The 144,179-nt window shown below is 41.9% G+C and overlaps 1 protein-coding gene across 5 annotated transcripts; it reads right to left on the bottom strand.

The window, feature by feature from the left end:
- Positions 1 to 94,793: 94,793 nt before the first annotated feature.
- On the bottom strand, positions 94,794 to 143,242 carry AEBP2 (AE binding protein 2). Of its 5 annotated transcripts, none has more exons than XM_070947306.1 (10): positions 142,440 to 143,242; positions 128,404 to 128,611; positions 123,895 to 124,002; positions 121,458 to 121,644; positions 119,896 to 119,964; positions 111,893 to 112,017; positions 102,507 to 102,574; positions 99,992 to 100,105; positions 99,617 to 99,683; positions 94,794 to 96,961 (listed from the first exon to the last, which is right to left on the bottom strand). In XM_070947306.1, exons 1-9 carry the CDS (start codon positions 143,225 to 143,227, stop codon positions 99,629 to 99,631), a joined length of 1,722 nt encoding a protein of 573 aa, XP_070803407.1. In that variant the 5' UTR covers positions 143,228 to 143,242; the 3' UTR covers positions 94,794 to 96,961; positions 99,617 to 99,628. The 5 variants fall into 5 exon arrangements, with proteins under 5 accessions (XP_070803407.1, XP_070803404.1, XP_070803405.1 ...); XM_070947301.1 differs by having other exon boundaries at positions 96,959 to 97,035; positions 142,440 to 143,227; XM_070947303.1 differs by lacking the exon at positions 99,617 to 99,683 and having other exon boundaries at positions 142,440 to 143,217.
- Between the last annotated feature and the right edge of the window lie 937 nt (positions 143,243 to 144,179).

Below are 144,179 nucleotides of genomic sequence, written 5' to 3'. Positions count from 1 at the left end.
GTAAAAGACAGCTCAAGTTTGCTCTTTTCTCTTATCGGCAGAATTTGGTGGCTGAAGTCCATCAGGCTGCCACAGCATCAGGGTTGCCAAAGCAAAGCTTCGAATAAATAAAGATTTGAAGAAGAAGAAGAAGAAGAAAAAGCCAAAGTGGCGAACATCTACAAAGATCTTGTATGAGAATCAAAATCTTGCCAAATCTGTCTCTATCTATCTCATGAGAGTGGAAATATTCGTAAACAAAAAAATAATCTTTGAAAATTGGAAAGTCAATGGATGTCCTGTAGAATTGCCATGAACATCACACTATCTGTGATTGCTGGATTGTTCGCTTCTACTTTATTAATGTTAGATTTTGCAAAGTTGGGCTCAGAACTATTAAGAAACTAAAGGTGATATAGGTAATCTTTGACTCACAACTGTAGTGAAGCCTACGATTGAGTGCCAATAAATTGTGGCTGCTCCCAAAATGGCGGCCAGTTCCGGGATCATGTCACATGGCCCAGGGGTGGAGCAGCCTACTCTCATTCCTTAACATGAGCTCGGGAGATCTGGAATGGATGTTGGGTAGAGAGGGATGTGACAGGAAATAGCAGGAGGGTCTTTTGCATCCCCATGGTGAGTTGTAAGGGGAATGACCACAGGTGCTGCAGCCGCCATAACTTCAGAAGCGGATCCTAACTGGCTTTTGAGCCTCGGTGGCGCAGTGGTTAGAGTGCAGTACTGCAGGCTACTTCTGCTGCCTGCCGGCTGCCTGCAATTTGGCAGTTCGAATCTCACCAGGCTCAAGGTTGACTCAGCCTTCCATCCTTCCGAGGTGGGTAAAATGAGGACCCAGATTGTTGGGGGCAATAGGCTGGCTCTGTAAACCGCTTAGAGAGGGCTGGAAAGCACACCCAGCAACCTGGCAGAGAACCCCTTGCTAAAATTTTTGAAGCCCACCCCTGGTTTGGTTAGTCTACAGATAGGAGACCATGTGGAAATCCCAAGGCTGTAAATTAGATCAGAAGTCAAAAACACATCCCTAAAACAGGCAATGAAAAATCGCCTTCGTATCTTGCCAGGAAACTGACACGGACATCATCAGGTTGACTCAAAGGAGACGCAAGTCTGAAACATCTACATTTGCCAAGGTTCTCAGAAAGACATCAGTCCCACAGGGATCCAAAGGAATTTATTTTAGAAGCTTCGTTTTTTTCCCAGGGACCGAGCTTAAATTCCTTTCTGATTTCTACAGCATTCTGTTTGTTTGTGTACGGTTTAGAGCCCGTGATAGATTTCTCCAGCTTCCTGAAGGTTTGCAAAGAATACCAGGAAGTTCTCCGTAAAATTCCCTACAATGGCATTTTCAAAAAGATAGACCTGTTCAGAAACGTCAGCCTGACCTTAGCAGTTTCATGAATTGCGTCTCTGACCTTCGTTCTGTCCGCTGTTGGGTATACACTGAACCTGAGTTCCTTAAGCTGAATGACCTCTGAAAAGGCAGAGGTGCTAGTTGTGGCTTAAGAACATTTCAGCGTATTTTATTAGCATGGTTGAGATGGACAGGAAAATGGATGTACCGTAAGTTTTCCATAAACTGGAATTTGTTAATCGGTCTGGAAGCCCAAGGAGCCAGACTGGGCATTATTCAAATCTAGTGCAATTCTGCTAAGGTTTGAGAAAGTTTTGCAACCCTGTTCTAACTCAGCTCCCCAAACATGACAAATCCTTTGTAGTTGAAGCAATGATTCCTTTATTTGGAGCACCAGCAGCCCCGGCAAAAAGTTTCTTTTTCACCACAGGTTAACAAGTCTGTCTGGTAGGGGAAATCAGGGGTGGGTTCTAAATTTTTTTACTACCGGTTCTGTGGGCATGGCTTATTTTGTGGGTGTGGCTTGGAGATCATGTGACTAGGTACGCGTGGCTAGCTGGTCAGAGTCATTTCTGGAAGGTCCTCGCACTTACGACCAGTCCTCACACTTACGACCCGACTCATTTGTTTGCTTTTAACACTGATCAGCTGTAGGACGGCCCTTTGAAGGTCCAGGGCAAGAGTTTAAACAGTTTTTTTTTCCCTCTAGTGATTAGCTGGGACTCAGGAGGCAGCAATAGATTGGGGGTGGGACCAAATAAAAGGTAAGAATAACATGGGTAGGGGGGTGGGGGGGGTGGGAGGGCGAGGGGGGAGAACCGGTTCAGTGACGACATATCGTCACCGCTACCGGCTCAGCTGAACCGGACCGAACCGGGAGGAACCCACCACTGGGGGAAATGAATAGTTGTCTGCCATATCTATTCATCTCCGCCCCCTGCCTTTTATCCCCAGAGCTAGGGTGGGGCTTCGCTAGCAGTGGAGGCTCTTCCGTCCCAAGGTTTAGCCCACAGATTTCCACTGCTCTCCTCTCCTCTCCTCTGTCTTCTGTACATCAGCACGTCAGGCACTGGACCCAGCTGTTCCTCTTCATCAGCAACTTCCAGACCTGGGGGCTGTTGACTCTCCATCTGAGGGCTGACAGATGGCCCAGGCTCCGCCTCTGTCTCTCTCTCTCTCGCTCTCGGCCAGCTCCATTCCCTCTTTCCCCTCAGAGCTCTCAGGTTGTCTTGATGCTGACCCTGGCTCCCACGCCCCCTCCTCATCTGATTCAGCTGCTGCAGGGGCTGGCGGCTGACAGGCCACAACAAACCCTTTGAAAGGGTTTGAGAAACTATGCTGCAAAAATTCACCAAGTTACAACCATTCATTTAATGACAGTTCAAAGTTACGGCGACCTTTGAAAAGATGACTTACAACCTGCACTTGTACTTATGACCGTTGTAGTATTCCTATGGTCACATGATTGCAATTTAGAGGGTTTGGGGACCAGTTCACTTTTACAACTGGTTGTAGTGTCCTGTGGTCAGGTTGTTATGGAATGATGAGACCAAGCAACATTCCTGGTCAGCCAGAGACCGCTTATTGCGCAGTTTCAGAATCAGATTTGTATCTGCAATTCTGAACAAAGAAGAGCTCTGATACAACTGCTTTTATACATATCCAAGACAAAGGATTTTGTGAGCACAGCAGTTTTCCATATATGGTTAACATACATTTGTTACATGATAATTGATACTTTCTAAATTACTAAATTCCTACATTATTTTCTAGTTCATAAGATTATCTTAGCTAAACAACCTTCCTCAATTTTGTGATTGCTGATGCATAGATTCATGGCTGCTTTGGATAATAAGTAACTTTTGTTTCATATGGATGTCCTTGCATCTTTGACAACTAGGCCCTTCAGAAGATATATATTACCAAGAATGGAATTTAGCTGACTTAGTGTAATCTCTAAACAAGCACATTTCTTTCTTATAATAATGTGAATAAAGAGGGTCCTTCAGTGTTCATATAGCTGACCCTGTACTATTCCTACATCATTCACATTAAGGTGATCACAATTTGCAACTTTTTTGCTGATTTCCAGCAAAAATAAACAACATCATAAAGTGCCCATTGGGGAAGCTGGATTTGCTTAATGACTGTGCAACTTGCTTAATGACTGTGGCTATTTGCTTAACAACCATCATAAAACTTCTTGTGAAATTGGGTCCAACTCAACTTACTGTATGACTGCAATGACATATCATTGTTAGACATTTTTCATATTTCAATATTAACCAGAAATGTTTCAAATCTATTGCAGTAAGATGCTGAAGGAACATGGAAACCTTGCTAAAGAAAATTTAGTTGCAGGAATTATGTCTATTTTTATGAAAAGAAGGACTAAAGGAAACATGATAGCAATGCTCCAAGATCTAAGAGGCTGCCACAGAGAAGAAGGAGCCAACCTATTCTCCAAAGCACCAGAAGGCAAAACAAGAAGCAATGGATGGAAAGTAATCAAAGAGAAAACCAACCAAGACTTAAGGAGAATTTTCCTGACAGTGAGGACAATACATCAGTGGAATGGCTTGCCTCCAGAAGTTTTGGTAGCTCCATCACTGGAGGTTTTTAAGAAGAGATTGGACAACTATTTGACTGAAATGTTATATGGTCTCCTGCTTGATCAGGGGGTTGGACTAGAAGATCTCCAATGTCCCTTCCACTCTGTTATTCTGTAACATGGACATTATTGAAGGTGATTCCAATAGGTTTATCCACTTTTGTCCTCTGCAGTTATTCAGGTCAGATTGTTTTCCTCCAGGGTGGGAAAAAAATTAATGGAAAAATGCCAAGTCCGTATTTGCTGCTTTTGCCTCCAATTTGAGCTGAATTGCTCCGAAAAGAATTGATCGGGAATGCCAGATTAATCCAATGATGTCGAATCTCATTCCTTTTCGATTCTGACTTCCCCCGATACCGAAGAAATATATTTGCATCTTCTTGTCTGACTTTGAGCCTGACTTTTGAGTCTGCACGTACAGCTATCACTGGTCCCTAATCTTGTTTTGGCATTCTAATCAATCACATTGACGTTATCACCTACTCCAAGTGAGATAAAAACTTTCCCAGGGTATTGTGGCAATAAAGAATTAGAGAAATGATGTAGGCCAAGCGATAAATCCTGTCAGCAAACAACAATGTATACCCCCACCCCACACTTCACTTCACTATAGACTATCAGGGGAAAAAAATAATATGACACAAACAAGTATAACATTTTTTTTTTAACCAGGCTGCACATATTTTCAGGATTTGCTAGTATAGTCAAACAAGGGCACTGTAATATTTATGCCGTCGCTGAAGTCAAAGACTACTCTCAATTAGCAAACTACCAAAACTGTATAAAAGACTGATCGGAACAAGTTTAAATTGCCTGAATCAATCTCTTTCTTTGTATTATTTTAAGTAACAGGCAGAAGCAGGCCTGATGGATGGATACCAAGGTACTGCTTCAAAACTTCAAATCTTCAAAGGGTTGATTTTTCTTTTTAAAATTCTTACTGGATTGCTTTCTTTAAACAGGGGGTTTAGCTTCACATACTGGGCCGAACACCAAGCTAAGACAGCATTGCAAGTGTTTTGACAGACTTTTTCCTCTAAAATAAAAATTAAAAAACAGCAAAAAAAAAAAATAGCTCTCCTCTTTTGCGGCATGTTTCCCTTTGGACTCATAATATGTGCATGAATGGTGTTCCCTACACATCGCACGCTTGAAGGAAATCCATTATAAACTGAGGAGAACAAAAGTATTAAGATCTTCAAGATGTAATAGTGGAAGATTTAGATTTAAGTCAATTTAATCATGGCCATTTAGCCATTTAGGGTTGTTTTGGGGTTTTTTTTTAAATGGAGAAGTCAAAGTAGAATAACACAAAGGTAAAGGTAAAGGTTCCCCTCGCACATATGTGCTAGTCGCTCCCGACTCTAGGGGGCGGTGCTCATCTCCGTTTCAAAGCTGAAGAGCCAGCGCTGTCTGAAGACGTCTCCGTAGTCATGTGGGCTGGCATGACTAAACGCCAAAGGTGCACAGAACGCTGTTACCTTCCCACCAAAGGTGGTCCTATTTTTCTACTTGCATTTTTGCCTGCTTTTGAACTGCTAGGTGTTGTGACTCCGACCCCCGAGGCCAACTTATCGGAGGGAGAAGACTCCGAACATGAAGGAGAGGAGTTGGCCAGGCCTCCCTCTCCAGGATCCTCCTCTCTGGCAATGCCTCAGGTGTCTCCCGAAGGAGAAGAGATTGGCCAGGAGCCAGGTATCTCCTCGCAGTCGGACAGTGACGGAGATAAGTCTTGGCTGGATCCACGCCAGCGGCGGAGAGACAAGCACACGCAGCAGAAAAGGAGGCGTGCCAGAGATTAAGCTGAGACACTGGACCACACCCCACAGGGGATAAAAGGAGGTGAGGTGGCCATTCAGACTCTGTGACGGACAAAACTAACTACTAGCAAGTCACATTGTATCTTTGAAACAACGTTATCTGCCTTGGATTTAATACGGACTGGACTTGACAATTCTTGAACTGTGTGTATCTTGTTTGGGTTTATCTGTCGGAGGAACAACCCCTCCTCTATGAGTAAAGTTCTTGGCAAGCAGCTACTGGGTTGCTGCCAATCCTCTTATTGAAAGAATTTGTTGTCTGCCAGTTTTATTTAACCCCTGACTATCTGTTTGTGTGCATGTGAGAGACGGGGACAGAACACTAGGTTGGCAGAAGCTGGGACAAGTAACGGGAGCTCACCCCTTTACGCAGCACTAGGGATTTGAACCGCCGAACTGCCGACCTTTCGATCGACAAGCTCAGCGTCTTAGCCATTGAGCCACCGTGTCCCTACAACACAAAGATAGGGAAACATAAATAAAATATACAGCAACCCATCTAAAAATATTATCATGGATCTTCTGCTGATGTGTTCATGCTGCAACAATGTAGGTTGTATAGATTTTTTTTTATCTGACAGCAGACAATCAACAGAGAAACTCTCTTATTGTCTTGATTGTTACTACTAGAAGGAGGAAGTAAAGTTTTGACATAAGGTTGAGTATTTATTTATTTTATTTATTAAATTTATACATCTCACTGTCTGAGGCAATTCTGGGCTGCTTACAGTACAATAAAAAATAGAGATACAAAAAAATATGTATCTATTACCTGTCGAGGATTACCTCTAATTATAATTATAATGACAGGTAGTCCTCAACTTATGACCACAATTGAGCCCAACATTTCTGTTGCTAAGTGAGATGGTTGTTAAGTGAATTTTGCCCCATTTTACGACCTTCCTTGCTGCAGTTGTTAAGTGAAATCACTTCAGTTGTTGTAAGTTGAGGACTTTCTTCTGTTACAGTCTTTCCCAGAGAGCTGGGGTTTTTGTATAAAGTAAAAAAATCACAAATAGGATAATTTGAACCTGGTCATTTGTGCCTTGACTGAGAGCTCTGGGTTTATTTGACCAATTATCTGTTTGTTTATCTATCCATGACTTTCTCAGTAATCTTCGCCAACAGCAAAATTCAAAAGCGTCAGTACATTTCCTATCCTGCTTCTTTAAAGTCGAGGATTACATGACAGTGAGGTATAAAATATGTTTTTAATCTCCTCATACAATTTTGATTTACAAGAGAATTGCACAAGTTTTTGAAACGAAGAATACCACAGATGCTCAAAAGTCCAAGTCAATTCCTTTTCAGCAATGAGAAGATTGAAGAATATTTGATTGAAGCTTTTGCCTAATAAATATCTAGAAGAGAAATAGTAATTCCCCATGGCCCAAATTTTTTTCCCCCTTCTTTTTGATTGGCCCATACATTCCACCAAAACATAGTTACAAGCAGAAAGGCATAAAAATGTTGAATGAGATATGAAAACAGACTTTGGCAACAGAGGTGGTACTCAGCCAGTTCACACCGGTTCGCGCAAACCGTTGGCAGAAATTTGGCCAAGTTCGCCAAACGGTAGCGATGCCCGGCTGGCCATGCCCCCAAACCGGTCCCCTGGTTGCCACTCGCTTACCCCACCCGCCATGTATGTTTCCGCCATGTTCTTCGCACACACACATCCCATTGCCTTGCAAGACCAATGGGATGCACATGTGCGAAGAACATGGCGGCAACGGCACGGCAGCAGCTTTTTCCATGACCTCTGGTAGTTTTCGGCGGCCTGTGGCCAGCTGCCTCTTCTTTGAGAGCCGCTTTGCGTTCGTTCTCAAATTCATTCTCAAATTCAGAACGAATTTGAAAAGCCTTCTCCAAGAAATTGAGACATCTGCAATATCTGCCCCATCTCTCCAGAGTGTTGCTGGAAAAACAAAAAAAGAGAATGGGATGTTCCTTCCTCTTTTGGCTCTGGTCACATTCCTTGCTTGCTTTTTCCCATCTCTTTGTAGCCCACCCACAGAGAGAATGGGATTCTTAAAAAGGGAAGCTTTCTTCTAGCAAACGGTACAAGTCATAGTGATGTGCTGTAGTTTATTGCATTATGGGAAGCCCAGGAGTCGGTAGACCAATGGAATGATCCAGAGGTGGGTTTCACATTATGTTACTACCGGTTTGCCACACACACACTCACTTCATGCATATGTGCACCCAGTTTGTGCGTGCGCCTGCCTTCCACACATGCGCCCGGCCTTCCGCGCATGCGCCTGGCCTCAAAAACGTGCCTAAATAGGATGGCATAGAGCCAGGGCAGGTGGGCAGGCCCACCTGCGATTTCCGCTACTGGTTCGAGTGAACCAGTCTGAACCGGCTGAATACCACCTCTGGAATGATCCACCTCACAGATAGAGATGGAACGAACAAGAAGATACTCATACATTCACTTGTTGGATTCATTGAATTTTCTCCCCAGGACTCCCTCATCTTTTTTTTGTTCAGAAGAAGCAACCAAAGAATGAGACCAGAACTGAAAGAGATAGGATACCTTCCCCCTCTCTGTTTCTTTTTCCAGGACTAGCTGCAGTGGTGGGTTTCAAATTTTTTTACTATCGGTTCTGTAGGTGTGGCTTGTTGGGCGTGGCTGGGGAAGGATACTGCAAAATCCCCATTTCCTCCCTGATCAGCTGGGACTCGGGAGGCAGAGAATAGATGGGGGCGGGGCCAGTCAGAATTTTTACTACCGGTTCTCCGAACTACTCAAAATTTCCGCTATCGGTTCTCCAGAACTGGTCAGAACCTGCTGAAACCCACCTCTGACTAGCTGTTACAACTTTACATTAAAGGAGGAAAAATAAGGTTGTCTATTATCTGCAATCCCTCCTACTGGAAGCATTCCAGCTTTCTGGACTGAAATTGGAACACGAGGCCTTGAAAACTCAAGTGCACAAGGAAGCCCTAAAGAAAACGTCATTAAATTAGCAGGAAGACACTTATTGATAAGCAACTAGTGAATTATGCCATGTGAACAACTTCCTGCCTCTGAGTCTCATTTGATTCAAACCCAAAAGACTCATTTCCGGCTAATTAGGAACAATTCAATGGATCATCTGAAGACTATTTCTAGTGCAGGAAGCCCTTGTTTATGTGGTTAGACCACAAGCAATGATCTGAAGCCCTTTTAAGAACATGGATTGCTGGTTCCTTTGTTTCTCGCAGCTATACTTTCTTCGAATAGCAATAGCACTTAGACTTATATACTGCTTCACAGTGCTTTACAGCCCTCTCTAAGCAGTTTACAGAGTCAGCCTATTGCCCCCAACAATCTGGGTCCTCATTTTACCCACCTCGGAAAGATGGAAGGCTGAGTCAACCTTGAGCCTGGTGAAATTCGAACTGCCAAATTTGCAGTTGCATCAGAGTCAACCTGCCGAGCCCAGTTACAGCTCGACATACTTTCCGGAGGGAGAGGCATAGAGAGACGTCCTTCAAGTCCATGTTAGAGAGGGACGGCTACGCACTGATGGGATTAGAGGTGGTGGCGGGATATCGCTTCAGTGGTGGTGGTGGTGGTCGCTTTGGGCTGCGTTTAGGCTGCGGAACGGGACGATATGTCAGGGGAGCCACATCTACGAGGCTACGATGGAGAATGCGGAAATAGAGGGAGCAGCGTGATCCGAGAACCGCTGCAGCCTGCCGAAACCAGGATCAGCTGTTCTTTTTGCTGTAAGCCACCCAGAGTACCTTGGAAGTTGGGTGGCATAGAAATGAGATAAATTAAATTAAATTAAATTAAATCAGCTGAGAAGCACTGATAGGAGTGGGGTAGGGACACGGCCGATGCGGCTTGTTCAAAAGGCGCTGAGGAGCGGTAGCGCTAAGCGCTGACTTTGTGCAGTTCGTACTCGGTTTTTCCTGATGCCTGGATGTTGCAGATTAAAGTATGTTGACTCCCTTAGAACCGTTGTAGTTTGGTGATTCAGCATAATTCCGCCTAAACGTGGGTTAGAAGAGCCGAGACAACCTCTGCCCTGTGGTTCTGCTTCCCAGCCAGTGGGTCTTTACTCAAAAGTAAGATCCATCAACCTTTTTTCTAGATAGACTCTGAACAGCTGCCACATTGGGTCCTTGAGAATCCCAGCAATGGCCGATTATATTCAGGCATTCTTGTTACATCATATTGCATGAGTGAGCCGTGAGGCAGTTTGTGTTGTTGTTTTTGGGATGGTGTGTGAAAGGGGAAACTTGTCCCTATGGGAAACATATGGCCTTGGATACTGTTGGACTCAGAAGCACAACCCAACACTAGGAAAGGTTGCTGGGAATACAATTCAGGGACATCTGCAGAGCTGCAGATTTCCTGTCCTGGATTTAGCTAATGAGTTCTTTGCTTTATGCAATAGTGACATAGTGGCTTGGCAAATTAACAAAATCCATGTCTGTTAATGAACCAGCAAACCAATACTGTTTCCACTGTGTGATATATAACACATTTGGATGTAGTGGTTAGAAATTGGGAGTCTATATGTTTTGATCCTGCTTTAGGGTGGGTGACTTCGGGCCAGTTTCTCTCAGCCTGAAGAAGGAGGCAATGGCAAATGACTTCTGAAAAACTTGCAAGAATAAATACTACAGGGACTTGTCCAGGCAGTCACAAGGAGTCAACCCTGACTCAAAGGTGCACACACAGACACACACACAGGGAGGGAGAGCTGAGAAGGAGAGGGAGAGGGAGAGGGAGAAGAAAGAAAGAGAGAGGGGGGAGTGGGAGGGAGGGAGGGAGGGAGGGAGGGAGGGAGAGAGAGAGAGAGAGAGAGAGAGAGAGAGAGAGAGAGAGAGAGAGAGGGAGTTGAGTCCTACCGGAGCTCGCCATTGATGGGGGGGGTCTGGGAAGCCGAGACGCAGAGACAGACAGCGGCACACAAGCGGTTCCTGGTCGGCAACGTTTGATGCTGGCGATGTTTGATGATATCGGGATTCGCCGGACTCGCTGTCAACGAACCGCTCACAGCTGATTGGAATGGGGGGTCTATTGATTGTTGTCAAGTGTCGGATGCTTGTTTAAGGGCTGATTTTCTGTTAAATAGTGCTGTGCTGCAGTTGCGCACAGCACTGACTTTGAACCAAACAACCGACTTGTACTTTACTTTTGACTGCGAACGTGCAAACACCCGAAGTAAACTTTGAATCTCTATTCTGTTTATGGTGATTTATAACGGTCGCAGTTCAGGATGAACGATAAGCTGAGAGAGAGAGAGAGAGAGAGAGAGAGAGAGAGGGAGGGAGGGAGGGAGGGAGGGAGGGAGGGAGGGAGAGAGAGAGAGAGAGAATTAATGGTCATGGATGCCTCTTTAGAGATATAGTAGAAGAAATTGGTAAAATATTACCATGTCATCATTCAGTGCTGTGTTCCAGATTGCATGCAAATGTTGCATGTTTGGCTGGGCATGGAAATCACATCTGCCGCAGATGTTTCCATTCTACATACTGCAAACTTGACACTGGGGAAAAGAAGGTAGACTATGCTTTGGCTTTCATGTGCTCATTTTGGAAAGGGGTTGTAAACCCACCATGCTATCAGCCAGATCCCATAATGCTGTAGCAATGCCAGCTGGGAATGATCAAACTTGCAGTCCCTGGAAATTTAGAACGGGCTAGACTGGAAAGCCTTGGTTTTAACCTACTATATTTAATTTATATTCTTCTTTCAAGACTGACAATAATGGAGAGAAGAGTGCAGTTAAATAATAAAAGAAATTCTTCTCCACTACTTTTTCATTAAGTGGCAATAAGGCAAAGTAGGACCTGAATGAAAGGAAATCAATCTAAGTAGTTAGGTTCCTTCTATCTTCCCCATAATGACAATTGTATGAAAGGGAGGTTGGGTGGAGACCCAATGATTGGGCAAAGTCTCCAAGGAACTTCGGTGGCTGATTGCAGAATAAAACTTGGCTTTGTTTACTCCTAGTCCAAATCCTACTATGGATTCCATTGGTTAAAGAACTCTGACTATCGGGATCCAAAAGAAAAATTTTCTCTGTCACAGGGTCCTGGGTTTGGGCCCTATGAAATGTTAATGTAATAACAGAATGACAGAATAACAGAATTGGAAGGAACCTTGGAGGTGTTTTAGTCCAACTCCCTGCTCAAGCAGGAAACCCTCTACCATTTCAGACAAATGCTTGTCCAATCTCTTCTTAAAAACGTCCAGTGTTGGAGCACTGCAATGTCTGGAGGTAAGTTGTTCCACTGGTTAATTGTTCTCACTGTCAGGAAATTTCTCCTTAGTTCTAGGTTGATTCTCTCCTTGATTATTTTCCACCCATTGCTTCTTGTCCTGCCTGAAGGTGCTTCGGAAAATAGGTTGACCCCCTCTCTTCTTCGTGGCAGCCCCTCTTCAACTATTGGAATGTGTCACCCCTAGTCCTTTTCATCAACTCAACCAACATGGTCAGATGGGGGAAGAGATGTTGGCAGTTGAAGCCAATCATCTGGAGAACTGCATCCAATCCAAACAAATATAACATACATTCAAGGCCACCTAGATCAGGGGTCTCCAACCTTGGCAACTTTAAGCCTGGCAGACTTCAACTCCCAGAATTCCCCAGCCTTCTAACCATAACCCAGAGGTGAAATCTACTAACTTTCCTTACTGGTTTGGAAGCGCGCGTGCGTGTCACATGTGCGCAAAACCATCTGCACATGCACAGAAGGTAAAAAAACATTACTTCCTGGTTAAAACCAGGAAGTAATGACTCCCGGGCGGTGATCACTAGCAGATCGCCGAACCATAGTGGAAAATTGTTACTGGATCTGGGGATCTGGTCTGCTCCGGGAGCATTTCATCCCTGCCATAACCCTAACCCTAACCCTAACCCTAACCCTAACCCTAACCCTAACCCTAACCCTAACCCTAACCCTAACCCTAACCCCAATGGTGGGATTCAGCCAGTTCGCACCATTTCAGGAGAACCGGTTGTTAACTTTCTGAGCAGTTTGGTGAACTGGTTGTTGAAAGAAATCATTGGGGCAGAGAACCGGTTGTTAAATTATTTGAGTCCCACCACTGCCTAACCCTAACCCTAACCCTGACCCTAACCCTGACCTAGATGGTTGCTCTCTTAAATTCATCATGAGACTATATTGCAGGACCTCACTGATCCAGGGGAAGATCACTAGCTATGAAATGCTTTGGACCAGAAAGGCAGATGTGTTTGCAGCAGGAAAGAATGCAACAGAATGATTGTACATTTCCTGGATGAGAGTTTACTGCAACGTATGATGGATTTGTAGGTAGACATGAACGCTACATCTGATTGCCATATGTGTGATGTATTCGGCCATACAGGAAGAGAATGGTTAAGACAATGAATGTCTTCTAACTCCATTTGTTTTATTTCTGTTTCCTCTTCAGCCCTGCTGAGTGCTGACAAAGGTACAATAATATTTTCCACATTTCCAAGGATTTCTTTGAAATGGTTCAGCTGGTCCTGATTATTGCTTTTTATAACAGATCAGAAGAAGAAGGAAGAAGTAGGGAATCTTTTTAAAAATGCATTTATTGTAGATCTGGATGTTTGATTTTATTTTTTTTTCCAACTAGTTTGGAATTTTTTCCAACTAGTTTGGAATTCTAAGGACTTCCTCTGTATAACAACGGCAGCTACTGACTGGATCTCCAAACTCGACATTAAACTTTGAAATGTTATTTCTGTTTTCCTTTTAGGTTTTCTTACTGTTTTTTTTTTATTGTTTTAATTGTTTTTAACCTGTAAAAATGAAGTTTTAATACTGTGTGTGACAAGCCATACGCTAAATAAATAAATAAATTCCAACTAGTCCACTCAGATGGCTCAATAGTCAGTACACATACAAACACACACATACACACAAGCACACAATGATTTTTACTTAGAATATCAGCAGTGAAAATAACATTTTGTAGAGTTTTTAATTTGATAAGAATGGCAGAAGAGATCTGAGTTATGGTAATGTGAATGATGTAGGAATAGTACAGGGTCAGCTATATGAACACTGAAGGACCCTCTTTATTCACATTATTATAAGAAAGAAATGTGCTTGATTAGAGATTACACTAAGTCAGCTAAATTCCATTCTTGGTAATATATATCTTTTGAGGGGCCTAGCTGTCAAGGATGCAAGGACACCCATATGAAACAAAAAGTTACTTATTATCCAAAGCAGCCATGAATCTACGCCTCAGCAATCACAGGAAGGTTGTTTAGCTAAAATAATCTTATGAACTAGAAAATAATGAAGGAATTTAGCAATTAGAAAGTGTCAATTATAATGTAACAAATGTATGTTAACCATATATGGAAAACTGCTATGCTCACAAAATCCTTTGTCTTGGATATGTATAAAAGCAGTTGTATCAGAGCTCTTCTGGGTTCAGAATTGCAGATACAAATCTGATTCTGAAACTGCGCAATAAACTGTCTCTGGCTGACCAGGAATGTTGTTCAGTCTCATCATTCCATAACAATGGGATTAGTTGAGAAAGGATTGCTTGCCCACTGCTTCCACAGCCTGGTTCTAAATAGGCCGCAGCCCAGGGTTTGAAGACTCCTGCCATAATGGTCACCATTAAATGCCTCTCTCCTATAAAAATTCAGAGGAATTGTCCGCAAACATGGAAAAATAGAGACTGCTGCCTGTGCTAGACTCTGTACATAGTGGCCAAAATTGTGGAAACCTTTTGGGAAAAGTGTATTTTTGAGGTTTGATGGCTAATAACACTTTTTTTTTTCCTGGAATTTCAAGATAATCATATTCCACTGCTGGGATGGCCTAGGAATAGCCTCCCAATTGAAAATCTATGGAGCCGACTAAAGAAACTTGTTAGTAAGAAGTGACCCAGCAATAAAACCCAGTTAATAGAAGCAAGCATTCAATCTTGGTTTCACATTAGAACAGCTACCGAACTAAAAGACTTGGTTCACTCCATGGGAAGACATTGTAAGGCCATAATTCATGCTAAAGGTTCCCCAACTAAGTATTAACTGACATGGTGATAATTTTTGTATATTTTGTTTTTTCTACGTGTTTCACATTTCTTCTTTATCCTGTAACTGCTATTCTAATAGCAAATCCTTCATAAAAATTATTGCATTACATTCTTGATTAAATTATCTGTCCATTGATATATAATTTTATGGTACTACTCAGTGGTGGGATTCAAGTAATTTAACAACCGGTTCTCTGCCCTAATGATTTCTTCCAACAACCAGTTTGCCAAACTGCTCAGAAAGTTAACAACCGGTTCTCCCGAAGTGGTGCGAACTGGCTGAATTCCACCACTGGTACTACTCCAAAAAAAAAAAAAAGTGGTGTTATTAGCTAGTTTTAGAAAATACACTTCTCCCAAAAGGTTTCCATAATTCTGGGCACTACTGTATTATAAAGACTTGCTCTCCTGTAATGTCTTATCTCTTTATGCTAAGAAGAGCCAGATGTTAACAAGTGCATTTTTACAGTAAAAGAAAATAACAAATATAGCCAGAACCAAATATTATGAAAACATTCCAGTCTGTTCCTGTAATGTTTATCTGAAACAGGCCTTCCTTTTTTCCCTGTTGGGAAGTAAATATAGTCGTCCAATATCATCCTAAACTATGACAATCAGAATATGATTTAATCCAGAAATTAGAATGATGGTGTTGAATGACTGGACTAGATTTTCTCTAGGTAAAGAAGTTATCAAGAACCTGATTTATAAGACAACATCCAAGGGTGTCCAGGAGAGGAAGATGGTGGCCCAGGTAAGTGCAGGGAGGCCTACTAGGCCCAAAACGGGGCACCGGGGGGTGGTACATCACCCCTGTGACCCGGTTTTGCTCCCAGGAGGGTGCAGGAGGCTGAGTGCCATCTGTCACACCCCCTGGCCATGCCCACCATGGCCACGCCTACCCAGCCAGTCATTAGGGCAGAGAACCAGTTGTTAAATTATTTGAATCCCACCACTGAGTGGAACGCATAACACCACACAGGTCCCTGGAAAGCAAAAATCACAAAACTGGGTTTCACTTATTTTGGCCATGTCTTGCAGGAGAATTCCCTGGAGAAAGCAATTGTGTTTGGAAGAGTTAGTGGTAAAAGGAAATCAGGCTACCAAAGAACACAGTGGCCGGATACCATCAAAGCTGACACCAGCCTGGCATAGAGTAACTCACAAAAGTAGTGCAAGATCAAATGTGGAGAGACCTGGCCCATAGGATTGCCAAGTCGGCCATGACTGAATAGGTAACATCATCATCATCTGTTCTGCCCCAGATATGGATCTCCAAAGAATGCAGCACACACAAAGTCTGTACAAACCTTAGTTTACTAAATTAAATCAGTCATTTTCAAACAAAGGCTGTTAATTAACTTTCTTAACAGCCTACAAGAATCCAAAGAATAAATAATCGTAATCTTACTATGGTTGGCAGAAAGCCCAGAAGCAGTTTGCAGGAAACTGATAAGAGAACTAAGATCATGACGCGAAGAAGAGTGAATGAAGTTGTTCCCTGCAAATTGCTTCAGTCGTTGTTCTTCCTTAAATAGGCTAAGGGAGTGGCCAATTAGCCCCAAGCCTTACTCTCAAGGAGACCTCCTCCTGAGGAGCCACTCCTGCCTTTTGGCAGCTCTGCACGCCCGTGCATCGAGAAGAGGCTCCTCCTCTTCTTCCTCTTCACTTATGGGAGTTTCTGGAGGTTCTGAAGGCTCTGGCTGAATCCCCACCTCTGGCACCATATCTTCTCCAGCCTCCTCATTGTCTGACTCGAGTGCCAGCCTCCTCACTGTCAGAATCAGCTACTAGCTGCACAGGCCGCTGACGGGCCACAATGTCATCATTGCATAACATACAAAAAGACACGAGGGGCTTTGGTTGTGGGTTATGGACATTATCTTGATTTTTTTTTTTTGACACCCAACCTCAAGCAGACACTTGGCGACCATGTACTAGTACAAGATACTCCCTGATTTACAACCACAACTGAGTACCAAAATTTCTGTTGCTAAGTGAAACATTTGTTAAGTGAGTTTGCCCCATTTCGTGACCTTTCTTGCTACAGTTGTTACGTGAACCGGTGTCGTTGTTAAATTAAGTCAAACTGACGTGAAATGAATCTGGCTTCTCCATTGGCTTTGCTTGTCAGAAAGTCACAAAAGGGGATATCTTGACCCCAGGACACAGATATGAGCCAAGGTGGCGATATTGTTCTGTCCCCGTCCCCACACACACACAAACAGCCAGCCGGGGGTTAAAGAAGTACTCGGGACACACAAGATTCGTTATCAGGAAATTGGCAGCAATACGATAACCATCTCCCAAGTGCTTTACTACAAGAAGAGGGAGTGTTCCTCCACCAGATAACACCAACTAATACACACAGTTTTCAAAACAGTCCAGCTCAAACATGAAACCTTCAGCAGATTCAGGTGTTGTATAAAGTGACTAGCCAGGAGTTAGCTTTGTCCGTCACAGAGTCTAAATGGCCACCACACTCTCTTATATAGCCTGTGGGGTGTGGTCCAGTGACTCAGCTTAATCCCTGGCATGCCTCCTCATCTGCTGCAAACGTTTATCTCGCCTTCATTGGCGTGGATCCAGGAACGACTTATTCCCCTTATCGCTGACATCGGAGACACCTGGCTCCTGGTCAATCTCCTCTCCCTCGGCAGACACCTGAGGCATTGCCAGAGAGGAGGGGCCTGGAGAGGGAGGCCTGGCTAGCTCCTCTCCTTCATGTTCGGAGCCTTCTTCCTCCGATAAGATGGGCTCGGGGATCGGAGCCACAACAGATATGAGCCGAGGTGGCGCAGTGGTTAGAGTGCAGTACTGCAGCTACTTTAGCTGACTGCTAGTTCAGCAGATCAGCGGATCAAATGTCACCGGCTCAAGGTTGACTCAACCTTCCATCCTTCCGAGGTGGGTAAAATGAGGACCCAGATTGTTAGGGGGCAATATGCTATTTAGTAGACTGTCTTTGGTGTAAGCCGCCCAGAGTCCTCGGAGAGTGGACGGCATAGAAATATGACTAATAAAATAAATAAATAAATAAATAAAACTGTCATAAATGTGAGTCGATTGGCCAAGTGTCTGGAATTTTGATCACAAGCGGGGATGCTAAAATGGTTCTAAGTATGAAAACTGGTTCATAAGTCACTTTTTTCAGTGCCGTTGTAACTTCAAATGAACGGTTGTAAATTGAGATCTACCTGTATTGCCAGATTTTAAGCTTGCAGTTCTGGAAATCCTGGAATTTACGGAGAAAATCTCAAACCAAATGGGGGAAAGGTGTTTACCAGTGGTGAAATCCAATTTGTTTTACTACCGGTTCTGTGGGCATGGCTTGATGGGCATGGCTTGATGGGCATGGTGTGGCTTGGTGGGCGTGGCTTGGTGAGCGTGGCAGGGGAAGGATATTGCAAAATCTCCATTCCCACCCCACTCTGGAGCCAGCCAGAGGTGGCATTTGCCAGTTCTCCGAACTACTCAAAATTTCCGCTACCGGTTCTCCAGAACCTGTCAGAACCTGCTAGATTTCACCTCTGGTGTTTACCAGAAGCTCTGTGTCAGTGTACACCATCTGTACACCCTTCCAGTTTTGTAATTACATGGTTTTTTTTCTAATAAACACGCATATAATTCTTATTCAAAGTTCTTATCTTCTTGCCTGAAAGCGCCAGAAAATTTGATTCTACCAAATGCACAACCTGGCAAAGAAAATAGGAAGAGAGCGAGCAGGCGTCTCAATCTGGCCTTAATTTATTCCACTTTCTCAGAATTTCTCCCTGTGTATTTATCCTCTCAAGGCCATCTATAAACTCCAGCTTGCGTTAGTGTTTTGTAATTGCCGCACCAAAAAGCAATTGAAAGCTCAAGTGTAAAGCCCTCTCCAACCGGCCGAGGTTCTTGCAATCTGATATTAGGGTTATTTATTGCTTCCCTCAGAGTGAAATTTTACAGTTTATAGGCCTGACTGTGGCTTTGTTTGGCTACATTTTTCTCAAGCTCTCCTCTAGGAGCGTTTTTTTTTAAAATTGCATGAGTGAACTCATTTTGGGACACTCGGTTCAGGAGCCCACTACCAATTTGCAATTTAAACAAAACAAATACAGTATATCACAAAAGTGACTACACCTCTTCACATTTTGTAAACATTTACCCTGTTTCCCAGAAAATAAGACCTCCCCAGATATTAAGCCCAATCAGGCTTTTGAGCGCATGCACTAAAATAAGGCCCCCCTGAAAATAAGCCCTCTCCGAAAATATTAAAATACATGCGCAGCCAGTTCCCGCCATTTCCTCTGGTAAGGGTTAGGGACACAGAGCTGGAAATCAGATAAGACAGCAAGAGGAGCCCCATCTTTCTCCACAGCCCCCAAAATAATAAGACCTTCCCAAAAATAAGGCCAAGCACTTATTTCGGGGTTCAAAAAATATAAGACAGGGTCTTATTTTCTGGGAAACACGGTAAGTATATCTTTTCATGTGACAACACTGAAGAAATGACACTTGGCTACAATGTAAAGTAGTGAGCGTACAGCTTGTATAACTTTTGTTGCCACCAGTTTAGACATTAATGGATGTGTGTTGCATTATTTTGAGGGGACAGCACATCTACACTGTTATACAAGCTGTACGCTCACTACTTTACATTGTAGCCAAGTGTCATTTCTTCAGTGTTGTCACATGAAAAGATAAATATTTACAAAATGTGAGGGGGTGTACTCACTTCTGTGATATACTGTAGACCCAAGTAGTTTCTTGGAGATATGTTCTTGGTTCCTTCAGTTGGGTTACAGATGGACTCATACAGGCAGAGTACATAAAAGAATCTTCAGGTTATTTAAGTCTCATCCTTTGCTACAGCTACCCTGATAAGGTGGTTACCCAGTCTCTACTAGTAGAATTCTAATTTAGATTAATTTAGAGGAGAGGAGAGGAGAGGAGAGGAGAGGAGAGGAGAGGAGAGGAGAGAAGAGAAGAGAAGAGAAGAGAAGAGAAGAGAAGAGAAGAGAAGAGAAGAGAAGAGAAGAGAAGAGAAGAGAAGAGAAGAGAAGAGAAGAGAAGAGAAGAGAAGAGTTGGAAGGAACATTGGAGGTCTTCTAGTCCAACTCCCTGCTTAGGCAGGAAACCTTACACCACTTCAGACAAATGGTTATCCAACATCTTCTTAAAAACTTCCAGTGTTGGAGCATTCACAACTTCTGGAGGCAAGTGGTTCCACTGATTAATTGTCCTTACTGGTTTTTTTTTGTGAAACAGCTTGAACTCTTGGATTCTTCCTAACACAGGTAGTCTTTGACTTACAACCATTCATTTAGTGACTGTTCGAAGTTACCATGGCACTGAAAAAAGTGGTTTATGACTGGTCTTCACACTTATTTATTTTATTTTATTTTTATTTTATTTCGAATTTATATACCGCACCTTCTCCCTAAGGACTCAGGGCGGTATACAGCCAGATAAAAACATAAAATACAAACATTAAAAAACAATTAAAAGGATATATATTAATTTGGCCCCAATTTAAGATAACAAACCAATTAAAAATTAAAAATATGTTAAAAAAATATGTTAAGCCAGCCCGGCTTGCTTGCTGAAAAAAGAAAGTTTTAAGGGCACGGCGGAAGGCACCGAGGTCTTGGATTCTCCTTATCTCTGGGGGCAGCTGATTCCAGAGGGTAGGTGCCCCCACAGAGAAGGCCCTCCCCCTGGGGGTCACCAGCCTACATTGATTGGCTGATGACACCCCGAGGAGGCCCTCTCTGTGGGAGCGCACAGGTCGGTGGGAGGTCATTGGTAGCAGCAGGCGGTCTCAAAGATAACTAGGTCCTATGCCATGGAGCGCTTTAAAGGTAGTAACCAACATCTTGAAGCGCACCCGGAAGACCACTGGGAGCCAGTGCAGCTCACGCAGGAGTGATGTTATGTGGGAGCGCCAGGCGGCCCCCGTAATTACCCGCACGGCCGCATTCTGGACCAGTTGGAGCCTCCGGGTGCTCCTCAAGGGGAGCCCCATGTAGAGAGCGTTGCAGTAATCCAGGTGCGAGGTGACGAGGGCATGAGTGACTGTGCACAGGGAATCCCGATCAAGAAAGGGTCGCAACTGGCGAATCAGGCGAACCTGACAAAAGGTCCCCCTGGCTACAGCCGTCAGATGTTCCTCCAAGGACAGCTGCATATCCAGGAGGACTGCCAGATTGCGCGCCCTCTCCGCAGGGGCCAAAGACTCGCCCACGATAGTCAGTGATGGAGTCAGCTGACTATATTGGGATGCCGGGAGCCACAGCCACTCAGTCTTGGAAGGGTTGAGCTTGAGCCTGTTCCTCCCCATCCAGATCCGCACAGCCTCCAGGCACTGGGACATCACTTCAAGGGCATCGTTGGGGTGGCCTGGGGTGGAGATGTACAGCTGGGTGTCATCAGCGTACTTCACCCCAAAGCCACGGATGATCTCACCCAGCGGCTTCACATAAATGTTGAACATAAATTGAAAATTGAAGGGCTATTGCAGCAACCCCATGGCCACGTGATCCAAGTTTGGACGCTTGGCAACTGGCATGTACTTATGACAGTTGCGATGTCCTGGCATCATGTGATTACTATTTGTAACCTTCCCAGCTGGTTTTTGGCGAGCAAAAGCTATGGAGGAAAATCAGGTTTGCTTAATGACTGCATGGTTCACTTAACAACTGCAATGATCCGCATAACAACCATGGCAAAAAAAGTTGTAAAATGGGGCTAAACTCACTTAATAACTAGCTTACTTAATAACAGAAATTTAGGGCTCAACTGTGGTTGTAAGTTTACGAGTGTCCATATTTAATTGATACTCTATTCCTTGTCAATTAAACAGAGGGTCCTGGGTTTGGGCCAGAGGTGAGTTTCAGCAGGTTCTGACCAGTTCTGGAGAACCAATAGTGGAAATTTTGAGTAGTTCGGGGAACCGGTAAATACCACCTCTGACTGGCCCCACCCCCATCTATTCTCTGCCTCCTGAATCCCAGCTGATCAGGAGGAAATGGGGATTTTGCAGTAACCTTCCCCTGGAGTGGGGAGGGAATGGAGATTTTACAGTATCCTTCCCCTGCCACGCCCACCAAGCCATGCCCACCAAGCCAACCCACAGAACCAGTATAAAAAATTTTGAAGCCCACCACTGGTTTGGGCCCTATGAAATGTTAATGGAATAAGGGAATAACAGAGTTGGAAGGGACCTTGGAGGTCTTCTAGTTCAACCCCCAGGAAACCTTATACCTGTGATGGCGAACCTCTGGCACGCGTGCCACAGGTGCCACACGGAGCCATATCTGCGGGCACATGAGCTGTTTCCCTAGCTCAGCTCCAGCATTCATGTGCACACTGGCCACCTGATTTTCAGCTGGCCCCGCCCATGCAGCGCCTCGCCTCTCAGGAGTCTCCACACGGCCCGTTTTGGATGCCAGGTAAGTACAGGGCTCGCGCGGAGGCTCTGGGAGGGCGTTTTTGGACTCCAGAGGGCCTCCGGGGGTGTGTGTGTAGGAAGTCTGGAAACAGGTCTACCAAAAGTCTGGAAATGAGCCATTTCCAGCCTCCGGAGGCTTCAGGGAGGCCTTCTAGGCCCAAAATGGGGTGCAGGGGGCTGTGTGGAGCCTGAGTGGCATAGGAGGCTAATGCCTCCTACTAAGGCAGCATTTAACATCCAGCTGCCTGCAATTACTGCGAGTTCAATTCTCACCAGGCTCAAGGTCGACTCAGCCTTCCATCCTTTCTAAGGTGGGTAAATTGAGGACCCAGTTTGTGGGGGCAATAAGCTGACTTTGTATAAAATATACAAAAGTATGAAGGCTATTGCTTAATGCATTGTAAGCCACCCTGAGTCTCCGGAGAAGGGCGGCATATAAAACTAAATAAAAATAAAAAATAAATATGCAGGGGGGGCATGCGCGCATATGCGTGGGGGTTGTGCTTGCATGCATGGGGATCATGTGCACATGCGTGGGGGGATGGGGCACACGGGGCATTAAATTATGGGAGTGGGCATATGCACGCGCCACCCCCCCCCCCGTGCTCCGCCTGCTTTTGGCACACAACGGCAAAAAGGTTAGCCATCCCTGCCTTATACCATTTCAGACAAAGCGTTGTCCGATTTCTTTTTAAAAACTTCCAGTGTTGGAGCACCTACAACTTCTGAAGGCAAGCTATCCCATTGGTTGATTACTCTCACCGTTAGAAAATTCCTCCATAGTTCTAGGTTGCTTCTCTCCTTGATAAGTTTCCATCCATCGCTTCTTGTCCTGACCTTCTGGTGCTTGGGAAAATGGGTTGACCGCCCCGCCCCCTTCCTCTTCTTCGTGGTAGCCCCTGAAATATTGGAACCACCGATGTCTTATGTCACATTCATGGATCCTAAAAAGTGAATCACAGAGTTGTGAGATCAAGGCACCCCACCCCACCCAAAAAAATACACATCAATGCTTTAAAGACGCCGCTAGTATCTCTGAATCACTGAGCTGAGTCCTGTTGAGTCAGAAAATATTTTGTAAGAATGTCAGGCCCTGGGGGTCCATCTAACGCAGCTTTCTGTGTCACAGTGAGCAACCCGATGCACTGGGAAGTTCATAAACCTAGCATCTCCAGGAAGCTGCCCGTTTCCCCGTTTCCCCCACCCCTTTGAAAATCATCCTAATTGGCTGCTATTGCCACAACTAGTAGTGACCAATTCCTCAGTTCAACAGTGTTCTGTGTAAAAACGATTTCTTTCTGTTGATGCTATCGTCCCTTCTCTGCTGCGGCTATTAGGCTTCTTGGAACTATAGCTGAGGGTGAAATCATAGGAGAAAAAGAGCAAGGGGTAAGATCTCCATTTTTCCCATCCTCTAACATGGGGGGGGGAATGGTCCTAGAGGCAGGGGTGGGATGCTGGGGGCTCATAGGGGTTGAGAAGGACCTCTAGCTAAGATTCTGTGCAGTTCAGAGACCCCACAAATCCCACTCCTGGCTGGCTCCGCCCACCCTGCCCCTCCCAGGAGTCTCCACATGGCCCGTTTTGGATGCTGGTAAGTGCAGGGCAAACGCGGAGGCGTGGGGAGGCCGAAAAACTGGCCTACCAGAAGTTTGGGAAGGGCTCCGGAGCCTGGGGAGGCCATTTTCACCCTCCCGGAGGCTCAAGGAAAGCCTCCGAAGTCCGGGGAGGACAAAATCGCGCCTCCCCCCGCCATGCTGCAGGAGGCCGACTAGGCCACGCCCACCATGGCCACGCCCTCCCAGCAACCGGGCAGAGAACCCCTTGCTAAAATTTTTGAAGCCCATCCCTGTCTAGAAGGGTCTGAGGGCTGGATGTAGATGTTGGCCTAAGGATTGCCTCTTTTTGCTCTCAGCCTCATGATCGATACTAGGAAGAGCTGGAAGCCAAGAACAGCCAAATCAGAAGCCAAGGATCCCGTCCAAAGACTGAAAATGGGATGGGGAGAAAGGAAAACACAGAGTACATATTTGAACTGAAGGATGGGAAGATTGTAATTCAAACCAAGAGTCCAGTTTGACTTGGAGCTATTTTACAGCTGGGCTAAATTAAAAGGAAGGAATCCTGAGCTAGCGCCAATACACAGTAGTTGTTAATGGCGTTGGTCCTGGATGATGGAAACCCAAATTCAGCACCATTTATTGAATTACTTTGGCCAGTCACTGTCTTCCAATCTAAGAGGGGTTCTCCTTGAGGGGTAAAAATGAATGACCTGGCCAGTCACCCTGAGCGATCAAACAAGAGGGATTGGAATGCAATTAGTTAATGAATACCAGATGTGTAGGAAGTTCCCAATTTACAATTGATTTAACAACTATTCAACATTATGATTTTTTTTTGTCTTTTAATGACCCCATAATCCCATTACATCGGGGTGGAGTTGGGGCAACTGAATAGTGCAGTGGCCTAGAGGAGGAGCTCTCACCTCACAGTCAGGAGGCTGTGAGTTTGATCCTTGGCAGCAGCAGATATTTCTCTCTCTGGGCACAATGAGTAATTATCTGCTGAGAACTCTGCATTGGCGACAGGAAAGGCATCGGGCCAGTAAATACTCTGTCCCATTCAAAGTTACAATGGTGCCGAAAAAAGGGATTTACAACCAATTCTCATACTTACGACCATCACAACACCTTCATAGTCACATGGTCAAAATTTGGAGGCTTGGCAACCAGCATATACAGTATTTACCACAATCCCAGCATCCCAAGGTCACTTGATCACCAGGTATCTTGCCAGGGGGCTTCCGACCAGCAGAGTCAATGGGGAAGCGCCAGTGGTGGGTTCCTCTCGGTTCGGCCCAGTTCCGCCAAGCCGGTAACGGTGACAATATGACATCACCAAACTGGTTCTGCCGCCCCGCTGCCCCCCCCGTTATTCTTACCTTTTATTTAGCCCCACTACAATCTTTTGCTGCCTCCTGAGTCTCAGCTGATCGGCTAGAAGGAAAAATACTGTTTAAACTATTGCCGCGGGGCTTCAAAGGGCCGCCCTACAGCTGAACAGTGTTAAAAGGCAGTGTGGTGGTAGATCGGTGCCTCCAAAAACAAATGAGTAGACCAGTACAGCTCTGCAAGCAGTTAAAAGCCTGGTAGACCAGTACCTCTACTAAATCCTAAAGAATTGTCACATGACCATCAAGCCATGCCCACAAAATAAGCCACACCCACAGAACCAGTAGTAAAAAAATTTAGAACCCACCTCTGGGAAGCGGGGTTTATATAATGAGATGATTCGGTTAATGACTGCAGTAAAAAAAAGGCTGCCAAATTGAGCACTGCTCATTTAGCAACCATATTGCTGAGCAACGAAATTGGTCAATAGTCGAGGACTACTTACATTGGAGGACAATACTGCTTCCTTCTTCCTCTGCTCTTTGCTCATACCATATGCAGATAGTCCTCGACTTACAATGGTCATTTCGTGACCACCGTTCGAAGTTACAACAGCACTGAAAAAAAGTGACTTGTGATCGTTTCTCACACTTATGACCGTTGCAGCATCCCCACAGTCATCTGATTTACATTCGGATGCTTGACAACTGACTCACATTTATGACGACTGCAGTGTCCCAGAATCATTTGATCCGCTTTTGCGACCTTCGGATGAGCAAAGTCAAGGGGAAAACCAGATTCACTTAACAATTATGTTATTAATTGAACAACTGCAGTGATTCACTTAACAAATGTGGCAAGAAAATTCGTAAAATGGAGCAAAACTCATGTAACAAATTTCTCACTTAGCAATACAAATGTTGGGCTCAAAAGCGGTCGTAAGTTAAGGACTATCTGTATTGGCTGTTGCTGAGGTCAGACCCAATTTCTTGTCTTCCATTGCAACATTATCCTTCCTACTGTGGGAAGCCACCCCGCTCCTAGAAGAATGAAATATTTTGAGGAATATTAAAAAAGGCAGAATATTATGTTTTCCTAAAAGAGAAATGGAGAAATGTGGGTTTTTTTAGAAGCAGACTCACTTTTAATAGCTCCAGCAGACATCTTGTGCCCATTAAGAAAGACTGGGCCAGCCTATCTACAAAACTAAAGACCTTCAGCTCCAGGATGATGGGATTATCCTTCAGGACAAAGCCATTAAGCCACAATAGAATTGCTCAACACCCTTTCAGAACACAAGCCTCTTCATTGCATCAGCAGCCCAAACATCAACCAAACTTAGCTCAGACAAACACCAAGGATTTGTCCTTTGCCTATAGAGCCAGTTATGACCCCTACATAACCTCTACATGGCTTAATGGGAGTCTGACGACAACCAATAGAATATATGTTCTTGCACAGGAACAAGTACAAAGTTTAAGTACAAAGGAGCCTGAGTGGCGCAGCAGACTAATGCTACTGTTAAAGGTAGTATTTAGCTTCCAGCTGCCTGCAATTACTGCGAGTTCAATTCTCACCAGGCTCAAGGTTGACTCAGCCTTCCATCCTTTCTAAGGTGGGTTAAATGAGGACCCAGTTTGTGGGGGCAATAAGCTGACTTTGTATAAATATACAAAAGTATGAAGGCTATTGCTTAACGCCTTGTAAGCCGCCCTGAGTCTCTGGAGAAGGGCGGCATATAAATCAAAATAAATAAATAAAATAAAAATAAATAAATAAATAAAGAAGATATTAAAAACCCCTCACTCTCAACTCTATGTGGTCAGCTGCCCAGAACCCGTTCATCATTAAACCTTCTTTCCAATCAGCCTTCATGTTTCCAGTGTCTTTCTCCTGGATTGGAACTGAACCAGATTGTTGTGACCTAGGCTTACTGAGTCATTACAATAAACAATTAGTCCCAAACAAACCTATTTTATTGTAACAGCTGAGAATTACGTTCATTTCCAGCTAAGTCCCAATTAGTTGCAAAACAAATCCTTTGGAAGAAGTCCTTCAGGATAATCACCAACCTTTATTTTCTTTGACACCCTGCCAAAGGCCTTACTTGGCAAAGCCCCACAAAGTTCAGAAACAAACAAGAGATGCCGACTGGAAACAGAATTAGCAACGTTGCTTTCTTGCAAAAGGCCCAAGTGCCTTTGTTTCTCTTTTAAGCTTTAGGGGAGGAGCCAATCATCTCCTGGCCTTACTCCCGAGTCGTCCCTTTTGCTTTAGCTGCTCTTGCTTTCTGGTGGCTCTGCGCATGCGTGCACTAGGAACAGGCTCCTCCTGTTTCTCTGCCTCTCTACTGTCCGATTCTGGGGGCTCCGGAGTCCGTGCATCACTCCCAGATGGCCCTGGCCCCCTCTCTGCCTCCGACGCAGAGCCCTCGTCCAGGCCTTCCCCAGACTTCAGGACTGGCCCATGTTCCTCCCAGCCTCCTCACTGTCCGACTCCACTGCCAGCTCCGCAGGCTGCCACGACACAGATGGATATTTCTTCCCACACTACAAATGCGGCTCCTTTTAGTTACATGCTTGATCATGGCTTTATCATTTACCTAAACAGAATGGCTCACTTTGCTGGCAAGGATTGAGTTAACCAGGTATAATATATTAGTCAGGCAGAAAACATCCTCCCACACTAACTCCCTAAAGTACTTCAGCGCTATATGAATGAATTAGGCTCTGAGCATCACAGCTAAATCCCTTTGCACATCTATTATTGACGTGGTAAGGTGAGCGTGCACATTCATATATCTCCAAAAAGTTCTTTTATGGCAGTGTCAGCAGAGCTGCGTTTAAGCTGTGCTGGCAGAAAGGAGCAGGGAACCGACAAATGTTGGTTCATAATAAACACCCTCATTTTCTGTATCCAACAACTAGCATCTGTAGTTTCCCAAAAGTGCTTTTCTCCAGAACAGCAACTGGATTTTTCTTGATTTTTCCTGAAGAGGTTTCACTTCTCATCCAAGAAGCTTCTTCAGTTCTAACTAACTGGTGGAGAATGGAAAGGATTTAAACATCTTCAAGAAAAACCCAGAAGGTCCAATCACCGTTTGGAGAAAAGCACCGGGATGACCTAGTTGACTCAGAATCTTCATAGACATATTTCATTTCAATTTCTGGTTAAGAAAGTTAATTAACTATTCTTGCATGAGGTATCTTCAAACTTCCGCAGAGGTTCATCCATTCTTTTTTCTGCATTCTGCAACCTTCTGTATTTTTTTTAAAGAACCCTCTCAATATAATCTTCTAAATCTGTTGTTGTTGTTAGTTGCGAAGTCGTGTCTGACCCATCGCGACCCCATGGACAACGTTCTCCAGGCCTTCCTGTCCTCTACCATCCTCTGGAGTCCATTTAAGCTCATGCCAACTGCTTCAGTGACTCCATCCATCCACCTCATTCTCTGTCGTCCCCTTCTTCTTTTGTCCTCCATCTTTCCCAGAATTAGGCTCTTCTCCAGTGAGTCCTTCCTCCTCATTAGGTGGCCAAAGTTTCATCTTCAGGATCTGGCCTTCTAAAGAGCAGTCAGGATTGATCTCCTCTAGGACTGACCGGTTGAATTGCTTTGCAGTCCAAGGTACTCGCAGGAGTCTTCTCCAGCACCCTAGTTCAAAGACCTCAATTCTTTGGCACTCAGCCTTCCTTATGGTCCAACTTTCACAGCCATCCATTGCAACTGGGAAAATCAGAGCCTTGACTATACGCACTTTTGTTGGCAGGGTGATGTCTCTGCTTTTTAGTAAGCTGCCTAGATTTGCCATAGCTTTCCTTCCCAGAAGCAAGCATCTTTTAATTCTTTGGCTGCAGTGCCCATCTCCAGTGATCTTGGAGCCCAGGAAAATAAAATCTGTCACTACCTCCATTTCTTCCCCATCTATTTGCCAGGAATTGAGAGGGCCAGATGCCATGATCTTCGTTTTCTTAATGTTGAGTTTTAAGCCAACTTTTGCACTCTCATCCTTCATCCGTAAATCTGTAAAATGTAAATCTGTAGCAAAGTGGGCTGTCACCTTGTTAATAATAAGTGGTTCAGCCAAATACTCTCGCCATGCACTTCCGTGACACAAAGGGACCTTCTGAATCTTTGGAGCTCCGTTGGAACTGCCATGCTACATCACACTGCATGACTTCGCTGGCTTAAGATGGTCTTCTGTGCAAGTACCATACATGCCTACGCAGAAGACATTCAGTCCAAGAAAAGAGTTCAGAAGAACAAAATAATCTGCTGGGATGTTTTCAATTAGAAGCACTGAGACAAAATGATTAATTTTTGCAAGTTCCAATCTGGGTCGGTCACCAGGACCAGAGGTTTACAATTCTGAGCTTTCGGACATCTGCTGGAGCCCATCTTCAGGGAACTTCTCTCTGAAGATGGGCTCCAGCAGAAGTCCGAAAGCTCAGAAGAATAAACATCTGGTCCCAGTGACCGATCCAGATTGGATCCTGCAACATTATCCTGGGACAGGTATATTTGCCTTCATTCGTGATTGATTTTTGCACTCCGAGTAAATCTCTCTCCAGGTTTGGATCAGTATTTCCCACAATTGCCCCCCCCCCACACACACACACATTAATAGCATTTAAATACACATTACAAGCTTTCAAATGTGTGTTTCTTTTACGCTGCCCAAAGCGGTATCAGAGCATTGCAGAAGTACGAAATGAAGTGGACGGTCAGATTCTGATTTACCACTTAATCTAAAAGGACAGGGTGATATCAATTTACACACAGCATTTAGAAGGACTAAAACACTCAGACTGATTGTTTGATCAATTGTGTGATATGAAGTCAGGCTCAACTTTTATCAGCCAGAGCAACATTTTTTTCCCCAGGACACACTGGCCCAGGGATGAAATGCTCCCGTTTCGGACCAGATCACCCGATCTGGTAGCAATGGAGGCGGGTGGTTTGGAGAACTGGTAGCAAAAATCCCTCCCCCCCCCATTTCCCAGCTGAGCCACGCAATCATCAGAGGCTTTTTTTATTATTATTTTTAAAAGCATTTTTTCTACAACCTCTTTGGCCGAAAAAATGCTTTTAAAACTTAAAAAAAAAAGCCTCTGATGATCGTGCAGCTCAGCTGGGATCATCAGAGGCTTTTAAAAGCATTTTTTCTACAACCTCTTCGGCCAAAGAAGTTATAGAAAAAAATGTTTTTAAAAGGAAAAAAAGCCTCTGCCAATCAGGCAAGTCAGCTGGGATCATCAGAAGCTTTTAAAAGCATTTTTTCTACAACCTCTTCAGCCGAAGAGGTTGTAGAAAAAAATGATTTAAAAGTAAAAAAAAAAAAAAAAGTTGGCCACGCCCACTCAGTCATATTATCCCCCTCCCACCAAGCCACGCCCACAGAACTGGTAGTAACACATTTTACATTTCACCACTGCTCTGGCCCCAGAGTGGTTCTTCAAATCTTCCAGTGGTGCATCCATTACCACTGTGGTTAAGTCCATCTCCCTTGCAAAATTCTCAAAGGTGTCTAGATTGGGCTGGCTCAGGAATTCTGGGAGTTGAAGTCCATAGGTTATAACATTGCCATAGTTGCCCACCTTGCATTAGAAGCATCTGTGGAGGGAGGGGAATCCCAAAAAATCAAGTTGGCGATCACCCATGCAACCAAACCCCCATCCCTTGTTACATACAGTATGTTGCATGTGCAATATATATTAAAGACGTAGCTGTGATCAATGACTCTTCTAACCCACAGCAGAGACTCCGTTATGGATGCTCACTTTTTTTTTTTATTATTTGTCAAGAACGTCTTAGGTTATAAGTATAAACAAAGATTGGATACATAAAATAGATACAAATAGAGGGAACATTAGGACAGGGACGGTAGGCACGCTGGTGCTCTTACGCACGCCCCTTACAGACCTCTTAGGAATGGGGTGAGGTCAACAGTAGACAGTCTTGGGTTAAAATTTTGGGGGGTTTTGGGATGAGACCACAGAGTCAGGTAGTGCGTTCCAGGCATTGACCACTCTGTTGCTGAAGTAATATTTTCTGCAATCGAGTTTGGATCGGTTTACTTTAAGTTTGTATCTATTGTGTGCTTGTGTATTGTTGTGGTTGAAGCTGAAGTAGTCATTGACAGGTAGGACATTGTAGCAGATAATTTTATGACCCACGCTTAGGTCATACCGAAGGCAGCGTAGTTCTAAGTTTTCTAAGCCCAAAGTTTCAAGTCTGGTGGCATAAGGCATTTTGTTACGAGCAGAGGAGTGGAGGACTCTTCTTGTGAAATATTTCTGGACACGCTCAATTGTATTAATGTCCAATATGTTCTTGTTCTTCTGAACATGCCCATGCTCTAAGAAATCCAAACTTCCACCTAATTTAATTTTGCCAGGGAACAAATGTTTGGGTTTTCTTTATTTGAGAAGTACTTCACTTATCTGTTAGCTGGAATTATGATCGAGGATGAAGTGACTCTGCTCTTCTTAAGCGCTCAGTTCCATCATGGAATCCCCAGATGGAATTCGCAAGTTTGGAAGGAAGAACCGCAGTTTCAAAAAACAAAGTAAAAATTTGAATATGCTTAGCGAAGAACAAAGCCAATCAGTTAATGCTGGAAAGGAAGAATAATTGATAGAAGAGAATATTTGTAGATCAGGTTTCAACTGTGGGGTCCTTAGGATCTCTGAGCTTGGTTGTTTTTTTGTAGACGTTTCATTACCAAACAGTGTCCTGGGCACTGATGATGTTACCTTATTTGGTAATGAAACATCTGCAAGAAAACAACCAAGCTCAGAGAGCACCAAGGACCCCAGAGGGGGGGAGAATAACAGACCTACATAATAAGAATGGCACTCCGTGTTTCCAGTAAGGCTTTGGCTTAATTTTCAAGGGATGGGACCATAGCTGCATAACCCAACACGTCTGGGTTTATATCTTTGGCATTTCCAATGACATCACTTCCATGTACACAAAGGTCTGGAAACCAGCCCATGCATCCTATTGTTTCAATGATTCACACAGAAAGCAATTCTTTTATAGCAGGGGCAACAAACCTTTTTTGCAAAAAGAGGACTCAGATAGATTTCTGGCCTCAGATATGATTTGCCATCCTAGGAAGACGGTTTTGCTTTTCCAACATAGCCCTGTTAGAGCAGATGTACAAAACATCAGTTTGGTTTGCTCTTCTCCTGCAGATGTCAGGAAAATAACCACAATCTGCTTGGCTACAAAAATGTCAGCAGGACAAATGGAAGGATTCCCGGTGCCTCTGATTCCTGGTGAGGGGATCTATGTCACCCAAGAAGGCCTTCCCTTGGGCAAGATCATGGTTTGAGTTTTGAACGCTGAGTGCTTGTCTGAGCTCAGCTTGGTTGGGCACGAAAGTTGATGAAGTATAGATCAAGCCAATTTTGGGAGATCAAGCCAACTTTCAGGGCCACACAGAATATCTTGAAAAGGGCCCCCCAGGAGAAAAAGTCAAGGCACAAACACACAGAGAATGCCCTCTACTGCTCAAGGTAGTTCAAACTGTCCCCAAAAGAATCTTATTATATTTCTCCCCCTCTGGAAGAATCAGTAAAAACTGAGGAAATAAAATGTACGCCACTTCTAGTTTAGAGGTTCATCACATGAAACATCAGAAGTAGAGGTGATATTCAGCCGGTTCGGACCAATTCAGGTGAACTAGTAGCTCCGACAATCAGCTGGCTCCGCCCACCCACCCCTGCCCTATCCTGTCCTTTATTTCCTGCTTTCTAGCTCATCTCAATTGCACGGCATAGCTGATTCCCACCCCCCCTTCGCTGTTCTACTTACCGTTGCTGACTTGGAAGGTAAGCAGCTGAGCTTCTAAATGCTCCATTTTCAGCGCGAAATGCACACCCACCGACCCAGTTCAAAACTTTGAATCCCACCACTGATCAGAAGTTCATGAAGCAGTACCAGAAGTTCTTGAGAATAAGAAGCTGTCATTGGAGGAAGCTTGTCTACTATACCTAACATCCCATGGAAACATCCTTGATAAAATTCTGAGGATATTCTGGAATATAATTTGTAAACAACAGTTTTGAATAATTCAGATATCCAAGAACTTCTTAGCTTATGAGCAACCAGTCCTCATCAAAGGGACTACTTTCAATGTTAGGAATGCTTTTTCTTGAACTTTCCAGTAAATTTAATGAAAGCAAAACTTGATAAATAGTTTTATAATGATCTTTTCTCCCAGGTCTCTGTTTTTACAAAAAAACTCCTTTTTTTTTGTCATTCTCTCTGAAGACAACAGTAACCAAAAATTCCAGTGTTTTGGACATAATGGGAACATCGTCTCTGACGTCAAAAGCTCTTGACAAGATTTCCCAGAATTTCACTCAGCATGGCTAATGCATTTTATCTACTGTTGCTTGAAAATTTCATTTTTACCATCTTTCCTCAGCTGAGAAACAGACTGTTGGGAATAGAGAAGTCATTATCATGAGCAATGGTTCATGTTCTTAATATTTAAGCATGGTAAAAATTGCTATCTTACATCATCCAATGTAATTTTCTGCTTGTCTATTCTCAGTTCAGAGTTCAACTGGAGTTATGCTTATTTATGGGCAAAATACAATCTGGAATATAGTGTCACATGTCTAGGTGCATTTGACTGATGTTGGCTGACTTAAATGCTTCTTTTCAAAATACTTTTTTAAAAAAATCTTTATGACCTGGAGAGGTGTTTTGCAGAATATGATGAAAAAATGGTGGTCGTGACTGTACAATCGAAGATGGCAGCCACAGCCAAATAAAAAAATTGTTATGAGTCATCCAGAGTTGCTTAAGATGGGTGGCCATATAAAGCTTTTAAATAAATAAAAGCTTTGCACATAAAAAAAACCTGGACAATCTTTGATTGCACTATCCTGGCTGTCATTTTGACTGTTTTGACTATAACCAGTCCTATAAAGAAACCTGGTGGCGCAGCAGACTAAAGCACTGTTATTAACATCAGCTGCCTGCAATTACGGCAAATTCAAATCTCACCAGGCTCAAGGTTGACTCAGCCTTCCATCCTTTCTAAGGTAGGTAAAATGAGGACCCGGATTGTGGGGGCAATAAGCTGGCTTTGTATAAATATACAAAAGTATGAAGGCTATTGCTTAACGCATTGTAAGCCGCCCTGAGTCTCTGGAGAAGAGCGGCATATAAATCAAATAATTAAAAAAAAACCCAATGGATATTTCTGTATATGGAACTTAGCCCTTCCAATGGGGGTCTGGGAGCAAGATTTATCCTTATTTTCCATCCTGAAGATGAGTTGAACTACAATTCTATACCGCCCATGATCAGCAACTAAGAGTGAAATTGGTGTAACTAAATTAGATAGAGGATGGAGGATGGAGGATGGAGGATGGAGGATGGAGGATTGAGATAGATAGATAGAAAGATAGATAGATAGATAGATAGATAGATAGATAGATAGATAGATGGATGGATGATATAGATATATAGATATAGATAATAAATAGAGATAGAGACAGACAGACAGACAGACATAGATAGATAGATGACAGACAAATAGTTAGGCAATGCCTCTTGGAACTGATGGAAACAGAAATCCTATACATCCGAAAGCTATCTAGATCATGAATATAGAAAATGAATATAGATTCATATGACTCCTTCTTGTCCCTGAAGCTGCTTGGTTGTTTCTAGACTCAACAGCCTGATCCCAAAGAGATATATGTGGGTGCTAATCTCATTTCGTCACCGCCGCTGAAAGAGAAATCCAGACCCTTGATAAAGTCTGTCTTTCCCTCTCCTGCTCCTGTCTAAAGAAGAGAGAAAAGACAACATGGGAAACGAGAAATAGAGAAAACAAGGGTGTCAAAAAAAAAAGAGAGGGAGATGTTTCTGTTAAAGACAGACTGCCTCTCCAGACCCTCTTTTTGGTTATGGTCCCAGCTACAGTAGAACCTCTGGTCACAAACACTTCTGGCCACGACCAAATTGGGTTCTGACCAAAAAATTCACTTTTGTGTGTGTGTGTGTGGCCGATTTCCCCTTTGGCGCCATTTTTTTTGTAAGCGCCAAATTTCCAAAATTAGGTTCAGGGCATGACCAAATCGGTTTGCAACCAAAGTTATGGAACGAATTATGGTCGTGACCAGAGGTACTGTTTTTTTTTTCCTCCCTGCATTGTACCAAAGGCACTATGTGAATCAGTAGTAAAGGTAAGTAGAACCCACCCCTGGTATATAAGTCTAAGTGCTACTGCTATTGAAAATCAAACAATAGTGATTTTATCTATTATCTATCCTGAATAATATCTGGCAGAGATATTAGATTTACTTAGTTAACTAAATCAAGCCAGATGAAATGACTAAGTTGATTATGAGTAGGCTGCAAGATACTTTCTTAGGTGATTTTAATTTAAAGTTTGAAGGCATTAATTAGATCATACACATGAACATGTTTCTGGAGAGCTGGATCAGCCTACAATAAATTTGATTTTTTCACCGTTAATTTTTTTTTCAGTGTGAGACACCAATGACGTAAAAGAGATTTGCTTTGAAATGGAAATACACTCGCGCATGTACCCGTGGATGTTGACATTAAAAATCATTTTTACATCTTGGAATCATCTGTTGCTGATTAATTTATGATGGTGCAATAGCAATAAATTACTAATTTCTGGGAAGCTGTAATCAAGGATGAAGATGTATAAAGAGGGGTGTTTTTAGAAATTCATTTGCAAGGATTCAGGGATTAAATTATCACTTAGCTTTTTTTTTTAGCATAAATCTCTATAGAACAAAAAGTTATGAACAAAAGCATAAACAAGCCATGAAACAAAATTAGGAATGATTTAGTGGTAAGTTATTAATGGACCATCTAAAAAGTCCTGGTTTTGGGGGGAAGGCATTTTAGGATATGTCTCAGTAGGACAGCCCTGTCTTAATTGTCTCCACTCTATAAAACTAAATTTTATAGAATACAAACTGCTTCCACTCATTGTCACCCCCTTTGAGGAGAGAAAAATTTGTCTTGAAACTATTTTACAGAAGAAAATTGTGGTGACATTCTCACAGCTAGAAAGTAGGGTTGTTGCTGTTGTTGTTTACCTCTGTGGGCGAGATTTCTACACAACAGGCACCACACACTAGATGATTTATTCTAATTCTGTAGAATAACATATAACTCAGTGTGTTGTGGAACTCATTCATAGCATCTTTTCTGAACCAAGCCATGATCACACTGAGGTATAGTGTCAGGGTTCCAACAGATGCCTTAATTAAATCATGAACCTCGAGCCAAGCTTCAAAAGACATCCAGTTATTTATTAGGAGCATTATGTCGGCATGTTCTAAGTGAAGCCAACTCTGACTCCACGTAATTTATGGCCCAAACCTGACCCTGTTTCCCCCCTCCCCCCAGGGTGTGTCATTAGTCACATTCACCAAGGGAGCAATTTCACGGGTTGTAGAGATCACTCCCCTCCGGCCGCTGTGGGTAACCCTGGGAGATAGCCTTGAGAGAGATATGTCTGGAATGTGCTTTTGTTTTTGGCTGCTGTGCTGATTTTCCATTTTCCCAGCCCCCTTGCCTATGGCGACTTGAGAGTAGGCCAGGATGCTTTGCGAGTTGACACATAGTAGAATTTATTGGGGCCTCACAAAGACAAGCAAATGCATTGATTGTGTTTTCTTCACACCCAGGTTTAAATATATGTGAATCCAATTACGGTGACCACGGAATATATGTGAATGTTTTTCTGGCAACTATGAAATCATCTTTCCAGAGATAGGCAACCCTCTGTCTTTTGCATTTTAGGAAATACATCAGGAAAGCATCTTTCCTAATGGATTTTTCCAGTAGCTCAAGAGGTTCCAAAGAATGAAGATACTAATGGTGATCACACTCAACGCCAAGACTTTTTTGACCCCTCTGTCCCATATGGATGCCCTTGCCCTTGGAGACTCCCTCCATCATCTCAAATTATAAAGCAAAATGACCTTTAAAGTTGGCAAGTTGAATCCTGACTGATTTCTTGTTGGTTTGAGATGTTTGATTAGCCAAGCAACTTCTTCAATTTGAACAGGTCAGTTAGGGGATTCTGAGCAAGCACAGAGTCATTGGAATATATCAACTCCTAAAATTCTTAGGGGTATTCTTGCACCAACCTTAGGGTTTCTCCCCCTAAGTATAGTATAAGTATAGTAGTATAATTTTATTTCTATACTGCCCTTCTCCCGAAGGACTCAGGGCGGTGTACAGCCTATTTAAAAACACAAGACAAACATCAATTAAAAATTTAAAATTATTAAATAAATTCGGCTCAATTTAAAACCCCAGAAGTTTAAAATACCCCAATTTAAAATTATTATGTTGATAGCCCGGCCTGGCAGAACAACAGGGTCTTCAGTGGACAGCGAAATACCCGGAGGTCGGAGATCTTACGTATTTCCGGGGGCAGTTCATTCCACAGGGCTGGGGCTCCCACAGAGAAGGCCCTCCCCCTGGGTGTTGCCAGCCAAAATAACTTGGCCGATGGCACCCTGAAGAGACCCTCTCTGTGGGAGCGAACTGGCCGGTGGGAGGCTATTGGTGGCAGAAGTCGGTCTCGAAGGTACCTGGGTCCTATGCCATGGAGCGCTTTAAAGGTGGTGACCAACATCTTGAATCGCACACGGAAGACCACTGGGAGCCAGTGCAGCTCACGCAGGAGGGGTGTCACGTGGACACAACGAGTTGCGCCCATAACCACCCACGTGGCCGCATTCTGGACCAGTTGGAGCCTCCGAGTGCATGGCAATATGTCGATGAAGATTCTCAATCATCCAAGTAGAGTTGGCTGTAGGTTGAGTTATGGCAACTGGATTTATTTTCTTGTTAGCTTAAAGCATTTCGCTGCCCATCTTCAGTATGAGCAAGTCGGTTAGGGGAATCTGAGTAAGTAGAGAGTCGTTGGAATCAGTGGCGGAATTCAAATTTTTTTACTACTGGTTCTGTGGCTTGGTGGGCATGGCAGGGGAAGGATACTACAAAATCCCCATTCCCACGCCACTCCTGAGGGAAGGATATTGCAAAATCTCCATTCCCACCCCACTCTGGGGCCAGCCAGAGGTGATATTTGCCGGTTCTCCAAACTACTCAAAATTTCCGCTACCGGTTCTCCAGAACCTGTCAGAACCTGCTGAATAGCACCCCTAGTTGGAATGTGCCAACTCCTAAAATTCTTAAGGGTATTTCCACATCATCCTGCAGGTGTCGAGCCATTCCCCGCTCGCCACACCAGGGAAAACCTCAAGGCAACGAGCTCACCAAGCAAAACCAGACGCACTCTGGAAGATGTGATTGTGGGCTGCAAGGGGGAGGGGAAACAACACATTCACGGTGAAGGGGGGTGCTAGCGGCTCGGTAGGCGGCCAGTCATCCCGCGGCCGGTCTAGGGGCCATTCGGATCGTATTGCATTCAAGCATCTGGGTGGCAAAACGGTCTGCGCAAGTGCGGGGCTGTAAACCCGGAAGTATAGCAGATTGGCTAGCTAAGAGGCGCTGCTATTTAAACGGCGTTGGGTTGCGATAGATCCCAACGCCGACTTTGTGTTATCGTAATTTGAACTCAGCGTTGTCTGCGGCAAACCTGGCGAATGAATATACTTGAATCCTGGTTGAAGTCAATCCTTTGCAGCGTGGTTTGTGAAGTGCCCAGGTTTTGCTGAGCGGTCTGAGAGCAGGGTTTTTTTCCCCAAAGTGCATGGCAATATGCTGATGAAGATCCTCAGTCATTCAGGTAAAATTGTCTGTAGGTTGAGGAGTCATGGCAACTGAACTTACGTTCTTCTTGGTTTGTTCAGACTGCAGAAGCTGTTCGGATGGGCAGCAAAGTGTCTCAGACCAACAAGAAAATAAGTCCAGTTGCCATAACTCAACTTCCAGACAACTCTACCCGAATGACTGAGAATCTTCATTCACAAATCACCTTTAAAGGTTATTCTAAATAGGTCGTGTGCCCTCTGAACAATGGTGGGTTGCTACCGGTTCACCCCAGTTTGGGCGAACCGCTAGCAGCAATGGCGGGAGACTCCGCCCACCTGCCCGGATGTTATCAAATACGCTCTGCGCATGCGAGCAAACCAATAGCAAAGGTAAGTGAAACCCACCACTGCCTCTGAGAAAGGGGTAGAGAAGAAGTCACTTTCCCCCCCCACACTTTTGAGAAATTGGAAAGATATTTTAGGCCCAATCATTCTTCCCCATATTACGTCTGGCATAGGTTTGCTCCAAATTATGACAATGATTTCTAAAGACTGCTTTGCTTTCCATTTATCTACACTATTATATACTGTAGCTATCTGATCTTCCAGAAAGGACAATCTAAATCGAAAACCAAGTCAAAACAAAGTCCTTGAATTGAAGGTAATTTAGCTCCAGTGAATGGGAAAAAGAGAGCAATCACAAAGGCTTCAGAGTGATGGAAAGATGTAGAATGGAAAACAACAATGGTAAATGTTATCCAATAATATATGATCAATGATTGTAACTATGAGTTATGACCTATGACTTATTAATTGCTGTTTATATGTACTGTACATTGTGAGCTTATGCATCTGAGACAAATTCCTTGAGTGTCCAATCATACTTGACCAATAAAGCTATTCTATTTATTTATTTATTTGTTGGTTGGTTGGTTGGTTTGATTTATATGCCACCCTTCTCCAGAGACTCAGGGCGGCTTACAATGTGTTAAGCAATAGCCTTCATACTTTTGTATATACCTGCTTAGTAGGGCTTTCGCCCCCCCCCAAAGCGGTGTTCTTTTTTATACAAAGTCAGCTTATTGCCCCCCAATCCGGGTCCTCATTTTACCTACCTCAAAAGGATGGAAGGCTGAGTCAACCTTGAGCCTGGTGAGATTTAAACTTGCAGTAATTGCAGGCAGCTGGTGCTACTTAATAGCACTTTAGTCTGCTGTGCCACCAAGGCTCTATTCTATTCTATTCTATTCTATGCTATGCTATGCTATGCTATGCTATGCTATGCTATGCTATACTATGCTATGCTATGCTATGCTATGCTATGCTATGCTATTCCACTCCACTCCACTCCACTCCACTCCACTCCACTTCATGCCACACCATACCATGCTATGCTATTCCACTCCATGCCATGCCACACCATGCCACGCCACGCCACGCCACGCCACTCCATTCCATTCCATTCCATTCCATTCCATTCCATTCTATTCTAGTCTATTCTATGCATTTCCCTTGACTGCTGCATAGCTTTCTGTTACTTTTTTGTAAAGAGCTTTCTCCCTTTAACCTTCACTGAAAGCAGTGCTATGTGGGATGAGTAATTTACAATTTGTGACATGAAACATTGTTCCTAAATGATTCTCGATCTATGGCCGAGCAGTGAGGTGGCCGATGATTCCGAATGGACCAGACAGTAAAATCAAAAAGGGATTGCAAACGTCACTTCCATTTGTGGAATCAAAGTGATGCTTTGAATCAACCTGAATGTGAATATTTGCACTGTTTAATCATCGAGCAACAGTCTCTTTCAGGACTTTTGTGACTGTTTTATTACTAAAAGTTTTTTTTCTTTAAATAATGGATCAAAAGAAAGAAGCTCTTGCCCCATGTTTTGCTACTAGATAGACAATATGGCATGCATGGTTGAAACCCTAAATTATTCTCTGTCTTTGTTTCCTTGGCAGAAGCATCAGGAGATCATCATGCCAGAGTGTTATTACAAGTGGTCCTTGACTTATAACCACAATTTTTGACCAGAATTTCTGTTGCTAAGGAAGGCGGTTATTAAATGCATCCCAACTGATTTTACAATCAATTTTTTGGCATGGTTATTAAGCAAATCACGGGCAGTTTTTAAGTGAATGATGCCATTATTAAGCAAATCCGGCTTCTCCCATTGACTTTGCTTGTTAGAAGCCGGTTGGGAAAGTCACAAGTTGATTACGTGACCCTAGGATGCTGCAACCATCATAAATACATCCTGGTTGCCAAGCATCTGAACTTTGGGATTGTGGGGCCATCATGTGTCCGCGGGCATGACTGCAGCGGTAGGATTTAGCTGGTTCTGTCTGGTTTGGGCAAACTGGTAGTGGTGGCTGCAGGAAGCTCCACTCACTCGCCTTGACGTGCGTGCTCACATTTGCGAACCAGTAGGGAAGATAAGTGAATCCCACCTCTGGATGGCTGCAATGGTTGTAAGCACAAGGACCAGTGGTAAGTCCCTTTTTCGGTGCCATTGTAACACATAGATCTACGTGTGGTTCTAGCTAGGCATGGGTGGTGCCGATATGGATATAGATTGTGATGGTGATGTCATTGTAGTTGTAGATGTGGACTTGCATGAGCATGTGGCGATGTGTATACATGGATATATTGTGGCGGTGGATGTAGACATAAATAACAACAGAAACAGTAGGCATGTATGCATGTATACATACATATAGTATGAATATACATATGTATATCTCCCTTCTTGCTCCTATGTGTCAAGCATTGAAGAAAACAGGAGATTCAGGCAGTTCAAATGAGTATAAAGATTTATTGCAAGCTTAAGCTCTCTACAAGAATCTGGCCAACTGACTGTCTATGGAGATTCTCAGTCATCCAAGTCATGGTTGTCCCAAAGGTGCTTTTTTCAAGAGGCAACTGGACTTTCTGGTTTTTCTTTGAAGACGTTTCGCTTCTTGGATGAGAAGTGAAACGTCTTCAAAGAAAAACCAGAAAGTCCAGTTGCCTCTTGAAAAAGCATCTTCGGCATGGCCAACTGACTGCTAAGGGAAATGCAGAAAAGTTAAGAGAGGCATTCAAGGTGGGATGGACTTAGATCTTCTGTGGGCATGAAGGGATTCGTGACTTAAGGCACGTTTGACCTCTTTGCGCAAACTCAGCCTTGTCATCTCGTACATCATGTGTGGTACATGTCTCTGGGGTCCCCAGCAAGAGACCTGAGAGTTTGCGTATTCTGTGCAGGATTTTATCTATTCCTAACACTGCACTCTTCTTGATAGAGGGCTCTGATGCTGTTCCTGGGATCTGTTGGAACCACTCTCCCAGTTTAGGAGACATAGCCCCAAATGCTCCTATTGCCATTGGAGCCTTTTTGGTCTTTACATTATACATCGTTTCTAGGTTCTCCTTCAGACTCTGGTACTTTCTCAGCTTCTTATACTCCTTCTTCCAGAATCTGATATCATATGGCATCACTACATCCAGAGGTGGTATTCAGCCGGTTTGGACCAGTTCAGGCAAATCGGTAGTAGAAATTGCGGGTGGGCCTGACCACCCAACCACCCGCCCCGGCTCTATGCCATCCTATTTAGGCACATTTTTGATCCATGTGCAGAAAGCAGCCATGTGCGTAGAAGGCCGGGCGCATGTGTAGAAGGCAGGCACGTGCGCTAACCGAGCGCGCCCGCACGAGGCGAGCCAGTAGTAACAAAATGTGAAACCCATCTATCACCACTGCTGTCTTCTGATCTTTTTGCTCTCCACATTCATGGAGACCTAACTCTAACCCTAGGGGGATTTCCCCCCAATGGGATTTTCCCATGTATTTTAGTAGGAAACATAGATAAGGGAGTCTTGAAAATTCAGCTCCTTTCTAAACATACCCATGTATCCCAATTCTGTTGGTGATGTTCTCCATTTTGTTCTCCAAATTCACGGAGACCTAACCCTAACTCTAAGTGGATTTGCCCCGCAATGGGATTTTCCTATGTATCTTACCAGGAGACATAAATAAGGCAGGATCGAAATGTCAATACTACATTTCGTGTTAATACTACCACGATGTCTGGTTGATCGACCAGTACCTAGGAACAGCTAAAATAGGGTGTAGAACTCTCAAACCTCTGGTAGAAGACATGGATGAGAAGGAAATTTTTATACAGTAGTCATATTCATTCCATCTTTATAATAAATTACGCTTAACTCTTTTCTCCTCACAGGCAACCTTGAGCAAATATCTGATGGTGTCATTCAACCAAAATTTCCCTTGAGGGCAGATTCCCTCAGATTTACATAACTACTTTTCTGTTTTTGTTCCTACCAAGTTTGCTCTAATGAAGAGGAACTCTGCCTCTGAATTTTAATAGGCAACGGCAGAGAACTAATAATGATATAATTTAATCTGCCCCATATTTGTTTTCCTCACATATTGCATTCCTTATTATTGCTTTCGGAGGGGCAATTTGAATAAAAATGTCTTGGTGGCAGGATGCTTCGTAATGAATGAGACTCAGTTGTCCAAATTCAGTCCCTGATTGCTTCTCTTTTTAATCCACTTACAATTTGCCAATCTCTATGTGCTGGGATGAAAACGGGCTTTCTTTCTTGTCATCATTATGCAATACCTTTAAAAGAGAGGATTAAATAAAAGACCCTCGGAAGACATGGAATTATGGAGGCAATTGGCAGACACTGGCTGCAATTGTTCCTATGCCAAATGTTTTTTATGCAAATAAGAGGCTTCACCAGATGAAGTTGTATTTTACAGGCAATAAATCCACTGCGCTTCAGTTGCGCCACCGTTACCGAAAGATGCCATAGAAACAGTTTCTAATGCTTCTTGAGTCCTCAGTCTGTCTGTGATTGAACAAAGGCTACCAGATCAAAGCTGCAAAACTCCAATGAACCACTAGATGGCGGCAAAGATATAAAGAAAATGGACTCTTTGCCCCCCATCTAGTGTCTGTCCAGATGTTTTTAATCTGCGCATCTCACTATCAGATGATTCTGGGTTATTATTCTGGGTTTCTCTTTCTTGAGAAGTTTTGTCAATGTTCTGTTGCTATCTGGTGTTCCTTCTGGGGGATATGTTCTTCTTTTTCTTTAATATGTATTCAAATGATTTATATGTTACTAGCTGGATACCCGTGCTTCGCTATGAAACTATGTGATTGAGCATGATAAATTGAATTAACCAGTTCTGGAGTAACACCCAGGTAGATTCCACAACAGATGTCCCTCTTATTGTCATCATCACCAACAAAGTATATCTGGAGAAAATGAAGGCTGCTGCTGAGGCCCCACTATGATACTCCTTATCCTGTGGTAGACCTGCCCCTGCACTTTGAATGTTGGCATATTTAGCTGTATCTGTAAATCTTTTCCTGCGTTTTTCCCCTCTTTTCCCTTTAACCGGCGTTACAGTAGAAGGAACAGATTTGCCTGAACTGAGGAGGCCAGTGTAAGAAGTGAGTTGGGGCTGGGACAGTATGCAGGAGAAATTCGGTTCACAATCCGTTGCCTCAGTGGTGGTGGGTGATTGAAACTCATAAAGGAATATCTCTCCCGCTGCCTTGAGTTTGGAAGCAGTCCATAGGTGGAAGGCGAAGACATTTTGGTGAGTTAGGGATGATTAATACTCAAAGGAGCCCCAGACCACTCCTGAGTGAAGGAGTGGAATGTCTGCCAGTTTGAACTGAGGTAACGGAATGTGAGGCAACTGGCAGTTGGAACTTTTTCAGATGTGGAGGGGGAGTAGAACGTCTAACTCCTTAGCATCAGAGCGTGTTAATATACTGTATATGAATATACTGTATATGAAATACTAATGATCTGATGGTCATTTCGAAAAATCCTTTCTTAGTGAGTACCTAGAAGCCAAGAGGAATGTACGTGCCAAATTTCAAGTTTGTAGGCTTTACCGTTCTGGAGATTTCGTGATGAGTGAGTGGATTTTGCTTTTATATATATACAGTAGACTTTTACCATGAGGTTGAATTATTATGTACAAAGTATATGCTATTTCCTAATATGTGATCATCCAAATTTTGCTGAATTGTAACCTCAAGTATTTCTTTCCATTGGTGACGTGGTCAGTCTTACTGACAGCAGGAGCTGAGCAACATTGGAAAAGTCTCAATTTCTACCTTCCCTTTGATCTTTCTCCAGCACAAGCAGGAGAAGGTGCAAACTTGGGCCTCCAATGCAAGACAAGCTGTTATGATGGCTTCAGCTATGATCTTCTTTTCTCAAAGACAAAAATACAGGCAAACCTGAAGCTGCAAAGCCCTGCTCTCATAATCGATGAGAGACGGGCTTCACACAAACTTCCAAAACACAGCAAGGCTTTCTCCATTTATAATCATAATCATAAGTTTATTTGTCAAGCATATATAAGATAACAGGTAAAAGTCTAAACATAATTTGAATACATGAAAAGAGTAAGTAAAAAAGGAATATTAGGACAGGGACGGTAGGCACGCTGGTGCACTTATGCACCATAACATGGTTAAAACATGTTACATGGTTAAAACATGTAAAACAGCCTGGCGAAACATGGTTGTTTCGCCAGGCTGGCCTGGACTGAATGGGGTTTTAATGGGAATTTTAGTTTCTTTTATTGTTTGAATTTTAATCTGGACTTGTTGCTGCTTATTGTTGTGAGCCGCCCTTCTTGTGGAGAAAGGGCGGCATATAAATCCGATAAAATAAAATAAATAAATAAATAAATAAAATTTACCATTTACATTTACATTTGTTATTTACCATTACAGCTTGATACAACAGACCATTAGATTACAATACAAAAAAAATATATTAGACCACAATATAAAAGGGAAGTTGAGGATCTAGACCAGGAGTCTCCAACCTTGGCAACTTTATGACTTGTGGACTTCAGCTCCCAGAATTCCTCAGTCAGCGCATGTTGGCTAAGTCCACAAGTCGTAAAGTTGTCAAGGTTGGAGATCCCTGGTCTAGAAAGAATACTGAGAAGAGTAACAAAGATGATAAGGGGTCCAGAGGCTAAATCCTATGAAGACGAGTCAAAGGAGCTTGGTATGTTTAATTTAAAGAAGAGAAGAGTCAGGGGAAACCTGATAGCCGTCCTCCGATACTTGAAGGGCTGTCACGAAAGATGGCATCAATTTATTATCCAAAGCTTCTAAAGGCAGGACAAGAAGCAATGGGTGGAAATTTGTCAGAAGAAAATCCAGACTGGAAATAAGGAAGAATTTCCTGACATTTAGAACAATTAATCCGTTTGTTTCCCAGAGTTTTTGAAGGTTTTCAAAGAAAAGATTGGACAACCATTTATCTGGGATGGTATAAGGATTCCTGTCTTGTGTAGGGACTTGTACTAGAAGACCTCCAAGGTCCAGGGGTGGGCTTCAAAAATTTTAGCAAGGGGTTCTCTGCCTGGTTGCTGGGTTGGCGTGGCCATGGTGGGCATGGTCTAGTCATCCTCCTGCACCACTGTGGGGAGAGGGTGTTTTTGTCCTCCCTGGGCTCCGGAGACTTTCCTTGAGCTTCCGGGAGGGCAAAAAACGGCCTCCCCAGGCTCCAGAGGCCCTCTGGAGACTGGAAACAGGCCCGTTTCTGGCCTTCCCAAACTTCCGGTAGGCCCGTTTTTCGCCCTCCCCGAGCCTCTGCACGCACCCTGCACTTACCTGCATCCAAAATGGGCCACGTGGGGACTCCTGGGATGGGAGGGGTGAGCAGGCCCAGCCTGGATGGGATTTGGGAGTTCTCCGAACCGCACAGAATCTTAGCTAGAGGTTCTCCCAAACCCCTGCGAACCACCAGCAGCCCACCCCTGCCAAGATCCCTTCCATCATAGGCAAAACTCATGATTCATGGAATGGCATTTCTGCTCAGGAAGGAGCTTCCTTCCCCCAAAGTGTTAGCCCTGAAATCATTCTAGTTCATAATATGAGGTGGTATTTTTATCCAGCCTGGGTTCCCATCTCGACTCTAATCTGAAGGACTAGTTCAAGTCTCCCCAGATCTACTCTCCTTCTCAGCTAGGATAACCAGTTGTACAGGAAGAAGACTTCCACAGCAAACCCCATTACTATGAGAAATGTTGGGTCCCTTTCAATGAATGTGTGGAAGGCAACAGCCAAGCATTTGAACTTCTGCACTGAGCGGGGTTGGACTTGATAGCCTCAGTGATTGCTTCCCACATTTTGAGTCTATGATTTTTAACATAGCATATTGTTGAAGTCTGGTCTGGATTTTACTCCCTTTTCTCGATACTTTCTTCTGATTACCTCCTGCTTCTGTGTAGGGAACCAAATCTTTTAGCTGCTTTGTCTTTTGACCTTGGTTAGCTTTTACAATGTACCTGCTACGTGAGCTTTAGTTCTTGTTTAGCACTCTTAACTCGGACAGCCTGGTCAGGGGTGAAATCCAGCAGGTTCTGACAGATTCTGGAGAACAGGTAGCAGAAATTTTGAGCAGTTCGGAGAACCAGCAAATACCACCTCTGGCTGGTCCCAGAGTGGGGAGGGAATGGAGATTTTGCAGTATCCTTCCCCTGGAGTCGGGTGAGAATGGAGATTTTGCAGTATCCTTCCCCTGCCACGCCCACCAAGCCACACCACGCCCACCAACTCACGCCCACAGAACCAGTAGTAAAAAAATTTGGATTTCACCATTGAGTCTGGTTTAACTTCCCATTCTTCCTAATCTCAGCCTCTTTTGCCTCGTCAGCCTGACCTTAGCTGTTATCTAAAACACGGCTTCATCCATCTCTAACCACAAGACCAAATGTTCTATCGAAATATGTTTTTTTTAAAAAAAAAATACTGCCAGAAAATAAAGACCACTTTCCCCCCCACACCCCCAGTCTGCTGATTTCCATAAATATATTGTGGTGCCATTGGTGATTCATTAATTGGCAAAGTAAACACTGGGTTGCTATAAGAATGCAGGAAAAAGATTTTTTTTTTGTTCATGTTCAACAAGTTTTCGAGAACTTTTTGTACTGTGTCATAAGGCCTCGCTACAGAATGATCCCCCCAATCTCATTTTTAACTTAAATAGGCAACATGGAGAACTAAAAGTAGGACTTGTAACGTACTGTTCAGGATTCTAATTATTCCTTGTTATATGTTCCCCTGAACATTTTCCATTCCCGCGCCAAATAATTTTGGAGCCATTGAGCAAATGAAATCTCTATTAGACTATTTTGGGATAATAAGTGCTTCTCCCTTTTTCTTTTCTTTTTTTAAAGAACCTTAAAGTTGGAAAGTTCCTAAGAGGTCAACTAGTCCACCTCTGCTCACTGCAGGATCTGCTAAATCATTTGAGAGAGATTTATTTGAGCTTTTCTTTGAAAACCTTGCGAAGTCATGAAAGAACCTGGTTCTCATGGTTGACAGCAAGTATTGTTAGGAGATTCCTCCTAGAATCTAACAAGAATCTACTTCTCTATAGTTTGAAACCGGCGATTGGCATTTAGTCCTGCTGGCCACATGACCACAGAGAAGCCTTCGGACAGCACTGGCTCTTCGGCTTTGAAACGGCGATGAGGACTGCCCCCTAGAGTCAGGAACGACTAGCATATATGTGCAAGGGGAACCTTTACCTTTACAAGATGCCAAGACTTGCATTACTCCTTTTTAACATTTGTCTTGTTTCAGACCCCTGTCCAAAACGTTAAAAAATCTTCCCTTTCTCTTTTGAAATGTTAACCTCTCTTTCTTCCATTTATATATTAAGGCTTGGGGACAAAAACATAAATCTGAAACAATATTCATCAGACTGAAAGGGGCTAGAAGGGAACTTCCTTTAAAAGTGTTAAATTTTAGGTTTTTTAAAAAAAATTGGTGAACTTATGGAAAGACCCAGATATTTCCCTTGTTTCTCTTCACCAATTTCTAGAACGATCATGAATTATATGGTTACATTGTTTTTCCAGAAAGTGGCAGAGGATAAACTACTAATCTGGGTAGAGTAAGTACTGTTCTGCCCCAGCTCCGGATTTCCGAGGATATTGACACACACTAACGGTCCTTATCAAATTTATTAAGTATCAAGAATAAACAAGACCGGCAAAGGTTGGCAACCAGCCCAGAAAACAAGATATGATAAACCTAAATACTCTGATCATAATACGAGTTGTTTCCAGCAAGAACACACTAGCTGCGTGCGACTTAAATAGGCTAAGGGAGTGGCCAATTATCCTCAAGCCCTAATCTCGAGTAGACCTCCTCCTCCTGAGTAGCCACTCCTGCCTTTTGGCAGCCCTCCGTGCTCGAGCATTGAGGAGAGGCTCCTCTACTTCGCTCTCTCCACTTGAAGGAGCCTCTGGAGGTTCTGAAGGCCCTGGCTGAGTCTCTGCCTCAGGCACCACATCCTCTTCAGCCTCCTCGCTGTCCAAGGTGAGCACCGGTTGCGCAGGCTGCTGGTGCAACCCCACACCAGCCTCCTCCTCGTCAGGATCAGCCACGATCCACGCAGGTTGCTGGCGGGCCACAACAGGTACTGACAGTCCCCAAGGATCAACAACAATACACAGAGTTACTTCTAAGTAATTGTTTGCCTACAGACAGAATCTTGCCAGACGAAAGCAACGATCCGCATAACTATAGATATACTCTATCTATGAACCACCAAGGTCATTTTAGCCCTTTTCCTGCCTATCAGACTATCCAAGCTCTGCTGAAACACACATTATAAAACGTTGCCATTTCGGCTCATCATTTAAAGCTCTCAGCATCTCCTGAGCAGCATCTGGCATCAGTTGGTATTTCTCACAGGAAACCAGCATTTGTAAATAAAATCTGATATATAAATATTTCGTGATTTTTTGGCATCCAGACCGAAAGTCTTCTGGGATTAGATCTGAGAGAGATTTCAAGGGAATAGGCAGTTGGAAATGTTCCTTTCCATCTGATGGAAGTCAAGATGATCTTGTCCTGAAGTCTAATGCTATTAATGACATTGTGTGAGAAGACTTTGAAGCCAAAGCAGACAAAGGAGAGATTTGGGATGGGACTGTTTGTTTGTTTGTTGATTGATTTGTTTGTTTTGGAAATAATTGCCTTGTTTCTCAGGTTGCATTTTGATCTGAGGAGAAAAAGAGGAAAGAAGGAAGGAAGGAAGGAAGGAAGAGGGATTGGAGGGAAGAAGGGAGGGAGGAAAGAAGGGAGGGAGGGAGGAAAGGAGGGAGGGAGGAAGGAAGGGGGATTGTAGGGAAGGGGGAAGGAAGGAAGGAAAGAAGGGAGAGAAGGAGGGAGGAAGGAAGGAAGGAAGAAGGGGGGATTGGAGGGAAGGAGGGAGGAAGGAAAGAAGGGAGGGAAGGAGGGAGGGAGGAAGGAAAGAAAGGAGGGAGGGAGGGAGGGAGGGAGGGAGGGAGGGAGGAAGGAAGGAAGGGGAATTGGAGGGAGGGAGGGAGGGAGGGAGGGAGGGAGGAAGGAAGGAGGAGGGATTGATGGGAGGGAGGGAGGGAGGAAGGAAAGAAAGAAATCAAATAGGTTAATTGTTCTTCTGATTGTACTTGATGGGAATTGGATAGGGGATTTGGTGAATTCAGGCTAATCATCAGGAATTGAGAGTTCTGATTAAAAATATATGGAAGAATGGATTGAGCAGACATAATTGGGTAAATTTAAGCTAGTTATATTGGCAGTGTTTTAATTTTTCAGTTTATACAGCTAATCTTTGATTTACAGTTGGGACTGGAACTTCTATCACAAAACAGGTTGGTTGTTAAGTGAGTCGCACCCAATTTTATGACCCTTTCTGCCACAGTTGTTAAGTGAATCCGGCTTCCCCTACTGACTTTGCTTGTCGTAAGCCAGCTTGGAAAGTTGCAAGTAGCAATCATGTGACCCTCCCCCACCCATGTTGCCACTGTCATAAACACATGTCAGTTGTTAAGTGCCCAAATTTTGATCATAGCAGAATAACAGAGTTGGAAGGGACCTTGGAGGTCTTCTAGCCCAACCCCCTGCTCACGCAGGAAACCCTATACCGTTCCAGACAAACGGTTGTCCAATCTGTTCTTAAAAATCATGTGACTGCATGATTGTGACAATTGTAACTGCAAGGATCAATCACAAGCCACTTTTTCAGTGCCTTCGTAATTTTGAACAGTCATTCAATGACTACCTGTAATACAGAGGTGGTAATCAGCTGGTTCACACCGGTTCGTGCAAACCGTTGAAGGAAATTTAGCCAAGGTCGCCGAACTGGTAGTAATGGCCGGCTAGCCATTCCCTCAAACCGATCTCCCGGTCACCGCTCTCTCGCCCCGCCCACCATGTTTATCGGTGCCATGTTCTTTGCACACGCGCATCCCATTGCCTTGCAAGTCCAATGGGATGCACATGTGTGAAGAACATGGCGGTGACGGCAGCAGCTTTTTCTGAGACCTCCAATACTTTTCGGCAGCCGCAAAGAGGTGGTGGCTGACTGCAGGCCACCAAAAGCTCCGGTCAGCTTGCCTTCCAGACTCTGGACCAGCCACCGCAGAAGGTAAGCAGCCCAAACAAAGGCGGTGGTGGGAGAGGAAGCAGGACTAGGGCCGGGGCCACTAAAGGAGGGGAAATGGGGCCAACTGGCGAAGGGAGGGCGGGGGTACATAGGTGGAAATTCCAAAATTTTTCCTACGTTTTCCTGTGGGCGTGGCTAGGTGGGAGGGTCATGTGACTGAGTGGGCATGGGTGTGAGTGACGTCAAGTTGGCCACATCCACTCAGTCACATGCCCCTCACCTAGCCTCGCCCACCAAACCGGTAGCAAAAAATTTTGAAACCCACCACTGCTGTAATATCATTATTTTGTCCAGTTTAATTTGTCTGGAGACCATAAAATGACTCCATACTATACTCCTTTTTCTGACTGGAACTGTAAGGTAAGATTCTGCCTGCATCCATTAGAGAAGCTCAAAGATTTCGTAGGTCTCTTCCTTACTACAATTTTCATCAATTGCCATGAAAATATAATTACGATTGTGATTTTATAATACATGTAGACCAAGGCAAACCAGCAAGATTCCTAATGATTGACAACATTCAGTTCTAACCAATAATTTAAAAAAAAATACAATTATGATACCAAAAGGCAAACAATTCACTAACAAATCCACAATAAACTACTAGGGAATGATAAATCCAGATTTCTGTTAGTTAACCATCCCCCATATCCTTTTAAATGAAATTTTCATTATAGGTAGCCTTCGACTTACAACCATATTTGAGCCCAAAATTTCCATTGCTAAACAAGAGATTTGTTAAGTGGGGTTTGTCCCACAGAGAGGGGCTCCTCAGGGTGCTGTCGGCCAAACAATGTCAACTGGCGACACCCAGGGGGAGAGCCTTCTCTGTGGGGGCACTAGCCCTCTGGAATGAGCTGCCCCTAGAGGTTCATATGATCCCCGACCTGTGTTCCTTTCGCCGCGCCCTGAAGACTCTTTTATTCCATCAAGCCAGGCTGGCCTAATAGGAATTTTTAAATTGGGTGTTTGTTAGTTTTAATTTCGTGGGCCAAATTTTATATATTTGTTTTTAAATTGTTCTTAAATTTTGTGGTTTATATGTGTTTTAATATGGCTGTACACCGTCCTGAGTCCTTTGGGAGAAGGGCGGTATAGAAGTTCAATAAAATCTAAATCTAAATCTAAATTTTATGACTTTTTTTTTTGCCACAGTTGTTACATGAATCACTGCCATTGTTAAGTTAGTAACACTGTTGTTAAGTGAATCTGGTTTCCGCATGGACTTTGCTCATCAGAAGGTCACAAAAGGAGATCACATGACCCCGGGACAGTGCAACCGTCATAAATATGAACCAGTTGCTAAGCATACAAATGTAAATCACGTAAACCATGAGGATGCTGCAACGGTCATAAGCGTGAAAAATGGTCATAAGCAGCGGTGGGTTTCACATTATGTTATAGCAGTTTGCCCTGCATGCCCAGTTCGTGCATGCGTGCCTTCTGTGCATGCGTCCAGCCTCAAAAAGGTGCCTAAATAGGATGGCATAGAGCCGGGGCAGGTGCTACCAGTTCGGGCGAACCGATCTAAACCAGCTAAATACCACCTCTGGTCATAAGTCACTGTTTTCAATGCCCTTGTAACTTTGATTACTAAATGAAAGGTTGTAAATTGAAGATTACCTGTAATGGCCTTGCATTACAGAAGTCGATGGCCTAAGCAGCATCTTTAAACTAAATAAGCTTCTTCTCATTGCAACTGTTTTTTGCCTCCAGCCTATGACTTTCCCCTTCCTTCCCTCTCCAAAGCCCCTCGTCCCTACGTGTGTTTGTTTTGGGAATGTGTCTGGGAGTTGTTCTCCGGCTTGTACTCTGGCTCAAGGGACCACAATTCCCAGGGGAAAATCAGATTAGATATATATTCACAGCATGCATGCATAGACGGGCGTAGACGCCACTATTACAAGCTGGGAGAGAATTCTTGTAAAACAAGCCTGCAACCCTTGCCAAGGTTATCCGTGCCTGTCGAGAGGGGAGAAACTTGCTCGTGGCTAGCTGGCCAAGTCTAATTCAAGAGACTTCGAGTTCGATCGTGATCACTAAACTTCTCCTTACCTTGTGTAAATAAAAGCTTCAGGATGTTCCTTTGCGAACGAGGAAAATCCAAAAATAGCCAACAGGGCCCACATATCACTTGTAGCTTTCCAGCCTCTGTGGAAACTTCCTGGTGTTAAATCTTTCCCAAGTGAAACTCTCAACAGGGAGCTTATCCATGGAGCAAATAACATCCGATGGCTGTGACAGTTGTTTGGACATCAATGTTCCCACCGCCCTTGTAATGTCAAAGTTGGTCTGAAAGTGAGAGGCTTAAAACTGGACGTGTCAGTCGGAAACCACGATCTCAGTTTTTCCTGGACCGTCGTACATTCCTGAAAATCCAGAGCCCCCTATAGACGCGATGGCTCAATGGCTGCTGAGCTTGTCGATCGAAAAATCGGCAGTTTATTTATTTATTTATTAGTTCAATTTATATGCCGCCCTCCTCCGAAGACTCAGGGCAGCTTAAAATGCACTTATAGCAATAGCCTTCATTCTTTTGTATATACCTGCTTATTAGAGCTTTTGGCCCCCCATAAGCGGTGTTTCTACAAAGTCAGTTTATTGCCCCCACAATCCAGGTCCTCAATTTACCTACCTTGGAAGGATGGAAGGCTGAGTCAACCTTGAGCCTGGTGAGATTTGAACTCGCACTAATTGCAGGCAGCTGGCAGCTAAGTGCTACATAACAGCACTTAGTCTGCTGCACCACCAAGGCTCTTCAGTTCAGCGGTTTGAATCCCTAGTGCCGCGTAACAGGGTGAGCTCCCATTACTTGTCCCAGCTTCTGCCAACCTAGCAGTTCGAAAGCACGTAAAAAATGCAAGTAGAAAAATAGGGACCACCTTTGGTGGGAAGGGAACAGCGTTCCGTGTGCCTTTGGCGTTTAGTCATGCCGGCCACATGACCATGGAGACGTCTTCGGACAGCTCTGGCTCTTCGGCTTTGAAATGGAGATGAGCACCGCCCCCTAGATTCGGAAACAACTAGCACATATGTGCAAGGGGAACCTTTACCTTTACAGGGGTGGAGAAGGAGAGAAGGAGCTTTTGAACACCATCACTCACTTTGAGGATAGGTAATCCTCGATTTCTGACCACAAGACCAAAATTTTTCTGGCGAAGCAATAGCACTTAGACTTATATACCACTTCACAGTGCTTCACAGCCCTCTCTAAGCAGTTTTCAGAGTCAGCATATTGTCCCCAACACTCTGGGTCCTCATTTTACCCACCTCGGAAGGATGGGAGGCTGAGTCAACCTTGAGCCTGGTGAGGTTAGAACTGCCAACTTGCAGGCAGCCGGCAGTCAGCAGAAGTAGCCTGCAGTACTGCACTCTAACCACTGTGCCACCAGAGCTCATAAACTCATGTTAAGTGAGTTTAGGCCTAGTTAATGACCTTTCTTGCCACAGTTGTTAAGTGAACCCCTGCAGTCGTTAAGTTAATAACACAGTTGTTAAGTGAATCTGGCGTCTCCATTGACTTTGCTTCTCAGAAGGTTGCAAAAGACGATCACGTGACCCCGGACATTGCAACTGTCATAAACAGGAGCCGGTCGCCAAGCATCTGAATTTTGATCATGTGACCCAGTGGTGGGTTTCAAAAATGTTTACTACCGGTTCTGTGGGTGTGGCTTGGTGGGCATGGCATGGCTTGTGACAGAGACAGAGAGAGACAGAGATACAGAGAGAGAGAGACAGAGTGAGAGACAGACAGACAGAGACACACAGAGAGAGACAGAGACAGAGACAGAGAGAGAGAGACAGTGAGAGAGAGAAACAGAGAGAGACAGAGAGAGAGTATTTCATTCTGGATAAAGTTTGCATCCCTCCAAATGAGCCAGATGGGTTCTGAATTCTGGCTTTGCCCAAAGGGATTAATATTTTAAATGTAATGGTGATACTATTAAAACTGTAATTTCTCAGGGCCTTGTCCAAAGGAGATTCAGGTAGAGTTAAAAACAATGTGCGTATATATGCGATGGAGAATGCGTAAGCATTTAATGTGTGGTCTCCAACTATGGACGATGTATTTCACTTCAGAAAAAAAAAACCAAAAAAAACCCCTCACCCTGGTTTCAAACAAGAGATGAATGCCAACCACAAGATTCAGGTCCAACATTGATGTCAGTTGGAGCAACTTTTTGTCCATATCTAATTTCCTACTGGTGCTCTGGGAAGAACTTCTTCTCATTCAAAATTCAGACGCTTGGCAACTGGCACGCATTTACAGTTGCAGTGTCCTGACCACCATTTGCGATTTTCCCCACTGACTTCCCACAAGCAAAGCCAATGGGGGAATGAATCCATTTAACCATCACATGATTCACTTAACAACCGCAATATTTCGCTAAAAAGGTTTCCAAGAATATGATCCGTTACAGCCTGTTCCTCGTGGCTGCACTAATGTGTATTCTTCCTGTCCCCGAGTTAGCAACAAAATATACCAGCATAGTTCGCATGACCAAACTCTAACCTGGCGGAGTAATGAGGCTTGAAAATGGTCCTTCCTGTATGACAATTTAAGGGCAATGAAGCACAGATGATTGGATTGCTGGTATTCTCTGAGTTTGCTTCTTTTCGTGTAGATAAAGGAGTGTCTAACCTTGGCAACTTTGAAGACCTGTGGACTTCAACTCTTCATGCTGCCTGGGGAATTCTGGGAGTTGAAGTCCACAAGCCTTAAAGTTTTGTTTGTTTGTTTGTTTATTTATTTATTTATTTATTTATTTATTTATTTATTTATTTTATTTTATTTGTCAAGCATATAACAGATATAAGTATAAACATGATTATGAATACAGGATAAGGATACGAATAAATGGGGACATTAGGACAGGGACAGTAGGCACGTTGGTGCGCTTATGCACGCCCCCTTTATGGACCTCGTAGGAATGGGGTGAGGTCAACAGTAGACAGTCTAAGGTTAAAGTTTTGGGGGTTTCGGGAAGAAACCACAGAGTTAGGTAGTGCATTCCAGGCGTTGACAACTCTGTTGCTGAAGTCATATTTTCTGCGATCAAGTGGTTTACCTAAAGTTTGTATCTATTGTGTGCTCGTGTATTATTGCACGCGTTGGATGCCCCTGCTTTTGGATGCCCCTGCTATAGATGTTTCATTGCCAGGCTAGCTAACATCCTCAGTGGATGGAGGAATGAAGTTTGCTGTTAATATGTAATCGCTGTCATATAAAGAGCCAGCAGACTCTGCTTCCCCATACACCGATGATTTATGTTCAGGCTATGATTGTAGCACCGAGCACACCTACACAAGCACAAACGCACGCACACACACACAAACTGAACCATACAATCCTGAGCTACACCTATTCTCCAGTATTGGAAAAGGAATTGTCTTCACATTTCCTTTCCCAGAATGGAAAATCTGGTGGAAAAAATACCTCCAATGGCTCACATAAAATGTGGCACAGGTCTGGATGGCAGAGGATTATTGTAGAGGACCTAAACCATGAGCAGGCATTGGACTACATGACTGCAAGAGGAATCTTGGAGTCCTAGTGGACAATCACTTAAATATGAGCCAGCAGTGTGCTGCAGCTGCTGAAAAAACCAATGCAATCCCAGGCTGCATTAATGGAGGGATAGCAGAGGTGGGTTTCAGCAGGTTCTGACCAGTTCTGGAGAACCGGTAGTGGAAATTTTGAGTAGTTCGGAGAACCGGTAAATATCACCTCTGACTGGCCCCACCTCCATCTATTCTCTACCTCCCGAGTCCCAGCTGATCAGGAGGAAATGGGGTATTTTGCAGTAATCTACCCCTGGAGTGGGGAGGGAATGGGGATTTTGTAGTATCCTTCCCATGCCATGCCCACCAAGCCACGCCCACCAAGCCATGCCATGCCCACCAAGTGACACCCACAGAACTGGTAGTAAAAAATTTTTGAAACCCACCACTGAGGGATAGTATTAAGATCATGTAAAGCAGGGGTGTCAAACTCGATTTCATTGAGGGCCGCATCAGGGTTGGGGTTGACCTTGGGGGGCCAGGGGGGCATGGCTGTGGTAGTCGTGGCCAGCTCAATGTTGCTCACATCGGGGGAGAGGTGCCTGTGGTAGCTTGGGGGGGATCCATTGTCTCCATGGGACAACGGCAGCCCCTCACTGATTCCAGGGTATCTCCCCGCAGATCTAAGGCTGACATCGTTCTGGTCCAGATGGCCGCCACCAAGTTTTAGATCAGTGCTCAGCCTGGACCTGGGCTGGGGCTGAGGCTGAGGCACCATGGGTCAATCCTTCACTGTTTCACAGTTCCCAGGACAGCCTCGCAGGCCAGATCTAACCACATGGCGGGCCGGATTTGGCCTCCGGGCCTTGAGTTTGACACTCCGGAAATAAAGTGTGTTAATACCATTTTATAATGCCTTGGTAAGAGCACACTTGGAATATTGCGTCCAGTTTTGGTTGCTGCAATATAAAAAAAAAGATATTGAGACTCTGGAAAGAGTGCAGAGAAGAGCATCAAAGATGATTAGGGTTCTGGTGGCTAAAGCACATGAAAAACAGTTACAGGAACCAGGGATGACATGAAAACAGTGTTTCAACATTTGAGGGGTTGCCACAAAGAAGAAGGGGTCAGTCTATTTCCCAAAGCACCTGAAAGCAGGACAAGAAGCAATGGATGGAAACTACCGTAATCAAGGAGAGAAGCAACCTGGAACTAAGGAGAAATTTCCTGACAGAACAATTCATCAGTGGAACGACTTGCCTCCAGAAGTTGTGAATGCTCCAACAATGGAAGTTTTTAAGAAGGGATTGGATCATCAGGTGTCTGAAATAGTGTAGGATCTCCTGTTTGAGCAGGGGTTAGACTAGAAGACCTCCAAGGTCCCTTCCCACTCTGTTATTCTGTTATTTTGTTAATTCTAGAGTTTTATGGATTCATGGATTTCTGCCCTAAGAAACCTGCAAGGTCTTTTCCAAGTCGCACATTTTGTGATCTAAGAAAATGTATCCCGGTACACACACGAGGAAGATCCATGAAATCTTCACAGGCAAGCCAACTGACACCATGAAAAGTTCTTTTCCTACTGCGCCCCTATAAGATTTTAAGAAGATAAATGTTTTGCTTTATTTGGCAGGGAAGTCCGGCGAAATGGTGAACAGACCTGGCAGGAAGAGAGTCAAGAAAGTAATGGCTTTAATTTCATGTTGGATGATTTCCACAAGCTGTATAAATACTTCTTTTTTTTTTTTTAATGGAGAAAATATTTTGGTCTAGCAGGTTTGGAAACTAAAACACTTAAGGCACAAATAAGGGAGTTATTTTAAATCCCAGTGGTTTCAGTAGGAAGTTAAAGATGGATTGAAATTTTCCCACTGAAATCAGTGGGATTTTTAAATGCTTCATTTGGACCGGCTTAATTTGGACATTACAATCTTATTGAGGACATCTTCAGGCTAACATGATAAATTAGCTTCCCAACTCCTACATAACAACTGAGTAAGTGCAATTTGCTGAAACCACAAACCTAAGTTAACAAAATACAGTTGTTGCAGTGATATGAGCTGCTATGGCCAAAGGAATTGACTATGTTATGGATTAACATGATAGTCTAATAATTGCTTAATAGTTTTGACCTTGCTAAGTTTCTCATTAGTGGCCGAACTACAAACTCATCCAGATCTATTTTCTCAAACCAGCCTGTTGTTAAAAGAGACATTGTCAATCCTACATGATTTGATCTTACTTGCTTATTTAGTTAGTTTTCCTCCAAACAGCTTAATGTAGTATATCTGACTCTACTTTCTATCATTTTCAAAACAACCTTCTGAGATATATTGGCCCCAAAGTTCCTCATATTACCTTTTATAATCAATTCATAAGTCCTGCAGTCTACACCAGGGGCCTCCAACCTTGGCAACTTTAAGCCTGGTGGACTTCAACTCCCAGAAGTCCTCAGCCAGCTTTGCTGGGGAATTCTGGGAATTGAAGTCCGCCAGGCTTAAAGTTGCCAAGGTTGGAGACCCCTGGTGTAGATCCTGTGAGTTACAAGCCATTACAAGGTAGTCCTCGATTTGCAACCATTCATTTAGTGACCATTCAAAGTTACAGCAGCACTGAGAAAGGGACTTACGATCCTGAGACTCAGAAGGGTCCCCGCGTTGCCATGGTCATGTGATCAGGATTTGGGCGCTTGGCAATCACATGTGGGTTTTTTCCAGCACCATCGTAAACTCCATTTCATTTCTAGAGTTTTTCTGCATTTAAATCCACGGATCAAAATCAATCTGTGCCAATTGAATGGAACTCTCTCTATATATAGATTGTGGAAAAAAATCTATCTATCTTTAGGTGGTTGCTAAGAGTAAAAAAAATGACTTGATAATTGTCGGTCTGTCTGCAAGCCTGCTTACCTGTCTATCTGCCCAACTGCTTGTCTGTTGGTCTACCACCTGCCTACCTACCGGTATATGGCCACCTGTCAATTGTCTATGTGCCTGCTTGCTTGCTTGCCTACCTACCAAACTACATCTGCCTGCATATCTACAAATCTATCTTTAATAATACTTTTAAATATACAGTACCTAGTCTTAGAATAACAGAGTTGGAAGGGACCTTGGAGGTCTTCTAGTCCAACCTCCTGCTTAGGCAGGAAACCCCACACCACTTCAGACAAATGGTTATCCAGCATCTTCTTTAAAAATTCCAGTGTTGGCGCATTCACAACTTCTGGAGGCAAGTTGTTCCACTGATGAATTGTTCTAACTCTCAGTAAATTTCTCCTTAGTTCTAAGTTGCTTCTCTCCTTGATTAGTTTCCAGCCATTGCTTCTTATTCTACCCTCAGGTGCTTTGGAGAATAGCTTGATCCCTCTTCTTTGTGGCAACTCCTGAGATATTGAAAATTGCTATCATGTCTCCCCTAGTCCTTCTTTTCATCAGATTAAACATACCCAGTTCCTGCAACCGTTCTTCATATGTTTTAGCCTCCAGCCCCCTCATCATCTTTGTTGGTCTTCTCTGCACTCTTTCTAGAATCTGTCTGCCTGCCTGCCTACCTGTATGTATGCTGCCTATCTACCTACCTGTCTGTCTGTCTGCCTGCCTGCTTACCTTTCTATCTGCCAACCAGGGGTGAAATCCAGCAGGTTCTGACAGGTTCTGGAGAACCGGTAGTGGAAATTTTGAGCAGTTCGGAGAACCAGCAAATACCACCTTTGGCTGGCCCCAGAGTGGGGTGGGAATATCCTTCCTCTGGAGTGGGGAGGGAATGGGGATTTGCAGTATCCTTCCCCTGCCACGCCCACCAGGCCACGCCCACAGAACTGGTAGTAAAAAAAATTGTATTTCACCACTGCTGCCAACCTACCTGAGGGCCTGACTGCCAACCTGTCTGCCTGACTGCCTACCTATGTGTCGACTTACCTGTCTGTCTACCTGCCTGCCTGCCTCCCCTCTCTCTGTCTACATTAGGTCCTGGAATTTTGGCCATAGATTTTATCTTTTTTCTGGCAATACGTTTAAATACAATTTAACTTCCCTTAATATTGTAGCCTCCCAGCTCCAGAAAACCTTCACATCGTAATTTTGCTGCACCTAACCTAGAGAAACTGGGACATCTTTCTTTTCTTTTTCTTTTTTTTTTAAAAAATGTTTTGAATCAAGCCTGGAAGAAAATTTCCTACAGGTTGAATGGGCTGCCTGGATTGCAGCCACTTTACAACAGTGTCCTTTCAATGACCTTCTTAAACAGCTTCCCTTTTATTCCACCAGATACTTCGGGAGATGGAGAGTGGGAAAAAAACCCAGTTCTTCTATGCACTAGTTCTGAAGAGGTCCAAAATGGTACACTACATGTTTGCTTAATCTCTCTCCCTCTCTGTTTTTCAGGTGAACACTCTTCCCCCCCTTCCCTTCTCCTCCTCCCCCCCCCCCTTGAAACCTTCCTATTTGAACAGCTTGGTTATTGATGTTCAAATCCGGCTGTTGGGAAAGAAGCTTATAGAGAACTAATCTGCCGGAGTTGTCAGCAGAGGCTGCAGCCAAAGTGTACATAAGCAGGCCAACATAGGTGACCGTTTCATGGGCCTTTTGGAAATCGCTGGAGCTGATTTCCGCAAAGATTAATGGAGCAGTTTTATGGAAATCGAGCTGCCTTTCGAAAATCCACATGGCTGTTGGGCAGCAGTAAAGAGAGGCCTCTTCAATCCTCTCCTTTGTCAGCTCCCATCTAGCGGATCATTCAAAATGGCCAAAAATGTTCTCTTCAAGTGAAAGGACTATTGGATACGAATGGAGCTACCCAGTGGTGGGACTCAAATAATTTAACAACCGGTTCTCTGCCCTAATGACCGCCCCCCCCACACCATTTTGGGCCTAGTAGGCCTCCCTGCAGCCTCCTGGGAACAAAAACGGGTTGCGGGGGGCAGCCCTGCCCCCCCCACCATTTTGGGCCTAGTAGGCCTCCCTGCAGCCTCCTGGGAGCAAAAACGGGTTGCGGGGGGCAGCCCTGCCCCCCCTTGCCTTGTTTTGAGCCTAGTAGGCCTCCCTGCAGCTTCCTGGGAGCAAAACCAGGGTACGTGGGGACTCCTGGAAGGGGAGGGGCAGGAAGGGGCGGGGCCAGCCAGCAATTTAACAATCGGTTCTCCCGAACCGGCTGAATCCCGTCACTGGAGCTACCCTTATTCTTACTGTTTGGTCACCATTATAAAAAAATAAAATAAAAGATGCAGAGACTCAGGAAAGAGTACAGAGAAGAGCAACAAAAATGATTAGGGAGCTGGAGGCTAAAACATACAAAGAATGATTACACAGGAATTGGGTGTGTCTACTCTAAGGAAAAGAAGGACTAGGGGCGACATGATAGTACTGTTCCAATATTTGATGGAGGTCCTACAAAGATGAGGCGGTCAAATTATTTTCCAAAGCACCTGAAAGCAAGACAAGAAACAATGGATGGAAACTAACCAAGGAGAGAAGCACCCAAGAACTAAGGAGAAATTTCATAACGGTGAGAGCAATCAACCAATGGAACAGCTTATCTTCAGAACAGTGGTGGGTTGGGCGCGCTCTTTCTTGGAGCCTGGATAGGGAGAAAACAGCCTTCCCCATCCCCCCGGAGGTCCTCTGGAGGCCAGAAATGGCCCATTTCCCGACTTCCGGAAGGCCCGAAAATCAGCTGGCCGGCATATGCATGCACACTGGAGCTGAGCTAAGGCAATGCTCACGTGCCCATAGATATGGCTCCGTGTGCCACCTGTGGCACGTGTGCCATAGGTTCGCCATCATAGCCCTATACCATTCCAGATAAGTGGCTGTCCAGTCTCTTCTTAAAAGCCTCCAGTGATGGAGCACCCACAACTTCTGAAGGCAAGTCATTCCACTGGTTAATTGTTCTTTAGTATTAGGAAATTTCTCCTTAGTTTCTCCTTCTCCTTCTCCTTAGTTTCTCCTTCTCTCCTTGATTAATTTCCATCCATTGCTTCTTGTCCTGCCTTCTTGTGCTTTGGACAATAGGTTGACCCCCCTCTTCTTTGTGGCAGCCCCTCAAATGTTGGAACACTGCTTTCATGTCACCCCTAGTCCTTCTTTTTCACAAGACTAGACATATCCAATTTCTGCCAACATTCTTCATCTGTTTTATCCTCCAGCCCCTTAATAATCTTTGTTGCTCTTCTTACAAAGTCCCAGTGAATCGTTGCAAAAACAGGGTTCCATATCAGAAAAATTCCAATGTACAACACAGCATAGGCCTGTGGGAATCCATGCATAGCCTCAACGCCTTGAATTTGGAACCAAATCTTGCTCCGGCTATTCTGTGCCAGATTCCTCTTGGAACCAGCAAGCCAATAAAATTTACTTTCTAAAAAACAAGAGAGGCCTCACCAAACACTTCAGTAATGCTGCTAAGTATATCAACCACCGGACGGATATGGGTTTTACTTTCAGCGACAAGTTGCTATTGCAGGAATGGTAAGAAGTGTGACATATGTTGCTGAAATGCAGGGAGGAAAGCGAGGAGCCAGCTTAAAGAAAACATACAATGGAAATTGATTTTCCATATTGACACCATCTGCAAACATTGTAGCTCTTAGTTCTGCAGATTAAAGGAAGAGATTTGTTTACTTACAGCACACTCAAATATGTTCAGTCTCCTCATGCGCTCAAACACTTTAGCTGGCAAAGAGGCAGAAAAAATAAACAGCCTCCTTCAAGCTACTAAGGCTAATATTACTTTACCCATCTGCATCCTTCCGCTTCCAGCTCAACAGCTGTCGGCCACATTTCAAAGCATTATTAGCCACAATAAATATACCTTTGCTGCTACCATTGTTAGGAGCCGTGATGGCTCAACGGTTAAAGACATTGAGCTTGTCATCTGACAGCCCAGGTTCGAGACCCGCAAGCCGCTCGACAGGGTGAGTTCCCATTCCTTGCCTCAGCTCCTGCCCACCTAGTAGTTCAAAAGAATGCAAATGTGAGTAGATAAATAGGTACCACTTTGGTGGGAAGGTAACAGCATTATGTGTGCCTTTGCTGTATAGACCGTATAGTCATGTTGGCCATATGATCCATGGAAATTATCTTTGGACAATGCTGGCTCCCTTGGCCAAGAAATGGAGATGAGCATCGCACCCTAGAATTGGAATGACTGACGGGGGAAAACCTTCATCTTTTTATTACCATTATTAGTAGCGATAAAACACATTTTCACTGTTATGGGGGGAAACGTTGAAGCAGGATTTGGGGTACAAGAAGTACCTGCACCAGAAGGCAAGACAAGCAACAATGGATGGAAACTAATCAAGGAGAGAAGCAATCTGGAACTAAGGTTCCTAAGTGTCATTGCCAGCTTCGGTGGAGGTTTATTACACAGTTAGTCCCAGATGCAAATAATTGCTTAGATGGTCTGTTGCTTCTCAGACGTACAATATCTGGTTAGCTTTTATTGGAAATAAAGATTAGATCAGGAATTGGAAGACGTGGATTGTTTAATTTGGATTTTTACTAGAACCCAAGGCCTACTGATCCAACCCTGTTACAAAAAAAATCCCAATTAAACATTTGTGACTTTACCAATTAGTTTTGGATGATGAAGATGAAGATGATGATGATGTTATCCATCCAGTCGTGTCCAACACTTGGTAATTCGATGGACCAGCTCTCTCCATATCTTCTGATCTTGCATTGCTTCTTTGAGTTTTTCTATGCTCTGGCTGGTGTCAGCTTTAATGGTGTCCAGCAGGGGTGAAATGCTCCCAGTTCGGACCGGATCACCTGATCCGGTAGCGATGGAGGCGGGTGGTTCAGAGAACCAGTAGCAAAAATCCCTGCCTCCCACATTGCCCAGCAATCATCAGAGGCTTTTTTTTTTTTTAAAGCATTTTTTCCACTTTGGCAAAAAAAAATGCTTTTAAAAGTAAAAAAAAAAAAAGCCTCTGATGGTCGCGCGGCTCAGCTGGGATCATTAGAGGCTTTTAAAAGCATTTTTTCTAGGTTATAGAAAAAATGTTTTTAAAAGGAAAAAAAGCCTCTGCCGATCAGGCAAGTCAGCTAGGGTTGTCAGAGGCTTAAAAAAAAAGTCTCTGGTTTTTTTTTTTTTTTAAAGCCGAAGAGGTTGTAGAAAAAAATGGTTTTAAAAGTAAAAAAAAAAAAAAGTTGGCCACGTCCACTCAGTCATATTACCACCACCACCACCACCACCAAGCCACGCCCACAGAACCGGTAGTAACAAATTTTACATTTCACCACTGGTGTCCAGCCATCGTATTCTTTGGCGGCCTGGTTTCCTTTTATCACTAACTCTTCCCAGCATAATTGTTTTCTCCAGTGAATTTCCCTGCATGACGTGGCCAAAATAAGTGAAACACAGTTTTGTGATTTTTTTTCCACTCCTTTCAGTGACATGTCTGGTATTATGTGTTCCACTACTTCCTTGTTGGTCATCCTTCCTGTCCAAGGAATACACAGGAGCCTTTTCCAGCACCACAGCTCAAAAGAGTCTATTTTCTTCCTGTCTTGCTTATTTAAGGATAAGATTTTATTTTGGATTGAAGATTTTGTTTTGGATACCAAATGATCTTGGTTCCGTGCCTCCCTTTGGCATTTTTTATTTTTGTTTCCCAGTTATTTCTAGTTCTCTTCTCTTTGAAGATTGGGAATACGGCCTACCGTAGCTGGTGGATGCTCCCCTGATGTAGCTTCCCGTTTTAGTTCTTCCCCATTTATCGTTTTACACATCAATTCCATCAATGCTTGTAGTAGATCTTGACACTCCGCTAAAAAGGATTTCATCATGAAGGGTTGCATTTCTAGGCGAAAAGAAGAACGGAGATGTGGCTCCTAATAATGAGAGCAGGGGTGGGCTTCAAAAATTTTAGCAAGGGGTTCTCTGTCTAGTTGCTAGGTGGGCGTGGCCACGGTAGGTGTGGCCTAGTCGGCCTCCTGCACCACTGCGGGGGGGTTGTTTTTGCCTTCCCCAGGCTCTGGAGGCTCCAGGAGGGCAAATACGGTCTCCCCAGGCTCCGGAGCAGGGGTGGGTTCTAAATTGTTTTACTACCGGTTCTGTGGGCATGGCTTATTTTGTGGGTGTGGCTTGGAGGTCATGTGACTAGGTGGCCATGACTAGGTGGTCAGAGTCATTTCTAGAAGGTCCACGCACTTACGACCAGTCCTCACACTTACGACCCGACTCATTTGTTTGCTTTTAACACTGATCAGCTGTAGGACAGCCCTTTGAAGCCCTGTGGCAAGAGTTTAAACAGTTTTTTCCCCTCTAGTCATCAGCTGGGACTCAGGAGGCAGCAATAGATTGGGGGTGGGGCCAAATAAAAGGTAAGAATAACGTGGGGGGGCAGAACCGGTTCAGTGACGTCATATCGTCACCGCTACCGGCTCGGCCGAACCGGACCGAACCGGGAGGAACCCACCACTGCTCCAGAGGCCCTTCCCAAACTTCCGGTAAGCCCGTTTTCAGCCCTCCCCGAGGGTCCGCGTGCACTCTGCACTTATCTGCATCCAAAATGGACCTTGTGGGGAGTCCTGGGAGGGAAGGGGTGGGTGGGGCCAGCCAGGAGTGGGATTTGGAGGTTCTCCGAACTGCACAGAATCTTAGCTAGAGGTTCTCCCGAACCCCTGTGAACCCCCACCCCTGAATAAGAATGAAAGGTGTTGATTCTGCTTCCATTCTTCCCAAAACATGACTCTCAAAAAATGCAATTGTGTGACCGTGGGGAGGTCACACATAAACAACATAGATATCATAAAACAGAAACTGAGCTGCACAGCATTTGCTAAAAGAGTAGATTTCATTACCAAGGAAGGTCAGCGCAAGGTTGATGGGCTTAAGAAGCTTCTAGGTTGCAACAGGAGTTCATTTAATGAGAAAAGAAAGGTGGCTTGCCAATCAATTTATTGTAAAAGGTGTTAGCATTCTTTAACCTTGATTTTAAATTCATGGTATCAGAACCAAAAATCAGAATGGTCCTTAGAAACATCCAGCTTTTCAGTGATGGAGGGGCCATGTTCTAATTTCCTGATAGATGAGCCAAAACCAGGGGTGAAATGCTCCCGGTTCGGACCAGATCACCCGATCCAGTAGCGATGGCAGCAGGTGGTTTGGAGAACCAGTAGCAAAAATCTCTGCCCCCCTATGCCCAGCTGAGTCGCGTGATCATTAGAGGCTTTTTTTTTTTTACTTTTATTTTTTTTTAATATCTTTATTAAATATTTACAGTAAAATTAACACACAATAATGATTGGAAAACAATATAAGAAGTGAAATGTAGGAACACATAAACACAAGACTAAAACGAAACAACAAACATGACTAACTGAGAGTTAAGCTCGCTCTCCAATTTATATTAACTAATACCATACTAACCAAACATTTCGATACAATCAAGTTCTTTTAACTATCTACAAAACAATTGGCCTGTTTTTTTCAAAATTATAAAGAATTATATAGCCTATTAAGTATCTATTTAATCTAATTAGACGATCTTATCACCTATCTCCTAGGTTTAACCTTATTTTGAGCCAGACAAAGCATCTGTCCCAACTTTTATTATATATTGAATCTTTCTTGTCTTTTAAGATATACGTTAGCCTGTCCATCTTGGCACATAGAAGAATCTTATTTATTATTATCTTATCTTATTATCTTATTTTTTACTTTTAAAAGCATTTTTTCTATAACCTCTTTGGCCGAAGAGGTTGTAGAAAAAATGCTTTTAAAAGAAAAAAAAAAAGCCTCTGACGATCAGGCAACTCAGCTGGGATCATCAGAGGCTTTAAAAGGTTAAAAAAGAAAAAGAGCCTCTGACGATCCCAGCTGAGCAGCGCGATCGTCAGAGGCTTTTTTTTTATATTTTTAAAAGCAATGCTTTTAAAAATTAAAAAAAAGATTGCGCGCCACAGCTGATCACACACCCCCTCGCACGCTGTTCTACTTACCGTATGCCTGCTTTTGGCATGCACTGCACATGCGCACCTCGCATTTAGTGCGTGGTGCACACTGTGCATCTGCAGCCAGCAAACCAGTAGTAAACCAGTTCAGATTTCACCACTGGCCAAAACCTGCAATTAAAAACTGCCAATGTGATTTTGAGGCAGGTCCTATCATATGGTAGGTCACCTCCCAATGCCATCAATTTTAAAAGACAAGAGAAGTGCAGGATAGCTGTTATTTGGTTTTCTTGTGGCACCCTATAAATGTGAGACGAAGAGGGTGTGGCTCAATGCTAAAACCAATTCTGCAAAGAGCCTTGGTTGCGCAGCAGACTAAAGCACTGTTAAGTAACACCAGCTGCCTGCAATTACTGCAAGTTCAAATCTCACCAGGCTCAAGGTTGACTCAGCCTTCCATCCTTTCGAGGTAGGTAAAATGAGGACCCGGTTTGTGGGGGCAATAAGCTGACTTTGTATAAAAAAGAACACCGCTTTGGGGGGGGTGAAAGCCCTACTAAGCAGGTATATACAAAAGTATGAAGGGTATTGCTTAACACATTGTATGCCGCCCTGAGTCTCCGGAAAAGGGCAGCATATAAATCAAACCAATAAAATAAATAAATAAATACATTTGAATGAGAAAATGGGGCATTGGAAATGCCATCAGGCCAGCCTAAGAGAGGCATGAAAATAAATAAACTGATGAACAGAAGAAATCGGTTCCACCACCCTAGAAATTCATCCTAGAAGAAGAGTGGAATTTACCTCTTAATTCACCAGCCACCCCCAGTGTGATAACCCTCCCCCCCCGCCCCATTAGTGCCCTCTTCATAGACCCTTTAAATCACATTACGGATTTTCTTCTTCATCAAACCAGCAAACCAGTTTTCATCCACGGAGATTGAAGTCCCATGTTTTTGTCTGGCATGAGCACCACAATCCAGTTTATGTGGAACAAATTGCCTCCAGAAGTTGTAAATGCTCCAACACTGGAAGTTTTAAAAAAGAGATTGGACAGCCATTTGTCTGAAATGCTATAAAGCTTCTTACCTAAGCAGGGGGTTGGACTAGAAGACCTCCAAGGTCCCTTCCAATTCTATTCTATTCTATTCTATTCTATTCTATTCTATTCTATTCTATTCTATTCTATTCTATTCTTCAACTTTTCTTGATAGTGGCAGAATTTCTCCACTGCTCTAAGCTTATTGTGGATTGTGGTATGAAGGCTGGCTAGGTGGCTCAGTGGCTAAGACACTGAGCTTGTCGATCAGAAAGGTCAGCAGTTCGGCGGTTCGAATCCCTAGTACAGGTCTCCTGCGTGACCAGGGGGTTGGACTAGATGACCTCCAAGATCCCTTCCAACTCTGTTACTGTTAACCTGTACAATTGTTAATTGAAACAAAGCCTGGCTTATGAACTCAACTAATGTTATTCAGAGGAGAGATGGCAGTCACCGCTCATGTCAACAGTGCAATCCCATCAACACCATCGTTCGTGACAGTGCAATGGTTAGAATGTGGTATTGCAGGCTAACTCTGCCCACTGTCTGCAGTTCAATCCAGACTGGCTCAAGGTTGACTCAGCCTGTTCTGCCCCAGCTCCGGATTCCCGAGGATATAGACACACACCAACAGTCCTTATCAAATTTATTAAGTACCAAGAATAAACAAAAGTCCGGCAAGGTTGGCAACCAGCCCAGAAAGCAAAATATGATAAGACTTTTCCAAAAATATTCTGATGATAATTACAAGTTGTTTCTAGCAAGAAACTTACTAATGGCATGTGATTTAAATAGGCTAAGGGAGTGGCCAATTATTCTCAAGCCTTATTCTCAAGGAGACCTCCTCCTCCTGAGTAGCCACTCCTGCCTTTTGGCAGCCCTGCGTGCTCGATCATTGAGGAGAAGCTCCTCCACTTCACTATCTCCACTTGAAGGAGCCTCTGGAGGTTCTGAAGGCCATGGCTGAGTCTCTGCCTCTGGCACCACATCCTCTTCAGCCTCCTCGCTCTCCGACATGAGCGCTGGCTGCGCAGGCTGCTGGCGCGACACCACACCAGCCTCCTCATTGTTGGGATCAGCCACGATCCGCGCAGGCCGCTGGTGGGCCACAACACAGTCTTCCATCCTTCCAAGGCTGGTAAAATTAGACCCAGATTGTGGGGGGGCAATAGGCTGCTCAGAGTGCGCTGTAAAGCACTAGGGAGCGGTATATAAGTCTAAGTGCTATTGCTATCCAGTTCAAACAATGGTGGAAAACATTTTCAGGTTATTTGAATGCCTCTCTTGAGTAATGTTTTGTATCTTGTAAATGCACATGAATTGCTATTATATAAATAGTCCTTTAGCTTCATCTAATTTTACACAGCTACAAAAACCTGTTTGCTCAATATTTAGGAAGCCAACGAGCCATGCTTTTACAGACATTCCTCGATTTTAAAAATTCTTGTTTATTCCAAAGAGTTGACAGTTTCCAAACTTGGTCAATGTGTTTATTTCTTTTCCCTGGCAATCACTGGAAATGAATCTACTTAACTTAACATAATGCCTTTGCTGAACCTGGATCTTGTAATTTGCTCTTCATTTATAGAGTTCTGCACTGGTTAAGACAGAGAAATTAATTGCGGAAGAGAAAAACTAACTAAGGATTGTTTTATAACGACACTATATTATGAGCATGTATCCTATGAAATCTCACCTGTATCCTTTACGAATTTACTGTGAAGCAACTTTGGCTGAACTTCTTATGACCTGCTTCTAAGTAGACATCCATAAGATTGCATTTCACGATGTAGTCATTTCTAATAGCGAATGATAATCACATAGTACGTTTCCCTGTCATTTTTCCATAGCTGAGTTTTATTATGAACACATTCCCTGTGAGATCGGATTTCAGTTGACCTATAATTTATCCTGTTTTAAGATCATGGTTACACATAAGCTAATAAGGAAGTAGCCCATTTATATAATAAAGTATCAGTAAGTAGAAATTAAATGTCACCTGCTGCTTAATATGTTCGTCCTACTGTATTGCTCAACATGCAGATCATATGTCTTGTATACAGAAGTTTGTTATTGTTCAGTCACTAAGTTGTGTCCACCTCTTTGCAGTTATTTAAATTAGTAACACGGTTTGTTAAGCAAATCTGGTTTCCCCATTTGACTTTGCCGGTCAGAAGATTGCAAAAGGGGATCACATGATCCCAGGACACTGCAGCCATCATAAAGGTGAGTCAGTTCCCAAGCATCTGAATGAAAATCACGTAATCATGAGGATGCTGCAACAGTCATAAGTGTGAAAAATGGTCATAAGTTACTTTTTTCAGTAATGTTGTAACTTCGAATGGTCACTAAGAGAATTGTTGTAAGTCGAGGACTACCTACAGTATACAGGTGAAACTCGAAAAATTAGAATATCGTGCAAAAGTTCATTTATTTCAGTAATGCAACTTAAAAGGTGAAACTAATATACGAGAGACTCATTACATGCAAAGTGAGATAGTTCAAGCCTTGATTTGTCATACTTTTGAAGATTATGGCTTACAGCTCATGAAAACCCCAAATTCACAATCTCAGAAAATTAGAATATTACATGAAATCAATAAAACAAGGATTGTACATAGAACAATATCGGACCTCTGAAAAGTATAAGCATGCATATATACTCAGTACTTGGTTTGGGCCCCTTTTGCATCAATTACTGCCTCAATGGGGTGTGGCATGGATGCTATCAGCCTGTGGCACTGCTGAGGTGTTATGGAAGACCAGGATGCTTCAATAGCGGCCTTCAGCTCTTCTGCATTGTTCGGTCTCATGTCTCTCATCTTGGCAATGCCCCATAGATTCTCTATGGGGTTCAGGTCAGGCAAGTTTGCTGGCCAATCAAGCACAGTAATCCCATGGTCATTGAACCAGTTTTGGTACTTTTGGCAGTGTGGGCAGGTGCCAAGTCCTGCTGGAACATGAAGTCAGCATCCCCATAAAGCTCGTCTGCGGAAGGAAGCATGAAGTGCTCCAAAATCTCCTGGTAGACGGCTGCATTGACTCTGGACTTAATGAAGCACAGTGGACCAACACCAGCAGATGACATGGCTCCCCAAATCAACACAGACTGTGGAAACTTCACACTGGACTTCAAGCATCTTGCAGTGTGTGCCTCTCCATTCTTCCTCCAGACTCTGGGTCCTTGGTTTCCAAATGAGATGCAAAAGTTGCTCTCATCAGAAAAAAGGACTTTGGACCACTGAGCAACAGACCAGTTCTTTTTTTCTTTAGCCCAGGTAAGACGCTTCTGACGTTGTTTGTTGTTCAGGAGCGGCTTGACGAAGAATATGACATTTGAAGCCCATGTCCAGGATCCGTCTGTGTGTGGTGGCTCTTGATGCACTGACTCCAGCCTCTGTCCAGTCCTTGTGAAAGTCTCCAACACTTTTGAATGGCCTTTTCCTGACAAATCCTCTCCAGGCTGCGGTCATCCCTGCTGCTTGTGCACCTTTTTCTTCCACACTTTTCCCTTCCACATAACTTTCTATTAATGTGCTTTGATTCAGCACTTTGGGAACATCCAACTTCTTTTGCAATTACCTTTTGAGGCTTTCCCTCCTTACGGAGGGTGTCAATGATGGTTTTCTGCACAACTGTCAGGTCAGCAGTCTTTCCCATGATTGTGATTCCTACTGAACCAGACTGAGAGACCATTTAAAGGCTCAGGAACCCTTTGCAGGTGTTATGGCTTAATTAGCTGATTAGAGTGGGACACTTTGAGCCTAGAATATTTATTTATTTATTTATTTATTTATTTATTTATTTACTTACTTACTTACTTACTTACTTACTTACTTACTTATTTATTTATTTATTTATTTATTTATTTATTTATTTATTTATCAAAATTTATATGCCGCCCTTCTCCCGTAGGACTCGGGGCGGCTTACACAATAAAAGAACATAATAAAATACTAAAACCAAAACCACGTTAAAATCCCCACAATTTAAAATCACACAGCCGATCAGGGGATTTGCCGAAAGAGCCATGTCTTCAGGTCAGCGCCGAAAGTGTGGAGGTCGGGAGCCGTCCGGAGCCCGGTGGGTAACCCATTCCAGAGGGTTGGTGCGGCCACAGAGAATGCCCTCGACCTGGGGGCTGCCAGCCGACATTGTCTGGCCGACGGCACCCGGAGGAGGGCAGTTCTATGTGAACACACTGGGCGGTGGGAAGCCGGTAAGAGGTGGTCCTGCAAGTACCCCAGGCCCATGCCATGAAGAGCTTTATAGGCAAGGACCAGCACCTTGAAGCGGATCCGAAAGGCCACCGACAGCCAGTGTATTAAACCTTTTCACAATATTCTAATTTTCTGAGATTGTGAATTTGGGGTTTTCATGAGCTGTAAGCCATAATCATCAAAAGTATGACAAATCAAGGCTTGAACTATCTCGCTTTCCATGTAATGAGTCTATCTCATATATTAGTTTCACCTTTTAAGTTGCATTACTGAAATAAATGAACTTTTGCACGATATTCTAATTTTTCGAGTTTCACCTGTATATGGGTTGCAGTCATTTTGATTTATAAATCTGAGATTCAAACAGGGACTGGCTATACAGAATGCAATGAATTCAGGCCAACAAATACGGAGTTAGATATTACCGTATTTTTCCGAGTATAAGGTCATCAGATGCACAGGTACACAATAAGCAGTACCTGGCTGAAAACCAGTAACTGTGAGAGGGATCTAGATGTCCTAATGGACCCCCGCTTAAGTATGAGCCAGCAGTGTGCTACAACTGCTAAAAAAAGCCAATGCAGTTCTAGTCTGCATCAAGAGAGGCAGTGGTGGGTTGCTCTTGGTTCGCATCGGTTCGCAAGAACCGGTAGTAAAAATTTGTAGTAGTTCAGAGAACCAGTAATAACATTGGCTGGCCACGTCCCTGAACCGGTCCCCGCACGGTTGCTGCTCGCTTACCCCGCCCACCTCATCAGAGGCTTTTTTTTTGTAGAGGTTGTAGAGAAAAAATGCCTTTAAAAGCCTCTGGCGATCCCAACTGAGTTGCCTGATCATCAGAGGCTTCTAACAGCATTTTTTTCTGCGACCTCTTAAGGTTATAGAAAAAATGTTTTTAAAAGTAGGGGGGGGAAAAGTTGACCACGCCCACCCAGTCACATTACCCCCCCACCAAGCCACGGCCACACAATAAGCCACACCCATAGAACCGGTAGTAAAAAAATTTAGAACCCACCCCCGAACAGAGGCATAGCATCAAGATCACAAGAAGTGATAGTACCACCTTATACTGCACTAGTCAGGGCTGCACTTGGAATATCATGTCCAGTTCTGGTCATTATGACACAGAAAAGATGCTGAGACCTTAGAAAGAGTGCAGAGAAGAACAACAAGGATGATAAGGAATCTGGAGGCTAAATCTTACAATGAATGGTTAAGGGAATTAAATATGTCTATCTTAACGAAGAGATGGATTAGGGGAGATATGATAGCTGTCTTCCAATACTTGAGGGCCAATCACAGAGAAAGAGGAGGTTGATTTACTCTCTAAAGCACCTGAGGCAATGGTGGGATTCATTTACCTTCCCTACCGGTTCGCAAATGTGAGTGCACTCAAGCACACGCTCCGCTCACACGCGCCTCATCTGCACAGCCTTCAGGTCGGGTGGGCGGAGCTTCCCACTGTTGCCGCTACCGGTTTGCGCGACCCGGAGAGAACTGGCTGAATCCCACCACTGACCTGAGGGCAGAACAAGAAGCAATGGGTGGAAGCTTGTTAAAGAGAGATCCAACCTTCCTGACAGCGAGAACAGTTAATTAATGGAACAGGTTAACTCCCAGAGTTGTGGGTACTCCATCGCTGGAGGCTTTCAAGAAATGATTGGATCAACCCCTTGTCTAGGATGGCATAAGGTCTCCTGCCTTGAGAAGGGGGTTGGACTAGAAGACCTCTAAGGTCTCTTCCATCCTTGTGATTCTAACTGGGTAATAAAACGTCTATAAGTAATCAACCAGCTCAAAGGGCACTCACAACTGGTCTTATATTTTGAATGTTAAATATTGCTTAATGCCCTGAGCCTGATAGAGATAAATTTAAATAATTGAATGGTGCATGGAACCTGTACGATATCACTATTTAAGAACTCCTTATCTTCCAGGCAAACAAATTGCAATAGTCATTCTAAAATGCCATCAAATGACCTCTTGTTCTGAGTGGAGTGAACAGTTTAACAGTAAAGTTAAACAGAAAAACCAACACAGGTGTGAAATAACACTTCCAAGGCAAATACCGGAATTCTGGAAATTACATCTAAGGTGAATTCACGAGAGATGGTCTCTTGACTCATGAAACTAGATAAATATAGCTCTTTTGCTGACCCTTGCACTTAACAAGCATTCAGAATCCAAATTCATATATAACAACCCTAAACGTTTCAAATAGATATACCTCTTAATAGCTTCCACCAGCTGTTTGTTTTTCTTCGATAATAAATGCTCTATATCAGTGTTTCTCAGCAAGTTTGAGATGAGTGGACTTCAACTTCCAGAATTCCCCAGCCAGTCATGCTCATCTAATACCATGTTTTCCTGAAAATAAGACTGGATCTTATATTAATTTTTGCTCCAAAAGACACATTGGAGCTTATTTTCCGGTTAGGTCTTATTTTCAGGAAACTATGGTACTGCGTCCATCTGGCTGATGATCTTAACTGGGGCTTATGAGCCTTTGGAGTCTTTGGAGGGGGCGGCATATAAATTGAATTAATTAAATTAAATTAAATTAAATTAAATTAAATTAAATTGGGGGGGAGGGAGGACTTATAATACAAGCATCCTGAAAAAATCATGGTAAGGATTATTTTACAATTAGGTCTTATTTTCGGGGAAATACGGTAGTTGCTAGGGATGAGAAATACTGCTCTATATTATATTTATAAAAGATGGAATTAGTTAAATTGGTGATAATGGGGGGAAAAATATAGCACTCATAACAGAGCAATACTTTTATTAAGGACATTTGAAAGTTCTTAAGTTCTCCATCATTTTTCTTCTTCTGTAGAAATTGAATAAATATATATAAAAAAACTAAAATCAAGGACTGGAAAGACAAGTAACCGATTCCAAAATTAGTCCACAACAGTTCTGAAATTTCAAGTCATTCCAAATATGGAATTGTAAACTGCATGTGCTAATCAGGGGTCACCATAGACTTATACCTGGCTTTAGATCTGAAATGCGAATGCCATATTACTCCTAAATAAGTGTCCTGCACACATTTTATAGTCTAGAACCCCAACTAAAATTTCCCTTGGTGACCACCAGCCTCCTCATCCTTTTCTTTGTTCAAAAATAAGTAGAAATCCATCATAAAGTAAAGCAAAACACTTGCCTCACGCATTAACTTTATTCTGAGGAACAGTTTGGGGCCCTCAGGCACTCTTGGAAAACAAAATGCCAATTGCCTGAAGTTCATAGAAGTATAAACAAGAAAATCCAAATCCAAAAAAGAAACACAAAACTAAGTTAGCAGATAAATCAACCTAAAAATGTACAAAGACAATACAGAAGCAACATCTAATGAAGCAGGTGTGTCAAACTCAAGGCCCATGGGCCGCATCCGGTCCATAGGGTGCTTAGATCTGGCCCGCAGGACTACCCTGGAAACAGCGAAGGACCAGCCTGCGGTGTCTCTGCCAGAGAAAATGGAGCTCGGGAGGACCGTGTGCGGCCCTCCCGAGTTCTGTTTTCGCTGGCAGTGGGTTGCAGGAGGCTGTCCCAGCCGACAATGGAGTTCGGGAGCCTGTTTTCAGTGGCAGATCACTCAGGCCACCACAGGCGTCCCCGACATGAGTGACATCAAGCTGGCCGTGCCCACCCTGGCCAACCCACTCTGCCCCTCTGAGGTCAAACACAACCCTGATGCAGCCCTCAATGAAATTGAGTTTGACACCCCTGTAATAAGAGACTGGGGATAATAATACACACTCATATCACAAAATGGCCACACACATGGGAGAAAAATCAGCTCCTTGAGGCTGTACAGATGGACAGTTGGGCCGGGGCCATTCAAATCTCAGGAGTGAAGCAAAGCTCATTCCAGAGGGAAAGAGCAACCAACAGAGAAGGCATCCCTCCTGAATCCCAGGAGATACCCTTGTCTCACGTAATACCGTGTTTCCCCGAAAATAAGACCCTGTCTTTTTTTTTTTTTTTTGAACCCTGAAATAAGCACTTGGCCTTATTGCCCTGCGCTCAAAAGCCCCATTGGGCTTATTATCAAGGGATGTCTTATTTTGGGGGAAACAGGGTAGCAGCCACTCTGTGCAACCTTGTCAGAAAGCCAAAACCAACTAAGAAAAGGTAGCCTCAGAAGTAACCCAGTGCTGGGCCATCTAGTGTTTCTAGGCAATAACCAGCACCTTGAATGGCGACCAGGAAACCCACTGAGGGCCACTGTAGCTTGCAAAGAAGCAATATTACACGGGCATCCATCCTGAGGCATACCCATTACTAGCTGTGCCATTGCATTTTGAACAACCAAACAAATTTCTGGATGGCTTTCAAAGACCTCCTCTTGCAGAAATCCAACCAGGAGGTGACTTTCTCTGAGCGACTATGAGCAAGATCCAGAAATAGAAGCATTTGGTGCACAAGATAAAAGCGTTTCAAAGGCTCTCTTGGCATGACCGCCGTATGTTCTTCAAGCAGGACCTATAGTCCAGGAGGACCTGTGAATTGTGCACTGCCGCTCAGTGAGAAAATACAATCCCATCTGGAATCAAGGATTTCCCATATATGCTCTGGGTATGTGCTTGTGTGTTCTGCCCTCTTGCACAAATCCCGCCTCCTTTGAATCCTGATGAAGTAGTCTTGTCGGGTAATAAAACGTCTGTAAGAAGACAACCAAGTTTGGAGAGCACCAAGGGTGCCGCAGTTCAACCCTGAACTACAAATATTCACTTCTGTTATGTTGTATGTCTCTGTGTTTGTAAGAGTGCACTAGGATGCACAAAACAGGTTGCGTCTGCTCTACTCTGGGTCATGTGTTTAGAAGGGAGGAGCCCTTGGCAGGACCCAAGCTGCCGCCAGCAAATTTTAAACAGATGAATAGATACAGAAACTGAATTGAAGACAAGGTCCATTTACAAAATTTCCTCCCAGCATTCCACTAGCCTAAGATCAATAAACACAGTTGAGGGGCTCTGATTCCCATTAGTCCTGAGCCTTGAGTCTATTGTTGTGACCTAGGCTTATTGAATCATTACAAGACACAATTAGTCCCAAACAAACCTATTTTATTGTAACAGCTGAGAATTACGTTCATTCCCAGCTGAGTCCCAATTAGTTTCAAAACAAGTCCTTTGGAAGAAGTCCTTCGGGATGATCACCAACCTTTATCTTCTTTGACACCCTGCCAAAGGCCTTACTTGGCAAAGCCCCACGAAGTTCAGAAACAAACAAGAGATGCCGACTGGAAACAGAGTTAGCAAAGTTGCTTTCCTGCAAAAAGGCCCAAGTGCCTTTGTTTCTCTTTTAAGCCTTATGGGAGGGGCCAATCATTTCCTGGCCTTACTCCCGAGTCGTCCCTTTTGCTTTAGCTGCTCTTGCCTTCTGGCAGCTCTGCGCATGTGTGCACTACGAACAGGCTCATCCTGTTCCTCTGCCTCTCTGCTGTCTGATTCTGGGGGCTCCGGAGTCCGCGCGTCACTCCCAGATGGCCCTGACCCCATCTCTGCCTCCGACGCAGAGCCCTCATCCGGGCCTTCCCCTGACTCCAGGATTGGCCCATGTTCCTCCCCAGCCTCCTCACTGTCCGACTCTGCTGCCAGCTCTGTAGGCTGCTGGCGGACCACAACATCTATGACAGTGTGAGTATCCCTACCTCCCCCCCCCAATCCCCATAGCTCTGGGGGGAAAATGTTATGGAAGGGGTGCCTCCAGGGCAATCTCTCCGCAGCCCATTTGGAAGTCTGCCGTTAAAGCAGATAATCTCTCAGGCTGGAAATAGTTGCCGATTGTGATGAATTAGCCATACGGCTTAATCAGACGAAATACCTGCCTTGCCTCTAACTCCTAATGAATGAAAACAGTAGGATTTCTTCAATGAAAAATGCATGGGAGTGTGCCATTCATAAAAACATTCAATTACCCATATGGAGCCTATCCTGCTGTGACCCACATTCGCTAGGCTTTAAGAAAGAGAATGACCCGGTCTTCAGAAGCCTAAGACAGCCTCTGTCCAGTGGGAGGATCTTCTTCAGTGTGCAAGGTGACATTTCTGCCTAGGTAAAGGTAAAGGTTCCCCTTGCACATATGTGCTAGTCGTTCCTGACTCTAGGGGGCAGTGCTCATCTCCGTTTCAAAACCGAAGAGCCAGCTCTGTCCGAAGACATCTCCGTGGTCATATGGCCAGCATGACTCAATGCCAAAGGTGCATGGAACACTGTTCTCTTCCCACCAAAGGTGGTCCCTATTTTTCTACTTGCATTTTTTATGTGCTTTCGAACTGCTAGGTTGGCAGAAGCTGGGACAAGTAACAGGAGCTCACCCCATTATGAGGTACTAGGGATTTGAACTACTGAACTGTCGACCTTTCGATCGACAAGCTCAGCATCTTAGCCACTGAGCCACTGCATCCCTTTCTGCCTATAGATAGAGAAAAATCTCCCTTGTGCTAGCAGCAAATGGATAGTACTGTATTCAGAATTCTATATTCAGTATATAGAATATATCTATATTCAAAGATATTCCTCTCTGAAGGAGGAATATCTGATGATCTGAAGAAGCAGGCAGGAAGAATTTGGGCAATTCCAAATGACCACTCGATGGCCCCAAGTGCAGAGGTGGGATTCAGCTGGTTCGGAACGGTTTGGGTGAACCAGATGCTAATTTTACATCTGGTTTGCCGAACTGGTAGTTGCAAGGACTGGCTGGCCCCGTCCCCCAACCCACCCCTCCCAGGAGTCTCCACGCGGCCCATTTTGAATGCCAGGTAAGTGCAGGGGCCGCATGGAGGCTCTGGGAGGGCGAAAAAGAAGCCTACTGGAAGTATCAGAAATCTGGAAACAGGCCCACTTCCAGCCTCCGGAGGGCCTCCGGAGCCCGGGGAGGCCATTTTCACCCTCCCAGATGCTCAAGGAAAGCCTCCGGAGCCTGGGGAGGGTAAAAACGCCCCCCCATGGTGCAGGAAGCCCAGTAGGCCACTCCCATCATGGCCATGCCCACTCAGCAACTGGGCAGAGAACCGGTTGCTAAAATTTTTGAATCCCATCCCTGCCCAAGTGGCATGAGATTCTGCAACTCATTCATTGGGCCATCAAGTGATTCTCCAGAGAAGCTCAAGTCAAGTGGTCCTAAAGCAAGACACCCCTTAATTTTGACTTGCTTTTTTAATTATGAGATTCTGCAACTTGCTGGGCCATCAAGTGATTCTCTAGAGCTTTGTATCTCAAGTCAAGTGGCCCTACGCAGGACATCCCTTAGTTTTGGCTTGCCAAAGCGCCAGAAGGCAAGACAAGAAGCAAGGGTTGGAAACTAACCAAGGAGAGAAGCAACGGGAGAACTAAGGAGAAATTTCCTGACAGTAGAGCAATTAATCAATGTAACGGCTTGCCTTCAGAAGTTGTGAATGCTCCATCCCTGGAGGCTTTTAAGAAGAGACTGGACAGCCACTTGTATGAAATGGGATAGGGTCTCCTGCTCAAGCAGGGGGCTGGACTAGAAGACCTCCAAGGTCCCGCCCAGCTCTGTTATTTTTGTATTCTGTTTATTTTAATTAGGATTGAGAAGGCCTTTCTCGGATGTTTTGGCTATGGAGCTTAGTATTGTCTACAAGGAGAGGAAAACTGATAGCTTTCCAATTATCACTAAATCACGGCTGCTAATGTCCCTCACTGTTGGCAAGGACTTCTGAGAGTTGGAGATTATCCATACTTTTGAGGCCACAGGATCTTAACCCCTGGTGTCAGATTCATTCGGAGAGCTAGCTCTTTGGCAATGGCTTCAGACCAGAATCCATTTGGAAAAAGGAGCATCTATCATTAAGCCATATCTCTTCAAGTCCTCTTCGCTGGAAGACCTTTTGGAGAGGTTAACCAACCACTGAACTAGGCAGAAAAACCGTAAACTCGTAAATAAGAAAGAAGTCATAATAGCCAAACAAAAAAAAAATCTAATTCTGGAGGTCATTACTGGTGATTTACAATCCCTCCTGAATATTAATAGGAACCAGCTCATTGTTTTTTATTTACTTACAGCCTCCTCATCCTGAAATAGTTATTAAAGAGCCACAACAGAGGTGGGTTTCAGCAGGTTCTGGAGAACTGGTAGCAGAAATTTTGAGGAGTTCGGAGAACCAGTAGTAAAAATTCTGACTGGCCCCACCCCCATCTATTCTCTGCCTCCCAAGTCCCAGCTGATTGGGTGGAAATGGAGATTTTACAGTATCCTTCCCCTGCCACGCCCACCAAGCCATGCCACACCCACCAAGCCACACCCACAGAACCGGTAGTAAAACAATTTGAAACCTACCACTGAGCCACAACTGTTCATGCCCTTGTATTCTAATACCCAAAACATAGTGGTAGGTACAGATGTAGCCCTGCCTCTGTATTTACTTTAATAACAATATGTTGACTACGATGTCACCTGCAACACAAGAGAAACACATTCTTGGTGATTCTCCAATGAGATAAACGCCATTGTCCTTGAAGACCTCCAAGATCCCTTCCAACTCCGTTATTCTGTAGAGCCACATTTGGAATACTACATCCAGTTTTGGGCGCCACGATTAAAAAAGATGTGCAGAGTGCAGAGAAGAGCAACAAAGATGATTAGGGGACTGGAGGCTAAAACGTATGAAGAATGCTGATTGCTTATTGTACCGTATGACTGTCACTGGGTGTTGTGCCTTGTGATTCTTGATGAGTGTATCTTGTCTTTTTATGTACAATGAGAGCATACGCACCAAAGACAAATTCCTTGTGTGTCCAATCACACTTGGCCAATAAAAAATTCTAAGAACAGTCGCAGGAACTGGGTATGTCTAGTCTGATGAAAAGAAGGACCAGGGGTGACAGGCAGTGTTCCAATATCTCAGGGGCTGTCACAAAGAAGAGGGAGTCAAGCTATTCTCCAAAGCACCTGAGGGCAGGACAAGAAGCAATGGGTGGAAACAAATCAAGGAGAGAAGCAGCTTAGAACTAAGAAGAAATTTCCTGAGAGTTAGAACAATTCATCAGTGGAACAACTTGCCTCCAGAAGTTGTGAATGCTCCAACACTGGAAGATTTTAAGAAGATATTGGACAACCATTTGTCTGAAGTGGTGTAGGGTTTCCTGCCTAGGCAGGGGGTTGAACTAGAAGACCTCCAAAGTTCCTTCCAACTCTGTTATTCTGTTTCTGTTACTCATCAGGCAAATAAGCCAGTATTGATGCAAAAGAAGACATGAATCCCGATGAGAACACGTCTATTAGAGAAAATCAAATTTAGGAGGTATCTGTTTGTTTCATAGTGTGCGTTCTTCTATAGAGGAGAAGTGTGTAAATTTACAATCTTAACACGAACCTATATCTCATGGTCACTTAGGATCTCAGTGTGTCCTCACTTACCCTCTTCTTTGTAATAGCTATTTTTGCTCCATCGTTTTTTAAAAACCGGGGGGGGGGAGCAAATAGCTGTATTATGCAGTGATTGGGTTCCAATGTTTTCTGTACTAAATAATCTGATTAATGACTTGCTTCATTTTGATGACATGCAATTGTGGCACCTTTAGTTAAAAGTTTCTACTTTGAAGGAAGGCTCTTCCTCAGTTATTCAGGCCACTGGTGAAATTCAAATTTTTTTACTACCGGTTCTGTGGGCGTAGCTTGGTGGCCGTGGTGTGGCATGGTGTGCGTGGTGTGGTGGGAGTGGCAGGGGAAGGATACTGCAAAATCCCCATTCCCACCCCACTCTGGGACCAGCCAGAGGTGATATTTGCTGGTTCTCCAAACTACTTAAAATTTCTGCTACAAGTTCTCCAGAACCTGTCAGAACCTGCTGGATTTCACCTCTGATTCAGGTGTTCTTTTCATTATTCTTTATTTTATTCCACAAGAGGAGAGGGGTTTTTTTCTTTGTAAAAAGAATTAAATGAAACAACAAACAGACAAATGGTAGAAATTCACTACATAAATACAAGGTAGGAGCTATTCACCACTCGTCCACGCAGAACAGGAAGCAATAAACAGCACAGAAGATGCAAGAAGGAAGTTACTAATTAATCCTGCAGGATATCTATGCTAAATAGACATCTGTGAACTTATAATTACAGATGGACTTTGTCTACATACAAGGCCAATGCTAAAGAAAAACAGCAGGATCATTTTTATTCTGGTTCTAGTGTCCCAAGATCGTCAAGACTCCTGATGTGAAAGCAATGGGAGCTTAAAACAAGCATGACATTTTGCATTTCACCTTGTTATTCAGCATTCTAAGGTCATCTATTAAGTCATCCTTGATATTAAACCGCCTCTCTTCACCTCCCGAACATGCCCTCCATCTCCTAAGCCCAGATCTAAGCCCCTTTACTGTAGATTAGTCTGCTACTCGTCATTAAAATGCATCAGTACAGTAGCTGCAAAGGAAACCAGAGGGATTGAGAATTTTGCTGCTAACTATAGAAAAGGCCAAGGTGCTGAACAGCAAAAGGTACATGCATAATCAGTGCAGTCATTCATGCGAAGATGAACAAGGCAGATTACTCGCTTCCAGACATCATTAAACATTTATCCTTGGCCGTTACCTAGATAAGGACACTGGCAATTTATCCATTCCGTGGAAGAGACCAGTACTGTAGTCCAATGAGACAGTTTTAGTCTGTCCCAACTTATAGTAACTTATATATATATAAAACTTTGAAGAGGAAACTCAAATACTTTGGCCACCTAATGAGAAGGAAGGACTCACTGGAGAAGAGCCTAATGCTGGGAAAGATTGAGGGCAAAAGAAGAACGGAATGACAGAGAACGAGGTGGCTGGATGGAGTCACTGAAGCCATTGGCGTGAGCTTAATTGGACTCCAGAGGATGGTAGAGGACAGGAAGGCCTGGAGGAACATTGTCCATGAGGTCGCAATGGGTTGGACATGACTTCGCAACTAACAACAATTTATAGTGGCATTAAACTTATTTGTTAGGGGATTTCATTATAAATTACTGATTTTATTTCTTCAGTCCAAAGGAACTCTGAAGATTTATTTATTTTATTTATTTATTAATTTTATTTCTATACCGCCCTTCTCCCGAAGGACTCAGGGCGGTGTACAGTCTAATTAAAAACACAAAGACAGACAATATTTAAAAATGATTAAAATTATTAAATAGTAGGCCCAATTTATAAAACCCCGAATTTAAAAACCCAATTTAAAACCAATTAAAATCTTTATATTGATAGCCCAGCCTGGCGGAACAACATGGTTTTGAGGGCACAGCGAAATACACGGAGATCAGAGATTTTGCGAATTTCTGGGGGGAGTTCATTCCAAAGGGCAGGGGCTCCCACAGAGAAGGCCCTCCCCCTGGGTGTCGCCAGCCAACATAATTTGGCCGATGGCACGCTGAGGAGACCCTCTCTGTGGGAGCGGACTGGCCGGTGGGAGGCTACTGGTGGCAGAAGACAGTCTCAAAGGTACCCAGGTCCAATGCCATGGAGCGCTTTAAAGGTGGTAACCAACACCTTGAATCCCACCCGGAAGATCTTCTGACAGCAGCAACATGAATGATGCCAAATTGGTGATATGCACCCAATGATGTAAATAGGATGACATATTTGTATTAGGTCATATGATGCAAGTAGCTAAAATGGTAGCATCATTTATGAGATGATTATTCCATTATGCATGTATGGTTATTTGCCCATCCCTGTGGATGTCCATGCAAAAAGTTTTGTTCCTTGACTAGATGAGATCTCCTAAAATCTGAGATCAGCTATCACATCCCCCTCTCTACTTTCTGTTCTGCAAGATGGCAATTCGTATGGCAATGTGCAACCATAGAGGATACTTACTTCAAAGACATAGATTCAGCTCAGTGGTAGGTTTCAAATTTTTTTACTACCAGTTCTGTGGGCGTGGCATGGCTTGGTGGTCGTGGCAGGGGAAGGATACTGGAAAATCTCCATTACCTCCCCACTCCAGGGGAAGGTTACTACAAAATCCCCATTTCCTCCTGATCAGCTGGGACTCGGGAGGCAGAGAATAGATGGGGGTGGGGCCAGTCAGAGGCAGTATTTATCAGTTCTCTGAACTACTCAAAATTTCCACTACCGGTTCTCCAGAACTGGTCAGAACCTGCTAAAACCCACCTCTGGTTCAGCTTATGGTGAATGAATGATGGAGTCTATGCACCCAGGAACTGAGAGTGAATTTCAAAATATGCTTCCAGGAATCTTCACATTTTCACTGGAGAAAGACAGGGTTTTCTTTGTGGAGACAGCCAAGTTGAAGAATTTACTTTTCAGGGAGTCTTGATAGGATAGGATAGGATAGGATAGGATAGGATAGGATAGGATAGGATAGAATAGAATAGAATAGAATAGAATAGAATAGAATAGAATAGAATAGAATAGAATAGAATAGAATAGAATAGAATAGAATAGAATAGAATAGTTTATTGGCCAACTGTGATTGGACACACAAGGAATTTGTCTTGGTGCATATGCTCTCAGTGTACATAAAAGATACATTCATCAAGAATCATAAGGTACAACACTTAATGATAGTCATAGGTTACAAATAAGCAATCGAATCATACTAGGAAACAATCACTATAAATCGTAAGGATACAAGCAACAAGTAACAGTCATACAGTCATAAGTGGGAGGAGATGGGTGATAGGAACGATGAGAAGATTAATAGTAATAGTAATGCAGACTTAGTGAATAGTTTGACAGTGTTGAGGGAATTATTTGTTTAGCAGAGAGATGGCGTTCGGGAAGAAAACTGTCCTTGTGTCTAGTTTTTCTGGTATGCAGTGCCCTATAGCGTCATTTTGAGGGTAGGAGTGGAAACAATTTATGTCCAGGATGCGAGGGGTCTGTAAATATTTTCACAGCCCTCTTTTTGACTCGTGCAGTTTACAGGTCCTCAATGGAAGGCAGGTTGGTAGCCATTGTTTTTTCTGCAGTTCTAATTATCCTCTGAAGTCTGTGTCTGTCTTGTTGGGTTGCAGAAGACAGATTCAATAATTCCTCTGTAAAACTGGAGGAGGAGGAGGAGGAGGAGGAGGAGGAGGAGGAGGAGGAGGAGGAGGAGGAGGAGGAGGAGGAGGAGGAGTCCATACGAGCCATTACTGTATGTACTGGACTGTCTCTTCAATTTTTTCAGGTTTGGCCTGAGTTCTTTGATTTGGGTTGGTGGTTCATTTTTTAAAGTTATGAGACACTTTGTGGCATCCAGCTGCACACCTCTGTCCAAAATCTACTTTCAGAATAATTCTGAAGTCTGTGCAAATGAGCTGCTCTTCCTTCTCCACCACCACCCCACTCCACATGCACTCATCCTTACATGTTAGTGGTTTCCATGGCAAATTTCCATCTGTTTCTGACTGTTTTAACAGGCTTTTTAAATTAAGGCTTAACTATGTCAGTGTTCCAAGATTAGCTTTGTCTTTGAATAAACCATATGTCTCCTTGACAAATCCTGCTATGCCAATAACATGGAGTGGAAATGTTTAGAGTCAGTTTTCACACATCTTTTTTGATTAAAAGCAAAGCAATTAGGAGTCGCATAGGATAGGAATATTTGCACAAAAAAATCAGTTCTCGTTACCTAATACAATTTTTGATTTTTGCACATAATTGGTCACTGTAGCAATTGGTAAATGGAGGGAAGAAGAGAATTACCAAAAAAAAAAAAAAAACAAACCCCACCCTACCACCCCTTTGTTTAATTTTCAATTATTTCTTGATTGATGAAAACCAAAACTGGGCTAACTATTATCTATCCAGTCCAAAATGGATAAAATGCCTTCTTTTATTTCAAGCAAGCTTTTATAAAGACAGAACTCTTCACTTGGCAGAAAGGTACAAGATCTGTTTATTTGAAACTGCAAATCCTTTGAAAGTAATATGGCATTTCAAGTGCTTCAAAAGTTTGACCTTTGCTTCAGGAAATGTATCCTCAACCCAACAGCCTAGATACGCGATGCACCGAAATATGCTCACACGCACACAAAGCGTGGGTTTGCTCATTGTTGTAAGCCGTGTTTTGATATTTATTAAATTATTGGATTGGTCCACACCATTGAATAGGTTCACACAACACACTGAAACCATAACCTGCGATGTCTAATATGACACACTATGCCAAAACCAATCTTATATAGTACCTTTGAATCAACAATTCATGAAATAGTTCACGCAAGAATAAATCATAGTAGGGATTCATTTACCTTCCCTACCGGTTCACAAATGTGTACCTTCAGCGCATGCTCAGCCTTCCACACATACTCTTTGCTCGCGCACGTGCCTTCTGTCCATGCACATGACCTCCAAAATGCGGCTAAACAGGACGGCATTACTTCCAGGTGAGTGGGCAGTGCCTACCGCAGTCGGCGCTACCGGTTTGCCCCAAACCGGACAGAACAGGCTGAATCATTGTTCTTATTGTCAGGAGGTTCCCCTAAGATTCATTTGAAATATACATTTCTGAAACTTCCATTCTTTCAATCTTTTCACATCAGCAATTTTGAAATATTGAAAACTCTAGCAAGGTTGAGTTGGAAGTTGAAGCTTCTTGTCTGTTGCATGTTAAGTGTTTCTGAGAGGGGGGAAATTGAATGGAAGCCAAGATTGTTCTAAATAGATTTCATAAGAGAAAGGAAATTTATTTACCAGAAATATATTATGGGGAAAGGCAAACCTGGAAACTTGCTAACTAGATCTTACTAGAAGAAGAGTCCGAGATGACGTGTCCCGTGTCTGCCTCTTGGATACACACAGGTCGAGGATGGACAAAAAATGGACACGGAGAAAACCTTTAATTCTTCCCTCCTACCAGACACCTGAACACGTGAATGCGTAACTAAAGCCCAAAAGCTCCGATATAAACCCTTACAAGAGATCAAGAATACAATCTTTCCAAATTTGGTCAAACAGAGATTGCAAACTGGGTCTTGACCCAAAGTTCAAACCATCGCCGATGAGGTTGAAACTTCATTGACTTGCTCATTTCCTTCATATATATTATTTATAATAAGCAAGCCAAAGACAACAAGGACTGCATTTTTTCCGAGAGGTCTGCCTAAGGACAGTATCTAAAAATCATGCGTAGAGGGCAAAATAGCAGAGGGTTGAGGGAAACATCATGTTATAAAACAGCTAAGACAAACCCACAGGCACGACTTTCCAAGGGGCTTCTCACTAATGTTTAATTGCCCAGTTTTATCCCTTCTATCTGGTAATGCCATACAAACAGATATTTCATTTCACGTTATTTTTTTTTCACTGTATCCTTTTCCACTCAAGATTTGAGAGTCTGCACTTGATTCTTTGCCTCAAAGGCCAACGAGTCTTTGGAAGAATCTGTTTTCGCGAAGCCAATGGAATCCAGATGCCAGTCAAGAGTCTCCATTGTGGCTATTTACATTTTTAAAAGGCTTGTTAATAACATTCGCACATTTAACGTTGCATGTTGACGGCCCATTTCCTCTGAGAATTTACCCATCGTTATAACCTGCTTATGTTTTATTCTGAAAATCGAACACAAAATACCGAGCTTTGCTTAGCCTAGCTTTGTGGACTGTAACCATTTCAGATCAGTCAATTGCAGAAGAGGTTAAATATGAATGAGTCATGTTAAGTAGGCTTCTTGTTTTTGTTGTGTGGCGGCAAGAATATCAGCATTTGTGTAAACCATTTGGAGAAGTAGGTCAAGGTGGACTATTCTTGCTTAATTTTGATGTACGCGTTTGAATTCTCAATCTATCTCATTGCACCAAGCTACCTACTGTAAATCTTGATTTTATCATCTGTTTATTTTAGAATTTAGCATCTTTAGCATACATGCCTTTGAGTCATTGTTGACTCCTAGTGGGCTGCCTGCCTAAACGCATTCTTGTGGTTTGCTTGGCAAGATTGCAGAAGTGGTTTGCCACTGCCTTCATCCTAAGGTTGAGAGAGAGTGGCTGGCCCAAGATCATCCAGAAGATTAGGAAGAATGGTTACAGGAATTGGTATGTCTAATTTAATAAAAAGAAGGTTGTAGTAGTAGCAGTTCTAATATCTAAGGGGCTACCATAAAGAAGAGCAGGTCAACTTATTCTTAAAAGCACTTGAAGGCACAACAATAAGCAATGGATGGAAATTAAGTAAGGAGAGAAGCAACCTAGAACAAAGGAGAAATTTCCTGACTGTGAGAACAATTAATCAGTGGAACAACTTGCCTCCAGAAGTTGTGAATGCTCCATTACTACAGGTTTTTAAAAGAAGAAATTGAACAACTGTTCATCTGAAATAGCAATAGCACTTAAATTTATATACCATTCCACAGTGCTTTATAGCACCGAGCAGTTTACAATGTCAGCATATTGTCCCCAATAATCTAGGTCAGGGGTGTCAAACTAGCAGCCCACAGGCCAGATGAGTCATGCACAGGCCACGCCCACCCCAGCTACGCGAACAGGAAAAACATCACGAAATGTCACATGACAACAACGTGACGCGAGTTTGACACCCATGATCTAGGAGGTCTTCATTTTACTGACCTCGGAAGGATGGAAGGCTGAGTCGACCTTGAGCTGGTCAGGATTGAATTCCTGGCTGTGGGCAGAGTTTGCCTGCAATACTGCATTTGAACCCCTGTGCCATCACGGCTCTGATATAGTGTTTTGTGCTTCAGCAAGGGGTTGGACTACAAGACCTCTAAGGTCTCTTCCAGCTCTGTTATTCTAATTCTTTTGTGTGTCAATTGTTTTTGTGCCTTAGGCAAGAATAGAACTCACGGTTTCCCAGTTACCTAGCCTGATGTCTTAACCACTACACCAAACTGGCTCTCATGATAATATACAAATTTAATAACTTTAGAAGTTATTTAATTTAGTAAGTAAGAAGCTAATTACAACGTGAAGGAGATAATGTCTGCACATTATACAGATAGAGCCACTGGGGTTTCTTTTACTGATGAGTTGAAGTATGTTGGGTGAATGAAAATTCTGACATACACAACAGCTATTACCTGTTCTTTCACCGGAATAAAACATTAGGGAAGGATGTTACAGCGCTTGTCCATGAAAAGATGTATAAAATGGATTATACACCTCAAAGAGCCTTGATGGCGCAGCAGACTAAAGCACTGTTAAGTAACATCATCTGCCTGCAATTACTGCAAGTTCAAATCTCACCAGGCTCAAGATTGACTCAGCCTTCCATCCTTTTGAGGTAGGTAAAATGAGGACCCGGTTTGTGGGGGGGGGGCAATAAGCTGACTTTGTATAAAAAAAGAACACCGCTTAGGGGCCCCCCCGAAAGCCCTACTAAGCAGGTATATACAAAAGTATGAAGGCTATTGCTTAACGCATTGTAAGCCGCCCTGAGTCTCTGGAAAAGGGCGGCATATAAATCGAATAAATAAATAAATAAATAAATAAATAAATAAATAAATAAATAAATAAATGGGGTGCTAAACTGGAAAATTAGTTATAAAAAGGAACTAATTTCTGGATACAATCTTCTGCAGACCTAATAAAATCTGTTTTCACTACTCTTCCAGAAAGAAGAATGTCAGGGTTCCAAGTAATACACCCATAGCAAACAGAACTCTTGAGGCAGTTAGATTCCTCAAAGAATGATTTTATTGGATATATCATATTGGCACAATCTGGTGAAAACCGACTCTGAACGTTCCCGTGGTTTTCACCTAATTAAAAGTTTTCTCCCTTTCTCAGTCAGTCAGTCACATGGTCCAATCAAGGTGCCGTCCGGTTGCCTGGTAACCTCACTCCTCCTCTCGCCGGCCACCTGTGGGAACGTCCTTGGTTCCCAGGAGAAAGTATTTTGTTTTGGCTACAGAACCCCAGCTATTTCTATTCCCCCCTCCCTATCCCTCAGTTCCAGTGTGGCAGCACTGAAGCTTCACAATGGCTTCAGTCAGGTCAGATTCAGGGTTGACAAAAGTCAAGAGAAAACTGCTTCTGAAGATAGATCCTTGCTGAGTATTGCTTCTTGAGAATTTTGTTGTTCTGGATGAGACGCTATTGGACACCAACAGTACCAAGAACAGTCATTGGATCAACCTGAATGGAGGTGGTTGAGAGAAAGTAGCAATAGGCCTCTGTGCCTAAGGAAAAATCCAGAAAACCAACTGTTGGATGGCACCCACATTTTATATTTCTCTTTGCTACCATTTCCCGATTTCCCAGATATTTGCAGCCCTAAGAAAGTTAAGAAGCTAAATTTTGTTGCAAATTGAAAAAGGAGCCGGAACCTAACTGCAAGGACCATCTGCTCTGCATACTTAACCAATTAATAATTGTAATAGCAAATATTTTGGTTGGTTTTGAAAAGGAGTCTTTTTTTAATGAAAAGCACAAGGGTTGAGAGCTGCCATACATGTATCTGACATTTGTTTATGGTGTTATTTAATCTTCTGGGCTGTGTGTAGGTTTGGTGCTGCCCGTTTTGTGGTTGTTGAGAACCAACCTAGAACTAAGGAGAAATTTCCTGATGGTGAGAACAATTAAATCAGTGGAACAACTTGCCTCAAGTAATTGTGGGTGCTTCACCGCTGGAGGTTTTCAAGAAGACATTGGATAGCCATTTGTCCAGAATGGTATAGGATCTCCTGCCATGGGCAGTGGTTGGACTAAAACAAGGGCCTTACAATCCTATTATCCTATGTTCTAGGACAGGGGTGTCACACTCAAGGCCCGCGGGCCGTATCTGGCTTTCTGGGTGCTTAGATCTGGCTTATGGGGCTGCCTTGGAAACAACGAAGGACCGGCCTGTGGTGCCTCAGCCAGTGAAAAAAAGAGCTCAGGAGGACCGCATGGGCTGCAGGAGGCCGCCAGAGCCGAAAATGGAGCCGAGGGCCGTGTGTGGCCCTCCCAAGCTGTTTTTGCTGGCAGAAGGCTGCAGGAGGATCCCCCTTAGCCCCATCCGGGCCACCACAGGTGCCCAACACAAGTGATGTCGAGCTGGCCACACACACCATGGCCACGCCCCCCCACAACCCTGATGTGGCCCTCAGAGTTTGACACCCCTGTTCTAAGAAGAGTCAAAGACAGAAAGACAGTCCAGAGAACAATTGGGAAAGTTAGCCAGAGTTAAGTGCTTGTGCTTTCATATTGAAGTGTACAGGCTTTTTAATTCAGTGATGACAGTCTGTTTCCTTTCATTCTCACTGGTCAGGGGTCATCAATCTTGCCAAAGGAGAGAGCCTGAATCGCAGAGAAGCACAAACAATTCATCACAGTAGAGGCAATTGTCAGATTAAATAGTATTAACCCAGCCAAGATTCGGCATGCAATTGGAAGACGGTAGCAGAACGAAGCTCAATTGTATGTCTATTTTCCCCGAACAGAACTGTCCAAGATCATTCCCTTGTTGGACGATTTTGTCTCTGAAAACAGACGTTTGGGTTTTCAGGAGAGAAGTCCGGGTATAACTTGAGTTCAGAGACTCTGCTTATTTATTCAAGTCTTTTAAGACAGAATAGCTCTATGTTGAGTGGAAACAGAGAAATTAGAGATTCTCAAATTTGTGGGCAAAACAGTTTTGCCTCACAAGTCTCTCCCTCATATATTAGTAAATGGAGAAGACATTTTAGCCAAAGGCACACTCTACATCAGATTAAATTAACAGGGCACTTAAAATGCATTCCTGAACACCAAACACCCCAACTTGGAAGTCTCTTTGGAGACTCTCTAAATTCCCTGTATGTCTTATCTAATTCTATTTTGTTTTCAAAGTGTTTTTCATTCAAAACTAAACACGGAAAACATGTAAATGTCTGCAGCTAACCAACAACTTCATTACCGAGCATTTATTTGAGGTATATCCCAGCTTTGGCTGTGAAAGTTGGACTATTAAGAAAGGCTGAGCACCAAAGAATTGAGGCCTTTGAACTATGGTGCTGGAGAAGACTCCTGCGAGTCCCTTGGACTGCAAGGGGATCCAACCGGTCAGTCCTAGAGGAGATCAACCCTGACTGCTCTTTAGAAGGCCAGATCCTGAAGATGAAACTCAAATACTTTGGCCACCTAATGAGAAGGAAGGACTCACTGGAGAAGAGCCTAATGCTGGGAACGACTGAGGGCAAAAGAAGGAGGGGACGACAGAGAACGAGGTGGCTGGATGGAGTCACTGAAGCAGTCGGCGTGAGCTTAAATGGACTCCAGAGGATGGTGGACAGGAAGGCCTGGAGGAACGTTGTCCATGGGGTCGCGATGGGTTGGACACTTCGCAACTAACAACAACAAACCCAGCTTTATTTTCAAGGCAATGTACAGGTTTTCCTACACCAAGTTTCTGTTTTTGTGAATTGGCCTGACAGTGTCAGCTTTCATGCCTAAGGGAGGAAGACTAAAACGTCAATCTCCTAGTTAGTCCAATACTTTAAGCAATGAACCAAACTGGCTGTCATGATCGTCTGCTCTATGTATAATGAAGAGGCATTTCGGGGGGAGGGGGGGGATGCTGTTGGTTACAGCCCAGTCAAACGTTGCCTAAGAAGAAAGTAGTTGGAAAGCTGCATAGGGTGATAGACAGCAATCTCATCAGTTTGCCTTCTGATAACTGGGTGTTTTTGTCCTTCACAAACATCCTTCGAAGGGCCAGATTAGTTCACTTTGGAAGAAAATGGAAGCATTTAGATTTATAGCAGGTGGCAGAACTAAGCGACCTTGGCTGATGTTGAAAACCTAAGCAACTGAAACCCAGGAATGAAGGCTGGGCTACAGCATAGACTGGAAAGTTGAAAAAAAAAAATTATCGGAAGGCCGAATTTTCAGATGATTTGTTATTGTTAAAACACAACTCTACACATGCCCATAAAATCATCGGGATTTGAGGCTGACTTGAGACTTTATGATAGCAGAAGGCATCACATAGCTAGACTTAACTTTATCTTTAAAAAAGAAAAACTAATTAAGCAAGGTGAATATTGAAACATGGTTTCTATTTGAATAGACCTTTAAAAAAAAAAAAAAAAAAAAACAGCCTGCTCATTTGGTGTACAGGAATGCATTTTTTAAAGTGCCCTAGTAATTTAATTTTCCATTGCTAAGCAGAGCGGTTGTTAAGCGACTTGTGCCCATTTTATGACTTTTTTTTGCCACAGCTGTTAAAACAAATCACTGCTTCCCCCCACTGACTCTGCTCGTCAGAAGCCGGCTGGTAAGGTTACAAATGGTGATCACATGACCCAGGTGTGAGTTCTACTTACCTTTACTACCGGTTCACAACGGGGCCGCGCGCACATGCGCAGAAGGATCCTGATGACATCAGGGTCAATGGGTGGAGCCTCCTGCCGGTTTTACTACCGGTTCTTGCGAACCGGTCCAAACCGGGGGCAACCCCCCACTGACATGACCCCAAGACAGTGTTAACTGTCACACATAGATGCCAGTTGCCCAGCACCAGAATGTTGTTCATGTGACCATGGGGAATGCTGCAATGGTAATGTTCGTCAGTCACTTCTTTCAGTGCCGCTGTAACTTTGATTGGTCACTAAAGAAATGATTATTAGTCGAGGACTACCCGTAGTTGTTTTTCAATGAAGTACGTTAATACTGGCCTTTATTCTGGATTTTTTTAAAAAATCTCATTTTTATTTTGAAGTCTTGCCTTGGGATCCTTTTTTAATGGAAAGTGGTAACTGCAATATTTTAATATATAAAATTCTAGTTTTATTTGAACAGAAAAATACATGATTTACATCGTGCGCTCCAACTTTGCCAACAGCCCGTTGCAGTAAATGACATTCAGAACCGTAAACCGTAGTTGCATTTGCTTTCTTTTATTAGAAAAAATACTCCAGCAAAGTCTACAATCATCTGTCAATTATGAATGGCATACAAGAGATTCATGAAACAATAAGATTTTAAAAAAATACAAATACAAACTATATCGGAAAACACCTATTTGGCAATGTTATGCTTCTTAAAGAAAAGGAACTCAAGCAATTACAGATGACCATTTATTGAAGATAAAGCAGTAACGGAAGTGCTTAAGCAAAATTAAAAAGAAAAGACGAAACAAACGGCATCTGTTTTAAATAGTTAACATTGCCACAGATCTTTATGAAATACCATTGTCAAACAACTACAGTATTCCAGAACCATTCCATGTCAGCAGTGCTTCTAAATCTGCACAATAATAAAATTTATATGTTTGTGAAAACATTTTAAATCCACCAGGAACCAAACAAGCATTTTACCTTCATTAAGGCAGCTCTCCTTATACAATTCGAAAAAAATAAAATAAAATAAAAAAAACCTCCAACTTCTATCTCCCAAAACTTTAGACTTTAATTTATTTGCTGTTTAATTAAAAACAAAAGAGTGTAAAAAAAAAAAAGTCGCTGTAGTAATGCAAAAAATAATAAAATAAAATAAAATAAAAAATAAAGAAAAAATCCTCCTAAACAGGAAGGGTTAATCATGCAGTTTGACTGCATATAGCCACCTTATTAAGTCATTTATTTTACATTTGTTCCTTCCAACAAGCAAGGAAAAGATTGATTTCATATCCATGTTCAGCAGTGAGGTGCTATAAACCTTCTATGGATATTATGCATCCTTCAAAGATTTCTGAAAGGATACCTAATGTGTTTTGTTCTTATTAACAGTAGTATAGAGTCTCTTAGAAATCCAAGAGACATATTATTGTTAAGAAAGGTGCTTGCTTTAAACAAATTCTGGCAGCGCTAATGACATACAATATCCTTCAATATTATTTCTACCATAATATATACATTTTAACTTCCATGCCTCTAGGAAAAAACATCTACATTTTGTGATATAAAAATATATTACAAATCTGCAAAACTATTTACAAGCAACGTCCCATTCTCTATATGCAACTTTTTTTTTTTGTCTCAATACAAGACAAACAAGGTACACAAGTTTTCTATTCCTGTAGGGTTAAAAAAAATTCCGTAATTCCTTGCTTAATAAAGTGAGGAAGCAATTTAAATCTTTTCATAGCCAACTTTGGTGCATAAACGATTGTATTTTTAAATGCTTCTTTTTAAAAAATACTTTTTTTTTTTTTTTTTGGACATAACAGAAACATTTAGGCCAAAAGAAGGGAAAGGGAGGCAATATAATCTTTAAAAGCAAGCTGGAGTTTTAAAAGCCAAATAGAATATAAAACCAATGTTGTTTCTTCTTCTTCTTTTTTTGTATAGATATTATTAAAGTCTGATTAATATACAGTAATATCTTATGAAGAGGATCGGATATACAGCAACATCTAACATTGATCAACCTCCCCTGAATATATATATATATGTATATTTATATATATTTATATTCTGCTAAAAATCAAAGTATGCCATCACCATTTTGCTTAAACATGATACCACCACTTAAGGTTATGTGATTGGACACCACAAATTCACTAAAGTGACAACGGAGACGGTCCACCAAGAATTCTCTCTGTCGCTTATCAATGATGAGATTTCAAGAGTTTGCTTACCAAAAATAATGATAGTAATAAAAAAATTAAAAATGTGAGTAACAATGGCCAGGATGGTTTTCACCTGGCAAGTCAGCGATTGCCAGTTCATCCAAGTTTCAAGAGAGTCTTGAAAACAAGTTGGAACAACTTGTTTTGAAACAAGTTTCAAAAACAAAAACATTGGTGAGCATGCCGGAGAAGCTTCACCATTGTACCGTCCCATTAAAGGTTATGTTAGACATTTATATATAATATATTCCATAGATGCTTCAACTTCATTCACAGAATGGTTAGACCAATCATAGGCTGGCAGCAGTTGGGCACAGAAGGGGTAGGTGTGCCGTGGGTGTGTGGGTGGGTGTCAGTGGATGAAGGTAAAGGACTCAAGGAATGTGCAATTCTAATTCCATGGTCAGTGACTAAGATGGTAGGTTAGGTGCCCCCACCAAGTCGATTTTTACCTCTTCAACCTCTTCTGTGGCATTGTTCTGGAAGGAAAAGGAAACACAGCATTGGTGGCTTCTCAAAGGAAGTTTAACTTGCCCTGGTTAACAGGTCCTTCCTGTTGGGAATTAAGACGGCATTACAGAAAAATACTTCTACTGTCAGGAAAGAGACCGGTGTGCTTTCTGAGGAGACAACCAGGTTGAAGTCAGTGGGAAAAAATTAAGTATTCGAAACATCTGGAAGCAGAAGGAATGAACATATTTCGGTTTATTCTTCAGATATTGATATGAGTTGTAGCTATGTGGATATTATCTTTCAGAAAAAGGAGTAAAGGACCCCACAGAAAATATTAATACTAATAAAAAACGGACTCACATCTCTCACTTTGCTAAAAAAAAAAAAAAAAAGATTAATTAATAAGCTTTTCATCTTTATCATACTTAGTAAGCTGAGGCCAGTATGGTGTTTCAAAGCTGTATTTATCACAATATCTTCCATTATTTCTGATGGAAACATCTGCCTTGCTCCCACGGTACCTCTGGACAAAGATTGCAATTGCCAAGAAGTCTTTTGTGTATATCCTCAAAGGTTCATATACTTAATTAAGAAACAGACTAAAAAAAGAGGATTTCAGAAACTAGTGCCAGGTCTGAACTATCACTTTACATTATTGCACTGTACGTAATTGAAACACCAAGAAAATGTTAAGGGCCATACAGCGGCTTTATAATTAATTTTGCAAATTTAGCCATTATGATTCCTTCTGTTAAATAACATGTTTAACGGCATATATTTTCCCAAGACAAAATTTAAATGGATTAATCTTGAGTATGAGAAATAACAGGTAAGCTAAAAGGTTTCTAGGACTCAGATGAGCCTATACTAGTATGTAATTATTTCTATAAACATATTGCTGTGTAGAGAAGTTGTCAGGATGAGGATGACCTGCCTCCATCAACCTAACAACCATCCCACAGTGTTTTGGGCGATGTCTTTCCTATCTCTGCAACCTGAGATTGGCTATAGAGGAGATCCTTGATTTACAACCAGAACTGGGACTAGAATTTCTGCTGCTAAGCAAGAGAGCTTTTATAACTGATTACAACTGATTTTATAAGCTGTTTTGCCATGGTTGCTAAGCAAATCACTGTAAGTTATTAAATGAATCAAGAGGTTGTTAAATGAATCAGACTTCCCCTGTTGACTTTGCTTGTTGGAAGCCAGATAATAAGGTCACAAAGGGTGATTGTGTGACCCCAGGATGCTGCAACTGTAATAAATACATGCCAAGTGCCTGAATTTTGGTCACATGACTGTGGGAATGTTGCGATGGTTGTAAATGCAAGGACTTGTCACTTTTTACAGCGCTGTTCTAAGGTCAAATAGTCGCTAAATGAATGAGTGTAAGTCAAGGACTACTGGTAATAACACTTGCTAGGCATTAGAACCTCTGGAGCTTCTAACGTTTAAAGACCCAATGGCAGCAAAATATTAGCTGTATCCTTGATGATAAATCATAAATCAGTTCTTTTCAGATTACCTTTGGAGGAAAAAAGCACAGGAGATAAAGTTATGGACACTTATGGTGTCTATCGAGATTCTCAATCATCCAAGTCATGGTTGTCCCAAAGGGGCTTTTCCACAAAGCAACTGGACTTCCTTGGATTTTCTCCCTTGAAAATGTTTCACTTCTCATCCAAGAAGCTTCTTCAGTTCTCTGATGCTTCTTGGGTGAGACGTGAAATGCTTTCAAGGAAAAATCCCCAAGAAAGTCCAGTTGCCTTTTGGAAATCAACTTTGGGATGACATTTACAATGTTTTCACAAAATCATACCCGTGTTTCCCCGAAAATAAGACCAGGTCTTATTTTTTGGGGGGCTCCAAAATAAGCACTAGGGCTTATTTGGGGGGGGGGTATCTTTTTTCCCATGTACAGGCCCACTTCTTCTGCTGGTTCGTTGTTGGGCAGGAGGCCGTGCGGTGGGACAGTGCCACCACCATGAGATGGGGGTGGGGTGAGATGTCCCACGTGCCCCACACTGGCCTATCTCAGGCCCCCAAAGCCAGGCCATCCATGCCCCGACACCTGCCTTGCCTCGCAGCTGCGGCACCAACACCAACACACCGCTTGGCCTCCTGCTCCGTTGCGGCTGCGAGCAAGCAGAAGTGGGCTGGCAGCCGCATGGGCTCCTGCTATACATGGGTGTGAGGCAGGTGTCGGGGCATGGATGACCTGCCTGCGGAGGCCCTGAGGTAAACTGGTGCGGGGTGCATGGAGCAGCTCCACCCCCACATCACCTTGTGGCCGCGGCACCGTGAGCAACCAGATGCAACAGGTGGGCGGCCAGCTGTGCTAGTTCTTAAGTAGGGCTTATTTTGGGGGTAGGGCTTATATTAGCCGCACACGTAAAAACATGCTAGGTCTTATTTTCGGGATGGGTCTTATTTTCAGGGAAACAGAGTACTTATGAAAAACTATAGAATCTAATTGTATAGTAAAGTTCAATAGTAAATTATGATAGTTCTGTCCCCATCCTAACCCCAAAATGAAAAGAAAAAAGGCATTTAATTTGTTTAAATTGCACGGAGCACTAAGATCTTAAAGTAATACTATATGTATTACAGGCTGAACAGAAAGTGATTTTTTTTATTTTAAAAAAAGATAAATTTGGACTTTAAAAAATTGGTATACCAACCAGCATGTGATCTTAAGAGAAGTGATCTTTCAGGATTCCATTGAATGTACCTCCTTTACTAGACTTTCTGTACACCAAGCACAAAAAAGTAAAATACACTCGGTAAATACACATATTTACCAGCCAGAGTTTAAGTTCAAAAGCTGTCATGTGACCTCATGCCTTGAAAATTAACTTCTGGATGCTGTCAAAATAGTGAAGTGTTTCTTTCTCTAACATCTGCCCAAAACATTAGTGAAGGTGAATGATCAAGGAGGAATAGTACTGCCTATTTTGGCTACCTGAATGATAGCCGTTCTGGTACAGCTTCAAAAAGTTACGCAAGGCATCAAGTCACATTGAGCAAAGAGAACATCCAGAAATGCAGAGATTTACCTGTATATGTTTGGGTCCAGAAGCAAAGCAGTATCTTTTGGTAGTTTTGATAAATGAACTACTTTAGTTTTTAATTGATGCCTTTCACTTTCATTTACCCACACATCAGGAAGACTATGAATAAAATAAAATATTCAAAAAAAGGTCAGTGATTCGCTCTCCATTATCACTACAGGTAAAAGAGCTGCTGTCAATTCTTATGGGAAATAAAAAAATCCACACCAATGTTGCACTGCCAAAAAGATTTGGCTGGAAATTTGCTTCTCTGTGAGCATCACAGTCATCTTAACTGTTATTGGAGTGTAATTCCAAACCTTTTGTTACAGAACAAGGCTGTCTCCCTCTATGTTCAAAGGGCTCCACCTCTTTCAGGAAGCAACATTCTATTTCTATCGTTTTAGCTATGATGATTGGGATATATGAGATTTGCCCAAATTAAGCATCTGTAGGCACAAAATTCCATGCCACCTTCTAGCTCTATATCATGGATGTCAAACCTGCCATGTCACGTTGCCATCACGTGACGTTTCACAAGGTTTCTTCGCAGAGCTGGGTTGGGCATGGCCTGCGCGTGATGCATCCGGCACGCGGGCCGCCTGTTTGACACCCCTACTCTATATGAATTGACAATAGCTCAAACTCTCTATGTGAAGTGATAACAAGGGTATTAGTTTGGCTCTGAGGATAGCATTCCCTACAATGTAAAGGAGCCCCTGAGGATTTTATTCTGCTAGTTGTAACTGACTTTAGGAGTGTTATGTGTGCACATCTCTGTTTCAAGGCCATTGAGCCAGTGCTATCCGAAGTCATTTCTGTGGTTGTGTAACTAGCATGACTTCATGGAGTGGTGTTTTCTTCCCATCAAAATAGTGCCTATTTATGTACTCACATTTGCACTTTCGAACTGCTAAGTTGGCAGGAACTGAGGGGTGGATAGGCGCTCACCTGTTACGTGGTGCTCGGGTCTTGAACCCGGGCTATCAGCTCTCCAGCTAACAAGTTCAGGGTCTTAACCGTTGAGCATAAGGTCTATCTACTGGGAGCTTTTCAAAGTCCCACATAAATAGCATTAATGACAATGATTAATATTACTATTCAAAATAATAGCACCCCCAGGCAGTGACTTTATTTAAATCTCCATGCATTATTTCTTCAAAGCTAACTAAAAGGTAAGTTTCAAATACACTTTGCTTAGTGAAAAAAATTATTAATTAATTAATTAATTAATTAATTAATTTATTTATTTATTTATTTAGCTTATATGCCACCCTCTCTCTGAAAAGGACTCAGGGCGGCTCACAGCAATAAAATAGACAAATCAATATTAGATGTTAAAAACCATTAAAACTCCCCTTAAAAACCCCTTTAGTCCAAACCGGCCTGGTGAAATAACCATGTCTTAAGGTCACGGCGGAAAGAGCGCAGGTCAGGGGCCACCCGGAGCTCCAGGGGGAGTTGATTCCATAATATAGGTGCGCCCACAGAGAAGGCTCGTTCCCTAGGAGTCGCCAGACGACACTGCCTGGCCAAAGGCACTCCAAGGAGGCTCTCTCTGTGGGAACGCACCGGGCGATGGGGAGCTGTCGCTGGCCACAGATGGTCCGTCAGGTACCCTGGGCCTAAGCCAGGGTTTCAATTTAGGAAACTGAACTACAATTACTTTTGAAAAGCAATGGCAAATATCTGAAAGACATTTTCCACAAATTTATTTTAGCCAGTTTTAAGGAGCTTTCTAAAAGTTAATTGAGAAATGGACATTTCATCCTGTCCACTGTGAACTGAGTTAAATTGAATTAAAATTAAAACAGAATTGTGCCTCTGTTGAAAAGGATAGGAAAAAGGGATATATATTTCTATATGTGAACATATTGTTTAGAAATTGCTAATTTCTGATATCCTGTACTTTTTGTTTATTGAAAAAGCTAATTATAGTTCAAATGAGCTTTGTCGATTTTAATATTGGTAATGAAGGTATCTTTCCATAATGATTTCAAACCCTTTTAGCAACTGCTTCTGTGGTGTTAACAAGGTAACAAATGCTTGCAGTCTTTAGAAAAGTTGACACATCGTATGCATCTTTAATGAAAAAAAATAAAGAAAATTCAACAATATATACTGTATTTACTGATTATACAAGTAAGGATATTTCTGCTATTGGCTACCTTTTCTGTTTAGTTTTGGAAAAGAGCTAATTAACATAGGGCTAAAGCTTCTTTCCAATAGGTTCAAAACCCTCAAATAAAATTTAACTCGGGCTATGGATATCTTCTTCAGCACTGTAATAAGAGTAAAAGTCACTTTCCATTTTGTCTTCCTAATGAATATTACTTTTTCTTAATGTAGACTCAAATGCATGAATTAACTTGGTAATTTTAATTTTCCATCAGAGCTTTATAACAGTGCCATAAGTCTGAGTCACTGTTCAGTATGTTCTGTGTAGGCTTGTGTAAAATATAGGAAATACCCTAATTTTTGCAGGTGCCCAAATTATGTACTACTGACTATAAGTACTTACATATCTTCTGGAGTCCAGTGAAGCAGCAACTTAACTTTTCCAGAGTCCTCTTTCCTTTTAGCCATTACCTAAAAGCAAACACGAGAAAAGCGACTTGAAATATTTATGCTCTTTCTTGAATTCCCTGCTCTTAAAAATATCTGGTCCAAATGTTTTATGTCAATAAGTGTTTTGGGTTACAGGGTTGTTGTTTTTTTCATGGATTCTGATAGCCATTGAAACAGCTTTCTTCTTCTCTAAAAGCAGTTTACTTTTGAGATGATGTTCAAATTTATGTGAGATGATGCTAATACATGCATACGTTCCCTTTTTAATGTCTGCCCTCATTTCCTGTAACAAATATTTCGTGTTGACTAGGGATTTCTGGGAGTTGAAGTCCGCTCATTTTTGATTGGCCAAGATTGAGAACACTGACATACACTAGCTGCCTCTCTCAAAGCTACCACCCCATGCTGCCACCCCAAAACAGCTGGAGTGTATCCAATTGGGGGAAAGCTTTCGCACGTTATATATTTTTTGCATCCTGTGGAAGAAAACAGTAGGTTTCTTAGCTTGACTCATGTAATGCATATCAAATTGGTTGTTTGCCTTCAACTTCATGAATGGACTGCATAAAGAGGTAGCTCAAGCCCCAAAGTGGAAACATCTTGATGTTCTGCAGAAATATTAACCACAAGATAAAAGCAACACAGACAAATAAGTTTGTAACTGCAAGTTTCAGACGTTTCTAGAATTCTGTATCTGGTGTACAGGGACTGGAGCTGTTTTCAAAGCTAATGGGTCCCTGGGAAATTTAGAACCATGAGAGATAAAGAGTTGTGGATAAGGCTGCTTGAAGAAATGTAGAAACAGGACTTAAATGCCATGGCGTAAAAGGGAATCGTTTAGGTCGACTCCCAACTTCTGATTACTCAAACATTTTCCAGTCTGGCTTTTTTCCTTCAAGTATTAAGGCTGCATTGTTAGTGGAGCCCGATATAGGCAAGTCTTGGGATTGAGAATGATACACAAGGTGCCTCAGCTTTTCTATTTTCTACGTTTATTTTTAAATGTATTTTTGTGTTATATTGTTAGTTGCCCAGAGTTGTTTGGTTAAGGTGGGCAACCATATATATTTTCTAAATAAATAGAAAATGCAAGCCTGCCTCAAGCATGGGAGTCCTGGTAAGAAAATCAGGAAAGGAATTGATTAGAAAAAATAGCAAAAATCGTAAACCCTCGTTGTGTAAAAACCAATGGAAATGTTGCATATTTACTCCTGCTTTGGGAAGGTGCCTTATGCATTAAGCTCAAAAGCTATACATAAAGATTCTCAAAGAGAATCAGAGCTCATCTGAATCAGTTCAAGTGATTAGGGCACAGGGGGTTTTCATAGGAGCTTCCACCTTCTAAGTTATTTTTGAACACTGGAATCTAATTTGAAAAGTAGCAATGATGGCACATTACTATTTTCTCACTCTGCATCCTACATTGTTAAATTTGCTCAAAAAGAAACCAAAAAGTTTTTAATGCAGCATTATTAGCAAAGATTCTATACACGGATCTATAAAAGTGTATTTTTAAAAGCAATATTTCAAAGAAAGTATAAGTAATGTTAAATGCTAGCCAGGTACTCTAGCAATCATCAGAAACAAACATATATAAAACAGAACTAAAAGGCTGATCGTAAAACAACTTCTAGAAACTTAGAAATTACAACTGATATAAAACATGCCTGAAATAGTTTTACCTGATTCCATGTTATTTTCTTAAAATTAAGAGAGATGTAAGATGTCTGGATGTACTGTAACTCTATTTTCAGGCCTATGGAAAGCACTTCACAAATACAAAAGCCAAAAGAGAGGGAGGGGGCCCAACTGGCCAGATAATATATTTTATGTATCAATCAAGGTATCAAAAGACAATGGTAGAAGAATTTAATTCATAGCTATATTGTAGGTAAATCACTTGGTGTCATTTAAACATTCTAGACTATCATTACAGTTAACTATGGTCAGTAAATGGTCAATGGGAGGTATTTAAGAAAACTCTAGTTCAATACATCTGGAGGGCACTAATTTCAATATCCTTTTTGGTGGATTCAGAAGATCCCTCAGAAGGTGGTTCACCAAGTAGTGACAATGAACTTTATGGAGGGCAATGGGGGAAAGGAACAGCTGAAGTTCCTCATGAAGAGAAATTCCATGGAGGCTCTTTTCTAAGCTCCTGATGTCATTTTGGTGAGAGGAAACTTCATATGAGAAAACTTTTGCTCGGACTTTCAAAGCAGAAGCAAATAGCCACAAATCAGCAATCAAGATTATTGCTCGATTTGTTTTCAAAGGGTTGCAGGAACATTCATAGGACTGTGACAATTCTGACAAAGAAATTATACCTCCGTACCAAACAAACATTCCCATTTCTACTGCAGACTTTTTGAAAAGTCAATTTTTACCAGGAGGGTTACATATATGCAAATAGAGTTCTGCTGACCTCTCCTGGAGAACCACAGAAATAACTCAAAGATGTTAGTTACTCTTCCAAATTACACTATTTAGTTTCAGCCACTAAATATTTTGCAATGTGCAGCACACTCATGCAAGCATCTGCCTGCCACTGCTTAAAGCAGCTGTGCCTTCTCCCAAAATTTTATTGCAGAGTGTTGCTAGAATTCTCATTCTCAAATCTGCAAAATCTTCACTTTTATATCCATCATCAGATATTGCATTTAGATCTCCAGAACCACAGACTTAAGATTTGAGAAGGCTGATGATTCATGTGCTTCCTACTCCTTTCTTCTCAAGCTACATAAATTATCAAATTTATATACCGTATTTTTCAGAGTATAAGACACACTTTTTTTCCCTCCTTAAAAGCTACCCAGGAGCCTGGATAGCTCAACGACTAAAAGCCTGTTATTAACATTCAGCTGTCTGCAATTATTGCACGTTCGAATCTCCCCAGGCTCAAGGTTGACTCAGCCTTCCATCCTTTCTAAGGTAGGTAAATTGAGGACCCAGTTTGTGGGGGCAATAAGCTGACTTTGTATAAAAATATACAAAAGTATGAAGGCTATTGCTTAACGCATTGTAAGCCGCCCTGAATCTCCGGAGAAGGGCGGCATATAAATCTAATTTAAAAAAAAAAAAAAAAAGAGGCTGAAAATTTGGGTGCGTCTTATACTCCAAATGTAACCCTGCACGGTGCACAAAATGGCCACCAGGAACAGCTGCTGCCTTCGCTTACCTCTTCCGCGCTTTGCCTGCTTTAGTCACTGGAGCTCCCTCCGAGGATCAGCTGTGCTTTTGAAGCTGTTTTTCAACCCCAACGCGAGCAAAGCGATCTTCCAAGTTTTGCCTGCTTTTCTAATTGCTACTCCCTCCAACCATCAGCTGTGCTTTAGAAGCACAGCCCCAACTAGCCCCAACCTCAAAACCAGCAAGCGAACTAATGTGCTGGGACTAGCCAGATGAATACCTGGTAGGCAGAATCCCCCCCTCCCCCATTTTCCTCCCCAAAAACTAAGGTGCATCTTATACTCTGAAAAATACGGTAGCTGTCAAATCTCACCATAAGTGACTCTGATGGATTTGTTGGAGCCTAAATTAAACACAGGTGAATAACAGGCGAATAACTTTTCACAGGTGAAAAACTTCCAAGCTTTGATTTGGATCCATGTTCTGAAGTAGAGTAGCAAGGAATTTCAAGCTAACTATAATCAGTCGGATATCAAAATCCTAAGCAGCAATACCCTAAACAGCAATGTCTGAACTGAGGGCTTCTGCCCAAGTGTAGCCAGCTGGATCATAACCTAGACAACCAACCCACAGTCATTCTTAAATTTTGCAATAGGAGACTGGAGTAGGGTTGTGAAGTACTTTGGAGCCAACTGCAAAAAAGGTGGGTAATAACTTGTGGATGAGGAAAATTTACATAAGTAGTAACCCCCAAAAAGGATGGGACAATGGACCATCCCATAGGCAGCCAAATGGTTGGAATCGTTCTCTCTTTCTATGACAATCTTGCAAATGGGAATAAGTGAAGGTGACTAAAATTAAGAGTAGGTGGAAGCAACATCCTTTCAACATCCAACAGTCCTTCAGATATCCTGAGGAATAACTCCCACAAGTCTCACTAATAGCCTGGCTAGTTAGGGCAAAGACTAGGGACATCAATTAAAATATCGGGGGAAATTATAGTAACGATGGAGGAACATTTGCATATAGCAAGATAAAATATACTCGGACTTAAGCAGGGAAGAATAAATCAAATGACTGAAAGTCATAGCACAATTTCTGCCATTTTTTTCAACACTTACAAAAATAAAGCTCCTTTCTCCGATTACGGCTTTCGGGCAAGGTACGGAATTCTTTCCAATCTCTTAGCTGTGGCCATAGGAAATGTATTTTCTTCTCTGCAATTACACCACTTTGCTACCTTAATTGTGGTGATGGAAGGGGATTCCCGAGAGCGATGGGCGAAGGACACCAGGAAGACATACCCAAAATATGTATGCCAAGCAGGGTCACCTAAACCATGAAGGTCATGTACATGACTAGCTAAAGCAAGCAGGAACTTACATCAGGCAGCAGAGATAGAGGATGATAGCATAGACGTAGATGGTCACTTTAATGACGACAGCAACGGTTCATACTACATGATAAGCCGTAAGCTCCTGTGCTTTACCAAGAAACCACATGGATAGATAAGATAATACACTGTCAGATAATGAATACTTAACATGCCTCTAAGGAACATTTGAGGTATCTTTTGGAGCACTAATGGTACTTAGGATACTAAACCCTTCAGGAGGTTCTATCGCTGAGGTTGCTGTAAAAGGAAAAAGAAAATCCAAAGCGACAAAGACAGAATTATAATGGGAACGCAAAATGTAAAACCACAAATATGGGATGCTCGAGGCAGAAAAGGCGAGAAACGTATGATAGATTGACATGGTAAGCATTAGAGAATTGAAACTGATTGGAACTGGATTGATTTTGAGTCAGAAAATCGTACTGTTTACTCAGGACCTAAAAATGAAGAAGAAACACCACCACTTTCAGTGAGGAAGGATACAGGAGGACAGGACTTGTGTGCAATGGAACTGAGGACCAATTATCTATATTAGAATTTGCAGTCAATGTCCTTTAAAAGGATGCTCATCTAAGTTTCTGCTCCAACCACTGATGCAAGATGATAGGTTTTATGGTCAAGGTCCATCTGAAAATGACAGAACATGCAAGCAAGAGTTCCTGCTAAGGATTGGAGACTGGAATGTCAAAGTTAGACCATATAAGAGGAAATTATAGCTATGAACTGGATAGGAAAGGAATTAAGAACAACTTATCACCTGGTTTCTTTAGCAACAGCCCATTCTTCCAAGCAGAACAATTTCCAAATACATAGATGTCATCAGATAGAGAACACAGAAGACTGATTATATTATTGGTACAAAGAATTGTAACAGATCAAATAACCAGCAAAGACGTGGTCAGGATCTGATTGTAAAGGGGGGGGGGGGAATCATGAACTGATTATGTGCAGGTTCCATACCAAGCTAAAGAGAGAGATCAAAGTCAAAAGTTTCCACAACTAATCTTGAATGTATAGCTACCATTTTCAAGAATATCAAGAATCCTGGACCTCCCTGAGAGAGAACCAGAGAAATTATGGAATGAAATCAAAGAGGTTATAAAAGATAAATGTAGAACAAGACTGTCTAAGAAATAGAAGGCACCAAACTGGATGTCAGAACAGATTATAGAAATTGCTAGGAAGAGGAAGGAAGCAACAAAGTCAAAGATCTCAAGAAGAACGTAACCCCCCCACCCCCCCCCCCCCAAAATGTAGAGAGCTGTTAGATGAGACAAGGAACAGCATTACAGCAGGATCTGTATCTAGTTAAGAAATAGGAAATATAAATAAATAAAAATATACAAAATAGAAACAGAAGGGAAAAATGTAGATAAATTTCCAAAAGTTCACAAAACTCAGGAGATTCCAATCTTAAATCAATATGCTAAAAGAGTCAATGAACAGATAGTAATTCAGAAAAGATCGAGTAGAAAGCAAAAGAATAATAATGGTTCTAATCACACCAGCAAATCTGGAATGACCCAATGGTTAGTTGACAGATTGGAAGAGGTCAGTCTTAACGCCAATATCAAGGAAAGGAGGCTTAACAGATTGTACAAATGAATGCACTATATCCTTAATTTCACATGTTAGCAAAATTGATGTTCAGTGTCATCTAACGCAGATTATAGGCCTAAATGGAAAAAGAGATGCCAGATGTTCAAGCTGGCTTTAGAAAAAGCTAAAGAACAAAAGGCTTTGCTGATACACACTGGATAACTGTCACAGAATACTAAAAAGAAGTGAAAGTATTTGATTGACTACAGAAAGCCCATGTTAACCATAGTAATCTGTGGATTGTCTTTAGGGAATGACAATCCAGATCATCATTGTCCTCATTGAAAACCAGAGTCTGGATGGAACCTGGAAAGATAAAATTGACTCCAGGTTGAAAAGGGAGTGAAACAAAACTATACTGCCTTATTTGTTTGTTTATTTGTTTGTTTGTTGATTAATTATGCTGGATATATTTTGAGGGAAGATGGACTGGGAGATGATTGTGATTTTAAAATTGGACAAAGAAACATCAATAACCTGCTCTCTACTGATGACGCTCCTCTGACAGATGAAAATGCAGATGTTCTGCAAATCCCAACAATAAATATCAAGGTACAGCTGAAAAAAAATGAGACCACAGCTCCATTAATTAAAATCAAGGAGCATGTGAAAAAAAAAAAGAGAGATTAGGATTAAAGATAAAGAGATCCAATCTAAGGCCAACAAACACTGTCTTAGACCTGAAAGTGAAGACATTCAGGTGGTATATAACTTATGTGCCACACAGAGACAGGATAGCAAGGAAGGTCTTGGAAAAGATATTCAGATGCCATCACTTGGCTCTATCTACGAGTAGAATCACATTAACAATAGTTTCCTCTGTAACACTTGACAGGAGTTAAAAGACAGACTCTGGAGAAGGTGGAGTACGGGTAGTCCCCAATTTACAACCGTTCATTTAGTGACCTTTCTAAGTTACAAAAAAATGCACTGAAAAAAGTGACTTATGATCATTTTTCACACTTATGACCATTGCAGCATCCCCATGGTCACTGATTTACATTCAGATGCTTGACAAATGGATCATATTTATGACAGTTGGAGATGTCTCCGATTCATGTGATATTCTTTTGTGAGTTTCTCTGGCAAGCAAAGTCAATGGGGAAGCCAGATTCACTGAACAGCAGCGGTGTTACTAATTTAACAACTGCGGTGATTCACTTAACGAATGTGGCAAGAAAAGTCACAAAATGGAGCAAAACTCACTTAACACGTTTCTCTCTTAGCAACATAAATCCTGGGCTCAATTATGGTCATAAGTCAAGGACTACGTGCATTCCTCTTTTAACGACCCCATAATCCCTTGTGGGGTGGAGTCTGGGCAACTGAATGGAGCTGTTTACTGGCCAGATGCTCTTCCTGTTGCCAATGCAGTGTTTTTTCAGCAGATATGTTTTCAGTGTCCCCCAGAGAGAGAAATACCTGCCTCTACCTAGGATTGAACTCACAGCCTCCTGATTGTGAGGTGTGAGCTCCACCTCTAGGCCATCACACCACTCTCAAGGACTATGTACATTAACACTTTTAAATGTTGTATTGGAAAAGATTACTGAGAATATCATGGCTAGCTATGAAACCAATAAATCAGTCCAGAGTTCTCACTTGCAACACGAATGACCAGGCTCAAATTGTCATATTTCGGACACATTACACAAAGGCCTCACTGTTTTTGAGAAGTTTATAATGCTAAGAAAAGTGGAAGGAAGGGGGGGAGGGATGACCACCAGTTAGGTGGATAGATTCAGTTGCCAATTACAACGAATCCTGCGAACGAATTAAGAGACCTAAAAGGACAGATCACTTGGAGAATATCTACACACAGTCAATAAGAGTCAACATTGATTTGATGGCACTTAGACTGGGTATGAAGTAACAAGTGTGTCTGCATCCCTTTATGCTGTAAGTGTTTGCTTGCCTGTATGAACAGGGAAACACGGGGTTGGATTCCCTGGTTAATGTGATTGAAAGAAGGCAGGCTTAGCACACAGGAGCCGGCAGCTTTCTGAACTACTGTTCTAGTACCTACCTCTCTCACAGGGGTCGGTAGTCCCTGGCCAGATCATGACAATTTCGGACCTCCATCTTTCTTTTGTCAATTTCTCTGCCCCACCAGATTTGTCACCTTGTGTTCTATTATGACAGTGGTGTCAAACTCGCGTCGTCACATGATGCATCGTGACTTTTTTCCCTTTCGCTAAACCGGGGGTGGGCGTGGCCAGCACATGACTCACCCGGCCCGCGGGCCGCGAGTTTGACACCCCTGTATTATGAGGAGTCATCATACTTATGGACAGTGTTCTGAGTTCCTTTACATAATTTCTTTCCAACTTTCCACAAAGTTGGAAAGAATAAATATATTTAGCCCGGAGAGCTATTTGAAGTGCTAGGATAGTATTTCTGAGAGCAGAATTCAAATGGTCATTTATCCATGGCTGTGACTAAGGTGCTGGATGAGCCTCTGGGAGACCAAGGTTCTCATCCTTTCACAGCCATGGATTACTCTCAGGTCGCTCTCAGAACACTCTGCCTTAGAATTATAATAGAGAGAAACTGAATGCAAGGAGGCTGGATGAAGGATAGGAAATAAATTTAACCAATTAAAATATGAAAATTGCTGAGTAAACCTGGAGAAATCGCAGCCTTCAGCAACTTTATAGGGTTGCTGTTATTCTTCCATGTTCTGTAACAGGGATGTCAAACTCAATATAATTGAGGGCTGCATCTCGGTTGTGTTTGACCTCAGGGGGCCAGGGTGGCTGTGGCCAGCTCGACGTCACTCATGTCGGGGGCGCCTGTGGTGGCCCAAGCGCTCTGCCAGTGAAAACAGGCTCCTGAGCTCCGTTTTTGGATATGTTGGCCTCCTGCAACCCGCTGCCAACGAAAACGGAGCTCAGTTTTCGCTAGCAGAGGCACTGCGGGCCGGTCCTTTGCTGTTTCCAGGATGGCCCTGAGGGCCAGATCTAAGCACCCCAGAGGCCGGATCCGGCCCATGAGTTTGACACCCCTGTTCTATAGGATAAAAAGAGAGGGACGTGAACTGCATATATTTCTGGAAGAAGAGCACAGAAATCTTTGCAGAAGACTTTTCAAACAACATTATCTAAATTAAATCCGTGTTAACAATGCACAATGATGTAAATTTCAGTGTAGAAAGGCTGTTTGAAAATATTGAAAATATTATAAATATACCAAGTACGGTAGATAATAATACTTACAGTACTGTGAAATACAACACTGTGGCCTTTTCCCAAACTTTCTATGTGAGCAGAAAGGTTAAAGCAAATAGCTCGATGCCGTATGGCGTCCAAGGTCTGTGCATCAAAGAAGTCATGAGGTCTTGCTAAGGAAGAAAAAAAAACAAAGCAAGCCTTCAACTACAATGCAAGAGTGCATGAAACATATTTAACTGTTCAGCTTTTCTGATCTTACTTTAAGGAAGGAAGATTACGCCTTCTGCTTTCATAGCACAGGCTGTGAAGTATATATATATATATACACAATGATCCTATTTTTAAAATTATTAAACTGTTCTTACTATGAGTAAGTCTTCCACTAATGTTTCATTGAAGTTTGCCTTTTGTAATTTAAATGCAATATTCCAAAGTCTGCATTCAGGTGAGAAAAGGAAAGGTTTAGGAGGTCTTTTTCTTCTGAAAAATCCTTTTAAGCATTTGAAAACTGGAATTACATTTTCCACTTTCAAAATTAACCCTTCCCAGTGCATTCAGTGTTAATTTTCCAGTCTCCAAATCAATGTCCTTGATCTTCCCCAGACCAATTTTTCTGATTTCAATTTTTCTTTTCAGAACTAGACATAACATTCAAGGAAGGATCTGATAAACAGAAGATAAAGTGAAACCTTCATGTGATTTGGAAAAAACACAACACTCTGTAATAACATTAACAAAACTATGGTTGTTTTATTTTGCAACCACATCACACTGCCATCTTACTTTCATTTGCAAGCAACTAGTATTACAAGATCATTATTGCAAAAATAGCAAAACTTCCATTTAACAGGTTTTGAAGCAATAGGTTTTGGACTTAATAAATATCAGTCCCAACTTCTCTCAGAATACACAAATCCATTGTTTAGGAAATATGTTGCCTATATGTGCATTAACATACCTTCTTGGGCAACCATTTCACTGTTATTTATTTTGTTCATGTATTGTTTCCCAGAAACATATTAGTTGGTGATTTCTGGCTTCCAGCTTCTTAGCATTTAAGTCTGACACTTATGATAACCTGGTTCAGCTTTTGGCTCTGCTTTTATTATTATTTTTTTTGCTGCTCACCGATTCCTTGGTTTATTTGGTGTTTTTTTTTTTTGTTTTTTGTTTTTGTTTAATTTTGGCTCCTTGATTAACCCAGACCAAGAAGCTGAATTATAGACATTCCCTATTTCTAATGGTCCTTTAAATTGAGGCTGCACTGCACTATTTCTAAGCTAGATATCTCCAATGTTATATTTGTGTGCTTAACTAACCTGAGTTAAGTTGGCATTGCTCTGTTATTCAGTAAATATACATATATTTTTATAGCTATGGAGGGACCTTATAGGTCATCTAGTCCAACCCTCCCCCCCCACTCAAGCAGGAGACCCTACACCATTTCTGACAGATGGCAGTCCAATCTTTTCTTGAAAGTCTCAAGTGATGAAGCTCCCACAACTTCCGAAGGCAACTTCTGTTCCATGGGTTGATTGTTCTCACTGTCAGAAAGTTCCTCCTCATTTCTAAGTTGAATCTCTCCTTGGTCAGTTTCCATCCATTATTCCTTGTCTGGCCTTCAGGTGCTTTGGAAAACAGCTTGACCCCCTCCTCTCTGTGGCAGCCCCTCAAATATTGGAACATATCTATCATGTCTCCCCTGGTCCATCTCTTCACTAGACTAGCCATGCCCAGTTCCTGCAACCATTCTTCGTATGTTTTAGCCTCCAGTCCCCTAATCATCCTAGTTCCTCTCCTCTGCACTTTTTTTAGAGTCTCAACATCTTTTTTATAGTGTGGTGATCAAAACTGGATGCAGTACTCTAGGTGTGGTCTTACTAGGGCTTTATAGAGTCGTATTAGTACCTCACTTGATCTTAATTGCAATTATCTGAATCCAATTCAAAGACAATGAAATAAATACAAAATATAAGAAAGTTAAATTTTCATTTATCACACTGAGCATATAAATGCTACTGTTTGAGCTCAACTGAACTACAATAATGTGAATAGAAGATATGAATTTATATTTTGCCACTTTAATAACATTTTTTAAATGTTCTTGAAGAAGTATTTGATCTAACATTGTTTTCACTGTGTGGACTGCAAATCAAATGGAATGTCATGGGGAAAATGGGTGCTCACAGACACTTTTAAATTTGAGCTGGGGTTTTTTTTTAAAGACAATTTTTTTGATAATATTTTTTTTTTGGAAGGCATCCAAATGGAAGGTTGGTGAGCTGAATAAATTGCCCAGGCTTATGGATCTTAGTTCTCTTCAGCTGTTCAGCAAAGAACTATTTTAACTACCAAATGAGCATATATTAAATATATATTGAGGTAGATTTCCTTCATCACTTGTCCACTATAATTAGATATATCTCATACAGAAAAATAACAACAGAACAAGGATAACACTTCAGCTGATTATGCACCAAAATCATCTGGCATCAGTGAATTAAATCCAGCAATGCTAAGCTTTGGTTTTTTGAAGAATACCTTTATGCAAGATCAAGTCGCTGAAGATACGGATCACTTCATAATTCTCAACAAACAATATTATATTTAAACAGGCAGTGGGATTAAGAAAAACCTATTTGTGATATCGATCAGTGATATTTATCAAAGTATTCATATATGACATCTGCCTCTAGCACTAAATGATGAAGTCAGTCATTACCAAGTCAGAAGGCTGTAGGAAACTAGAATACTCACCGAAATATGGCAAACAACAGAAGAAGAATAAAAAATGTTCTAACTAAGCTTATAGGAGGAAATCTGGAAAGTGGAACAGTGGCAACACATTGGAAGAGGTACATATAATACAGTACTTATTAATACAAAAGAAAAGACACTTTAACAGAATGAACGAACTATCGTACAAATAACCTTGATTTTATAAGCTAGTAAAATGATGCTTAAGCTCACCCAGGGCAGATTAGACACCTACACAGAAAAAGAGATGCCAGATGTTCAAGCTGGCTTTAGAAAAGGCCAAGGAACATGAGACCTGATTGCCGATGAATGCTAGATAATCGAGAAAGCTAAACAATATCAAAAAGAAGCCACTATGTGTTTAATTTATTATAGAAAGTCCTTTGATTGCATCCATCACGAATGTGCTTAGAAAAATGGGGATCCCAGAATATCCCATTCTCATGAGATACCTACATACAAGTGAGGAAGCCACAATGTGGACAGAACATGGTGAAATGGAGAGTTCCAGATTGACACAGGAGTGCAACCAGGATGTATATTCTCCCCTTATCTACATGCCGAATATATATTAAGGGAAAGCTGATATTAAGGGAAAGCTGAACTGGAGGAAGATCAATGTAGTTTTAAAACTGGAGGAAGAAAAATCAATACCCTGTGCGTTATTGATGAGACTACTCTGATAGCAAAAATACAAAGGATCTGCAAGCTCTAGTAATAAAAGTTAAGGAGAAAAGTGAAAAAAATAGGGACTAAAATTATATATTGTCTAAAGTGATATTAGGAAGAACAATCACTCTTAGAATTGACAATGAAGATACTGAAGTAATGGATAATTTCTGCTTTTTAGGATCAACCAACAATAGTGAAGGAAGAAACAGTAAAGAAATACAACACGGATTGTCACTTGGTAGAGCACCCATGAAAGCCTTGGAAAATATATTCAAATGCTGAGATCTGTCCATTACCTAAAAAGATCAGAAAAGTGCAAACTATGGAAATCACTGTTAAAGCTGGAATTTGAAGAAGCAGGAAAGAAGACTACTGATATTTTTTTGAACTTTGGGGTTGGAGAAAACACGTGAGAATATTGTAGATAGCCGAGAGAACAACCAAACAGATATCAGATAACAAATGGCCAAGCTCAAATTATCCTACTTTGGATTCATTTTGGGAAGATTTGTCTCTCTGAGAAGCCTCTAATGCTGGTAAAGTTGGAAGAAAAGAAGACAATCAGCAGCCAGATGGATGAATTCATTTATGGCAATGGATCTGCCATTAAAAGATCTGAAATACCAGGGTTTTTTGTCATGAAAAAAAAATCTATTGATGGACTGTCTGTTAAAATAAAGCCAGGTCATGGTACACACTTGAAAGTAAATCAAGAAGCCTGTAATTGTGGGATCTCTCTGGCAAGAACAAAGAATGCTTATCTACAGGAAATATGCATGTGTAAATCTTGTAACAATTCTGGGTAATTAGAAAGCTGATAAAAGTAACAAGGGTTAGACAACTTGCAGGCCTCAGCTAAAAATTAGGAATAGAGATGGCCTGCAGCCAATGTGTATTAGACAACTCCTGAGGCATTCACTAGCCAAGACTAAGGAATAGGGACAGCTAGAGACCAATAAAACAAATTGTAGAATTATTACTAAAATGTTTATTAGATGACATTTCTTATTATCTCGCCTTGTCCCGCCTTCTCTTTTAAATGTATAAAGCTTATTTAATCCTTTGTTCTTGGTTCTTGGCATTTTGGCCAGGAGCCCTTTTCCTTGGCGTACTCCAATAAAAAGCAATCAGAAAATCTGCACCTCGTGTCTGGCGTCCATCATTGGCTTCGGCACCAGGCTCAGACCCGAACTGGAAACAACACTATGTAGACGATAAGAGTTGACGGCAACTTGATGGCACATAATTGAACAATATATTCAATACTTAAAACTATAGTCACAGAGAAATGAAAATGCATTCATGAAACAGCATGCAACAATTTGGATTTATGTATCAGATTCAGCTATGTTTTTGACTTTAGCTTAATGTGTTGCATGAATATGGTCCCTATGGCTTGGAAATCATTTTTCATATATACTACTACAAATCCAGACAATAGTGTTTGTAAGACAAAACGTGACTTTCAACCAAACTAGTGGAACCAAGTCAAGCTACCAGAATATCATAGCTTAAATCAGGAGATGTAACTAGGAACATAATTCAGCTCTACGTTCTACGGCTTCAATTCCAAAGCTTATTTATGCTTTATTATTTTGATTTAAAACCATGCAATATCTGCCAAGCATGGCAGTTTAGAAACACAGAAGCACATGAACCTCTAATGTTCATAATTTAGATTCAGCAAGATTATGATTATTTTCAATGACATATTCCATGATTGAAACATGTTATTTTTTATTACTGTCCTGGAGAATTTTCATAATATATTATATATTCAATTTTAAAATTGGTTTTAAACAGTTCGGGGTTTTAAATTTGTCGGAGCCAAAACTATTTAATTTGATTTTATTCTACTTTTAAATTTTGTATGGATGTGTTTTTATTGTCTGGCTGTGCACCGCCCTGAGTCCTTCGGGAGTAGGGCGGTATAGAAATCGAAATAATAAATAAATAAATAAATAAAAATAAAATAATGAAAATTCTGATTAATTATCGGACATGCAGGCAGGATGAATACCACTGAGATACCAAGAATTGCAAATCCAATTCTATATTCAGGAATTAGGAATGTACATTTGTATTCTATTATTTTCTTCTTTAATTCCAGATGTTTGCTATGTTTTTACTTCTTTTGCTTTCATACTTTTTTACAATTTTAAGCCACCCACAATCAATTTACAAGTTGGGTGGTCATACCAAATAAACTCTTAAAACCAACCAGGATCCTTCGCCCATCCAAAAGTTTTTAACTGAAACAAATTATCTGGATTCAGGCTTGGCCTGGGAAATGCCATTGGCTACTGTGGTGGCTGACTTTTCTGGGACCTAAATATGGGAGGTGTGGCATTTGTTACCATTGAACCTGCATCTTTCTACCCCACCTGCATGGATTAAGAATTAGATATTAGAATGTATTTGATGGTGGTTCTACTCCTACAAGAGTGGTGATACCAATCACAAATGAAGGAGGAGAAGCATTCAAGCCCTTGGTTATTATGTGTGGTTACTCAGGACTCTCCTTTATACTATTTAATATCTATGTAAAATCACTGTGGGAGGCTACCTGTCTCTCCATAATGCGGTATTTCTGCTATGCAAATAACACCCAATTGTATACTGCCACCCCAGGCCAAGGGAGAGATGCTGTGCTTACATCCTGGGAGGATCTGAATGGGATAGAGTAAGTTCAGATTGAGTCCCTCTGAGACAGAGCTGCTATTTTTCAATAGACCATGGATTATCCAAATAACAGTTCTCAGTAGTCATACTGAATGGAGTTTGGTCCCAATGAAGGAACTGATCTTTGAACAGCAGGAAGTACTGTTGTCAGAATGGGGCAGGGAAGTGGGCCATTGCCCAGCTTCAGGTGTCAAGCCAGTTATGGCCCTACGTGGACCCAGATGCCCTAGCAAGTAATCCACATCTTTCTAACCACTCAAGTGGATTATTGCAACATGCTATGTATGGGGCTGCCATTGGAAACTACTTAGAATGGTGGTCCCCAACCTTTGCGGCTTGGCAGTCCCACTGGGGGGAGAAGAGGAGGAAGTGGGCTGCATGAGTGGTAGATTGGCGCATGAGCACACAGCCCTTGCATGAGTGGTGGGCTGGGGCACATGTGCGCAAATGCCCACAGCCCACTGCTTGTGCAAATTGAGCTGCGCGCGAGCGCCTGTTCCGGCCAGCCAGTCACACGGCCCAATTCCGAATAGGCCACAGCCCGGTAGTGGGCCATGGCCCGGGGTGGGGGGGTTTGCGGACCTATGACTTAGAACCTACAGATGGTACAAAATAGAGCTAGCAATCTACTCCTACTAGTGCATAATAATACATTTAAAATCTGTTTTGATTAGGGTTCCGAGTCTATTAAAAAAACCTGAAAGTTACCTTTCAAAGCTCGACACAGCACAGTATCCACAGGCAATTCTTTTCCAGGATCTGTTTACCTGGTTTGATCATTATAAGAGGATTTCAGAGTTCCTCCACTTTTTGAGATAGATCGGTGTGGACAAGGCAGCATATCGCTTCAATGGTAACCCCCACTTTATGGAATTCTTTTCCCAAGAGGAAATCTCTTGGTTTTTCAAAACCAAATTATAACACTTTCATTTCATCAAATAGGACGGGGGCATCATGGCATTTTTGTTTTTTACTAGTAATGTTAGTTGTTTGGCCTATTGTTGTTTTAATGCTTGCAACATTAGAAATGTTGTGAAATGACTTCATATATATATGTGTGCGTGTGTGTATTTGTATATGTATATGTATGTATGTCTTTTTTTCTTTTTGTAGGCTTTTATATGCATATTCTTTCTAGCCAGGTTTTACCTATGTAAACTAAGTTGTTCTGCAGCCCTGGTTCTGTGAAATCTCATTCACAAGTTTCTGGGCCTTTTTTTTGCTGACAAACTGCAACACAGAGTTGCAGTTTGTCAGCAAAAAAAAAAAAAAAAAAAAAAGGCCCAGAAACTTGTGAATGAGATTTCACAGAACCAGGGCTGCAGAACAACTTAGTTTACGTAGGTAAAACCTGGCTAGAAAGAATATGCATATGTATGTATGTGTATATATTGCCATCATCTTTCTAAAAAGTATCTTTGAGCCCAACATAGGCTCCAAAGGCAATTATTTAAAAATAAAATTAATAGGCAATTTGAACAAGACTTTGTTTTGAAGTCTGTATAAGAAAAAAAAAACCAAACATAATCTGGAATATTAAAAAATATCCTGGAGGCTGTTAAAAGATGCCCATAAAATCCTCCAATATGTATATCCTTTCTTTTGTAATAAATAAATGCACAAGAAAAAGCAACACATGTGAATCATCAACAAGAGCCAACATGACGTTGTGGAAACTCCTATGATTATTTTATTGCAATGTGGGAAGTAGGAGGGTTGACTTTTTTCTCCCTCTGAAACTGTTGGGATTTATAAGCCATGGTTTGTTCTAATCCTGGCTTGCCTGGGAAAGACAAGCTAAATAGTTTGCATGTCACAATAAGCAAACCTCAGAAAGAGCATTCCTTGGTTTGCTTAGCTAGTCCTGCTAACAGAAGCTAAGTGGGAGCTATTGAGCAGCGCTTGCTCTTTCACAGCGAGTCAGAATTCTGGCTTACCATGACGTGTGACCACTCCTATTCTCTTGTCAGTGGTTAAGAGTTCCCCAGCACAGTCTGGCACCAGCCCTATAGAGGACAGCAGAGTCAAGGCCTTTATATATCCAGTATCCTAAAACCTTAAACGTTTTGTGAAATGAGTGGCTGATTCAATACAGTGCAGCTATCACTTATGCAACTGCAAACGTCATTTTTGAACTCAAGACCATAGCAGCATTAACGTCCATCTTGAAAAAACTGGATTTTGCCAATATAGATTCCCCCTCCATTTTTTTCATGGGTCTTATCTTATGAGAGCTTCCCTCTTTGAAGCATCCCAGCTGACGATGGACGACTTGTCAAGTTGTCGAAAGTGAAGAAAGCAGGAGGGCAGAAAGTGCTCTGGGTTCAAAGGGGAAAAGATTCTTTAGAGTCTGAGCACAAAGAATCTGTTAGGAGGGCAGCCATGAGAAAAGGTAGGTAATTCTAACAACAAAAAATACTATTCAAATCTTTGCTAGCTGGGACAGTCTCATTTCCAAACAGCCAGCCTCCAACTGTACTTATTAATACATCCCTCACTTCCATCTGTAATGTAAGACTGAACTCAAAGATAGCAACCAGTTCAGTCGTTTGTGAATTCTACAGCTGAATGAGAACTGAAATAGGTTTTTCCAGTCCAGATCTATCATATGGACTCTATGCTAAGTAATCAGTTCAAGCAAGAATTTTTGCTAACACAGATCCTTTTAGAGAAGGGTTTCCCAACTGTGGCAACTTGAAGATGTGCGGACGTCAACTCCCAGAATTCCCCAGCCAGCATGCTGGGAATTGAAATACACACATCTTTAAGTTGCCAAGCTTGGAAAATACTATTTTAAAGCTATCATTTCAACTAAACTGAAACATTAACATCAGTCTGAATATGAAATTTCAGTTCGATTTCTGAGATTTTTTTTTTAACTTCTGATAGGGTTATATTAAGCTTGTTTCAAAAACTATTTTTCATTATTGTCTACAAAAATGTAACTACAAAACCACAATCTCCCCCCTCCCCCAATGTGATTCCTGAGGAGTCTAGTACAACCCTTCAAAATTATCACCCAAAATGATGCTGGGGAACGCAGAGTTCCTTGCAGACCCCTTATGCTACTCTTCAAGTAACCATTCACATCTTTGGACTTTGACTGTCAGGTGCAATACTAACAGCATGAGATTTTTCTTGGCCTAATAAAGGATTACAGAGAGGATGACAAAAATGACAGTAATCATTGTCCTCTGAATGCCAACGACCTAAGTATTCTGTTCAGTAAAGAAATCCTATCGGGCATAGCCTCTGCCTGCTATAATTCTGAAGCCTTCAACTTTAGAGCTGAGAATAAGTTAAGAAGGTACATTCATGCTAGGTATAATGCTCTCTCTGACTTTTCCATGGAGCCAGATCTTAAATTCAAAGCTACTAATGAGAGGATTTGCAAGAGGGTGGTAAAGAGGCAAAAAGCTATTGAGAGCAAGCAAGCCATCGAAGGTCAACCGCAGGGTTATAAAGCTTATCACAGAACTAAAACATGCACAAGGCTTACGTAAGGAGCGCCTCCGTTTGTTCTTTAACTTCTTTCTTTTGTTCATTCCAGCTTTAGAAGGAGACTCTTCTTTTGCCTTTGGCTGGTTGGTAACTTTTGAAGAATTCTGCTGACTGAAGTGTGTTGGTACATGCCGAGCCAGTCCACTCTGGGAAGCAAAACTAGCATTGCATCCTCCCACAACGCACTAAAAAAAAAAAAGTTACAGGTACCCAGGGAGGCCATCACTGAACCCAGAAGGAATAGGCTGATGTGGTCTTGCTTCGCTATAATCCTTTTATGAAAAGAAGAATTGAGCAATCCCAGTCAACACATTGAGAAGTGCTCGCTTCAAACAGGACATCAATTATTAAAGATTACCTTCTCTTCATTATTCTTAGTGCAACATAGCAGGCAATCAAGAAATGACAGTAGACAAAAGTGATTTCTGAACACTAGAGCAGTAACACAGTTCCGGTGATGTGAGAACATAGCCAACAATGTGAAATCATACCAACTGCAAAAGGTTTTTTGCGTAGTTAATAGCAGATATTAATGGGTTTTTGTTTGTGTGAATGAATACTTACTCTTTTATACAGAAACAAATCTAACAATAAGATTAAGTCAATAAGATTAGCAAAAGTCAGTTGAAGTATTGCATTTCCTTAAATATGATGATTAAAATAGATGTAATATTCTATGACAACAATTCCTGTTGTCAGGAAGCGATTATCTGTTTGTTTGTCTGTCTGTCTACCAACCAACCAACCAACCAACCAACCAACCAACCAACCAACCAACCTTTCCTCTCTAACATCAGAAACATTAACCAAGAGGACATGTACAAAAACACACATGTCCTCTTGGTTAATGTACTAAATGGCCTTCCACTTAAGGTTTTTCTTTCAACTGTCGTTTAATGATTTGAAACTGCTACTAATCAAATCTACAGGATTTTTTAATTAGGTGGGACGTGAGTTCTCCCCAGCACAGAAAGCCTTTCATAGGGCAGAGGCATAAACAAAATTAGCAAAATGTTCCAAAATCAACACCAGAACCATAATTTTGGTTCTGGTGAACTGCCAAGATTAAAGTAGGTGTATAAAGAAATCAAGTATAATTTCTCTCTCTTATCCACCTGGGTTTGGTTTACCACCTATGAAGGCTGCTTGGTTAATGATTTGGTCACAAGGATCTATACTGTGAAATTCCCAAGTGTGAAGTTTTCTCTGTAAATAGGGAAACTTCCACTGATGAATAGACTGGCTATGGGCACATTGACAGACATGGCTCTGTGAGAACATCAAATGCCAATGACATGGAGCCTGCCCATTCGTATCTGACTCTAGGGGGCAGTGCATATGCAGTCCATTTCATAGCCAAGGGAGCCAGCGTTGTCTGAAGATGTTTCCATGGTCATGTGGCCAGCATGACTATATGCTGAGGCTCACAGAACACTGCTATCTTCCCACCAAAGTGGTCCTACCTATCTACTCACATTTGCATGATTCTGAACTGCTAGGTGGGCAGGAGCTGGGGCAAGTAACAGGAGCTCAGCCATCATGCAGCACTCGGGTCTTGAACTCAGGATGTTGGCTTTCCAGCTGACAAGTTTAGCATCTTTAGCCCGAGTCATAGCGTCCCCTACATGGGAACTATAAGGTAAAGGTTCCCCTTACACATGTGCTAGTCGTTTCCGACTCTAGGGGGTGGTGCTCATCTCCGTTTCAAAGCCGAAGAGCCAGCACTGTCTGAAGTCATCTCCATGGTCATGTGGCTGGCATGACTAAACGCCAAAGATGCACGGAACGCTGTTACCTTCCCACCAAAGGTGGTTCCTATTTTTCTATTTTTTTAAAGTGCTTTTGAACTGCTAGGTTGGCAGAAACTGGGACAAGTAACGGAAACTCACCCCGTTATGCGGCACTAGGGATTCGAACCACTGAGATGCTGACCTTTTGATCGACAAGCTCAGCGTCTTAGCCACTGAGCCACTGCATCCCTTATGAGAACTATACCCACTGTCTATTTGTTTCTAATCCCAATTCAAAGTGCTAGGTCTCCTTTGGTTTAATGTTCCAAATGCATGAACCTGCTTTTATAGATATGTGATAGAGAGGGCTTCTCAAAATTTCTTCTACTCATTATGAGCCAAGCCAAAAAACAAACAAACCCTTTACTGTGGAATAGCTTTTCCAGAGTGATTAAGCAGGCACCAACCTTAAAGTATTATTTGTTTCCCAATTTTTTTCAAGTTAATCAGTTTGTCCTATTGTATTTTTATTCCTTTTTGAATCTGTTAATTTAGACAGACTATTGTCATATTTTAAAGGCAAGTTATTTCAGGGAGAAAGGACAATGCCTTCCTTTCAGATAAATGCATAAATATTTTAATAAATATTGACTACAAAGATAAAAGAAAACAAGGTAGGCTAAAAAGCCTTGGAAAATAACCTACTTTAAAAGGTTTGTCCCCACTATGGGTCAACATATGCCGCTGTAACCAACTCTGACTTGTTGATGGTGTGTTATACACTTTGCAGCCTTTCCATAAGCAAACAAATACCTAGTAAGAGAAAACATAAATTAGGTGGAAGCTCGGTTTACACGTAATTTTAACATTCAAGATATTATTTTAACTCAATTAATTACCCGAAAATACATGAAAAGGTGCTTCTAAATTCACAGAGAAGAAACAGTAATTGCCAAGAATCATCACACAATGAATATACAGCTGAAATAGCTAACTTAGTTTTGTGAAGTTATCAATCTAAGAGGACCACTTGAAACGTTAAATAAATTCAGCAAGGATGGATGGATTCATGACTATTTAAGAACCTAACCAAAATATTTCTCTTTTTCCCTAGAAAATTGTGCCAACGTCCCCCGTTTGCCACCTGTGGGCAAAGTTACTTGGGCACTGTCCAAATGGTGATCTCACTTGGCATTTCATGTATCCTAGACACTTTGAAGAATTTAGGGACTTTTTGAGTTTTTTCTCTAGTATCGGCCTCGTTAACCTATCACAGAAACCACAGGAAGCTGTTATCTTAATAGCTGTGGAGCTGTAGGTGGCTCCCATCAGTTGGTCATCAGAAGTGTCTCTTTTGTCACTTTTCCAACTCCACATATTCCAGAATATAGAAAATAGATTAGACATGAGTTAACAATCACTGAAAAAACTTTTGTAGTAGTTCAGCATGAGCAAAATATTTTTGCATTGATGAAACCGATGAATTCTGCATTCCAGTTCGACTTACATGTTAGAATCCAATCCCATGTTATAATGGTGTAAGAATGCAGTTACAGGTAATCCTTGACCTACACCCTCAAAGGAGCCCAAAATTTCTGTTGCTAAACAAGACAGTTGTTGAGTCCCATTTTATGACCCTTTTCCCACAGTTGTTAAGTGAATCTGGCTTCCTCTATTTACTTTGCTTGTCTGAAGCTGGCTGGGAAGGTTACAAAAGGCAATCACATGACCCCAAGACACTGCAATTGTCATAAAAACATGCCAGTTGCTAAGCGCCTGAATTTTGATCACCTGACTATGGGGATGCTGCAACAGTGGGGAAAGTGGTCATAAATCACCTTTTTCAGTGTCATTGTAACTTCAAACAGTCACTAAATGAAAACCAGAACTTTTCCTTTTGGGCCTAATGGAAAAAGAACTGGAGAAAAAACTTTGTTACCATATATGTTGGCATCAGCAAGACTATTGTATGCACAAAAATAGGAGGACACTTCGATTGCTACTATGGACAAATGGTTGCAGAAGTTGGAGCTGGCTGAAATGGCAAAATTGAACACTTTGATTAAAGAAAAGAACGTAAGTACTTTGGTTTCCACATAGAGACCGCTTCTGAACTTCGTTCTTGAAGTGGAAAAGAATGAAACTTTGATTTTGGGTTTTACCGAGTAGATTGATAGATCTTTACAGAAATGGCTTGTTCATGTGATTATGAAAAAGCAAAAGGTTGTGACTTCATGTTAATGCTTTATTTTACTGCAACAGAGAGTCGCAAGTCAATGTTTCTTTTTCTTTTCTTATCCTTCCTCGTTTCTCTCCTCCCTTTTCCTCCCCACTGCTTTTCTATTTACTTTTGTATTTTACAACATTTTATAATTCAATAAAATGTTAAAACAGTAAACAGTCACTAAGTGAATGGTTGCAAGTCAAGGACTACCTCTATAGGCAGCTAATGAAACTGTAATAGTTCCATTAATTAGGTGAACTTTTATCATTCAGGTAGAGCTGTCATTAGTCTAGAAGATCCAGATGCCATTCAGAAGTAGCTCAGACAGACACCCCCTAAATTCAATGAACTATAAGAAGGAAGAAGAGGTATAGCATAATCAGACTTGCAAGGTTCTCCTGTTATAGCTAATTTCAATAAAAGTATAGTATAGCCTTTATTGTCATTGTACATCATGTATACAATGAAATTGGTTTTAGCTTCACTGGTGCTAAGTAATAAAGTAATTTTATAATAATAATAATAATAATAATAATAATAATAATAATAATAATAATAATAATAATAATAATAATAATAATAATAATAATAATAATAATAATTTTATTTCTATACCGCCCTTCTCCCGAGGGACTCAGGGCGGTGTACAGCCTATTTAAAAACACAGACAAAACAACAATGTAAAATTTAAAATAATTAAATAAATTGGCTCAGATTTAAAACCCCAAAAAATTTAAATACCCCAATTTAAAACTATTGTGTTGATAGTCCGGCCTGGCGGAACAACAGGGTCTTCAGTGCGCAGCGAAACACCAGGAGGTCGGAGATCTTACGAATTTCCGGGGGCAGTTCGTTCCACAGGGCTGGAGCTCCCACAGAGAAGGCCCTCCCCCTGGGTGTCGCCAGCCGACATAACTTGGCCGATGGCACCCTGAGGAGACCCTCTCTGTGGGAGCGAACTGGTCGGTGGGAGGCTATTGGTGGCAGAAGACGGTCTCGGAGGTACCCGGGTCCTATGCCATGGAGCGCTTTAAAGGTGGTAACCAACACCTTGAATCGCACCCGGAAGACCACTGGGAGCCAGTGCAGCTCGCGCAGGAGGGGTGTCACATGGGCACAACGGGTTGTGCCCATAACCACCCGCGCGGCCGCATTCTGGACCAGTTGGAGCCTCCGAGTGCTCTTCAAGGGGAGCCCCATGTAGAAAGCATTACAATAGTCCAATTATCTTTCCTTCCTAAGTAGTTAAATTTCTTGGTCTGATCTTCCAAGTGGGGAGCCTGCTTCCTAAATCCCATACTGCAATACTGCTTAACTGATGGGATCCAGAGCATGCAATCTGGTCACCGCCAACACATTCTGGATCAATTCTACAGTAGTTGATCTGAGTTTTAAACTATTATTTCATTTAATTCAACCGTATGAGCTTGTTTCAATTTCAAATCCAACCAGGGCCAACAGAGTCTATTTTGGAGACAGCGTGCGACAGTTAACCCGGGGCAAGAATTCCATTTGGAACACCCCCAAAGGCAGCATCTTTACGCCTTTAAAAACAATGATCATGAGATTATTTGCTAAGTCAAACAAGGACGAAGAGGGAATGGCAGGAAAGGCACATTCCCACCGCTTGCTCCTAGGACAGTACTTGGCATGGCCGTATGGTTTTGGCTGTAATACGCCAAAACTGTAAAGAATTTTAATTTGCTTTGGAATGAACATTATCGCTTAGTAGCTGTTGCTCCAACAAACCAAAGCAGCTCCTCATAAATTACAGGCAAGTGTGACTTGTTCCTCCTCTTAACAAGTTGAAGGCCATCGTTAGATCCTAGTCATAATTCTGGCTGTTTTGAAAGAATCAAGACACTCAAATTGATATATAATGTGCATTTCCCATGAAAAAATTTATCCCAATTATAAATTAGAGGGGAAAAAATACCAGGATGCCAATTCTATCCTAACTTACAGAAAACACACAGTAATAATAATATTAGCAATTTAAATCTGAAATGTATCAAATGAAGCCCGACTAATAGACATCTATTACATCTTTTTAGAATTTCACTTGATTTGAGTAACCAAGTAATTCAAAAGTAAGTGCAAAATTTGGACCTAGACGAAGTTTGATGTAACACTATATTGGATAAGACCTCAAAAATGTGATACAGAGTGTTCTTTCACTGACTTAAGGATAGGATCTGGAAAATCATCAGAAGATTAGACCATCTTCTTCATAACTCATTCCTTCTTCCCCAATTTTCCAACTCCTCCAAAACCAATTTACTTCAAAACTTCAACTTACTCCTTCAAACCAATTACTTCAAAAACAAAAAGTACAAGTAATTGAGCCCAAAATTTCTGTTGGTTAGCGAGATTGTTAAGTGAGTTTTGCCCCATTTTACAATATTTCTCACCACAGTTAAGTGAATCACTTACTAACATCCACTCTCATAGGCAGATGAATTCATATCTCTAATCTTTACTCATCCTATTTTTCCACTAAATCTATCTGACAGCTCCTGCTCTTCTATTTGGAAACGTGCACTAAATGTTTGTTTTGGCTTTGCTTTTTATTTGGCATTAGCTCAAAGCCTATTTTTTCTATCAAATCTTTAGGACTACCATGTATTTCCCAATATTCTACTAAATTAAGAACTGTATCTGTCTCCGTATTTTCACCTGTTCCACCTATTGTTCACCTTTTCTTCCTCTTCAGCTCACGTTTGCCTATGATAGTAAATCATACATACAGTACAATACATTCTTTCATACATGGGGTATCATTGTCCCATCATTCAGTATTCCTTATAATTCGCATTTCAAATCTACTTTAGTTCCCACTCTTGAAATAACTTCGTTGTAACAGTTTTAAGCTTTTTTGATTGGTTTTAAACGTATACATTACAACACCATATCTTTTCCCATTAAACTTGTTTAGTTTTTGGTTTAACACACAGATGTTAGAAAAGACAATTAAAAAAAAAAACACCAACCCCTCCTCGCTGACCATCTACGTGTATGGACCGAATGTGATCTGCTAGATCCGGACTAGAGTTGAAGCAAGAGTGGCACTGGTCCCAGCAGCAATTATAAGCAATACTTTTTGCAGATGAAGTCGTCACTCCCTGTCCATTCATCATGACTGGAGTTGATCGTCCACTGGAAATTGTACTGTCTACATCCATTATGGTACTGCTTATGCTGCAAGAAGAGGGGAAAAATAATTAATATACTTTCAACAGAGGGACAATTTCATCAAATACGTGGTTAAATACATTTATATCTTGTCCAACCAGAGTGTTCAAAGCCACCAGGCTAAAAAACCAGACGACCATAAATTCTAGTCCTGCTTTAGGCATGATGTCACAGTTGGATGACTTGAACCACTTGCTCTCTCTGAGCCCTAGGAAGAAGGAAGGGGCAAAAAAAGTTGCCAAGAAAATTACATGGCTCTCCAATGCACTCCTCCAAACAGAGGCACAGAATTTTAATATTACTGATAAACTTTACAAAATAAATATTTATGAATCAATTATACTGATGTTATGTTTAAAGGAAGCCTTTAACTGGTCTAGAAGATTATTTAAATTCTTAGGTGCCAATGAAACTGAACAATTCCTAAAGTAAGTAGACAAGATAGTATTAACATGCTTCATTCCTATTCAATCTATGTTAGTGTTTACTCTATACAAGTAGGGTTTAATTTACCTTTAAAATCTACACTTTTACCACATAATGACCAATTTTTCTCAGTAGCCTTTTACAATCCACCAAGATTACAGAAGTGCGTGTGGGAAAACCTTACCAAGCTTCTATATGAACATTTTATAGCTGGCCTGGTCCAGCAAGTTAATCACATGCTCCAAGACCTAAAGACAGAATAAAGTAACAAACGACCTTACAGACCTCTGTAGCTAAAAGCCTTACAGTAGCAAAAAGCCAATGAAGCTACTCAAAACTCTCCAGGCACATGTAAACTTGAGGAATAATAGAAGTGCTTCTGAATTAAAATGCTTCCAGCATTGGGAACACATAGGGGAGTGATAGACACCCAGCAATGTTGAGAGAGTGAGGTTTTCTCTATCTTGACTTAAATTATTAAAAGATATGCTAAGGTTCAAAGTTGAAGCATCATTCAACTGAAACAAGGATTCTAAAATAAGAGATGTAGATGTCCCAATGGACTTCCATTATTTGATGGAATAAACTGTTTTCTTCAACAGAAGTGGAGATATACACTGATACTATTTATTTTATACTGGATAGCAATAGCAATAATACTTATTATATACTGCTTCACAGTGCTCTACAGCCCTCTCTAAGCAGTTTACAGTGTCAGTATATTGCCCCAACAATCTAGGTCCTCATTTTACCTACTCAGAATCAAAACTGCTGACAGTCGGCAGAATTAGCCTGTAATACTGCATTCTAACCACAGCACCACCATGGCTCTAGATCGCACTCTTGGTCTTCTACTGGATTTAATGATGTTAAAAACAGTACTATTTCATTTGCAATGCCCAATTTTAAATACTTTTTTTTAAAAAAAATATCCTTATGATCTTGCAATTCTAATTCTGGAAAAGAAATCATTAATTCTTGAAATATATGCATTACTTTTTTAGTAAAACTGTAAGTGAAATAGAAAGTTGTGTATTAATCATAATTACTAGCTGTCTGTTTTATCAGTATGAGATGTATCGTATCTTTTGTAAAAATCAATTTTTCCTTTAACATCTCTTAAGCCCTTCTTTTAGCTGAACCTTTATGATCTTCAAATGTTTCTTTACGAAACTTCAAAGACCACAGAAATCACATTCAATTTTAACAATGTCAAGGTTTCTTTTGAGTTGAGCTTGATTGCTTATGGCTTCATGGAAATATCTGGGTAGTGTTCTTGGCAACAATTTAGAGTATTTTGCCACTGCCTCTTCATGCATCTCATAAACATATATGCACGCGTGTCTATTGGGTATGTGGGGTTGGGATTTCCAGTCTAGGCTACAGCCCTGGTGTATTTTCTGGAGGTCTCACATCAAAGTATTAACCAGGGCCCAATCCTGTTATTACTTGATGGGGCTTTCCAATTTACAATCTTAGAAATTATTCCTGGAATTTGTGCAGCACATCTGAAGAATACTAGCCTCAGCCAATGTTTTGGTAATTACTCAGTAAGGTAAGACAGGAAGCTAAATTCTCATCACTCAGCAAAAAGTGCTAGGTGACCTTGGAGTGACTGTCAAGATTTTCTAATTCTTAACAAAGTTAATATCTGAGAAGATCTTATACACAATGATATGATGGCTACTGAAATGGAGGACTAATGAGAAGTTACTGCAACCTCCTTTCATTTTTGGTGTTCTGAAAGAACTACCAGACTGTAAATTCTCAAAAGCACATAATTTTCCTTTATATCTAGCTCTGAATCTTATACTCTGGAAATAGAAGTTTACATTCTCTATCAAAACTTGTAATAAGAAACATTCAGCCATAAAATATTTTACTATAACTTAAACCGATATGGAAGCAATAATGAAGGAAATAGCATTTGTCAGATCAGAGGCTCAGAACGTAGACAGGTTTAAAAGATTTCCAAATGCACTTTTCTTTGATTAGGACATCAGTTCAAAATACCATGCTGAACACATCTGAGACACATGTGTGCGGTGCAGTAATAAATCAGCTGCAAAGAAAAACATCAATGTCTTTGCAGAATGAACATGGTAGTTTTGAGCCAAAATTGCCACTTCACTTCTAGTCCCCAAAAGATTCTCAGATTTATGTCAGGTTAGCCTTCTTGTTGCATATTCCTATTATATTCCATGCCAATGCAAACTTTCCCATCATTTCAGAAGCAAGATTTGGGGTTAAGACGGCTGCAGTGGAAGCAAAATGCAAATTGAGCTTCTCTCAACTAGTTTGGGGAAAAAAAACCTTGGTCAGGATTGTCTGCCTAACAACTAATCCATCTGCTAATAAACATTCTTGCTTGCCAAATTGATCTTTGTGAATGCACCTCCCCCAAAAGCTGTGGGATGTACAAGCATGTCAAGCTGAAAACGAATTTCTGCATTCCAACTTCAGAACAAAAGTTGGCTGTCTGAGTGGCAGCATCTCAAGTTTTCCAGTCAAAGAAAGCAAACCTGAAATATGCCATTTTGCTCCTGGAACAGGCCTTTTCAAGTATTCTCCACTTGAAAAAAAATGTGCATGTTCCAAGAGATTTGTTTTGAAGCTGGAAACTCTCCGAGGTACTTCAGGCTTTGTTCCAACAGAACATAGCCATCTTGATTATCGCACGTATCGTCATTTTGTTGTGAATTCAGAATTAGTTCCCCCTTCACGTATTCACCTTTTTTTTTTAGCAAAGGGCAAAAGCAAAAATACATTTAATCGATTCATATCAAGAAAGCTGTCTTTGAACTTTATCCAATATTCAGTTTACAACAAATGGCTAAAAAAGATGAAAAATTCTACAAGCACTGCGTAATTATTAATGGTATCTTTCTCACCTTATAAAGTATCTTATAAACTAGTATGCACCTATTTCCATTTAAACATGCATGTGCTCATATCTCCACTGTCTACTGTCTTCCTTGATCCCCATTTTCCATTTTCCTAATGCGTGTTTATCTAAACCTGGAAACTTTCAGGGGGAGTTCCCAACAGTTTTAGGTTTGCATTTTTGTATTGTGCCGTGTTTTCTTTAAATGCTTGAAATAAGACTATTGCAATTCTTTTATGTTAAAAGACAACACAATAAATGTACTCTGCTCCAGATATGCTTTTCTGTCCTCCTAGGCTAGGGAGTCACTTTCATCATTACTGCTCAAAATTTCTTTTAGCAAATTTAATGAATAGTCCAGAAATCCACTTCAATAAAAACGTCACAGCAAATTAAGCAGAATATACAGAAAATAATTTTGGCAGCCAATGGCTAAGATTGGTTACACAACATAGAGATGATTTAAACAATGTATAAATGTGCCCTAAAGAGTTTGATGAAGGCTACTGTCCTTCAGGAACAATTTAGTCCCCAAGGATTAGCAATTACATCAATGGTTATGGAATTCAGTATATCATACATACATACAACACAATCAATAGAAACATATTTCAGAGATACAAACCTTACACTAATTTACACAACACAGCATACAAACCTGAGTCATGAATTCCACAATTCATGACTCAGCTCATATGCTGCTAATTCTAGAGCAGGGATCTCCAAACTTCAAAACTTGTGGACTTCATCTCCCAGAATTCCTCAGCCATAAGTCTTTTAAAGTTGCCAGATTTGGAGACCCCTGTTTTAGGGAACCAGGATTAGGAATCATAAAATAAGCTTGTCTTTCGGCAGATGTAACTGGGTTTTCATTGCTGCATGATAAATAGGTTTTTAATTTTGAAAAGTAAACATGAAATTATAAAATGTTTTTAAAGGTTTCCTCTTAACACTTGCTCCATTAATTCTAACATGGAAGCTAAAAAATTGATTTGTAAGCCACTAGAAAGCAATAAATCCAAGATCTTTATACGTACACATAATTCACCATGCTGGAAGTTTCTCATAAACTGTCAAAAAAGGAAGAAGTCTGTTAACCTGTCAAAAAAAAAAAATCCTATAGACCAGAAATCTAGGAAAAATGAAAGTTTCTTGGAATAATTTATATTCCTACCTTTAGTAATTAAGACTGCTAAAAAATTTTTTTTAAAAAACCCAAATAACTAAATAAAATGCCATCCTGAGAATGAAAAAAAAATAATATAATCTGAGCAATAAATATTTTTCTTTTAAAATGCACAGAGGGGCATCTCTATCAAATCTCAGAATATAGATGGTAGATTTTAGGAACAAGCCATTTAGCTAACACCAGCTATAAATTATATCCAACATTTTTAACTATAATAGGAAATACGCAGATGTATTGAAATGAGCATATGTTAATATAATCCAGATGCCTATGAAAACTCTAGAAATCTGTGTTAATAGATTTCTAACCTATAAAAATCATCAAACTCTCCGTAATACACATAAAGCATAAAATGTCCATGGTGAAGAAACATTTACCATATGAACAATTTGAATCAAAAGAATTAGTGTTCTGAAGTTTTTTTGTTTGTTTTTTTTAAATCACCATTACATCAATTATTGTATCCTGTTTCTGTCAGAACAAGCCCAATTTGCAAGAGAAGGCTGCTCCATGGGAGTTATGTTAGAGACACATCTCTTTCTGGCCCTAGTCTTCCTGACTTTATGAAAATGCCGTATCACAAGTGATTATTTTTTCTTAAGAGATTAATATTGGTTAGTTCCAGATTAAAGAGAAAGTCCTAAAAGTTCCTAGGCACCAAGACATACAGACTGTTATAGATTAATTGCACCCAACCGACAACAAAAAACAAATAGTTATCTTCGAGACCGCCTGCTGCTTCGAGACGGCCTCCCACCGACCCGTGCGCTCCCACAGAGAGGGCCTCCTCGGGTTGCCATCAGCCAAACAATGTAGGCTGGTGACCCCCCAGGGGGAGGGCCTTCTCTGTGGGGGCACCTACCCTCTGGAATCAGCTGCCCCCAGAGATAAGGAGAATCCAAGACCTCGGTGCCTTCCGCCGTGCCCTTAAAACCTTCTTTTTCCAGCAAGCCAGGCTGGCCTAACACTTTTTAAAATATTTTTAATTGTTAGTTTTTAATCATGGGGCCAAATTTATGTATATCTTTTTAATTGTATTTTAATGTTTGTAGTTTATGCTTTTACTTGGCTGTTCACTGCCCTGAGTCCTCAGGGAGAAGGGCGGTATACAAATTTAAAAATAAATAAATAAATAAATAAATAAATAAATAAATAAATAAATAAATAAATGAATGAATGAATGAATGAATGAATGAATGAATGAATGAATGAATGAATAAATGAATAAATAAATACAAGACCATATTACATTCTGCCGGTTAATAAGTGAGCCACTGTCTTTCATACCAATTGAAGTGGTCTTTAGGGCAGCTTCATTAGAATAACTTTATTGTCACTTTGAATGTACACTATAATTGGCACACATTAAAATGAAATTTCATTGCATACAGCTCCAATACACACTACATAAACATGACAAAATAAATAAATACAAAATTATGCATATACCCATATATATTTTATGACACGGAGAAACAACAGTCTCCTGTTCATGTGGAATAGGATGCAGTACAGGTAGTCTTTGCCTTCCAACCATTCATTTAGTGACTGTTTGAAGTTACAACAGCACTGAAAAAAGTGACTTATGATGGTTTTTCACCCTTCCGACCATTGCAACATTTCCCCAATGTGGGCGTTCGGCAACAAGCATGTATTTAGGGATCTGCTGCATTATCCCAGGTTCATATGATCACCATTTATACTAGAGTTGGGAGAGCTCCCAGCTAGCTTCCAACAAGCAAAGAATGGGGGAAGCCGGATTTAATAACCGTCTGATTCACTTAACAACTACAGCGATGTGCTTAACATCTGTGACAAAAGGTTGTAAAATGGGGCAAAACTCACTTAACAACTGCCTTGGAATGGAATGGAAATCTTGGTCTCAGTTGTGGTCGTAAATCGAGGACTATCTATAATCCAACTGGTGGTCATGAGAAAACCAATTTTCATTGTGAGATCCTTGAGCATCTGAAGTTTCTGAAATTGTTTTAAAGGCAGTCTTCTGTGGAGTCCACTTAATAATTTTACTTTCAGCATAGCCGGAAGAAATACCAGAGTTGCAATTAAACCATGTAACTGGAAGTAGAACTCATAAATCATGAATGCTTTTGTTGGGGGTGATAATCCTTTCCCCCAAAAAAGCAGCTAAAATCTGTATTAAAAGAAGCAAACCTTCACCCAACCAAATGCAACTGTACCCCAACTGGAGCAAACTTCAATTTATTATCCTCTTATTACCCCTGAACCAAGAATCCAGCAACTTCCCACAGAAACAAATACATTATTTATACACTTTTTTCACAACATTAGCAAAACTTCAGAAGATTCCCCACTAGTTTACATACAAGACAATAACTTGTAGAATAGTGCAGGCTACAAACCAAGGCATCTAACAGAAGCCTCTTGATGTCACTATCTTAAACTAAACTTCTCAGAAGGAAACGAGCAATTGTAAGTTAATGCCCTCAAAGAAGCATCTCTTCAAAGACTGATTCCCAAGGCTCTAAGGCACTTGAAATGACATTCAGAGCATACTACAGTGAACTCTTAAAATTTGCATGGTTCCCCTGGTTTGTAATCATGTTACTCCAGAATTCTTTAACTGAAATTAAGCATAGGTAGAACTTTATACTATTTTCTTCAGCTCAACAGACCAGGAAAGTCTGTTATTCGTTTTATAGCTGGGGAGTAGAGTGTTTATAAAGAACATATGGAAAACGCTACTTGAAAATCCAGGCCTTGAATGAAAAACAGATGACGTTTCAAGGAGGCAATAAAATGTGCAGTGAGGTACACATTTTCACAAAGAGCAAAAGAAATGGAATAAAGACTATTTTAGCTGAGCCCTGGAGCCCCATAAAAACTACAGTACTATTCAGCTGCATTAGGTCTACCCTTCAATGATTCTGCCAAAAGAGTTCACTGAATTTTCAATCATGCACTTTAAACAACAATTATGCAATTTAGTTATCTACAACACTGTAGACAAAACAACTTTCAGGAAAGCCAACATTAACCTTATTAACCACAAACTACTCAAGCACATACAGTCAAGCTTAATAAAACTGTAAGAATCTATCAAAGGAGTTTCAAGTTAGCTGGAATGAAATCTCAGAATTGATGTCATGTGATTGGTTAAAATGGCCAGGGGGAAATACTGGTCACATTTGCCCAAAACACTGAGCTACAACTAGCTAACCCACTGTGTGAATCCCACCAATGGATTTTTATTCATTTGGCAGTTAGGGTAACTGAATGAATCACATATAAATAAAGTGCGAACCTAACAATCAACCACAGTATTAGTAAAGGGTACCCCAAAATCAGTGGTGGATTGCTCCTTGTTCGGACTGGTTCGCAAGAACCGGTTGTCAGCCCCTCTGGGACTGCCTGTGCTTCGCCGGGCAAAGTACTACACGCACACAAAGAGCGCCAAACCAAGTTTAATCGAGCTTACACGGCGGCTAACAGTAGGTGCCAAAGTCCTATGTGGAATAAAGTCGGAGACAGGCGTATGCAACTCTCGAGGGGCTTTATAGGGTGTATAATTGCATGTAATAACGCTCTCCGCCCATTATCCCTCACAGCTGTTTGCAGTTTAGAGTTGCCACTCGCCTTATTCCCTGCATTCGCGCGGACTGACGATGTCATCCTCAGGCGCTCTCCCTGACTGCGAGGTCATAACGCCATCCTCCTGTCAGCTAATGATTAACCATCAAGCCCCCCCTCCGTGTACCGTCCACCACCAAATATCACCGTGTAGCCTAGGTGCAACAACCCCCCCTCCACCGTGCCCTGTCGTGGGTCATTCGAGTCAGTTGTCGCCAGTCCCCTCGCTGTGGATGCTCCGCTGGCGCGATGGCGCTGTGTGTCGAGGGGTACTTGACGCTCAACACCGGTAGTAAAACCGGTGGGAGGCCCCGCCCACCGCCCTGGATGTTGTCATTGGTGATCTGCGTGCACGCGAATGAAGTAAGCGCGACCCCGTTGCAAACTGGTAGTAAAAGTAAGTAGAACCCACCCCTGCCCAAAATACACTACCATAGATGAAAAAGTAAAATTTATCATTACCTAAATAAATATTGGAACGAGATCTTACTGCCTTCAATATTCTACTCTTTTAATTAAAAAGCTGCTATTTAATTAAAACAGCGTGAAGAAACCTTCAAAGCCAGCTCACAACTGAAGCATCATGTTGTATCCAACATAGGACTGACTTGTATGTGAAGCACTATTGCCTACAGTAGAGCAATAAGAAATAAGTGATAAGTTTATTAAGATGCAGAGTTGCTGAAATACAATAAGGTCATTCTTAAGAGTCCTTGTATGTGCTGCCTGTTTGAGAACTTCCGATCAATAATCCAATTTAAAACTAAAGACTGCAAGCAAAGGCGGGTAAACATTCCAAAACCAACATTAGGAATCACATAGGTAGCTAAAGAAAATGCTGCTGTCATTTTTGCCAAAAGAACATATACATAGAAAAGAGTGATCAAACTTTTGCACCTGTCATATTCCTGGTTTTCTTATCTTGAATCTGTATATAAATATTAGATAGACATTCAAATTCGAAAATGTTATGCTTAACTTTGAATTATGTAGATGCCTCATTGAAACATACAATTTGACCAAGGGTGCCTATACATTTTTTGTGCATCTGTTTATCCTTTTCACTTCAGAATGAAAGGTTAGGCATTATGTTCGGAGGAATGAAGCTGAAATGTTTTAGAGAATGTAAAACATTATAATCTTTTTTACATTTTTAAAAAATATGCAAGTAATCAGACTACTAAAATGCACAGTATTCATGGGCCCAGTGCTTCCTACAATTAGCACATCAAGGACTTCAGTGATACAACAGGTGTCATCCACCTGATCTTGGAGAATTTATAAGACTTCCAAGCCAACTTGGTAGTTTCTAGTCCAAGCTCCAGTGCGGACGGCTCCATAATCCCTCCCATACAATCTCCTTGTGTGTCTTTGTTGAGTATGATACATAACTAAACTATTTAAATCTCGAGCAATTAAATCTTGATTTTGTTAGAACATTCAATGCTTCAGAAGCATCACCCTATGTAACTCTTAGAACTCAAAAACTCAAAAGCAATCATTCTATTCTTCCCCTATTCAGGAATTGCAAACCAATGCAAATACAAATATCAAAACAGTCCTCTATATATTAAAGTAGCTGTGGGGTTTTTTTAAATACAACTAGGGGAATCTTTTTTATCCTATATTGTTAAATATTTTTTTTAATTTTTCTTTACTTTTTAGGGAGCATGTAGGCATACTTCCTGAAGGTAACGTAACATCAAAACAGCTTCCCCCCCCATCTGTTCCTATATGGCAAATATTCATCACTCTCAAAATTTTCTCTTACTGCAGATCAATGATTCATTAACATTTAAAAGAAAGTCATATAATGCTATGATTATTGCAAGTTTGCAAACAAGAACAGTCCAACCCCCTGTTCCAAATAGGAAATTCTACCCACAATCTTCTTCCACGCTCATTCTCTGGCACCTGGTATTTGGCAGCATGCTGGCTGACCCTGGAGGTAATCACAATTGACAGCTATTATAACCAATGGCGTCCATCTGCCAACTTCTCCAAAATCTCTGCTGATAGCCTGGAGAATTCTCTTGAGCAGAGGTTTTTTGTTTGTTTTTTAAGGGGGGGGGATGGGAGAGATTCTCTTGCATGATCAGAAATCCTTTTTGTAGAAAACTGATTCCAGCCCTCTAAATCTTCCATGAATTAGTTTAATCCTTTGCTAAAGTCATTATACCTCAAAGAAGTATATTCTATATTTTTACTATAAGCAGAGATAATAAAATGTCCGATCTGTCAAATTCAAGTGCCGTGTCTGATTAAACTGATCTACAACTGTGAAATGCTTCTCTAAGTGTATAATAACCTTCAATCTTTTAACTAACTTGTTTATAAAGGACTGATTAGCACAGACACTGGAATACATTTGCTTCACATAAATAATGACCTTACACAGCATTAGGATATATTGAAGATGTGATTTTTCTTGCTAAAAACAATCTTGATGTTTAAAAAAAACTCTGAACAAACCATTATTGTGTGCATCCATGTCCATCATTACAGAAAGCTGTGGCACTAATTCTCAACAGAGGCTCTAGTATCTCAGAAATCACTTTAAATGACATATTTGAAATAATTCCTGTCACAATCTCAACTCCTGACCTTTTGAATTTTATTTTCCTTTACTTGAAAAAGTGCTGAAATTTCACTGAAAGGATCTGTTCAGGTCATTAACACAGAAGATAATTAGGATCAGGAGAATGACACTCCTGTTTACATATAGTTAATGCCTTTTATAACTACCTAAGAGTTGGGATGGACATAAAAAGCTGTCTCCTATTCTGGCTGCATCTTGTGAAACCTGAATTTAAGGTCTGAAAGCTAAATTGAAGCTAAATTTTGCATAAAGAAAATTAAGAGGAAAAGCTCCTATCGCAGTTCTGCCATTCTGATTTCCAAGTATTAATATTTAGATTAAAGTTTCTATCCCATCTTGGTCACAAACCAAAGAAATTGGGGTGTTGTTTTTTTTAAATAAATGAGACTGGCAAGTCATAGTCATTTCGGACTCAGTTCTGCATTTTTTAATCTGTTTGTATCTTGTAAGAGAACCAAAAATTCAAGGCGGTTCCTGAGACAAAGGGACATGGTAAGAACAATCATTTCAGAGAAAATGTCCTATTCAAATGATCCAAACTACTCTTTACTCTATTGCCATGTTGATTTCTCCAACATTAAGATACAGAGAATCATGCAAATTACTTTGGTATGAAATACTACCTCAGAGCTCTAGACCCTAACTTAGTTATGCAATCAAGTCAAATCCTGGAAGGAAATATCAGACCAAACAGCAACAAGAGCAGTTCAGATCAAACTGCATCTTCTAAGTCTATACAAAGAAAGCTTCATTTCCATTACCTACAATTTTCTTCTATCCTGCCTAAAAGCAATTAACGTTAAGGATTGACAAAGAATTAAGCTTTAGTTCTTAGCTTGTATATATGCAGTCTCATCAGTATCAAAACAGAAGCGTGTCCATGATGCTCTGTCTACATGCAATATGAAAATAAAAATTGTTAGATAAAAGCAAGGCAAAAAATAGGTCATAATGGTGTTTTCTTCAGTTATAAATGTTAAGCTTTATCTAACTATCTGTTGTATCTAAAACACCTTTTAAGTAGGACATTACATGGAGTGAAGCAGGTCAGGTTATCTTGGGACAATTTCCATACATTATATACCCTGTGATTTTTATCCCAGGCTTCCCTATACCCGCATGACCAGATGCAGGGGTCCTGTAATTTTCAGAATTCATAGGAAAGGAGATAGAACTGCTAAGTGCAACACTGTGAAGGTTAGTTTGCTTTCTCTAGCACTTATCAAAGCATTTAATCAAAAGCACAGTAACTAAACCATTTTTCTCAGACCCATTGCCCATTCAGTACTTGCTCTGCATTAACAAATATTTACCTTAATTTTAATAGGTGAATCTATATAAATCCAGCATAACTGACTCCCTATCTTCCAAAAATAATGTAACATCATAATGGTAAATCGCTTTCAATATTAAGGTAAACTGAAATGAAAAAGTAATAAAGATATTTAACTTGGCTGTTTTTTCTCATCTAAAAGCAATAATTAATAATGGTAACAAAATGTAACAGACCTTCAAATCACTAGTTGCATCACTCGTAGAATAATAATAGTGTCACTGACACCTGGTGCTTTAATTATCCTCTACAGAAAACTTTTCTTATGCCAGAATGAACATGTTCAAAACTAATCAGGAAGATTAATCAAAGTCACTTGTTGAGATGGGCACTATAGAAATCAAATACACAACCCTTTATTTCAAAATAAAATGCAGTTAATTATTAACGCCATGATATCATATATCTGATGAAACATTCCCAACACAGTTCCTTTAATCAAACTACCTTCTGAAATGGAAAGTGAAAGTTTTCAGGTTTTCCAGGGGCTTTTATCTTGTCCACTAATAAACACAGAGACAGAAAAAAGTCTCTGAAGTTGAAGCCATGCAGGAAGAGGTGGGAAAAGGCTGTCAATTTACAGCCTTTTCCAAAGTATTTGAAGCTGCAAAAAATTTAGAGGACAAGGTTTTATACTTCCCACCATATATTTATACACTGCAGAAAAAATTACATTCCTGTATTTATATGAGAAAGTAATTTATAAGTAACTTTTTTTGGGGGGGAATCTATCCTACATAAATTTAAATATTAAGAAATTTGGTTTACTACTTTCTCAAAACTAAGATTGTCCCTGAACTTTCCCAGAAGCTACACATTCACCATGATCTTCTATAAGATTATATGGCAAGACACAAAACCAGAAATAGCCTAGCAATTTTTATACGATGAATTACATCTATCTTTTAAGTTGTAGGTTTGATCCTAACCTGTATGTTACACATGCAGCAGGGCGATTAAGCAGTAATTTTATATTTTGCATTGGCGGATTTCATGTTGCCCTTCTGTCGAACCACTTTTTAGGAACCACAAGCAGCATCAAAAACTTTTGCCATTTCTGTCGAAATCCAATTCCCACTGGATAACGCGCTGTTGTTTTATTAACTAAACTGAGAACAGGTTTAAGTTAAAACAGTAGTATGAATCATCCAGATGACTTTTTCATCTCATATTTACATCAGTTCTACCTCAATACAAATACCATTAAAAACCAAGAGCATATGTACTAAAAAAAAGACTCCGAGATACTTTTTTTTTTAAAAAAAGAAGCTACTCCTATAAAAGCCCACAAAACCAAAAAAAAAAAAAAAAAAAGGCTTAACCTAAAAACATACGCTTTTGTTCAGAAACAAAAACTGACCTTCATTCATCGCACAAACTCACTTCTATTAGTAAACCCAGCACTGATGCAACACCGCATTTAGATGTTTTAATGGGATCTCGCTGGGAAAGGAGGGCAGACTATGAATTACCTCATTCAACTATGGTTTTTTTTTTGGGAGGGGGGGGAAAGAGATTTTGACTTTAATCAAAAAACCTTTCAAACGTAACCCATCCAAGTTTGAAACGGGGTACAAAAGGAGGATCAAAGAAAAGCTCAATTTTTTTGGGGGGCTGTATATTTGTAAAAAAAAGGGGGGGAGGAAGAGAAGGTGGGTCATTTTAAAAAGGGGGTTGCCTGTTGAGAGGCGCCCAATACCCCACATGGGGTTTGTATACAACCCCCCCACACACACAAAAAAAGCGGGGTGAGGGGGGGGGGGACCACAACCCCGCTGCTGGAAGGATACCGACCTGTCCTCGGAGTCCATGCGGCTGAGCGGCTCCCCGTCGGAGGAGATTTCCAGGCTGCCCCTGCGGCCGCCCGACGTGGCACTGCAGGAGCTGCTGCCGCCCCCGCCGCCGCTCCCGGTGCCGTAGCCTTCGTCAGCCCCGGCCGACGCTCCTCCGCTGCTGCCGCCTGTCCCCGCGTCCCCTTCGGACGATGCCGACGACGCTTGTGGGGCCGCCGACGCCGACGCTTCACTGGAGTCCCCGCCGCTGCTGCCGCCGCCGCCGCCGCCACCACCGGAGCCGTCAGGCCCTCCGCCCGCGCCCACGCCGGCCCCGCCCGAGCCGCCCTTGACGTCGGCCTCGCTGCCGCCGGGGCTGAGCGAGCGGGCGTCGTCGGTGCAGCAGCCGCTGGAAGAGCCGGCCTCGGCTTCCTCCTCCTCCTCGTCGTCTTCGTCCTCGGCGTCGTCGTCCTCCTCCTCCTCTTCGTCGTCGTCGTCTTCCTCCTCGTCGTCGCCGTCCTCCTCCTCTTCGTCGTCGCCGTCTCCGGCCTGGCTGGCGCTCTCCGGGCTGGGCTCCGACATGCTTTCCGCCCCTTCGCCGTTCAGCGCCGCTGGGGGCGGCTCGGCCTCAACTCCCGCCGCGGAGGTGGAGGAGGAGGAGGAGGAGGAAGAAGAGGAGGAGGAAGAGGCGGAGGCGGCTTCGCTCTCGGCCGCCTCTTCGCCTGAGGGCGACGCGGAGGAGGAGGAGGAGGAAGGCGGCGGCGGCGGGACCGCGGGCGGCTCCGCCATGTCGCTCAGCTCGGCCGCCATGACGTCTGGGAGTCGCCGCGCCGCTCCTGCCCTGGGAGACTCAGCCCAGCGCGCGCACGTGTACGTGCGGGCGGGCGTTCGGGGAGGAGCCTGAGCCGACGAGGGTGGGCGGTGAAGGGTAGAGGGGGGGGCGTGGCTTTCTCTGCGGTTGCCGTTGCAAGCGCTTGTGTGCGGTATGGAGTCCGCCTGCAGACAAAAGGGTTTAAAGAAAGGGACTCGCGAACCAAAAGGGAAGGCAAGGCGCGTGCGCGTCCGTATCCCGGTCGCTTTAAACCAGGGCTGATCTCCAATCTCGGAAACTCAATGGATATATAGAGAGAGAGATGGACTTCAGTTCCCAGAATTCCTTAGGCCAGCCGTTGGTGGGCTGGAGTTTGTGGTTTACACCTTTTAAAGCGGTCCAGGTTGATAAAACGTGTGGCCTAAACTAAACCCAGAAGCCTTCAAATTTGATAATTTTAAAGACTTGTGGACTTCAAACTCCCAGAATTCCCCAGCCCATCTAGGTAGGCCTCGAGGACTACCTGAATATTGACTGAGGAATTCTGGGAAATTGAGGATCACGCGTCTTAGAATTGCCAAGGTTGAGAAACATTGGTATAAATCAGAGGTCTTCAAACTTGGCAGCTTTAAGACTTGTGGACTTCAACTCCCAGAATTCCCTAGCCAATCTAGGTAGGCCTCGAGGATTACCTGAATATTGACTGAGGAATTCTGGGAAATTGAGGGTCACTCATCTTAGAATTGCCAAGGTTGAGAAACATTGGTATAAATCAGAGGTCTTCAAACTTGGCAGCTTTAAGACTTGTGGACTTCAACTCCCAGAATTCCCCAGCCAATCTAGGTAGGCCTTGAGGACTACCTGAATATTGATTGAGGAATTCTGGGAAATTGAGGGTCACGCGTCTTAGAATTGCCAAGGTTGAGAAACATTGGTATAAATCAGAGGTCT

The sequence above is a fragment of the Pituophis catenifer genome, unplaced genomic scaffold (genome assembly GCF_029215685.1).
Source record: "Pituophis catenifer annectens isolate HBS135680 unplaced genomic scaffold, rPitCat1.0.hap2 SCAF_7, whole genome shotgun sequence".
Taxonomy (NCBI): domain Eukaryota; kingdom Metazoa; phylum Chordata; class Lepidosauria; order Squamata; family Colubridae; genus Pituophis; species Pituophis catenifer.
The sequence above is the reverse complement of the archived record's forward strand: the minus strand, read 5'-3'. Positions and strand labels throughout refer to the sequence as shown.

What these genes read in the sequence shown, in the direction of transcription:
- AEBP2 (XM_070947306.1), bottom strand. Translation starts at nt 143,227, where the DNA reads ATGGCGGCCGAGCTGAGCGACATGGCGGAGCCGCCCGCGGTCCCGCCG. An exon ending in TAGATGGTCAGCGAGGAGGG is followed by an intron (nt 124,003 to 128,403) that starts GTTGGTGTTTTT and finishes TTCTCTTACTAG; the next exon opens with GTATTTGTTTGCTTATGGAA. An exon ending in GTGGGGACAAACCTTTTAAA is followed by an intron (nt 121,645 to 123,894) that starts GTAGGTTATTTT and finishes TTTTTTTTTTAG; the next exon opens with TGCGTTGTGGGAGGATGCAA.